Source organism: Trichosurus vulpecula, chromosome 1 (genome assembly GCF_011100635.1).
Source record: "Trichosurus vulpecula isolate mTriVul1 chromosome 1, mTriVul1.pri, whole genome shotgun sequence".
In the NCBI taxonomy this organism is placed as follows: Eukaryota; Metazoa; Chordata; class Mammalia; order Diprotodontia; family Phalangeridae; genus Trichosurus; species Trichosurus vulpecula.
Window position 1 is genome coordinate 82,772,875 of NC_050573.1, and position 143,789 is coordinate 82,916,663.

At 42.3% G+C, this 143,789-nt stretch overlaps 4 protein-coding genes across 6 annotated transcripts; 3 read left to right on the forward strand and 1 right to left on the reverse strand.

The window, feature by feature from the left end:
* Positions 1-11,345: 11,345 nt before the first annotated feature.
* On the forward strand, positions 11,346-24,474 carry LOC118843376 (alanine aminotransferase 1-like). Of its 3 annotated transcripts, none has more exons than XM_036750999.1 (13): positions 11,346-11,437; positions 11,710-11,872; positions 14,901-15,060; positions 18,744-18,833; positions 18,950-19,058; positions 19,406-19,539; positions 19,858-20,101; positions 20,349-20,428; positions 20,537-20,673; positions 20,909-21,083; positions 23,438-23,593; positions 23,775-23,887; positions 24,004-24,474. In XM_036750999.1, exons 2-13 carry the CDS (start codon positions 11,829-11,831, stop codon positions 24,092-24,094), a joined length of 1,533 nt encoding a protein of 510 aa, XP_036606894.1. In that variant the 5' UTR covers positions 11,346-11,437; positions 11,710-11,828; the 3' UTR covers positions 24,095-24,474. The 3 variants fall into 3 exon arrangements, with proteins under 3 accessions (XP_036606894.1, XP_036606901.1, XP_036606886.1); XM_036751006.1 differs by lacking the exon at positions 11,346-11,437 and adding an exon at positions 11,479-11,496; XM_036750991.1 differs by lacking the exon at positions 11,346-11,437 and having other exon boundaries at positions 11,505-11,872.
* A 21,937-nt stretch (positions 24,475-46,411) lies between these two features.
* On the forward strand, positions 46,412-47,889 carry LOC118843434 (major facilitator superfamily domain-containing protein 3-like). The gene is made up of 4 exons (XM_036751084.1): positions 46,412-46,852; positions 46,942-47,054; positions 47,205-47,314; positions 47,608-47,889. The coding sequence occupies exons 1-4, from the start codon at positions 46,659-46,661 to the stop codon at positions 47,767-47,769; spliced, it is 579 nt and encodes a 192-aa protein (XP_036606979.1). The 5' UTR covers positions 46,412-46,658; the 3' UTR covers positions 47,770-47,889.
* Positions 47,864-88,608, reverse strand: RECQL4 (RecQ like helicase 4). Its single transcript, XM_036751074.1, has 25 exons — positions 88,550-88,608; positions 87,419-87,516; positions 84,401-84,434; positions 82,983-83,080; positions 70,784-70,931; positions 69,599-70,367; positions 69,336-69,435; positions 68,991-69,117; positions 67,440-67,577; positions 66,831-66,962; positions 64,470-64,562; positions 63,876-64,012; positions 62,863-62,946; positions 62,361-62,549; positions 61,976-62,158; positions 54,377-54,539; positions 53,065-53,327; positions 52,693-52,824; positions 52,268-52,466; positions 50,518-50,647; positions 50,100-50,266; positions 49,653-49,833; positions 49,260-49,425; positions 48,412-48,520; positions 47,864-48,202 (listed from the first exon to the last, which is right to left on the reverse strand). The coding sequence occupies exons 2-25, from the start codon at positions 87,500-87,502 to the stop codon at positions 48,075-48,077; spliced, it is 3,954 nt and encodes a 1,317-aa protein (XP_036606969.1). The 5' UTR covers positions 87,503-87,516; positions 88,550-88,608; the 3' UTR covers positions 47,864-48,074.
* Positions 88,609-88,796: 188 nt separating this feature from the next.
* LOC118834293 (leucine-rich repeat-containing protein 14-like) lies at positions 88,797-111,618 on the forward strand. Its single transcript, XM_036741753.1, has 4 exons — positions 88,797-88,987; positions 92,854-93,212; positions 101,007-101,630; positions 102,142-111,618. Exons 2-4 carry the CDS (start codon positions 92,905-92,907, stop codon positions 102,695-102,697), a joined length of 1,488 nt encoding a protein of 495 aa, XP_036597648.1. The 5' UTR covers positions 88,797-88,987; positions 92,854-92,904; the 3' UTR covers positions 102,698-111,618.
* The last annotated feature ends 32,171 nt before the right edge of the window (positions 111,619-143,789 follow it).

Genomic DNA, 143,789 nt, shown 5'->3' on the forward strand with positions numbered 1-143,789 from the left:
TGTAACAGTGACAAAAACACCCTGTATCCACAAACTCTTCTGTTTTTTTCGCTCCCATACTTTAATCATATAAAGAGTTACAAGAACAGTCCTTGCTTGTAAGGAGTTTACATTCTTGTCTAAATTATCCAATAAAGATAATATGATTTGGGGCAAAAATGAAAGTGACAAGGAAAGTGCAGTGTTTCAGGATTGTTTGAGAAGGGAGACTATTGGCTGCACAGATACAGAATGAAGGGGATGTGTGTACTGAGCTCTTTACCTGCATGGGAAGTCTTCAGAGAGAGGCTGGATTATGGCTTCTTGAGGGTGCTTTAATGGGGATTCCTTGCAGGGTATGTCTTGGCCTAGATTGCCTTCTAGCTTGGAAATTCTGTGATTCCATGGGAAAGATCTTGGGAGCTTCTGAGTGAGCAAGTTCAGTGTGAGCGAACAATGCAAAGTGGCTACCAATCCATTAGATAGCATTAACAGAATGTCCAGCACAGAGGAGTCTGCTCCACTCTGCCCAGGTTAGACAGCAGGAGCATTGGGTCCAGTCTGGGGCATCATGTTTTAGGAAGGACAGTGACAAGCTGAAGTATTCAGAGGAGAGAAATCAGCATGGCGAGAGGACTTGAAACTCAATGGACCTGGTTGTGTTCAGCTTGGAGAAGGGAAGATTTAGGGGGAACATACCTTGTCTCTGAAGGACTATTGTATGGAAGGATTAGACTTGTTCTCCTTGGCCTCTGAAAGCAGAACTAGGAGTATTAAGTGAAAGTTACAAGGAGACATAATTCAATATAAGGAAGACGTTCCTTATACTTAGAGCTGTTCCAAAAGTGTGAGGTTGGGAGTTCTCCATCGCTGGTGTGATAGAGAAAATAGATGGTTCAAGTAAGGGTGTGGTTATTTACCCTCTCAAGTCCCATATAGCTGTTGTGTTCTATGAAGGTGTTATCTTACATAAGAATGTCTTCTGTGGGTAATTGTCCTGGGTTCTTGTCACTCATCGGTCTGCCCTGGAGATGAGTAGTCTGGTTCTATTTGTTGCTTTTGAGTGGTCTTCCTTATTGTGTTATTGTCGAGGGACTAGTGTCTTTGGTGTACTACCCTCCTTTGGGATTTGTTGCCTTTAGGGTCAGGACATCAGTCTCCAGTGTTTACAAAAAAACTCAGCCCTGGCTCCAGCCCCTGTTCCCTCCAGGCTGGCCTTGTCTTTTTCTTGAACTGCTTACTCCTGCCCCACCCCCAGGAATCAGCAAGCAGCTGCTCCCAGTGGGGCAGGTGAGGGATGGGCAGGCAGGTAGGCAGGCAGGCCTGATGTAAATGTTTAATGGGCAGATAGTCCACAAGTAACCTGAGCCCCAAGTTTCTTGCTTGCAGATCTGCCAACCAAATGCAACTAAGAGGAATGTTTGTGGCTAAGCCTCTGTTTTTTGATGGCTATTCAGTAACCTGGACTTAAGGTCAATGGGAACCAGCCTCCTGGAAAGGTGCACAGCCAGCAGAATCAGAACAAAGGTTGTAGGGAGATAAGTTAAGGGGGTCATCATCTGGATAGGACAGACATTGAGTAGGCTCCATTTGCAGGAGCCACAGGCTTCCTAGCAATAGAAACTCATGCTACTGGGCCAAGACCTGGCCCACAAGACAGAGAAACTGAGCCAGGCCCTGGCCTAGCAGCTCCAGGCCCCCCCAGCACAGAGTAGCCCACCTTCCTGTGGGAGCAGCAACAGGCAGAATCCTCTAGGGCTTCCTTAGAAAACAGCTGTGGCTAAAGGCTCTCAGGATGCAGTCTTTTTGCAAGTGCTGCTTCAGCATTAGAGAAAACCAGCAACATGCCTTCTGGGAATATCAATAATAGTTTCTATATAGTACTTTAAGGTTTGAAAAGCACTTCACAATTCTTATCTCCTTTGATTTTCACAACCGCCCTGTGAGGTAGATACTTTTATTATCCCCACTTTGCAGGTGGAACGACCAAGGCAAACAGGAGTTAAGTGACGTGCCCAAAGATCACATAGCTGGTAATTGTCTGAAGCAGGATTTGAACTCCTGTCCTCCTGATTCCAAGTCCATTATTCTATCCACTTTGCCACCTAGCTGTGTTTTCTCCCTAGGGCCTCACCTTGCTCTGGGGCCCAAAGCCAACCTGCACTGACCCTTCACTGGCGCCACCCTGAAGCCAATAATGAGGATGAAATGGTGGAGCTTGTCATGCTAGACCAGGTCCCTGATAACCTGCCACTACAACTGTTGCAAGGTCAACTAGCTGCCTTGCAAGGGATCCACTGATGGGGCTGAGTACCAATCAGAATGCTGTTCTCTCAAATCAGTACCTCTGTGGAGAAGACTACAGCCAGATCTGAGTAGACCCCTATAATGTGGATCTTGGGGAGAAGTGTTTCCACGAGAGACCCCCAACCTTTAAGCATTAGAACACTGCGGTTGCCTCACTGTCTTGATTTGGAGTGGATGTAGGATAGTTGCAAGGCAGCTGGATGGTGGAGTAGTTAGGAGAAAGTCAGGCTTGGAATCTATAATGTTGGGCTAGGATCACCCCTACCTGAAAACAAGCTGGGTACAGTGATCTCCAGAGCAGTTTGTGTAAAAGGGATAGGGTTCTTCCTTCCTAGCTCCTCAGGAGGTAGAATTTGGATTAGAGGGACAGATAGGAGAGCTCTCCCCTTCCCCTGCAGTGGTGCCAACCTTCTGGCCATCAACACGGATGGGAACATGCCTTATGACCTGTGTGAGGATGAGTTGACTTTGGACTCCATTGAGACAGCTATGGCTGAGCAAGGTGAGTGGAAATGCTTATCTAGGGTAGTCAAGGCTGGTATTAAACAAAAGTCCCCTCACTTTAGAAATCATTGATGACCTGGCATGAACATAGGTGTAATTAGGGGTGGTGGAGCTAGTGGGGATGGTAGGTTCTGGAGCAACCCTGAGCTCAATACTCCCCAGGCATCACTCAGGAGAGTATCGAGGAGGCACGGGGAGTGCCAGAGCTACACATGGTGGAAGATATCCGGAGCCTGCTCCAGGCTGGGACTGACATCAATGCTCCCCAGGATCATGGGGCCACACTGGTAAGGACCATGGCCAGGGCCTTGGGCCCACACTGTTCAGACCCTGTGTGGGGCTGGTAAAGAATAAGGAGGTGAAGAAGGAAGGAGCCCTGTTATGTGTATCTCTGGCCTGTTGGAGGACCACTTGGAAGTGGACTTAAAGTATTTGATCGGTCTCGGCCCCTGAGTACTCTGAGGAGAGGAGACCTCTGTGTCTCCCAGCTTCATGCTTCCCAGGCTTCCTTCACTCTTTAGGGCAGTGATGTTGGGGGAAAGGGGCAAAAGTAGATACACTGGAAAGGGGAAGTTTGTCCCTCTCTGGGCTGATGGGACTTCCTCAGCCCAGGCTCCCACCCCTAGTTGCACATTGCCTCAGCCAATGGCTACCTGGAGGCAGCTGAACTGTTGCTGGAGCACAAGGCCAACTTGAATGCCAAGGACCAAGATGGCTGGGAGCCACTGCATGCAGCAGCCTGCTGGGGCCAGGTGAGTAGGGAGGGGAGGTCAGGGCAGGAGGCTGCTGAACCTTCATTTTAGGTGGAAGAGCAGAGCTGGGCTCCAGGGCAGGACCCCAACATGATTTCCAGCTCCCACTTCCCACTCACTTAGGCCTATCCATATCTGCAGAGTACTCCATTGCCCCAAGCCCCCCACTCTCCCGCCTCTAACCACTCCTTAGTGTAGGTCTCAAACCCCAGCTGCATGAGGCCATTGTCAGGGGCAGCTTGGCTTGCGCTCACAGGTGCATCTTGTGGAGCTGCTGGTGGCCCATGGAGCTGATCTGAATGGGAAGTCACTGCTGGATGAGACGCCCCTGGGTGAGTGAGTGAATCAATTAGGGCACCAAGGGCACTGCCAAGGGAAGAGTGCGAGACTCATGGATCAGGGACCTTCCTTTTGCTATTCCCGTAGATGTGTGTGGGGATGAAGAGATGCGGGCCAAGCTGCTGGAGCTGAAGCACAAGCATGAAGCTATCATGCGCTCCCATGACCGCCACCGGGGCTCAGGCTCCTTGCTGCAACGTCGAACCTCCAGTGCAGGCAGCCGAGGGTGAGGTCTTCACCTTGCATCCATAGCCACAGCCCAGCCTGCCTATCCCAGGGCCTGCCACTAGGGGGATCCCACACCCTGGGGCTACTCAGTCACTTCCTCTCCCTCCAAACTTCCACTACCATCCCCTAATGCCCAGTCCTATCTTTGCCATTCTCCACCCCTCCTCCTGTCGGGTCTCCTTGTCTCCCCATTCCCAGTCTCCCAGCACCCAGCCTCCTTTCTGCCCTTCCAACTAGTTCTCTTGTTTATCCATTTCCTTTCCCCTTCTTCCCACATTGTCATGGAAGCACCATGCCCCTTATACCAAGAACTCTGCCCATTGCCTTCAGGACTCAAGTGGTCCAGAATTCCTTGGAGTGCGTGATTGGCCTGGGCTCCTGAACTGACATGAGAGCTATTCCAGGGGACCACCATCCAGCCCTATCCTTTCTTTTACGTCCTCTTCCTTCCCCTAAGGGCAACTAGGTGGCCCAATGAATAGGGTACTGGGCCTGGAGACAGGAAGACTTGAGTTCAACTCTAGCCTCAGACACTTACTAGCTCTATGTTCCTGGCCAAGTCACTTAACTTCTGCTGCCTCAGTTTCCTCAAGTGTAAAATGTATATCATAATTGTGCTTACCTCCCAGGATTGTTGAGAGAATTAAATGAGATATTTGTAAAGAACTTAGCACAGTGCCTGGCACATAGTAGGTGCTTGTTTCCTTCTCTTTCTCCCTTCCCCAACCCAGGCCCTGCTTCTCCCCTTTGTCATCCACTTCTTTCCCCTCTTCAGTTTTTAGTCTTTGCTCTGAAGAGGCTCGTCTCCCTTCCCATGTAGGTTTGAAACCCTGCGCCTAATGCCCATAGCCTTTGCCCCTCAGAGGATGCAATCCCATCCCCAGCCTGTCCCAGAATGCCTTATGCTATGTCAACTGTTTATCAAACATTTGTTCCAAAGAAACAAACGGAAAAAGTTTTCCCCTTTCCAAAGGCTTGCTCAATAAACAAACAGAATGGGATTCACCTTAAACAGCCATTTGATTAGAGAACATACAGAATCAGACAGTACACATGCTTAGATGAGCTTATTTATTCTCATTGATCCAGAAAATTATGCATGCAGAGGAGTCAGAAAATAATTCTGAACTCTCCGAAGGCTTTGTTTGAGAAGTTCTTATAACCATAGAGTAGCCCCCACAACCCCCAACTCAGGACCCCAGTGTCCTTCATTAGCCAAGATTACAGTTCCACAACACAAATAGTGTGGCCCCAAGATGTGTGACTTTCTGCTATCAGTAAACATAGGTTGTTGCAAAATGGGGGCTGTCAAGATAGGGCCTCTCACAAGGGAGTGCCATAAAAAGATAAGGGACACACCCAGTGGACCATGTCCTTGGCAGAAGAAAGTTCCCAGTCAGCCAAATCCAGCAGGAGGGCTTGGGTTCACTCAGAGAGCTAAGCAAACCATGGCTGTTATGCTAGAGCATGCGAAACATGGATAGGTTAAGCTCAGGGCAGGCCAAAAATGTCTTTCTCTTAATTGGGCAATCCATGTTTTCGCCTTTTCTCAAGCAAGTGAAGCCCAAGCTGGTTCACATTCCCCTCCTTTTGGTCAAGGGTGCACCAAGGTGCCACCTGCAGACCAAGGAAAGCATGGGGAAAACTTCCCTCTTCCTCAGGGAGTGGGAAGAGATGTCTACTCAGAGGAGTCTTTAGGTGATCCAGGAGTGCACACCCACAAGTTGGCAGCTATGGGAGTAGCCAGAAAGACCCAATAGGGGCTTTTAGAAGACATATTATTTGACAATTGAGAGAAAACAGCATAGCATAGTAACTTGGTTAAAGACACATAGTAATGGTCCAGTTTCCCAGCCATGCAGGGCTAGATTCAAACAATACAATATAGTTTTTCTCTTAATTCCCCAAATTGCATAATTATAATAAGTCAGGTACAGATTAAGCCACTTAGAAGGCTCACAATGGACTAGTTTTGAGAAGGGAGATTTACACGTCACCCAGGTAACCAAGGAAACTTAAACCATACAAAGCAATACAGTCATTATCAAAAATGTTAACTAATATCTTGCATCCCAGTAACCCATTCCCAATGTCCATTTAAGCAGCACCTTTTGGGTCCCAGGTGTCTCATGTAGTTATCTGGTCCCTAGATATGCTTTCTTGGACAAAAGGTTTTATTCTCAGGACAGTCTAAAAGAAATTCTGCTTCTCTGCTTTCAAATCTTGGAAGTCTCTAGGTGATTCTGACAGTATAATTCAGTACAATCACTTGAATTTGGTTCTCCAATTTTGAAATTTCAGAGAATTTCACATTATATATCATTTGCTGTTTCTGTCTTTACCTAAATCCTGTACTTGGTATACAAATCTTTTAAAAACTTGAGGGTCTAACTGTAAAATGAGGTCTTCTGCCTTTTAAAATTATCAGACAGGGGGCAGCTAGGTGGTGCAGTGAGTAGAGCACCAGCCCTGGAGTCAGGAGGACCTGAGTTCAAATCCGGCCTCAGACACTTGACACATGTAATAGCTGTGTGACCTTGGGCAAGTCATTTGACCCCAATTGCCCTGCCAAAAAAAAAAAAAAACAAAACCAAAATAAAATTATCAGACAGGTACTTTAATAATGAGAAAATAACTTCACTTTCTTTACCATTATCCATATAATTTAGGTGTAAAAATTCAATTTTGAAACTTATTACCAAAATATGCTTAAAGGATGAATTTCCATGATAAATAAATTTTGGAAGCCGATCACACACACACACACACACACACACACACACACACACATAATTCTCAGAGGAAACAGTCTTATCCTGTTGCTTTTCTCAAAATTTGCTATCCCATTTAATTAGAAATCTATCATATTACATCTTTGTCTTAATACTTGGTCTAATCATTTCCTCCTTAGGAGGATGTTATCCCTATATTATTATTTGGCCACAAATGCAAGTTAAAATTATAAGATATTCATACTTACATCCTATTATAGTAGCTCAGAAATGTTCCGGTATCAATCTATCATTTAATAGATTCAGTATTGTGCTTACAGAACTTGAGTATAGAAATTCACTATAAAAGAAAAAAAGGGACCTAGTTATAACAATGTCATACAGAGTAAAAGAAGGGAAAAACTTCTTTAGCTCTGTTTGATTCCAGGCATAAGTCATATCTGACAGCCAATCATGGAACCACAAGATGTTAAAAGCAGGGCTCAGAATTAATCAGGTGGGGATTTCAGAAGGCAAACAATATCATTGGGAAAGACAGTCAGGAGGATCCTACCTAGGTCATGTCTGAGGTTGTCCTCAAAACTTTTCCCAGGCACAGACATCCCCTTTAGCAGTTTTTAGCCTGCAGCACATGGCATTCTACTTTTGGCTTCATGATAATTCAGACAACTATCCCTGTAATCAAAGCTCAAAACAATAGTAAATTACAGTCCCATAAAGTTTGAATTGAAAATTCCAGTAATCAGGGCTCCAGGTGAGTTCAGCTCTCAAGGATCACATAAGTATTTACCATAATCTCACATACCTAACAGTAGGAGATTTATCAAGAAAAATACTACTGCTTTCAGAATTCTCATCTTAAGGTGAGCCTCAAGCAATTTGCATACATTTCTGCATATGTTCTAATTCCAGTTTAAATAACAGACATAAATAAAATCAGATTTCTTGTTAAAATAACACAAAAGAGCTCATAAGTTACAAAAGAGGTTCCTGATTTTAATCTCACAACTTGAGAGATTTACATCCTTGTTTCACAAGCTTGTTTATCCTACTCTGATTTTATTCCTTACCTGAAAAGATTGAGATAATTCAGGAATTGAGTCTTACATATAAGTTCAAATACCACTTTAACTCTTGCTTGGGCCACAGAATGACTACAAACATCAAAACAGCAAGATCTCTTCTACTTTAGAGCTCAGAGTAATTTAGCAATAAATTATCTTGCAAATGAAAATTTAGTAGGCTTAAACATCACACGAGAGATTTTTTATTTCTTTCTAAAAGTATTTCTCCTTCTTTTTAAACAGTTTAAAATTTATATCTCTTTCTACCTTAAAACAAAAATAAACCTTTAAAATTGGAATTCATTAACACTAAATTGGTGTAAAATATCCTTAGTAACATAAATTCCCAAGACTATAACAAACTAAATTCCTAACCATAAAAAAATTCCTAGTTATCACAGAATTTCTAGTTGTAACAAAATCCCTAGTCAAAAGGGTATTGCAGTGGGGAGTACATTCAGTTTTTATAAGCCAAGAAGAACATACCCCATTAAATTAGCCTTATCACAATAAGAAAGTTTACCAGGTCTTTAAAAATTTGTTCAGTATCTTTTCTTTCCTTTGTCCTTAAATTAAGAAACTAGAAATTAAGAAAATATCAACATTCTGGAAGTAGATGTGGTAGTTCACAAACTTTCAAATTAACATATATATAAATGAATATCCTTAGATGAAACAGGGTTGAAAAATCACACCCCTGTATTGTGCAAGGATTCCCATTCACTCCTTAGGAATTCTACAACACAGAAAGCTCTTGCACAGGGTAGATAAGAACTTTAGGTGAAATTTCCTCTTAAATATAGACAAAATGTAGCAGTTTATCCTAACCTATTCATTCTCCCCTATATTTTTGGGGGGAGGGTGTACAATTCTTAATCTAACATTTAGATCATTAGAAGAATTTCTTTTTCAACATAGCTGATATAATTGTTTGCCAAATTACACAATTTAGAAATATAACAATACCCCAAACTATATTATGTATGTGAAACTTGGAAAAAACCCATGTTATAGTAATTAGAGTGAGACTTTTTTTTATTGTTTTGTCTTTTAGAATGCTGAGGTAATCAAGTTCCTTTGATAAGTCTTGTGTTTCAAATGTAATGGCAAGCAAAGCGAACTTTTTGTTGTCTGTTTTGGAAGTGCTACTCAGCATTAAGGAATTTTTGATTGAATCAGGAGTCTTTGATGACCAGCTTAGGTCCAGGGAAGGCCTAGTTCACATGAGTTTGAGTCACATGGTTGTGACACCCCTTGACCCTGAGGTATATATAAGATCTGAGGTTGGCTTTTTGCCTTTGGGGGCACACACATTGAAAGAGTGTTGGTGATGAGACTCTAGGTAAGCCATTGAAGCAGCCCTCCCCACCCCCAGGCTTTGAAAACCCAGATGTTGGTGCTTCTCTGGTAACTATGTATTGTGATTTGGTTAGACAGAAATGTTGGGCTGTTTATATTGTCTCTGTTTGTAATTTCTGTTTGTATTTACTCTGAAGTTCAGGGTGCTGGCTTTTCCCCCTGAACTAAGTGAATGGTATATGTATGTTTAATTAAAGTAAGATTGTCAACCCCTTAAAATTGCTTTCCTTAGAAAAGCAGATCAAAGAATCTGCGCTAGCAGCCCTCCTGTGTGCTGGTGTGATTGGCCTTACACAACCACAGTAGTGGCAAGTAGCATTGTTGCTACAAACCATTATCACTTTAGCTGAATGCATTTCCAAGTTACCTTGCACAGAAATCATTCATCTCATCATTAATATGTTGAAACTTCATCTTTAAACCACCTTATATATTTCCATAATAGCCAAGATTTTCAAATGAAAATTTGCTATTGTAGAAAATATCATTATTATTGTTGTTACCTGTTTATAACTAAATATACCTCATCAAATATTTCACAGTTTGAATTATCAAAATTTTTTTATCACATCCGTTTAAAGACTCAATCTATATGCAAAGAGATCCAGATTAAAAAATGCTTTATCTAGCACCACATCTACTTCACAATGGTCTCTCAAATTTTACAATATGAGAGAATTTTAGAAATATAATATAATTTAGAAATGCAACAATAACAGAAACAATAAACTTCAGATGACATCTGTTTCATTTCCAGATTATTGCTTACAGAACTCATTGCTCCTACTACTTTTGGTATTTTAAGACCACTCAAAGTTATCAGATATGGAACAATTACGTTAAATTAGAGAGATCATAGTAATGTTGTGTCTAGCATGTGCCAGTAGTGTTAAGTGCTTTACAATCATATCATTTTGATTGCACAACAACCACCCTTATTTTTCCCTCTACAAACCAGGAGATGGGGCAAATAGAGATAAAATAGCTTGCCATAAACTACAAAGCTGTTACATTTCTGAAACTGGAACAGAGAAGTGTGGGCTTACCAAGAGCCCAGGCTGGCTGGCTTCTGCTAGGAGCTGGAGTGGCTGATGCCAGGGCCTTCCCAATAAAGATAATTCTTGGTGGCAGGGCTCAGAGAAAGCTCTCTGTGGGTCTGACCCACCCCTGCCTTTAACCAGGAGGGGAAGGATCTGGGATGAGAGGAGTTAATAAGAACCCATGGTGCTCTTACAATCCCAGGATTGAGATACATTTCTGCTCCAGAGGAGAGAGTGGGAAATGTTGAGTGATCAGGACTGTGAGAAGGCATTTTAGGAGGGGACGAAGACCAGTTTCATTGGCACTGAGTCACTAGCATTATTGGGGTAGGAGTTGTCTCACTCCTTCATCAGTCCCATCCAAGTCATGGCACCAAACACTGTCAACCATTTACCAAAGGATTGGTCCAACAAAACAAACAGAATCAGTTTTCCCCTTTACCAAAGACGTGTTCAATAAACAAACTGAATGGGGTTCACCTTAAAATATGGTTTGATCAAGGAACAAACAGAATCACGCAGTACATATGCTTGTATGAGCTAATTTATTCTCATTGACCCTGAGAATTATGCATGCATAGGAGTTAGAAAATAATTCTGAACTCCCTGAAGGCTTAGTTTGAGAAGTTTTTATAACCATAGAGTAAGCCCCTCCAAACCCCAACTCAGGACCCCAGTGTTTTTAATTAGCCAAAATTATAGTTCCACAAAACAAATATGGTGGCCCCAGAATGTCTGGCCTTCTGCCAATAGTAAACATGGGTTGTTGCAAAGTAGGGGGTGTCAAGATAGTGCCTCTAACAAGGGAGAAATATAAAAAAATAAGGGAAATGTCCAGTGGGCCATGCCCTTGGCAGAAGAAAGTTCCCAGTCAGCCAAATCCAGCAGGAGGGGTTGGGTTCACTCACAGAGCAAAGCAAAACATCTCTCTTATGTCAGAGCACACAAAGCATTATGGTAGGTTAAGCTCAGGGTGGGCCAAAAATGTCTTTCTCCTGACTGGCCAATCCAGGTTATAGGCCTTTTTCAGGTGAGGGGGGCTCAAGCTGGGTCACAACAGATACAAGGATCCTGAGCTGACATCAGAGGTGTTCCAGGTGTCATGTCACCTTACCCCAACTCTTGACCTTGAGGTACTTTCCCCAACTCAACTGCAGGCTCTAGGGCAGAGTCCAGAGGGAGGAGATCCTAGGTAGGTGTTCTTTGGAATGAGGTGTGGGGTTGGTGGAGTTTCTCCTGTCCTGGGCTCTGAGCCACTGCCTCCCTCTGGCCTGGCTCAGGAAGCTAGGAAAGCTGACTGGGACAGAGTGAGGTATCAGGGATATAAAATCTGACTTCCAGTGACTAAAGGGATCCCAGAGCAAGCAGGGAGCTCAAAGGGGTGTCCTTGTGTCCACCACTTCAGGAAGGTTGTGTGAAGAGTGAATGTGACGGAGCGCACCCACCTGTACCCTAAAGAACATTCACACGAGGCCATAGTGTGGCAAAAGCAGCCATCCACTGCTGCTGAACCCCCAGAAGAGGATGAAGATAAGCAGACAGATGCTGAGCTCCAGCCACAGGCTGTGGTGAGGGGGCGAGGCCCAGGCCCTAAGGCCCAATCTCCTTCTTTACCTCATCCTTTATATCTCTCCTATTCTCTGAAAATATCCCTGACCAGCCCTCTTGAGTGTCAGGGCCTTTACCAATTCCTGTCTGTCTCCTCTTCATTCTTAATCTATTTCAGACCACGACCCTGTGGGCCCAGGAGGTCTTCAGGTAGATCACATTCATCCCTTGTCTCTAAGGAGCACAGTTGGCCTGCTGTCATCTCCTTATCCATTTTGCACTTGACCTGGCCTGAATCAGGTTCCCTGCTGCCCTAGTCTTTTGTCTGCATATACCTGTGACCTCTGCCCGTCTACCTTAACTCTTTTCCTGATTTCCCCTTCTTAGGGGGTGTGGGGGGCGAAGAGAGAAGTACAAATAAAGGGCATAGCGCAGGGAAGCCGTGATTGGGCTTGGGTGGTGGGGAGGGAGGGCCAGATAGGCGGGCTGGGGTTAAATTTAGTGTGGGATGGTGCAGCTGCTGCTGAAAAGGTCATGGTGGGGCAGCTATCTGCCCCACCCAGGGTCCAAGCCCATATTAACCTTGTACACTGGGAGAGAGAAGGGCTGAGTAGAGAGAACCTGCTGCCTACTTTATTCCCAGAGGTGAGACCTCTGGGAGGAGCAACACTTCTAAGGTGTCCTCTTGGGGCCAGATCTGAGCCCTTGTTGGGACACCTGCCCTCTCTGTCTTTCCTGCCCCCTCTGTCTTTCCTGCCCCATTCTAGTCCAGTCCCTATGCTCCCTAATTCAGCACTCAGTCTAAGGCTGGAGATCCCACTCTGCAGAGGCTCAGTAAATCCCTATTATTTCTCTTCCTGACCACCCTTATGGTTCTTTTCCCCTGTGCCCATCCTTTCCCTTGGATTTATTCTCATCCCTGTTTCTGCCCTCTTCTCTTTCCCTGTCTGTATTCTCCTGAGTCCATGATCCTGATCTCTTCTCTGGTTCTGTCCGTCCTCCTTTCCCTGACCCTGTGTCCCCCATCCTAGTATATCTTTTGAGCTATATGTGCCTGCCCTTGTCTGCATCTCTTCCCCTTTATCCACCAACCTAGTTCCTCTAACTGTCTCTGGACCCAAAGCTGTGATTACCTGAAACCCAATTCATTTGGGGCAGGAAGTGCAGAGGACAGTTCCAGTGAGGATGTAATTGTGTCAATAGAGGCCCACCAGACCCCCAGAACATCAGTGGTGGTGGTTGTGGAGAGGAAAGAACTCCCTTTCCTCACCCCTCCACCCTCCCATGTTGGCATCCATGGGACAAAGTTCCCATTCCACTCATGTTCTGCCTAGCTCCCATCTTGCCCTGTGTTTTTCTTCCTAGTCCTTCCTACTACACTGTCTCTGGGGACGTTCCCACTTCCACCTCCCAGGGAGTAAGAACTTTGGGCAGGTGGGGTAGAAAGACACCTTCAGATCCATGCCCTGGCCAGGTGACTCCTTGCAGGCCCACTGGTTACTCAGACTGCCATTCCTGCTGAGCAGATCACCTTTTCTGTCCTTGGTATCTGAGAAGTCTCTGTGCCCTTTGATCAAAGTCCATAAACTAAACATTTAGGGAAACAGGGAACTCCCCTTACGGGAGCCTTCCAGGGACTTTTTCCAAGGACAGGACCAGCACAGCTCCTCTGGCCTTGGGGTAAGGGCTCTGAATTGCCACAACCTTCAAATGTCTCCTCCCAAATCTAGACCTTCTGACAAGGCAGGCCTGCATGAGTATGGGAGGAGGTGTTTCAACAATCTGGCTAGCAACTGTTGTGGGGGTGAAAGACCAACACAAGCCCACAACAAGAATGCTGCCAAAGTCCACTGCAAAAGCCCAAGTTCTTTTGATCTGCTATAGTAAGGAAAGCAACGTTAAGGGGTTAACAAGCTTACTTTAATTCAGCATACAAATACCATTTACTTAGTTCAGGGGAAAAAGCCAGCACCTTGAACTTCAGAACAAATACAAACAAATTACAAACATGGACAGACAGACCTTGTCTGATTCAAATCCCAATACATAGTTACCAGAGTTTAACAAAGTCGCAACATCCGGGTTACGAGCTGGAGGGCTCTTAGTGGCTGCCCAGAGTCTCCAAGCCACCAAGAGTGAGAGTCCTACACAAATAGCTCTGTCTTCTCTTCTTATACCGTTTCAGACGTCATCAAATTTCATCTGAATGACCAGAACTTAGGCTCCTATGATTGGCTCTTGAGTTAGCACCTCCCCTTAGTACCCTGAGAGCTTCACACCCATATAGGCTTAGCACCTAATAGGGGTTTGGGCCTGGGGCTTAGCACTTAGTAAGACTCAATGAAATACACTGAATTAATCAAAGGAAACAAAAGCCAAACTCTTCAAGGGCACTTAATTGAACTGAGTGCTAAGAGCCCATTTTGCTTACCAACACAGGAGGAAGGGAGCAGAGTCTGGAAGGTTCAAAGAGGGTTCCCTCCACCAACATATATCAATCCTAGGTACTCATGTCAGCAGAGTATAGAATGATGGCATCAGAGCTCCCCACCCTCAACCAGGAGTCCTGGAGCCCTGCCCAGCTGCCAGGAAAATAGAGGCCTGATCAGACACAAAGATGAAGGGGCTGAAATTCACCTGATCGCTGATGGGGTAACAACCCAAGTTCTCAGGGAAATGGCAGATCTAGCACCACATCCTCACATAAACATTCTCTCATGATACCCTCATGGACTTCCTATTCTGCAAACCCGGGCTGTTTGGTCCCTCAGTTCCCTCATCTTTCCCTTCCCCATCTTTCTCTGTGTGTCTGTGTTGTGGCTGTCTGGGTCTCTCTCTCTCCTTCTCACCTTAGCTATGTGACTGTCTCCCTGCTCCTGGCAGTGATAGGAGTCCTCCCCTAAGCTCTGCCTCTACCTTCCCTCCCTCCCCTACCCCTTTCAGGGACAGAGTTTCCTTCCCTCACCACCTTTCTTTTTACTTCCCAATGTGGGATGCTAGAATGGGTTGGAGTACTCTGAGTAGGCTTCACACTTTCCCCCCATGTAGGACCATGGCAAACAAGAACATCAAGCAAGAAGTGGTGAATGGGATTTGGAACAAGGTGCTGACCTTGGACACCATGAACCAATGTGTGAAAACCATGGAGTATGCTGTACTAGGGCCCACCATGCTGCGGGCTATGGAGCTGGAGAGAGAGCTTCAGCAGGTACTGTCCTGGGTTTCTCTTACCCCTTTGTCGTCTTCCCAGACACCTGCTCAGTCCAAAGCTGTAATCTCTCCCTGGGGTAAGTACTAACTCTCCCAGTGACCTTACCACCTTCCTTCCTTCCTTCCTTCCTTCCTTCCTTCTTTCCTTCCTTCCTTCCTTCCTTCCTTCCTTCCTTCCTTCCTTCCTTCCACCTAACTCCCTCCAGCCCCCTGAATGGATTCGTGAAGCAACTACTATGTGCTTAGTCCTGCCCAACCTCTTCTTCCCAATCCAACTTCTCTCAGCTCTGGGCATACCTACTTCTTAAGTTTCTCTGTTCCCAGGGACACAGTGCTTGCCCCCCCCCCCTTCTAAGGATGTCGCTTTGCCTGTTCCACAGCTATATAGCCTCCAGGCCAACCTTTGCACATGCCCGAGTTAGGTGCTCTATGTTCCCATGCTCGAGATTTTTCTTTCTGTCATTGAGATTACCCAAGGAGTACAAGGCCCTTGAATAATAGGGCATAATATAGAGATAAAGAGGATTCAGTCAGCATTGCCCCAGGTGTGTCATCCCTTACTAGGCCAGGGCTCTCTCTGAAGGCAGCTCCAGACTGTGGGCAGGAAGAGAAGGTGGACCCAAACTGTCTCAGTACCCTTCTCAATCGTGGGGTTTCAACTGGGATGGGCACTTCTCAGATGGACACATTGCCTTCTCTAGTCCCCTTACCCCCACCCCACCTCCACCTCCCTCAGCACCACTGTGGAGCTGTAGGGGAGAGGCTGAATGAGTAAGGAATTCATCTTGTGCTCTCCCACCCCTTGCCAGGGGCCCTCTAGCTTGTCTAGGCAGAATGGGGCGGGCACTGGGAGAGGCCTGCCCCCTGTAATACAAACGTGATACCCATAGTAGCTGTTATGAATATGCAGACGTATTTCCAGGGTAGAATAGCAAAATATAATAAACTCTCTTCCTCCAAGACAAAACCAAAATATTTATTCAGACACCAGAAAGCAAAATTTACCATTGTAACAAAAAAGTTTGTACACATCACCAATCCACGGAGAACCAACATCTAAAGCATTCTTTGTAAGACAAAGTTTATACTCATCACCAATCCAGGGAGCACCTACATCCCAATCGTTCTCTCTGTTAGGCCTCCCCACAAACAAACTGCCAGGAAAATTCCTCCCTCTGCCCACTCATTCTAGCTTCTCTCCCTCAACTCTGCCTTGCTCTAACTTCCCACTCTTTTCCATTGGGCAAGATCCTCCCCCCGCCCCACTGGCTCCATGTGACTCAGGTGCTATCAGCTGGGTCAGAGCTCAAAGCAGGTCACATAGGCATCTTAATGGATGGGAAAGACCTTCCTATTCCATTAACATTATATTCAGCCCCAAGATCTTTCACGTTCATTACATAGGTCGATGGGACTTTAGGGGTAACTTGTATCAACATAATTTCAAAATAAAGACATAAAACAATATTGTAGGGTGGGGGCTTGAGCACAAGCACCCCATCATTCCCCTGTCAAACAAATGGGACCCCAAATCCCTTGGGGTAAGGGGTGAAGGTCTCATGTTCTGTAACTACTTCCTGTTGAGATTGGACGTAGAACTGTCCCTGCCTTGAGAGGTCCCATTTGAGGGGTCAGTTCCTTAGCTGGTTTGTGGAGCTTGGTCAATGCTAGGTCCAGGGGTGATGCATCACAGTTTTGAGCAGAGGGTGATATATAGCTTAAGCAGTCAGTCATCTATAAGTGGAGGTCACTAAGCCTGTAGGAGACAAATCTAGCAAACTGGTTAAACAAACAAAGGCCAAAAAGAATAAGGAGACAATAACCAGAAGCAGGATAAATATAGTGTCAGCCACGCTTCTGGAGTCCATGAATCCACTATCATAGCCTTATTCGTGGTAAAATATGAGTTAAGGGCACAATTTGGTAATCATCTTGACCTGAATAAACAACAGTTACAGTATTGCCTTTTCCAAGTGCTATAATCTCCGCAGCTTTCAGAACGTGGTCTGGCTTCCCTTTTACCCATACTTTAGCTCCCAGTTTTATTCTATCAGTAGAGCCAAACCCTTCAGTTCTTCTGACAGTTATTTTGAAAGGAGGATCAGTTTTCACAAAGGGTATTACTTCACAAGGAATAATGATCACTTGAACTATTCTATCATTTTTGCAAAACTGTATAGGTTCTTCACCTAAACTTTGGAATACCACAATAATTCCTCCTTGATAATTAGAATCTATTACTCCAGCCAACACATGTACTCCTCTAGCTGCTAATCCTGATTTGGGTGATATCAGTCCATAATGAATTTTAGGGATTCTCATACATATTCCAGTAGAGGTTTTCCTTATTTCTTTCCTATCCAACAAAAACTCTTCCAAACAATATAAATCATAACCTGCTGAGTAAAATCCTCAGTTACTACATTAAACACTGTGTGGCCCCCCTGGTTCTCTTGCTTCCTTCATAGTATTTGACAAATGTCCACATTTCTACAAGCCTCCTCATCTGAATTTGCTTCATCTTCCTCCCCTATGTCTTCCTCCCATGTGTCTGGGTCCCAATTAGGCCCTGCATGTGAAAGGGTTGCATGCACCTTCTTCTTGTTAACTTTTCTCTTCTTTTTCTGAGCTAAACTAACAGCTGTCTTTTCTGCTACCACCTGATACTTTCTAGCTTGCTCTTCTAAAGGAAAGTCCTGACGTTGTTGCATAGAAAGTTTCTCATGCAAATCAGCTAATTCCTTTTCCACCTGAACCTTTTCCTCCAGCAATTTATCTCTGCTTTTACATATAATATGATACCTTGTTAACAACACCCATCCTCTTCTATGTAACCCTGCCGTTTCTTTCCCTAGTTCTATTGGTGTTACTTGCAAGCATCTTCCTAAATCTATGGGTTCTCCATTCTGTAGCCTTGGTTCTCAGTTTTCACAAAGTTCTGTGCTTTTAGCCCATTCTCTTGCCAGGGAGGAATAAGGTAAATCCTCCCATTCCAGGATACCCATTTCCTTCCCTAGAGCCTTCCTGTCTCCAAGTAGAGGTTTTATATTTTGTGATTCCATCCTCATGGCCATATGTAAGGCCAATGTGATATCCATAGCAGCTGCTATGAATATAGAATCAGAAAATATAATAAACTCTCTTCCTCCAAGACAAAACCAAAATATGGTAACAAAAAAGTTTTTACACATCACCAATCCTGGGAGCACCAACATCTTAAGCATTCTTTTTAAGACAAAGTTTATACCAATCACCAATCCAGGGAGCAACAACATCCCAAGCATTCCTTCTGTTAGACCTCTCCACAAATAAGCTTCCCCAGGAAAATTCCTCCCTCTGCCCACTCATGCTAGCTTCTCTCCCTCAGCTCTGCCTTGCTCTCTCCCAGCTCTTCCTCGTTGGGCAAACCCCTTCCACCATGGGCTCCTTGTGGCTCAGGCTCCGTGTGGCTCAGGATCCATGTGACTCAGGCTGTATCACAGCTGTCAGCTGGGCCAGAGCACAAAGCAGGTCACATAGGCCTATTAATGGACAGGAAAGATCTTCCTATTCCATTAACATTACACCCTCCCCCCCACCCCCCATCAGGGTTATTTGGTTCTGGGAGCCCAGACAACTGGGAAGGGAGAAGAATGAAGGGTAGAGGGGGAGCTCTCATCTTCTCACTCTCTCTCTCTCCAGGGTGTGAAGAAGCCCTTCACAGAGATTATCAAGGGCTTTAAAGGAGATGCCCATGCTATGGGTCAGAAGCCCATCACTTTTATGTGCCAGGTGAGAAGCTTTCTGCCTGCCTCTTGCTATCTAGGTTAGTACCTGTCCCTTCTCTCTCTGAGGGACCCCCATGGGCCCTCACTTTATGCCCTTCCCTTTTCTCACACAACTCTCAGGTCTTGGCCCTCTGCCAGTACCCAGATCTCCTGAGCAGTCCATCCTTCCCAGAAGATGCCAAGAAGAGGGCAAGGAGGATCTTGGAGGCTTGTGAAGGCCACAGCACAGGTGAGTCCTTTTTCTGCCACACTTCCTCTCTTGTCCTGTCAAGCAGCTTGTCAATGGATTTGTAGCAGAGGAACCTAGTTTTGAATCTTAGTTCTGCTGGTTCCTATCTATGTGACCTTGGACAAATCACTTCCCCTCTCTGGGCCTGAGTTTCCTCAGCTATAAAATGAGGGAGTTGTGTGAGGCCCCTGCAGATTTGAATCTAAGATACCCTGGTGCTGAAGGGGAGACAGGGTTCCACCTTCAGGGACCCTCTAATCTTAAGGGGAGTTTGGCTTTTCCACAGTCTCCATGCCTTTCTTTCCGATCTATGCCCATCTTAACCACCCATCCCCACCCTGGCTTAGGGTCTTACAGCGCCAGTGCTGGCATCCAGATGATCCGAGAAGATGTGGCAAGGTACATGGAACATCGGGATGGGGGCATTGCTTCTGACCCTGAAAACATCTTCCTGTCCACAGGGGCTACCAGTTCCATCATGGTACACCTCCCTCTTTCTTTATCTCTTCCCTTCCCCCCATCTGATTTCCTTAGACCCCTCCCCACTCCACCCCCTACTCAGCCCTTCCCCTAGCAGCCATGGGCACAGAGGCCCCCACTGTACCTGAGCCTGGCACAGCCTATGCCCAATTGGCAAGGAAAGGGGGAGAGGAAGGGGTGGGTAAAGATTCCTGATTAGGGCCAGTGTGTCCATGGCCTCAGAAATCCAATGACAGTCAGGGGGAGTAGGTAAAGGGTATTGGTAAGAGGGAATTTCTGTTTCCTGACCCCTGACTCAGCTTTTATCTCTCTTCTCCAGGCAGTGCTGAATCTGTTGGTGTCAGGCAAAGGGAAGAACAGGACAGGGGTCATGATTCCCATTCCCCAGTACCCATTATATTCAGCCACCCTGGCTCAATTTGATGCTGTCCAAATCAACTACTACTTGAATGAGGAGCGTCACTGGGAACTAGATGTGGCTGAGTTGCAAGGGGCGCTCAATCAGGCCAAAGCTCACTGCCAGCCTCGGGTCCTTTGTGTCATCAATCCTGGCAACCCCACAGGTAGATTACCTTCATCCTTGCCTCACCCACCCCCTGCCAGTCTGGCCCTATTGTCTATCCCATCCTTAGGCCCAGGTTCCCTTGGGCATCACCCTCCCCAAGTCTTGGGGTGGGAATCTGCCCATGCATCTCATCTCTTGCCCCACCCTAGCCTTAGCTACAGCACAACCTGCAATCCCCCTCAATTACCCACTGGTCCCCTGTGACCTTCTCTGTCCCCTTTTGTGCCCCCTAACCTAAAACCCAGGGCAGGTCCTGAGCCGTGAGAACATTGAAGCTGTCATCCGATTTGCCTATGAGGAGCATCTCTTCCTGATGGCTGATGAGGTGTCTAGGGAGGGGCCCTGCCGGGGGTGGTGGTTAGGACTGGGTGAGGGGAAGCCTCAGGGGTGTCTTTGAATGTGAATGTGACCTCCCTCCTACCTGGACCCTCAGGTTTACCAGGACAATATATATGCTGAGGGATCCCAGTTCCACTCATTCAAGAAGGTGCTGATGGAGATGGGCCCACCCTATGCCCAGCAGCTAGAGCTTGCTTCCTTCCACTCCTGCTCTAAAGGCTACGTGGCCAAGTAAGACACAGGGACTGCTCCTCTTTCTGGGCCAGGCAGACACAGGGATACTCCCTACCTCTCTAAGCCAGGGAGATAGAGGAATCACCCTCCCCAATAAATAACAAACCATTATTCCCAGATAATAAGCCCCAACCATCCCTCTGCACTGCTCAGACATGCCCAAGACCCTAAGGCCCCCTGGGAGCTCTTCCCCCATTCCTTAGTCCTTCTGATCCTCTGACACTCTTCCCAGGTGTGGGTTCCGGGGGGGCTACACAGAAGTAGTGAATATGGACCCTGCAGTAAAGCAGCAGATGTTAAAGTTGGTCTCAGTTTGGCTGTGCCCACCAGTACCAGGGCAAATTGTCATGGACATAGTGACGAATCCCCCTCAACCTGGGGACCCCTCTTATGAGCAGTTCCAGCAGGTGAGTAGGACCAGGGTCAAGGGAGATGGTGGGATGGGATGGAGCACTCTCCAGACTGGGGAACATTCCCCCCAATAACAGTTCCAAGGGTAAGTGGTGCCAGGGATCGCAGATAGAGTCCTAGATTTACAGCCGGAAGTGACCTCTGACATCATCTGGTCCAACCCATTCATTTTGGAAGGGAGGAAACTAAAGCCTAGAAAAGGGTATGGACATGCCTAAAGTCACACACCTGAAAAGTGGGAGTGCTAGGACTCCAAATCCTCTCAAGCAAAAAGAGATAACTAGGGGTACTAGGTGCCAAGGAAGATCAGACCTGGTTTGGATCCACCATGAGCCTTGTCCTCATGGAGCTCACAGTCTGATGGGGGAATAAGGGATAATATTACACAAGCACATGAGACAAGAGCAAACAAGGTGCTTTGTGAAGCCAGAGAGAGAAGGTTGTAACCAAGCCAGGGTACCTGGTTGGAGGTGGTGCCCTAGGACTTGGACTTAAAGGATGACTAGGAGTAAGACCCATGGCATGGCTGCCAAGAACACAGGGAGACTCTTATTCTAATGAAGGATCCGAAGAGGAATTCTCTGGAAGCACTTTGGAAATAGGGAGGAAAGAATTCAGCTGGAAAGAGTGCAAGAGAGGGTGTCGCAGGCACAAGGAAGAGTATGGGCAAAAGCATGGATTCCAAAGAGCACCAATCCATTCTCAGGGTGCAGAGAGTAATCCAGTAGGTGGCTATAGCATACAGTGCAGGGACAGGAGTGAGGAATGTTGGGAAAGTTAGGGTGTCAGGTCATGGAGGGCCTTGAATGCCAGACAAATGAGAGAGGAGAGGGGAGAAGAGCCACTAGGGAAGGCAGGTGGCAGTGAGGGCACACACTTGCATGATGGTAGTGGGAGTAGTGAGGAAGATATGGATGAGAGAGATGTTGAGGAGATGAAAACAACTGGACCTGGTAACAGGAAAGGAGAGGCTAGGGAGGAGGAGGAGGGCCAGAGAATAGGTTCCCAAACACAGAAGCCTAGTGCCCTGGAGAGATGGTGAAGTCAGAAAGACAAGACAGCTTGGTTAGGGGGAAACCCTGGCTGGTAGACATGCTAGATTTGAGTTGCCAGTGATACCCCCAAGAGGTGTCTGCTCTGTCCTTGGGGATGCAATTCTTTGACATCCTCAGGAGACAGACACAAACTTGGGAGTCATCTACAAAGATGGGATGTCAGTAAATCAGCAGATATCACACACCTACTCTACAGGTACAAAGGATGAAACAGTCTCTAATGGCAAGGAGTTTACATTAGAGTGGGGGAGACATAAGGCTGAAGGGGATTGTCAAGTGGGAAAGTGTAAATAGAAAGAGAAAGGGGCCAGAGGCAGACCCACACTGGGGCCAGAAGGTGGTTAAGGAGCTAGTGGAGACAGAGAAAGACAGAACCAGTCTGTGATTGGTCAGTGGCCTAAGGTGAACAAAGCAGGCTAGAGACAGGAGAGTCAGGAATCAAATAGAAGTTTAATTAATTACAGAGTGAAAAAAAAGAGGTTGCAAAGTGAGGTCCTCCTGAGGAGGGCTTGTGGCTTGTGGCAGGGGTAGGGCTTTTATTCCTGAAAACCAAAAAAGGCAGGTCCTAACAGTCATTAGGTTTTGAATAAACAGTTCCCATGGCAGGCCCACATGTGCAGGCCTTTTTGGGACAATACAGGTGTTTCTGGGTCCTGTGGGAACAGTCTTTAAGTTGATTGTCTCAAGTCATGAGTCTTGTGTTTGTTCAGCGGAGTACAAAACCAGAGTTAGCATGGCAGGAACAGGACTGCAACACCTGGCTCAATTCACTTAGCTGTTACAAGAAACAGGGATTGTGAGCATGCCAGGAGATGTTGATTGATCACTTCTTGCTGCAGCATGTCAGCTGCTTCTGACTCTCAGGTCCCTGGGAAATAGGGAATCCCTCAGAGAGTACCTGGGGCTGGTCGAAGCAAGACATTTTGCCAGAAGGTGAGCACAAAGGGTTGTTGTTATGCCAAGCTCAGGGCCTTAGTTCTGGAAAACAGTGTTATCTCCTAATATCTTCACAACAGAGAGATAGAAGAACCCAGGGACAATGTATGTTGGCTCTGCCCCAGGAAGAGGAGGAAGAAAGTAGTCCATCAGCCACAGTGCCTAAAACTGCAGAGAGGATGGAGATGGAGAAATCTTCATTGCATCTGTCAATTATTTCATTGGTGACCTCAGAGAATTTCAGCAAAGTGTTGTAGGGACCTAGCCAGCTGTCCATTTCATGGGACTGCCCCCCTGAAGTTATGGGGTGTGAGGTGGCCAGCATACTGGCCAAGCCGTGACTCTTCTTCCAACACCAGGAGAAGAAGGCTGTGCTATCGGACCTGGCGGAGAAGGCTCTGCTCACGGAGAAGATTTTAAACAAGCAACCTGGCATCCACTGCAACCCAGTGCAAGGGGCTATGTACTCTTTCCCTCGCATCCAGCTACCCCCCAAAGCATTGCAGCGTGCAGAGGTGTGAAGCAATACTTCCTTGGCATGGGGAGTGGGGATAGGCTACGAGGGGCTGGGGTGGGCTGGACTTAAGGGGCTTGATCCCTGATGCTTCTCTCTCTCTCTCTCTCTCTCTCTGTGTGTGTGTGTGTGTGTGTGTGTCTATGTCCATGTTTGTGTTTCCCCTCTCTGTTGCTGCCCAGGAGCTGGGCCAGCCTGCTGACTTGTTTTTCTGCATACAACTCCTGGAGGAGACTGGTATTTGCGTTGTGCCTGGCAGTGCCTTTGGCCAGAAAGATGGCACCTACCACTTCAGGTAGAGGGTGGGAGGTTCCATTGAGAGCTTCAGGCCACTGACTGAAGGGCCCCTTCCAGAGCACTGAGGGGAGATGCTAACCACTGACCTTTTCTCTGCTTCCCTTCCACCCCCAGGATGACCATTCTTCCCCCTTTGGAGAAACTGAAGATCGTTCTAGAGAAACTGAACCAATTTTATGCCAAGTTTACTCAGGAATATTCCTAGTGGACAGAGACTGAAGGGAAAAGAGGGGTGGAGAACTACTGCTTGTCCATTACTTAGACCTTCTCTGGAAATAAATCTTGGGATCCCTACCTGTCTATATTTTCTTCCTTTTCCTGTGTTTCCCTTTCCTTCACTGGGGGCTATTAGAGAGAGGGTGAGAAAACCAAGGTGGTGGACAAGGCCCAGAGGTATCAGCACAGATTTGGATTGTGTCCCCTCTGAGGATTCCAAGTGAGAGCCATAGAGATCCCTGGGAGGTACAAGGGTTGATGGATTGAGCCCCTGGGTCCCTCTTACAGGGCATCCTAATAAAGATATTGAAGATGATTTGGTGCCCCTACTCCTTAGGAAGAACAATAAAGGGGTATGTGACTTTGTGACTCCTGAGGACCACGTATGCGTCTGGGCTTGGGGCACGGGGCTAATGTGGCACAGCCATAGAGAGTAAATCCAGGAACCTGACTTCCTTTCCCCTACATCTTCCTTCACTCAGCCTGAGAGTTGTCAACCCCTCTCTCCCATCCTCCCCTCCCACCAACTCCTTACAGGCCTGTTCTCCCTTAGGCTTCCCCGATTCCCACCAACTATTTCTAGCTCAGTACCCTCCTTCCTGGCTTCTATGAGGCTGATTGGTACAGCTTTAGAGACTTTCTCCCCCCAGACTCTTTGCTTTCCTATAACTGCTTATCTAGAGTCTCCACGGGATAGACACAGGAATAGCCTCCCACTATCCTTCAGGGTGAAGAATAAGGCGGTTTAAAAATCTAATTCAACAAACATTTATAAACAGACTCCTATTGGGAGAACATGGTGATTAATCCTCTGGAGGCAAAGATTACATAAGACACACACACATGCACACATACGCAAAATCTGCTAAGAAACAAAGGCATGCTTGTTCACCTGTAAAATGAGGGAATGGTACCAGATCTTCTAAGATTCCTTCAGGTACCACATCCTGTAATCCTGAGTCATCCTTCCCTGGATCTGCTCCTCCTGGGGCACCTTTGCCCTTTGGTTTCAGCGCTTTCACCTTTTGCTGCTTTTGGAGCCTTCTTTGAACACTAAACTGTACCCTGAGACTTCTGAGTGTCTTCTACATCTCCCCTCACCTACTCACTTCTGGCCTGCATGGTGCCCTTGGTTCAGATCAGCTCCTGCAGCACTGAATGCCCTCTACTGCAGGCTCTGTAGTCTAGCTCTTCTTCAATCTTCTTCTAGCTCTTCTTCTTGAGTCACCTTAGCTCGCTACCCACCCCAGAGCACAAGGTGTGTCTTCTGGAGTTTGTTCACAAGGATCTAGAATCAAACATAATTCACTAGATAATGGTCATTCCATTCCTGGACAAAAAGAAAATGTCCTCATCTGAGACTTGGGGCCTTTGAAAGTTCAATAGTTCCTAGGTGCTAATGGACTCATCTTGATTCCTTCCCTGCTAGAAGGGTCCATTTCTTCTTGGCCCTGTGGTGTCTTCTAGTGTTTCCAGTCATAAAATTCCCCCTGCCAATATGAGATTTGTCCATCTGCATTGGCTCAGGTGAGCTCATTGATTTAGGACAGGGTTAGGGAACATGCAGTCTGAAGGCCACATTTGGCCTTCTTGGTCCTTAAGTGAGTCCCTTAGACTGAATCTAGATTTTACAGAAGGAATACTTTTATTTTTATTAATACTTTTTTGTTCATCTTTTTTACTTTTTTTATTTGATTACAGTTAAATATTAATGTGGCCTTCCAACATGAAAAGTTTCCCCACCCCTGATCTAGGCTATCATCCCTGGCTCTACAGCCAATATGGAAAGCTCCCCTTTGGGTTTTGCTTCTCTACCATTCCTCCTCCCATGTCTTTCTACCTGTAGCCCAGGCAAGAGTGAGAAAATGTGGAAGGCAGAATCAATATGGCAGAGTAAAGGCAGGGACTCAACAGAGCTCTTCCCCCAAGCCCCTCCAAATATTTTTAAATGACTCTAAACAAATTGTAGAGTGGCAAGACCCAAAAAAGATGAAGTAAAACAATTTTGCAGTCAAAGACAATGTAGAAGGTCAGCAGGAAAGGTCCGTTACACCAGTGTGAGAAAGAATCATGGTCCAGTGTAGATCAAACCAAAGCAGACCAGGCCCCAGCAAACCAGGAGCAGGCCTCGAAGTAACTGAATCAGTAGCAGTAGTGGTGGTTTCCAGATCTCTCAGCCCACAGACACCAAAGACAACTTAGAAGGTCAGCAGGAAGGGTCTGTCACACCTGGGTGAGAATGGAGCACAGTCCAATGCAGACCACACCAGCCCCACAAAGAAGAAGCAGGCCTTGGGAGTCACTGAATCAGCAGAGGCAGCAGCTGCTTCTGGAGCTCTTAGCACACAGATGGTAAGGGGGTTAAACAACTGGTCAGAAAGAGATTACAGGGGTCTTTTTGCTATCACTAAGTCAGGACTCTGTTGCTTTGCCCATATTCTGATCTAGGTCACAGTCCTGGGTGGTAGTCCCGGGGCAAGGAGGAACACTAGCATAGCAGAGCTTGTGGCCACAGTGAATCAGGGACCCTCCTCACAGCTCCAGGGCACAAAAGACTGGTTGTGATCACTCACAGATCAGAGCATAGGCTAGGAGAGTAGTAAACACGTCTCCTTAGACCATACCATGTTGGAAAAACTGAAAAGTTACAGGTCTCTAGAAGTATCTCTGAAAATAGATGCACAAAACCCCTGAAGCTTAGGACAGTATATCGTCCACCCTGAAAGCAGAGCCCCTCTTTAACAAAGAGTTAAAAATCAAGTAATAGCCTGGGGAAATGAACAAACAACAGAAAAAATTCTGATGATAGAAAGTTACCATGATGACAAAGAAGATCAAAACACGCACTCAGAAGAGGATAAAGAAGTCAAAGCTCTTACATCCAATGCCTCCAAGAAAAAATAGGAATTGGCCTCAGGCCATGGAAAAGCTCAGAAAAGATTCTGAAAATCAAGTAAGAGAGGTAGAGGAAAAATTGGGAAGAGAAATAAGAGTGATGCAAGAAAATCATGAAAAATGAGTCAATAGCTTAGTAAAGGAAACTTAAAAAAATTCTGAGAAAAAGAACACCTTAAAAGGCAGATTAGACCAAATGGCAATAGAAGTACAGAAAGCCAATGAGGAGAAGAATGCCTTGAAAAGCAGAACTGGCTAAATGAAAAAGAGACACAAAAATTCCCCGAAGTAAAAACCCATTGAAAAATAGAATTGGCCAAATGGAAAAGGAGGTACAAAAGCTCACTGAAGGAAATGATTGCTTAAAAATTAGGATTGAGCAGATGGAAGCTAATGACTTTATGAAAAATCAAGAAACAATAAAACAAAATGTAAAGACTGAAAAAATAAAAGATGATGTGGAATATCTCATTGGAAAAACAACTGACTTGGAAAATAAACTCAGGAGAGATAATTTAAAAATTATTGGACTACCTGAAGCCATGGTCAAAAAAAGAGCCGAGACATCATTCTGCAAAAAATTATCAAGGAAATCTGCCCTGACATTGTAGAACCAGAAGATAAAATGGAAATTGTAAGAATGCACCGTTCACCTCCTGAAAGAGGTCCCAAAATGAAAACTCCCAGGAATACTATAGTTAAATTTCAGAGCTCCCAGGTCAAGGAGAAAATTTTGCAAGCAGGCAGAAACAATTCAAGTATCATGAAGCCACATTCAGAATAACACAAGATTTAGTGGCTTTTACATTAAAGGACCAGGGGATTTGCAATATAATATTATAGAGGGCAAAGGAGTTAGGATTACAACCAAGAATCACCTACCCAATAAAACTAAGTATAATAGCTCTGGGTGGGGGGGATATGAACATTCAATAAGAGAGAGGACTTTCAAGAATTCTTGATGAGAAGACCAGAGATGAATAGAAAATCTGACTTTCAGATGCAAGACTCAAGAGAAGCATAAAAAGATAAACAGGAAAAGGTTAAACTGATTACAACCTACATGGGAAGTTCATACTCGTAACTCATAAGAATTTTCTCATTATTAGGGCACTTAGAAGGAGTATATATAGACAGAGGGCACAGTTGTGAGTTGAATTGAAGGGATGATACCTAAAAAAATAAAATTAAAGGGTGAGAGAGGAATGTACTGGGAGGAAGGGAATGGAAGAGGTAGAATGGGGTAAATTATCTCACATAGAAGAGGCAAGAAAAAGCTTTTACAGTGGAGGGAAAGAGGGGGGATACGGGGGGGGGAGTGAGCAAACCTTACTCTCATCAGAATTGGCTCAAAGAGGAAATAACAGACACACTCAATTGGGCATAACAATCTATCTTGCCCTACAGAAAAGTAGGAAGGGAAGGGGACAAGAGAAGAGGTGGGTGATAGAAGGGAGGGCAGATTGGGGGATGTGGGCAGTCAGAAGCAAAACTGTTTTGAGGAGGAACAGGGTGAAAGGAGAGAGAGAACAGAATAAATGGGGGGAGGGGAATAATGTGAAGGGCAAATTTCTCTGATAAAGGCTTCATTTCTCAAATATATAGAGAATTGAATCAAATTTATAAAAATTAAGAGCCGTTCCCCAATTGATAAATGATTAAAAGATATGAACAGTTTTCAGATGAAGTAATCAAAGCTATCTATAGCCATATGAAAACATACTCTAACTCACTATTGATTGGAGAAATGCAAATTAAAACAGTTCTGAGGTCTTACCTCATACCTATTAGATTGGCTAGGACAGAAAAGGAAAATGACAAATGTTGGAGGGGATGTGGGAAAAGTGAGATATTAATGTACTATTGGTAGAGTTGTGAACTGGTTCATTCATTCTGTAGAGAAATTTGGAATTATGCCCAAAGGGCTATAAAACCATGTATACCCTTTGACCTAGCAATACCTCTACTAGGTCTGTATTCCAAAAGAGATAAAACACAAAAAGGAAAAGGACCTATATGTACAAAAATATGTATAGCAGCTCTTTTCTGGTGGCAAAGAATTGGAAATTGAGGGGATGCCCATCAGTTGGGGAATGGTTGAACAAAGTGCGGTGTGTGATTATGATGGAATACTATTGTGCTATAAGAAATGATGAGCAGGATGCTCTCAAAAAAAACCTGGAAAGACATCCATGGTCTGATGCAAAGTAAAATGTACTGTGTACAAAGTAACAACAATATTGTAAGATGATCAGCTGGGAATGACTTAGCTATTCTCAGCAATACAAAGATTCAAGACAACTCTGAAGGATTTATGATGAAAAATGCCATCCATCCCCAGAGAAAGAATTTATGGTGTCTGAAGCATACTTTTTTAAACTCTTTATTTTTCTTGAATTTGTTTGGTCTATGTTTTCTTTCACAACATGACTACTATGGAAATGTTTTGCATGACTGCACAGGCATAACCTACATTGAATTGCTTATCTTCTCAATGAGATGGGTGGGGCAGGAGGAAGGGAGAGAATTTAAAACTCAAAGTTTTAAAAATGAATGTTAAAATTGTTTTTACATGTAACTGGGGAAACATGAAATACTAAATAAATTTCAACAACAACAAAAAGGATGAGGAAATGTGGCAGAACCAAGACGGTAGAAAGAAGCCAGGAAGTAGCCTGAGTTCTCTTCAGTTTCCCTCGGAAACAACATTAAATCAAGCCTCTAAACAGATTCTGGGGTGACAGAATCCATAAAAGGACAGAGTGAAACAATTTTCCAGCTTAAGATAACTTAGAAGGACTTAAGGAAAGGTCTATCTCACTTTGGTAAAGGGGTAGCACAGCCCAGTGCAGACAGAGTCTGGGCAAGTCAGTGGGAGGCTCTTAGCCACAGCACAGATCAGCAACCGAGGCCCTTTGGTTCTCAGCAGACCAGCTGTGAAGCCTCCAGCCTCACTGCAGAAGGCAAATGACAAGCCTCAGAACCCCAAAATAACAGGCACAGGTAGGCCAGGTGACCCCAGCACAGTGGGCAAGCTGCGAGCACCTGAGGTACCAGCATGGAAAGCAGGTGACCAGGCCCATAGTCCCCAGCATAAGAAAGTTGGGAGAGTGCCCCCCGTGCCCCAGGATCAGAGTTCAACTTTAAAAGTCACAAAATAGGCTGGAAAAAATGAGTAAGAAACAGAAAAGAGCTTTGATCAGAGAAAGCTACTATGGCAACAGGGCAGATTAAAACACAAACTCAGAAGAGGACAACAAGGTCAAAATGCCTACATATGAAGTCTCAAAGAGGAATATGAATTGGTCTCAGACCCAAAAAGTCCTCTTCAAAGAGCTCAAAAAGGATTTTAAAAATCAAGTATGAGAGGTAGAAGAAAAACTGGGAAAAGGAATGAGAGTTATGCAGGAGAATTATGAAAAAAAAGTCAACAGAGCTTTTAAAGAGAAGCACAAAAATTGTCTGAAGGAAACAACTCCTTAAAAAATACAATTGGACAAATGGGAAAGCAAATCCATTGAATAAAACAACTCCTTTAAAAGTAGAATTGCCGAATGGAAAAGGAAGTATAAAAGCTAACTGAAGGAAATTATTCCTTAAAAATTAGAATTGGGCAAGTGGAAGCTAATGGCTAAGTCAAACAAAACCAAAAGAATGAAAAAATTAAAGAAAATTTATAATACCTCGTTGGAAAAACAACTGACTTGGGAAATAGATCCAGGAGAGATAATTTAAGAATTATTAGACTACCTGAAGGCCATTAAAAAAGAACTGGGCAGTATCTTTCAAGAAATTATCAAGGAAAACTGCCTTGATAACCTAGATCCAGAGGATAAAATCATCATTGAAAGAATCCACTGATCAACTCCTGAAAGAGAATCCACAATGAAAACTCCAAGGAATATTGTGGCCAAATTCCAGAATCATCGGGTCAAGGAGAAAATGTTGCAAGCAGCCAGAAAGAAACATTCAAATATCATAGAGCCATAGTCAGGATTACACAGGACTTAGCAGCTTCTACATCAAAGGATCAAAGGGCTTAGAATCAACTACCCAGCAAAATTGAGCATGATCTTTCAGGGGAAAAGGTGGACACTCAATGAAATAGGCAACTTTCAAACTTTCTTGATGAAAAGACCAGCGCTGAACAGAAAATTCGATCTTCAAATACAAGACTCAAGAGAAGTATATAAAGGCAAAGAGGAAAGAAAAAAAAACCATGTTATTCAATAAGAATGTGGTTACATTCCTACATGGGAAGATGATACTTGTAACTCTTGAGAAATGTATCTGTATTAGAGTAGTTAAAAGGAATATACATAGACAGAGGGTATGGGTATGAATTGACTTTGATATGATGATATAAAAAAATTAAGGGGTGAAAAATAATATTGTACTATGAAAAGAAGAAAGGGGGAGAATAGGGTAAATTATATCACATGAAGAAGCATAGAAGACCTATTACAGTAGAGGGAAAGAAGGGAGGGGTGAGCATTGTTTGAACCTTACTCTCATCAGTTTGGGCTCAAAGAGGGAAAACATACACATTGAATTGTGTACAGAAATTTGTCTTACCCTATAGAAAAGTAAGAGGGAAAAGGGGAAAGGAAAGAGAAATATGAGGCTAATAGAAGGGAGGGCAGATCATGGGAGGTAGTGGTCAGAAGCAAAACACTCGTGAGGAGGGGCAGGGTGAAAGGAGAGAGAAAAGTATAAACGGGGGGAAAACAGGATGAAGGGAAATACACAATCCTAACTGTGAATGGGAATGGGATGAACTCTCCTATAAAATGGAAGTGGATAGCAGAATGGATTAAAAATCCAATTCCTACAATATGTTGCTTACAACAAACACATTTTTTTAAAAAATTTATTTATTTAACATATTTAGTTTTCAGCATTGATTTTCACAAGAGTTTGGATTACAAATTTTCTCTCCATTTCTACCCTCCCCCTCACTCCAAGATGGCGTATATTCTGGTTGCCCTGTTCCCCAGTCAGCCCTCCCCTCTGTCTCCCCACTCCCCTCCCATCCCCTTTTCCCTTCCTTTCTTGTAGGGCAAGATAAATTTCTACACCCCATTGCCTGTGTATCTTATTTTCTAGTTGCATGCAAAAACATTTTTTTTTGTTTTTGAACATCTGTTTTTAAAACTTTGAGTTCCAAATTCTCTCCCCTCTTCCCTTCCCACCCACCCTCCCTAAGAAGTCAAGCAATTCAACATAGGCCACATGTGTATCATTATGTATAACCCTTCCAACAACAAACACATTTGAAACAGAGATACACACAAAGTAAAGGTAAAAGGCTGGAGTAGAATATATTATGCTTCAGCTGAAGTAAAAAAAAAGTGGTTCTGATCTCAGACAAAGCAAAAGCAAAAATAAATCTAATTAGAAGAGATAAAGAAGGAAACTACAGATTCCTAAAAGGTACCATAAACAGTGAAATAATATCAATACTAGACATACATGCACCAAGTGGCATAGCATTCAGATTCTTGGAGGAGAAGTTAAGTGAGTTAAAGGAAGAACTAGATAACAAAACTATACTAGTAGGGGACCTCAACTCCCTACCCCACCCAGAACTAGATAAATCTAACTACAAAATAAACAAGAAAGAAGTTAAGGAGGTGAGAAGAATTTTAGAAAAGTTAAATATAATGGACCTCTGAAGAAAAATGAATGGGAATAGAAAGGAATATACCTTTTTTCTCAGTGATACATGTCACCTACGCAAAAACTGACCAAGTATTAGGGCATAAAAACCTCACAATCAAATGCAGAAAAGCAGAAATATTAAATGCATCCTTGATCATGATGCAATAAAAATTATGTATCATAAAGGGTCATGGAAAGACAGGCTAAAAACTAATTGGAAACTAAATAATCTAATCCTAAAGAATGAGTGGGTCAAACAATAAATCATAGAAACAATAATTTCATCAAAAGAGAATGACAACAATGAGACAACATACCAAAACTTATGGCATGCAGCCAAAGCAGTTCTTAGGGGAAATTTTATATCTCTACCTTTCATGAATAAAATAGCCAAAGAGGAGATCAATGAACTGGGCGTGCATCTGAAAAAGCTAGAAAAAGAATAAATTAAAAATCCCCAATTAAACACTAAATTAGAAATTCTGAAAACCAAAGGAGAGATTAATAAAACTGAAAGCAAGAAAACTATTGAACTAATAAATAAAACTAAGAGCTGGTTTTATGAAAAAACCAATTAAATAGACAAATCTTCAGTTAATTAGATTTTAAAAAAGAAAGAAAACTAAATTACCAGTATCAAAAATGAAAAAGTTGAATTCACCACTGATGAAGAGCAAATTAAAGCAATAATTAGCAACTATTTTGCCCAACTGCATGCCAATAAATCTGACAATTGAAGTGAAATGGATAAATATTTACAACAATATAAATTGTCCAGATTAACAGAAGAGGAAATAAAATACATAAATAGCCCCATTTTAGAAAAAGAAATTGAATAAGCCATCAATGAACTCCCTAAGAAAAAAATCTCCAGGATCAGATGGATTTACATGCGAATTCTACCAAACATTTAAAGGACAATTAATTTCAATTCTGCATAAACTATTTGTAAAAATAGGTAAAGAAGGAGTCTTACTAAATTCCTTTTGTCACACAAATATGGTGCTGTCACCTAAACCAGAAAGAGGCAAAACAGAGAAAGGAAATTATAAAGCAATTTCCCCAATGAATATTGATGCAAAAACATTTAAATAAAATATTAGGAAAGTCATTACAGCAATTTATTATGAGGATAATATAATATAACCAGGTGGGATTTATACCAGGAATGCAGGGCTGGTTCAATATTAGGAAAACTATCAGCATAATTGACCATATCAATAACAAAATTTACAGAAATCATCTGATTATCTCAATGGATGCAGAAAAAGCTTTTGACAAAATACAGCATCCATTCATATTAAAAGCACTAGAGAGCATAGGAGTAAATACTTAAAATTTCCTTAAAATAATAAGCAGTATCTGTCTAAAACCATTAGCAAGCATTATATATAATGAGGATAAGCTAGAAGCATTCTTAATAAGATGAGGGGTGAAACAAGAATGCCCATTATCACCACTATTATTCAATATTGTACTAGAAATGTTAGCTTTAGCAATAAGAAGAAAAAAAAATTGAAGGAATTAGAAATAGGCAACAATGAAACAAAACTATTACTCTTTGCAGATGATATGATGGTGTGCTTAGAAAATCCTAGAGAATAAACTAAAAACTACTTGTAACAACTACTTTAGCAAAGTTGCAGGACATAAGATACACCCACGTAAATCATCGGCATTTCTATATATTACCAATCAAGTTCAGCAGCAAGAGATAGAAAGAGAAATTCCATCTAAAAATAACTGTAGACAAAATAAAATATTTGGGAGTCTACCTGCCAAGACAAACTCAGGAACTATAGGAACACAATTACAAAGCACTTTTCACACAAATAAAGTCAGATCTAAACAATTGGAAAAATATCACTTGCTCATGGGCAGGCCCAGCTAATATTATCAAAATGACAATTCTACCTAAATTAATTTACTTTAAAAAAATTTTTATTTTTAGTTTTCAACATTCACTTCCATAATATTTTGAGTTCCAAATTTTCTCCCCATCTCTCCCCTCTCCCCATCCCAAGATGGCATGTAAATTGATATAGGTTCAACATATACATTCATATTAAACCTATTTTCATGTTAGTCATGTTGTAAAGAGGAATTAGAACCAATGGGAGAAACCACAAGAAAGAAGAAGCAAACAAAAAAAGAGCAAACAATATGTTTTGATCTGCATTCAGACTCCATAGTTCTTTTTCTGAATGTGGACAGCATTTTCCATCATGAATCTTTGGAGTTGTCTTAGATCCTTACATTGTTAAAAAGAGATAAGTCTATCAAAGTTAGTCATCACACCATCAGTTCATATAAGTCTTCCCAGGTTTTTCTGAAGTCAGCCTGCTCATCATTTCTTTTTTCTTTCATAAGCTTTATGGCTTACATAGAGCTTTTAAAAAAATTTTTAAACTTATTTATTTTCAGTTTTCAACATTCATTTCCATAAGTTTTTGAATTTTCTCCTCCTCCCTCCTCCCTCCCTCCCCAAGACAGCATGCAATCCAATAGGGGCTCTACACATACATTCCTATTAAACACATTTTCACATTAGTCATGTTGCATAGAAGAACTATAACAAATGGGAGAAGCCATGATAAAGAAAACAAAACAAAACAAAAGAGAAAAGAATCTGCTTCACTCTGCATTCTGACTCCATAGTTCTTTCTCTGGATGTGAATGACATTTTCCATCATGAGTCCTTTGGAAAAGTTTTAGGTTCTTGCATTGCTGAGAAGGGCTAAGTCTATCAAAATTAGTCCTCAAACTCTGTGGCTGTTACTGGGTACAATGTTCTCCTGGTTCTGCTCACTTCACTCAGCATCAGTTCATATAAGCCTTTTCAGGTTTTCCTGAAGTCCACCTGCTGGTCATTTCTTATAACACAAAGTATTCCATTACATTCATATACCACAACTTGTTCAGTCTTTTCCCAGCTGATGGCCATCCCCTCAATTTCCAATTCTTTGCCACCACAAAAAGAGCTGCCATAAACTCTGCCTCAGAGTTGTTTTGATTTGCATTTCTCTAATCAATAGTGACTTAGAGCATTTTTTTCATATGACAATAGATAGCTTTAATTTCTTCATCTGAAAATTGCCTGTTTATATCGATTGACCATTTATTAATTGGGGAATCACTTGTATTCTCATAAATTTGACTCAGTTCTCTATATATTTTAGAAATGAGGTCTTTATCAGAGACATTGGTTGTAACAATTCTTTCCCAGTTTTCTGCTTCCCTCCAAATCTTGGTTGCATTGGCTTTGTGCAAAAACTTTTCAATTTAATGTAATCAAAATTATCCATTTTGCATTTTATGATGTTCTCTACCTCATGTCTGGCTGTAAATTCTTCCATTCTCTATAAATCTGACAGGTAAACTATTCCTTGCTCTCCCAATTTGCTTGTAGTATCAGCCTTTATATCTACATCGTGTACCCATTTTGACTTTATTTTGGTATACATTGTAAGATGGTCTATGACTAGAGTGTGCCATACTATTTTCCAGTTTTCTCAGTGGTTGTTGTCAAATAGTGAGCTTGTGTCCCAGAAGCTGGGAATCTTTATCAAACAGTAGATTACTTACAGTCTTTGACTACTGTGTCTTGTGTACCTAACGTATTCCACTGATCCACCACTCTATTTCTTAGCCAGTATCAAGTAGCTTTGATGCTTGCTGCTTTATATTAGTAAGTATTAGAGACAGGATTCAAACCCCATGTCATTCAAACCCCTGACCCCAGCCTAGCACTCTATTCACTATGTTACACAGATTTTCAACCTATCAGCACTTCCCAATAGCAGCAAACTTTGGCAGCAGAGAAATTTAAACAAGCTATGGCCATCACTCCTAGCCTGTAGACTTTTGCTATAGCTGGATTCAGATGCACTGCAAGTCATTTTCAGGATGCTGGAAACTCCCAGTTTTCAGCAAACAGGTTTTGCCATCCCATCTTGAGCTCCAAGGGGTAGAAGCACCTTTTCCCCTCTCCCCCACATACACACACTAAACATAGTTTCTATGCAATAGTCCTCAGAATTCTTTTAGCTACTGGACTCCCTTTACAGAGTTCACAGAGCCTACTTGGAAATGTCTTTCGAGAATTCAACTGTGTTCAATAGAAGGGCCGGGGATTAAGAGGACAGAATGGTACACCAAAGAATGAGTAAGAAATGTAAATTTTCAGTTCTCTTCCTCTGCTAGCCATCAGAATTCAAGTCTATACTAAGGTATGTTAAACAAGAACAACAATGATATTAACAACAACTTAAAAATGTGTAATTTTTACCCAGGATTTTTTTTCTTTTAAATATAGTGTTTGAAAAACAGAGGCTCCAAAATATCTCCATGTCTTTCTCTGCCAACATCCCAGGTCAACTGTGCACACTCCTTAAATAAAGGACATTCTTGAATGGGGCTGGAATGATTTTTAAGTTCTTTCTCTCCTTCCCCCATCCAAGAACAAGGCACTTGGGTGCCCCTCTCACAGGATGCAATAAGTCACTCTGTTCCCTCCTCATTAACTCTGCTGTGACTGGATGCCCACTCAATTGCAGGGATTTCTTCAGGCTAATTCAGGAAAAGTGGGCCCTTCCTTTAGGGGGAGGCATGTGTATGACAAAAAATGCTGGGGTGGGGGTGGTGCACAGCTGGTACTGGGGTGGTGGGGTAGAGACTGCTAATGTGGCTGGGTCTGAGTCACAGAGAGCTCATTTTACATAAGGTACATTTGTTTTCCCTTTGTTGTTGTTTGTCCTTCATTTTTGAAGAGGCCCAATGACACGACAGAGTGAGTGATGTCTTAGAATTAGTCTTGAATTAGATTTCGGTGAGGCAGAGCGGCACAAAGCCGTCATTCCCATTCTCTTTCAGAGACTCATCTAAGTCCAATGGCAAGACAAGAGTCAGGATGACTGGCAATGGCACCAGATGCAACGGGCCTTGGTGTCTTCCTGTTACTGACACCACAAAGACTGTATGTAGTTACCATGGCCCTGAGGGAGAAGGAAGGTTCTGAATCGACTCCTTCTCCTCTTGAGCCTGTCACCCATCATTTCTCATGAAGCCATGGTCCTGATGCCCTCACATCAGCACTTCTAGGTTATCTTGACCTCTTTCAGACTAAAGGAGAACTGTAGTCCAGAGTTTATAGCTTAACACAAAATAGACTGGCCACCTTACATTGGACTAGCCAGTACTGGGGGAATTTGCTACATCCTTGTAGATGAGATTTACCGCTTTCTAACATCATCATTTGGTCTGGATCTATGATTTCACTGGGCTAGGAAATTCCTAGTGAGGAAATTTCCTCTTACCAACATGGATCAGTCAGCATCTTCTCTGCAATACAAAGCCTCAGCTTTACAAACTGAAAGATTAAATGATTTGTCCAGGTTCTCAAGCCAGTATGCACCAGAGGTGGGATCTAAACCCAGAGCTTCTGGACTCTGAGTCTGGTTCTCAATCTATTCTGCCCACATTGCCTGTCTTCACACTGTACAAGTAAAAAGTAATAAAAGCCTGTGCAGGAAATCATTTTGTATAGAAACTGGTCAGTATATCCAGCTTTCAACCATTCAAGAGTCTGTGATTTCATTTATGTACACATGCTCGGCTTACAGACACAGATCATAGCCCTGTCACCATTTAGAAAATGGTTTAACTAAAAAATTCATCATCACCCTGGTGATGAGTCCCTTCCTACTTTGCTAGGCTGGTCCTCAGGCAGCACCAGGCCCACCCCCTTCATGCCAAAAGACACGAGAGGGGAATTTTAGTGATGTTAGTTTATCTACGTGTCTTCTAAAACCAAGTAGAAACCAACCTTATTTACTGCTCACCCTCATGCCCAATACTGAAGGAATCATATATAAAAATCTGAATTTAATTGGGTTTTCAAAAAAGGCTCCCAAAGAACATTTCACCCTTAAAATTCATTTTATTTCTTCCAACCTCCTTTCCTCCCTCCTCCTTCCCTTCCTTTCTCCCCTCTTTATTTCCTTCCTTCTCCCCCTTTTCTTTCTTTTTTCTTTCTTCCTTCCTCTTTTCTTTTTCTTTCTTTTCTTTGTTTCTTGTTCTTTCTCCTTCCTTCCTTCCTTCCTTCCTTCCTTCCTTCCTTCCTTCCTTCCTTCCTTCCTTCCTTCCTTCCTTCCTTCTTTCCTTCTTTCCTTCCTTCCTTCCTTTCTCTTCCTTTTTTCTCTCTCCCTTTTCTCTCTCTCTTTCCTTCCTTACTCTCTATGTCTCTCCACTTTGAGAAAGACAAACCAAACCCCTGTTACAAATATAACAAAAGACAATTTGAAGAATAATTTATAGGTACAAAGAAAAGGTCACAATGCCATAAGAAACAGTTTGGGGTTAACCTAGTCACTTAATATTTTCCTAAAACTACTCAATTCTATCTTTGTCTACTCCCCTCAAGATTGCTCTGTAAATCGCAGAACCAGGAGAACACTATATACAGCAACAGCAATCTAGTCAACTATGAATGAATTAGCTATTCCCAGCAATGCAAAGATTCAAGACAAGTCTGAAGGACTCAGGATGAAAAATGCCATCAGTCTCTTGAGAAAGAACCGATGGAATCTGAATGCAGATTGAAGCATATTTTTTAAAAACTTTCTTTTATTTTTATTTATTTTTTTGTTCTGTTTTCTTTCCCAACATGAATAATATGGAAATGTGTTTTGCATAACTGTACATGTATAATCTACATCAAATTGCTTGCCTTTTTAATGAGGGGGCAGGGGATGGAGAGAATTTGGAACTAAAAGTTAAAAAAACGCCAAATGTTAAAACCATTTTTACATATAAATGGGAAAACTAAAATATTAAATTTAAAAAGTGCTCTGTAAATCAAAGGGATATCGCCTTGGACTAATACCCTAAGTCGTTCAGGATGGGGTAAAAGGTTACTACCCTTATGAGGGTCACGATTCTTAAGTGTCTTCTATTTGTACTTGTTTCAAGTTTAGAAGTTTAGTTAGCACCTTTAATCCTTACTCCCTCCCTTGTTTTGTTCTTTACTTTTTATACAATTTCCTAAAAGAAAAGGGTTAGGGTGTAAGAGAAGAAAAAGTCTGGAAGGGACTTCAGAATGGAGAAAAGTTTTCTCTTAATATTTTCAGTAGACTTGAAAAAAGAGGTTTTTGATGTGATTCCATAGTATACGGAAGCTAGGTGTCCAGACCTGGGTTGAAACCCAGCCTCAGATACTCACTAACTGTGTGATCCTGGGCAAGACACTTAACTGCTATTTGTTTGAGTTTCTCCATTTCTAAAATGGAGAATCTAATAGTATCTACCTCCCAGGACTGCTGTGAGGATTAAATGAGAGAATATTTTTAGAGTACTTTGCAAATCTTAAAGTAGTAGCTATTTTTAGTAGTATCTTACTTATTGATTGCATTTTGCAGTTGATTTAAAGCAATAGTTGACCACCATAACTTTTTCTTGATTCATTGAAGTTTCAAGATTAGATTTTGATAAATGCCTCAGATTTCTATTAATGACACATTTTCCTATTTTCTCTCTTTTGTCACAAATTCTTTTCTCACAAATTCTTTTCTCAGTGCCAGACCAGGCATGAAACAACAAAAACAAACTTGACTCTACAGAGGACCCAGGTTCAAATCTTGCCTCAATGCTTATGACCCATGTGATTTTGGGCAAGTCTGAGTCTCAGTTTTCTCATGTATAAAAAGAGGGAATTGGACTAGACCTCCTCTGAGGTCTTCTAATTCTAGATCTCTGATTTAATGATCCTACAAGGCAGCTAGGTGTCACAGTGAATAGACTACCAGACCTGGAGTCAGGAAGACTAAACAGAAGAGCCAAGTTCAAATCCAGCCAAGTTAAATCCAGCCACTTACTAGCTGTGTGACCCTAGGCAAGTCACTTACCCTCAGTTTACTCTTCTATGAAACAGTAATAATAGTAACACCAGCATTCTGAGGTGGTTGTGAGGACAAAAATGAGATAATTATTTGGAAAGCGCTTTGTAAACCTTAAAACGTTACATAAATTTTAGTTATGATGACCTCCCACCAGCTTCTTGGCCAGATGAACAAACATTTGAGAATCTGAAAACAACATTCTCTGTATCTTCAGGTTTAGCAAGTAGGTGTTTCCAGGAATGCGTTTTATTAATGATGATAATAGAGCAGCTAGGTGGCCCAGTGCGTAGAGTGCTGGGCCTGGAGTCAGAAGACTCATCTTCCTGAATTCAAATCCAGCCTCAGACACTAACTAAGCTATGTGACCCTGGGCAAGTCACTTAGCCCTGTTTGCCTCAGTTTCCTCATAAAATGAGCTGGAGAAGGAAATGGTCAATTCATTCTAGTATCTTTGTCAAGAAAACCCCAAAATGGGTTCAAGAAGAGTGACTGAAAGTGACTGAACAAAATAATGATGATGGCTAGTATTTATTAAGCACCTACTATGTGCTTAGCACAGTGCTAAGCATGCTTTACAAATTATTTCATTTGATCTTCACAATAACTACTCTGGGAAGTAGGTGCCATTCTTATCCTTATTTTACAGATTGAGGAAACTGAGGGAAAAAATGTTAAGTGACTTGCCCAAGGTCACACAGCCAATAAATACCTGAGACCAGATTTGAACTCAGATCTTGACTTTGGGCCTAGCACTCCATCCGCTGCACCAAGTAGCTGCCTAGGTTCTTGACAATGTAGCTACCACCCTGACTTCCATTTAGAGTTTAGGTCAACAGGGGATGACTAACCTAGATTCAAGGTACTCTGGGGGTTCACATGAGTAAAACCATAAGCACATCCTGATGTGTTTACTTCCAATAGCCAGAGGACACAGCTAAATCAAAGCAAAATCATTTAGTGGAGTAGCATAGTAACAAAGCTCATAGTAACACTCTCCCACAAAAATATACACAGCACCAGTGAGAAGAATGGACTCAAATAGAACTCCTAAGCAGAGAGGCACAGATATGGGGAGGACAAGGGGCCTGTTTTTTGTCTTTTTTTGTATTCTCAGCATATCCTTTGTGTCCTGACATATAGGATGTCCTGTGTGTGTCAGGAGCTTTAGCACAGTGCCTAGGATACAGTAGGTGCTTAATAAATGCTTATTGCCTGACAATCCTCATTTCTTTACTCTTTCCTCAGTGGTGAACATCTTTGCTTATATGTTTTTCCAAAGATAAGATTGGTCCTCCTCCAACTGAGAAAACAATCCAAGACTGGCTACAGGAAGAAGAAACCCTACTAAAAACGCCACAGCAGAAACAGGCCATGAGAGGCAAGTCGGCAAAATAGCCTGATTTAGAGAGGGAATTGAAGATATGGATTGAAGAGGAAAGGGCAACTGGAATTCCTGTGTCCACAAAGATGGTTCAGCAGGAGGCAAGAAGAATTGCTGATGAAAAAGAAGTTACTGATTTCAAAGGAGGACACAATTGGTGCTTCAGGTTCATGAAACCAAATGGACTAAGCATGCGTACACACACCAGACTTGCCCAAAAGATGCCTGAAAGCTATGAGCAGATGAATAAAACTTGAGTTCAATAACTTTATGCAATACATTTTTTTCAAATTTTGAGCCCCCAAATTAAGGTATGTCTTATACATGGGGAAATACGGTAGTTCCAAATTGCTTTCCTGAATGGCTGAACCAATTCACAATTCTGCCATTCTCCTGATGTCACTTTCTTCCCACAACTTTTCTAACAATTGTCATTTTCCATTTTTGTCAACTTTACCAGTCTCATAGGCGTGAGGTGGAACCTTAGAGTTGTCTGATGATTCGTGACTTGGAGTATTTTTCATATGTTTGTTGATAGCTTAGATTTTTTCCTTATATCTTTTGACCATTTTTCTCTTGAGGAATGGCTGTCATTACTATATGTTTGAATCAGTGCCTTCTACATCTTGGATATCAGATTTGAATCAGAGAAACTTGCTATGAAAATATTTTTTCCAGGCAAATTGTCCATTTATCTGCTATGATCCTCTCCCTGGCTCTTCTCCATGCCTAACATGCTCTCCTTCTGCCCCTTAGTTTCCTTTAAGTCCCAGCTAAAATCCCACCTTCCATAGGAAGACTTTCCTGATCCTCTTTAATGTTAGTGCCTTCCCTCCATTGATTTCCAACCCATCCTCTATAGATCTTGTTTGCTTTCATGTTGTCTCCCCCATTAGACTGTGAGCACCTTGAGGGTATGGAGTGTCTTTGGTCTTTGTTTGTATCCACAGAGCCTGGCACATAGTAGGTCCTTAATACAAGCTTATAGACAGACTATGCCTATCATTTCATCATTAGATAAGCGTCTTCTTTCTCTTCTAGCTCTGATTCCCTGGGTTGTAGGACACAGCTTGCTGAAACTAGTTATCACCTCAACAAGTATATTTTACGTAGGCACCTATTATGTGCCAGGCATTCTGCTAGGTCCTGGAAATACAAAGACAGAAATCAAACTATCCCAGCTAAAGAAACGTATATCCTATTGGGGAGACAACACATAAACAAATAATTCCATACAAGCTATACACAGAATGTACATAGGCTCACCAGTCTGGAGCTGGAAAGAACTTCAAAGGCTCTCTAGTCCAATGCCTACATTTTACAGATGAGGAAACTGAGGCCATAAAAATTAAGTGACTAGGCCAAGGTCACCCAGGTAATGATAGAGTGAGATTTGAACTCAGATCCTCTGAATACAAAGCTAGCATTTTCCCCATTATACCATGTTACCTAGCAACATAAATGTATACAAGACATATACAAAACAAATGCAAGATAATTTTGGGGGGATGAGTAGGGACACTAGCAGCTGGGGGGTGGGTGATGCTTCACATAGAAAGTGTCAATTGAGCAATTTTGAAAGAAACAAAGGATCCCAGGAAATGGAGGTAAAATGAGGTGAAGTAAGAGGGACCCAGCACATGAAGTAGCAGGGAAGAGCCAGGGGAGAGCAAAAGTATGATGGACAATGGAGTGTCACATGTGAGGAATAGCAAGAAACCTAGTTTGGCCAGGTATAGAATGGAAAAAGGGTATATGCACACACACACACACACATATACATATGTTATATGTATACGCATGTTTATGTATGTGTTAGAAACACGTTTGACACTGAAATTTAAGTATCAAGGACAATTTATTATAGAAGAATCCAAAGGAATCGGAAAAACATTTCTGGCCAGAAGCAGACTCCAGTCTTCTTTAGGAAGAGGAAGTGCTGCATGCCAAAGAGAGATCAGCTTTATAGTGTTAATCTGGTGCATTCCTGTCCTCAGGGAATGGATTGGTCTGCTCCCTTCTGGGTCACACTCTTCCTAATACACCCCTGGTATGTTTTCCTCTTGATACATGTAAGCATGTCCTCCCTTCCTCTTCATACATAACCATGCTCAAAAATGGTGGAAAACTCCTTGTGGGTGTGTAAGATAATACACAATTAGCCAATCAAGCATGTGTAATAGCAATTTGACCCAGTTCTGTCTTAGACTCTAGCTGTCATGTCTGCTGATATTCTGCGTTTGTGGTTTTCACAAAACCACTAGTTGTTTTCTGATTGGCTGGACCCACCTGCTCTGGTTAATTTTTACTCCCTTCTTTGTTCAAACTGACAATTAATTATTCTTTTATTTTTTAGAAGTAAACCATTTATTCAGACACCAGAGAACCATATCCCATAACCAAATGCTCAGCTCCCCCAGCCAGTCAGTCCACTTCATAATAACAGCAAGGAACCCAAAACATTCAATACAGAAAATCACAACATGGAGCCTCAACATCCCAAAACCTCTCAGACCCCCAAAACAAACTCACTGTATAGCTAAGTCAGCCTGTTCAGTTCTTTTTTTTTATTGTCAGGATTTTTTTTTAATTTTTAGTTTTAGTTTACATTTGGTTCTACATAATTTTGAGTTCCAGATTTTCTTCCCTCCCTCCCCCACTCCCTCCCCAAGATGGCATGGAATCCCACATAGCTTCCATGTATAACTTCGCATTGAATTAATTTACACACTAGTCAAGTTATGGAGAAGAACTGTGATCAATGAAATGAATCATGCGAGAGAAGAAACAGGACCAAAAAAAAAAAACCCAACCCAAAAACAAAAACAAAAGAGAGAAAAGGAAAAAAAAAAAAGGTAGGGGGGAGACTAGCATGAAGTGTGCCTCAATCTGCATTCATACTTCATAGTTCTTTCTCTGGATGTAGATAGCATTCTCCATCGTGAGTCCTTTGGAGTTGTCTTTGTACCTTGTGTTGCTGAGAAGACTGAAGTCTGTCAGGGTTGGTCCTCACAGAATCCATATATCTGTGGTTATGTATAATGTTCTCCTGGCTCTGCTCTGCTCACTGAGCATTATGTCGTGTAGGTTTTTCCAGGTTGTTATGAAGTCCGTATCATCCCCATTTCTTATAGCACAATAATATTCCATTACCTTCATATACCACAGCTTGTTCAGCCATTCCCCAATTGATGGGCATCCCTTTGATTTCCAATTCTTAGCTACCACAAAAAGAGCCACTATAAATATTTTTGTACATATGGGTCCTTTTCCTGCTTGTGTGAGTTCTTTGGGATACAACCCTAGAAATGGCATTGCTGGGTCAAAGGGTATGAACATTTTTATAGCCCTTTGGGCGTAGTTCCAAATTACTCTCCAAAATGGCTGGATCAGCTCATAACTCTACCAGCAATGTAACAATGTTCCAATTTTCCCACATCCTCTCCAGCATTTATCATTTTCCTGTCTTGTTATTTTAGCCAGATGATTAATTATTCTGTGGAAACCTAACTTTAACTTTTAGCAGTCTCTCATATACGTGTGTACTCCTCCACCCCTAACCTCTATAACGGATGCTTCTCTCACCTGTGCCTAGCAAGAAGAAGCCCACCCAGGGAAGAGCCAGTGATAGAGAAGCCCACAGCCCCACTTCTGTAGCAGACACACCCAGGTTCAGCAGAAAGAGCGAACAGGTGCCGGTCAGCGAGAGGCCCTGGGAGCGGAGCAGCAGGGGCGGCAGGCCCTCAGTACATACATATACTGAGCCTGGAGTCAGAAGACTCAACTTCCTGAATTCAAATCTGGCCTCAGACACTTACTGGGCAAGTCATTTAACCCTGTTTGCCTCAGTTTCCTCACCCATCAAATGAGCTGGGGAAGGACACGGCCAACCACTGCAGCATCTCGGCCAAGAAAACGGGGTCAGGAGGAGTCAGAACCACAATGTAAATGAAGGGCTTCCCTTGGATTCGGGAGGCGGTAGGGAAACCACAGAGTCCAAGTGGGGGAGGGGCCCCCTTAGCCTGGTATTTCTGGAAAACTGCTTTGCCAGCTCTGTGGGGACAGGTTGGCTGGGGGAGAACAGCAGATTGGTTCATGAACACACCTTTATTCAGTGCTTACCACGTGCCAGGGCCAGGGCTGGGGACACAAACGTCAAACTGAAGCAGGCCTTGCCTTCAACAAGCTTAAATTCCAATGGGGTGACAAGACATACATATATGTATCACCTAAGATACCCACGTAATACATGCAAATTCAATAATGCGAGGTAGTGTGGGAAGGCTGCCCTTGGGCTGAGTCTGGAAGACAATCGGGAATTCCAAGAGGCCACAACGAGAGAGGGGCAGTTAGGCCTCCAGAGCAGCGAAGATTGCGCCCAGAGAGGCGCCAGCTGCGCCCGGAAATCCGTTCAGCGGCTCTTGCTAGCCGGCCGGAAGTCCAGTTGACGTTCTAGCCCGCCTCCATACTCTATGACACTGGAGGACCGCGAAGGCTAAAAGTAGCTGGTTCTGAGCCGGTGAAGAATGGGGGCAGGGGGTCGAGGTGGGGTCCCTTCCACTGGTCCCGGCTCCTGTTCGTGTCTCCGCAGAACCCCTGCCCACGGCAGTCCCCAAGGGGATAGCGGCAGGGCAGGAATCCTGTTCCTCCTAGAAGCCCCGTCCACCCCCCACAGGGCTCCCTCGCGGGGAGGCCCTGACCCTGACCGTAATCCCTGACCTATGATGACCTCCGATGGGCTGCAAGCTGGCGCTGCTGGGCGCGCCGTACCTGTTGCAGGGCCTGCCACACGGGCTGCAGGCGGGGCTGTTGCCCCTGCTGCTCCGCTCCCACGGCCTCTCGCTGACCTGCGTGGGGCTGTGGGCTTCTCCATCGCTGGCTCTTCCCTGGGTGGGCTTCTTCTTGCTAGGCACAGGTGAGAGAAGCATCCATTATAGAGGTTGGGGTGGAGGAGAGATTGAGTCAAGGCTGACCCTCACTGATCCCCCCTCCACCTCTGCCCAGGCAGCCCCTGCCTCTCCTGAAGCCCCTTCTGCAGCTGCGCATCGGGGCCCTGGCCTTCCAGATGGCTCTGCTCTCCTGCTTCCCTAGCTCCAGTCTGGGGGGCCTCTTAAAAGGTGAGGAAGAAACCAGGGATTGAAGGCAGGCAGAGATGCTGCGGGAAGGGACTGGACCGTGGAGGGTGGGGTCACTCAGGGCAGACTTTGGGGAGGCACAGAAGGACAGAAGGGAACTGCCAGCCGGCACTGACCCTTCATCCCCCTCAGGGGCTGCCCTGGTGAGTCTTGGCCCCCAGCATTTTCTGAGTGGAACTGTGACCACCCTCACCTTTGCTCTTATGATGCACTGCAGCCAGCGAGCACATAGCTCCATCCAGGTACTGGGTGTGTGGGGGAGGTGATATTCTTGGGTCCCTGGACTGACAGGCTTCTTGAAATGGAGAAGAAGCTGCTCCTTCCCCAAGATGACAAAGGCCTCGTGTGAATGGCAGCTAACGCTCCCCCCAACTCATCCTGGCAAGCCTTTATATTCTGGGACCCTTGCAGTACCCAAGGGAGCCCTTTGGATGTGGGAAGGGGAGGTAAATGTTAGGAATGGTAGTTACTAGGGGAAATTGTGGTGCATTGTGTCCTTGGGGTCCCATTAGGCTCTGCTCTCTCCTCTCCCTAGTCCACTCACTACAGCTTTCTGGCCACCCTGGAGCTGCTGGGGAAGTTGCTGCTGACCACAGGAGCTGGAGCCCTGGCAGATGGGCTGTGCTTCACACTCTTCCTTGTCCTCTCCCTGGTAGCCCTGCTCTATCTGGACTTGGCTCCCAGTAACCTGGGCTGAACAAGGAGAAGAAATGAAGGAAACACACCCTCGTCCCCTGCTGCTTCCCACACCCCAAACTGGGGCTGGGCCCTGGGACCTGTTTTCAGTCTCATTAAAAACAAATCCATGAGCTTTTTATTTCCTGCTTTGAGGATTGTCCTTTCTCCTCTTGGACAGTGAATGGTAGTTGGGGCCTGTTTCCAGTCCAGTCCCACATGCCTCTTTCCTGGCAGAAAGCAGGAAATGGGCATCTGATCGGCCAACACTTTTCCTCACTGAGGATGGCAGCAACTGTCTGATGGGAATGCTGAGATGAGGCCCTTTCAGGCTCGCCTCCAGGCAAGAATCTCTCTTGTAGCTAGGCTGAGGAGGCTGGGGAAGCTCACGTGCAGGTATTTCCGCCAGAATCGATGGTCCCGCCCATACACCTCTGCTGGGTAACAGGGACTTCCTGTGGGCATGAGATGGGGGTACAGTAGCATGAGACCCCTACACACTGGGAATGGAAAAGGTCCCACCCATGCTGTGTACCCAGAGAAAGTGGGAACTCCTCTCAGAGGAATTGGTGCTGAGAACTGCCCACGGATATTGGGTTGGGTCCTAGTGATGGGCAATGAGAAGGCAAACAGGCATCATGAGGGCAGGAGGCCCAGTTCTCACCAATGCCATGGAAGATTCTGGCAACAGCTCTGCCTGAGAACTTCTCCTCCTGCCGGATGGATAGCAAGTGGCGAATGTCTGAGCAGATTGAACTCTCCCAGTCCTGGAGCTGTATGTGCAGGAGGGTAAATAGGAGGAGTCAGGCCGGGCTGAACAGGCTTCCCATCCCCTTCCACCAGACACCCAGAAGACTCAGGGCTCTAGGCAATTAGGCCAGACCAAATAATGGACAGAATCTTAAAGAGCAATTTCCAGCTTAATCAAAACGTAAGACCCCCTTGTCGTTCAGTCATTTCAGTTGTGTCTGTGACCCCGTTTGGGGTTTTCTTGGGAGAGAGACTGGAGTGGTTTGCCATGTCCTTCTCCAGCTCATTTTACAGATAAGGAACTGAGGCAGACATGGTTAAGTGACTTGCCCAGGGTCAAGGAACTAGTAAGTGGCTGAGGCTGAATTTGAACTCAGGAAGATGGGTCTTTCTGACTTCAGGCCTGGTACTCTATCCACTGCTCCACCTAGCTGCTCCCATAATGCCCCTTTTCCCCCTCCCCAATTTCTTCCTCAGTAGGCCTTCTCTGGCAGGCTGGTCTCATGTGTACCTCCCACTCACAGGTCAAGCTTGTTCCTCCTACCTTTGCACCTCCTACCATTCAGAGAGTTTCATGCCTCTCTTCCATAAAGACCTTCTGGCCACCCTTCTTAAAGTAGGAGACATATTTCAAACTTCTTAAGTGGGTTATCATCTTTTTCCCACTAGGCTGGGGCCTCCCTGAGGAGAAGGCCTATCCTTGTGTTTTCCCACAGTGCAGCCAAGGGAGAGGCTATGACTTTAGAGGTTAGTGACACTCACTCTGGCCTGACCAAAGTCATGGTCCTGCTCACTGTCTTCCTTCAATGGACCCTCAAAAAGTGCTGCTGTCCCTTCCTCAAAGTAACGGGTGAGCAGGATCTTCAGTTGGTCACTCCTTTCTTCATCTGCATGGTCCATACAGGGCCCACAGTTGGGGAACGCCACCCTAAGAAGCAGGGCACGACACATGCTAAATAAAACAATCACGGGGCTTCTAAGTGATGTGTAGAGATTCCCCACCTGCCAGTATATGGTCCTACCCCCACCCACTTGAGGCGTGGCCCCATCAAGTGCATTGAAGAGGTAGGACTCTGACACCCCTTTCAGCCTCCAGGGTGAGAGAAAGCTTTTAGAAGAGGTCAGGGGACCAACGCTACCCTGATTTCCCTTCACCTTTGGAAAGCCTGGAAGGTGGCCCGTAACTGGGCCAGAGCTTCCCTTTCTCGGGCTTGGATACGCTGGTGCAGAAAGTCACAGATTTCATCCTGCTCAGAGGCTGTCAGGTCCCCTGGGGACTGCATGTGGAATGACAGGTCCCTAAACTCCACCAGGACCCCTGTACGACGAGGAGCTGCTGCATCAAGGGAAGGCACAGGGGTCACTCAAGTGACCTGGGAATGGTCATACTTTTAATCCTAACTACCCAAAGGGCCTGTCCCAGACACAGTCTTTCTTCTGTTCCCATTTCCCCCATGTGGAATATACATATCTAGGGAATAAGAAGCCTCATTTTAAGACTTTCATCCACATTTTAGATTTGAAAGGTTCAATGGAGAAGAGGCCAAGCTATAGGAGGGGAGGCAGGGTACTTAGAGGAAAAGCCCATATATACTCCCTTACCCTTTCCAGGAGCCACCTCCCACTGCAGCTGGTTCAGTGTCCGCCGCACAAGGGCTGCTTCCCAACCCATGGAGTCAGCCAGCTCCACCACGTTGAACTCTAGAGAGCTTCTGCCTTTGGCCTTGGCTTCCTGCGGTCGAGCAAGGCCCACAGCCACAGGGGGGCACCTGCCATGGGGCAGGAGGGAGAAAGAAGCCTGCTTTGGTTCTCTGGCCCCTAAAATAACCATTCCTGAACTTACCACCACCACCACCACCACCTATAAAAAGGCACCTGCCCTGGTCCTCTAGGTGATGCAAAACACACCAAACATCCTCCCACCCAAAGCCGCTAGTGTGAGGCTGGATCTCAGGCCAGAGGCAGATGTGTTTCAGAGCCACCCAGTTCTTGTGGGATATTGGTCGCGTGATCTCCTTACCTCTTGGCCAAGGCCTCGAGCTGCGGGGGCCCACCATAGCATTTCAGATGGCAAGCCGCGAAGGTTGGGGCCAGCAGCTTCAGCCAATTTCTAGGGTGTAGCTCCAGATAGCAGAGCAGTGTCTCGATGGCTGGCAAAGTACAAAAGGGGAGCAGCTGTGAGAGGCGTGAGACCTTGAACCCAGATCCTGCCCTTTCCCATAGGGCCAAGGCTGTTGACAGGCTGGCTTCAGGTACTTCTGTCTCTGACTGGCAGCCAGTTTCACGGGGAAGAAGGAGGAGGCCAAAGCAGTGTAAGAGCAAGGTTGGCCAATGTGGATGCTACGTGTGTCACTGGGGGCAAATCCCCTGAATCTCCAGACCAATTTCCTCAATTCATTTATTCTCATGTGCAAAATGAGGGGTTAGATTTCTAGTCTCCTCCATTAGACCTCCCTCCAGGTCATGCCTACTAACTGTGGGTGCCCTCAAGACTCTTCTCTTAGTCTTATTTTCCTTGGTGATATCATCAGCTCCCACAGATTCAATTATCTCTATACTGACGACTCTCAGATCTACATATCTAGCCCTAACTTCCATCTTCAATGCCACTGGACATTGCAAACTGGATGCCTCATACATATCTCAAACTCCACATGTCCAAAACAACCCATATATCTTTCCTCCCAGACTCTTCCATTCTTCTACTGTTCATATTGTGGGTGGAGACTGTCAAGTGTACCACCATCCTCCCAGGCACCCTGCCTTGCACTGTAGACTCATTCTCAACTCCTCCCTCTCACTTTCCCTATCCAATCTGTTGCCCTCCTGTCCATTCTACCTTCAGAATCTCTTATTCCTCCTCTGACACTGGCCCCACGCAGATGGAAGCCCTCATCACCTCACATCTGGACTCTTCCTAGTGGGTCTCCCTGCCTCAAGTCTCCCATCCTCCTCCATTCTGCTGTTGGGTTGCCACTGGTCTAACCATGTCACCTTTCCTATTTGACAGAATCCAGTAGCTCCCTTTTACCTCTAGGATCAAATCTTCTTTCTTCATAACTTGGCTCCCTCTTACCTTTCTACTTTTCCTACATCTCACCACCCCCACATTCTGTAATCCAGTGACACTGGTCTCCTTGTGGTTCTTCACAAAGACACTCCAGGTTCTCCATGTCCATTTTCACTGGCTATCTCTCATGCCTGGAACTCTATCTTTCCCACCTTGGCTTCCCTTCAAGTCCCAGATTAAGTCCCACGTTCCATGAGAAATCCTTCCTGATTCCCCTACTAGTGCCTTCTTTCTGTTGATTATCTCTAATTTACCCAGAATATATCTCGTTTGCATATGGTCTCCCCCATTAATCTGCTGAGCTTTCTGGCAGCAGAGATTTTTTTTTTTGCCTTTGGTTGTATCCCCAGTGCTTAGCACAGGGCCTGGAACATAGTAGGTGCTTAATCGATGCTTGTTGAGTTGACTGGATGGCCTTTAAAATCTTTTCCAGCTCTAAGATCTACGATCTTCTGAAATGAACAGGGGAAAGAGCACTGTCCTCGGGACCTGGTGCTGGGGCATTTGAGTCCTATTTCTGATGGTAACCATGGGCAAATTACTTCAGTTTCTCCAGCCTCTATATTCTCATCTATGACATTTGTATTGTTTTAATAGGCTTAAAAAAACTACAGAAATAGAAGAGATTATTGTTCATAATAACTAAGGGAAACCAGGACTAGGGCTTGTCTGCCTAGGAGACAAAATTTCAGGGTCTTACCCTCTTCACGCATGTCCAGAGCCTCCACCATCTGCTGAACAGAGAGGGCACGCTTGTGGCCTGGGCAGGCTCTCTGTACTCTGGCAGGAACCTCACTTTCTTCCTGGGGGCCAACATTCTGCATTCCCTCTCCTGAGTCTTGCCGATCGTGAGTAGAGCTTTCCTTCTCCAAGGCCTCCCCATTGCTCACCTCAGCATCCTGCAGGAAGATACCTCCCCACCTCAACAGAGTCACTAGGGATCCCCAATTGAAGATCCTTACCCATAGGACTACAGGACACATAGAACCAGGGACTGAAGAAGCACCCTCGTTGACCTCTTAGTCCCCCCATCCCGCAGGGATTCCTCTTGCTCCCAAAGGCACAGTTTGGAAAGAGATGGGACATGGAAGCCTGTATTGATGGTCTTCCCACACTCAAACCCACCAGCACTTGCAGCTTCTGAAGGAGCTTTGGACAGATGCATGGGGGAAACACCCGATGCACTAGTTTCTTTACAGTCAGGTAGTCTACAGTGTCAGCATAGATGTGCCTGCGCAGTTCTCGAAGGTCTTCTCCCTGTAGTGAGGAGAAAAGTCAGGCAGTCGTTTTCCCAAGTGTTTTTACTGAAGAGGAGCCAAGGAATGCCCAAGATCATGAATCATAAGACAGTACAAGTGGGTCACGGGATAGGACCCAGGTACAGGGACTTGAAAGGGAGCCTCTCACCACCATGCCTCCCAATGCCTATGGGGAACTGAGGGAGAAATACTGAAGGGCAGAAAGAAAGCCTGGAGGAGCCAGGCATTGGAGACTGACCTGGGGCTGCAGGAAGAGATGGCAGTGGGCAGGCAGCCCATCCCTCCCAGCCCGACCAATCTCCTGCACGTAGCTCTCAATGCTTCCAGGGAGCCCATGGTGCAGCACAGCTCGTACATCCGGTCGGTCCAGCCCCATCCCAAATGCCACTGTGGCTACCACCACCCGCAGCCGGCCCTGCATGAAGGCCCGCTGTACCCGCCGACGCTCTGAGGGTGACAGGCCTGCATGATATGCCTCTGCTACAGCCTCTGGCTGCTGCCCTGAAAAAAGGAACAGGGACGCTGGGAGGCAGGTTTATTGATAACAAATCACATGCATAAAGAACTGTGATGATGAGTAGGCAAGAGTATTTTCATATTACTTTAGTTTAAATAGTTTTATTTCCATTTGACACAGGAGGACACATACTTGGAGAAAATCATAGAATCTCAGAATTTGGAGACCATCTAGTAGAGATTCCTCATTTAACAAAGCTTGAAGCTGATGCTAGAGAGGTGGGGGGGCTCATGTACAGTCACACAGCTGGTAGTTTGCAGAGCTGGAATTCAAACTCTGGTCTTCTGGTTCCAGGGTCAAGGCTCCTTACAAGGTCACACACTTTGTGTGTTGAAAGTCAGACTCGGGTTCTTTGGCTCCTTTTTGTACTACATCATGGTGACTACAGGCCAGACCAGGGAAGGATTCCTAGGTTAGCCAAGGCAAGATCAGAATCCCTGCTCTGTGGGAAAAGCCACTCTAGGAAGGCAACTCCCCTTCCCCAAAAGGAGTGTGTTTGGGCTTTGGCCTAAAGCTCTGGCCCTGACCTAGGGAAGAATGCTTTGGGGGTCCAGGGGTCAGACCAGGACATGGGGAGCTAGGGCCTTAGGAGTCTCTTCTCACCTTGGCTGAGCCTGTATACTAGGCTTCTTCTCTTTGGGGAGGGGCTAGTACTAGAAGGACCAACCAAGGCTGGTGGGAGTAGAGTATTTTCCCCATTCTTGACCTTGTTATCTCACTTCTCTGGGCTTTGGTTAACTCATGTGTGGAGTGAGGAGGTTAGACCAGGTGATGCAGTGGAGGGAGCACAGGGCCTGGAGTTGGGAAGACCTGAGTTTGAATCCTGCCTCAGACACTTAACTGGCCATGTGACATTGGGAAAGTCACTTCACCTCTTTCTGCCTCAGTTTTCCTGGACTATAAAATGGGGATAACAGCACCCACCTCTCAAGGTTGTTGTAAGGACCAAATGAGATTTGTTAAGTGGTTTGTAAACTTTGTGGCATTGTCGTCACCATTGGTTCACCAGGCCCTGCTTCCCTCATGGCCTCACCTCTGGGTCCTGGGGATTCCTCAGAACGTTCTAGGTACTGAGACGCCTGAAGACAAGTCCGGATCAGTGCAGCCACACGCACAGTCTCATCCCTCCGGTTGCAGTACACAATGATGGAGCTTAGAGCTCTAAATCGTTCTCCCTGTAGCAGGGTCACAAGCGCCTGTGTGAAGAAAGGACCCTCCTCTTAGACCTCTTTTTTCATTTCTCTAGCAATATTATGAAATAATACTTCTCCGGCCTAAAACCCTTCCCAGATTTTTCTTCTTAGGCAAGTGGGTAGAACAAAAGTGAAGGCCTTTTTTTTCCTTGAGAACTGGATTAAGGATGATAGCCAAACTTGACTCTTACAAAGATCATTGCTTTCCCCACCCCTGAAGGGACAAGGGTTTGGACCCAACCAGGGAACTGCCTTCTGCCATTGAAAGGCAGCCAGCCAGTCTCAAACCCCTTGATTCTTTGAGGGGAGTGGTTCAAGAGGAATGAAACAGGGACTTGATTCCTCAGCTCTTGAATTCTTATCCACATTCTATTTTAACATTTTTTCCTTGTTGAAGAGTAAATATCACCTAAAATCATCTTGGGAGAGAGAGTCATGTTGGGAAGCATGGGGGACTATATCACTTTGGGTAGTTCTCTCTCCAGACTAGAAATGGCTTGGATGTGGAATTAATAATAAATACATTTATTCCCGACAGACTTGAGCCATAAAATGCAAAGTACAGTCTCAGTAGTAATATTGTTCTTTGACAGATTTGCTCACTCATCTGAGCTCCAAGTCCAAGTATTTGCTTGACAGCTGTACCTGGATTTCTTATGGTACCTCCAACTCAACAGGTCCAAAACAGAATTTACCAACTTCCCTCAAAACCCGAGCCACTTTCTATCATTTGGTGCCACCATCCTCCAAGTCCCCCAGGCTTGAAACTTTGAAATCAGATTCTAAGAGGCAGAGGAGTGAGGATGGAGTGTATTCTAGACATGGGGGTAGCCTGTGCAAAAGTGAGGCTTGAAAAGACAGCTAGGGAGTGAGCTGCTGAGAGAGGTAAGGGGAAGGCTGGCATTCCAGGAATAAGGAACATTGCAAGCAAAGGCAGGAAATGTTCAGGGGACAGAGAGAAGAGTGGCTTGTCAGAAGTTTAGACTATATAGAGAGGAATGATGGGAGATAAGGGAGTGTCAGGCTGTGAAGAACCTTGGGTACCAAGCAAAAATGTCTGAACTTATCAGTAGGCATTAGGGAGACAGTGAAGGGTTTTAAGTAAGAAACTATGATAAGTGGAGAGTGTTAGCTCTTGTCTTAAGGCCTTACTAGCTGTGATTGTAGCAAGCCATAACTTCTCAGAGTCTCGGTCTCCTCTGGGAAATGAGAATGCCTGCACACCTCACAGGACTGTTGTGAGGAAAGTACCATAGACATCTGAGTTATGCTTATGCAGAAGGAATATTTGTCTGGCTGAGTGTGAAGGATGAAGAGGAGGCTATGGCCAGAATCCAGGTGAGTGAGTGGTCCTAAGGTAAGTAGTCCAGTTTGGCCTGAGCATAGAGTACTGGTGGTAAGTAGAAGGAAATAAGTTTACAAAGTCTATTGGAGGATATAGGCATTGGCTAGAGATGAGGAAATTGGCCTTAGGAAGCCAAATAGGGCAGGGAGAGCAGCATAGACATATGTTTTACTAGCAGAAGACAGAGCCACCTGGCAGACGCTTCATCTGTCTCAAGAAGATCTCTGTCTTTTCTGTAAGCTCAGAAGACTGAGACCACAGCTGCACCAGTGGAAGAAGGAGCACCCTAAAACAATTAGGATCCCAAGATTATCAGGGTACTGGCCAACAGATGTGAAGGAAATACACCACCTGTAGAAGAGGTTGTGATAACTCTTGAGGGGTAAGAGGCAATGGCGGCTGGGTCCAGCATCAGGTAACCTGTGTTCTCCCTTAATCAGAATAGCTCATAGTCTCAGAATATTTTGGAATCTGCAGAGCACTTGCCTTTCCACCTCCCAGTCTGGTAGCTAGTGTAAGCACTGTTACCTCAGCTTTATAGACAAGAAAGCCAGAGTTTGGAAGAATGAAGTCGTAGTCCCAGAAAGGAGAACCAAACCTAGGCTTCCTCACTTCAATAAAAAATATTATAAAGACTCTATAGAGAATGATACTGGGATTTCTTAAACTTAGAAGGCTTCTCCCTTAACTCTTTCTTAGAAAGACTGGGACAAGTTAAGTAAAGCTGGGGTGGGAGGCTCTGATTAGAAACTGAAGGAGATTCAAAAGACTGATAAGCAAAAGAGAGGATGCCAAATGAGGTCATAAGGCTTGCTACTATTTGTGGAGGCTGAAAAACTGGAGGAGCAAACAGCTAGGGAGGGGTGACCCACATGGATAGTGAGCCACACTGGGTGGTGAGGGGATATGGGGGCATCTGAAAGGCTGGAAAGTGCTCCTGGCTAATGGAGGCCAGAGTGAGGAAGAACACCCGCACCTAAGCTCCTAGAAGAGAAAAGGAGAGAGCACAGCTCATTCCCTGGACATTTCCCAATCTAAGAAGGAAAGGAATTTTCAGCTGGTTAACCAATAATCATTGTTCAGATAAGGTGGGCCCCTTTCCCAAAGCTGTGGTTAACATGAAGCCCCAATGAGGATACTTTGGTCAAAATTTTGGACCTTAAGACCTCCTTCTTAGAAGAGCCTTTCTATCCTACAGTGAAGAAAGTGTTAATGGTTAGTTCCAGTCATTCTTTCAGTGAAGTTTTATAAAGTTTGTACTGTGTGCAAGACACTTTGCTATGTAAGCCTTGGGAATACAAAGGCAGATACGACACAGACCTTGTTCAAGAAGATCACAACTAATAGGAGGAAGGACCTGCACACAAATCATAATGATGTAAGAAATAAAGTACCACGAAGAATTTAATGAGGGTTCTGGGAATCGCACTACCAAGGAAATCAAATACAGAAAAGTCTCATGTATACCCCCTCCCCCAAAACGGCACTTTCCGTGGTAGCAAAGGACTGAAAAGGAATGATTAATGACAAGGAATAGCTGAACATCTGGATATATGAATGTAATGAGGAAGAGACTTGCAAAATTAAAACTTTTTCCCAGGGTACAGAGAAACCACTGGGGAGTTTGGGGGGAAGGCCCAGCAGAAGCAAATATATTTATTATGCTATTATCCCTGCTGGAATTTTACTTTCTTCCTGTACCAATCTCAGCCATATACTTAACCCAATACTCTCTCCTACTCCATCACTGCTCATCCCTTGTCAAGCCCAAGCCCTAACCCTGGATTACTCTCACCATCTGCATCTTCAGCTCTCGTTCATTCACATACTGCTAGGTGGAGCTGGAGGAATCATATAATTGAGTTTCTGTTTTACAGCTTTAAGTGGGCCTCCCTGCTAGGCAGTCCTCTTATGGTTCTCTAAGAGATTCCCTATCTCACTTTCCATAGAAGTTACTTCAAACCTTCTCTCTTCAAACTTCCCACACCGTTCTCTCCCTCCCACACTCTCTCTGGAGCTGGCCTCTTACTTTCCTATGATAATTGAGGCCATTTGACAAGAGCTCCCTCTTCTCCTATCAAGAGCTCTTGAATCTATCATCCCCCACTCCACTCTTCCCTCCTTTACTGCCTTCATTCAAACATGCCTGATTCCCCACCCTCAAAAAAAACCAAACAACTTTCATTGGGTCCTATGGTCCCCTTAAGTTAGTTTACTTCATCTGATCTCCCTTTCTTAGCCAAAGTCCTAGAGAAAGCTATCTATACTCAGTGCCCCCAGTTGCTCTCACTCTCTACTTTCTTTAAAAATTATTTTTCCCCAGTTATATGTAAAAACAATTTTTAATATTCGTTTTTAAAGCTTTGAGTTCCAAATTCTGTCCCTTCCTCCCTCCCCACCCCCACACTTCTCACTGAGAAGGCAAGCAATTCAATATAGGTTATACATGCAATAATCATGCAAAACATAGCCATAATAAGGCATGTTGTAAAAGAAAACAGACAAAAAAAACCTCAAGAAAAATAAAGAAAGTAAAAAAAAATATGCTGCAATCTACATTCAGAAACCATCAGTTCCTTCTGTGGGGATGGATAGCATTTTTCATCATAAGCCCTTCAGAGTTATTTTGCTGAGAATAACTCAGTCATTCACAGCTGCTTACCTTCCATTGTTGCTGTTATTTTATACACTTTTATAAAGTACACAGTACATTTCACTTTGCATCAGTTCATGTAAGTCTTTCCAGGTTTTTCTGAGTATCCTGCTCATCATTTCTTATAGCACAAGAGTATTCCATCATAATCACATACCAGTTTGTTCAGCCATTCCCTAATTGATGGACATCCCATCAATTTCTAATTCTTTGCCACCAGAAAGGAGCTGCTGTAGATATTTTTGTACATATAGGTCTTTTTCCTTTTTGTTTTTTTTTCATCTATTTTGGAATACAGACCTAGTAATGGTATTGCTAGGTCAAAGGGTATGCATGGTTTTATAGCCCTTTGGGCATAATCCAAAATTTCTTTCTAGAAGGGTTGAATCAGTTCACAACTCTACCCATCCCTCTTGAAAACTTCTGTTTAGGATTCCAGCAGGCTTCTATTACCTTGTTATCATTCTCAGATCCTCCCTTTCTCTTATCCTACATACTAAGCAGTTCTCAAATCTTACTATTTCTGTCTCCACACCATCTCTTGCATCCAGCCATTTCTCTTATTCACATAGCTACCACCTTAATTCAGGCCCTCAGTACTTTTCCAATACTGCAATGGCCTCCTACTTGATCTCTTTGCCTCAAGCCTCTTCCTACTCCAATCATCTTCCACAAAGCTGCCAGAGTGATTTTTCCTTAAACATAGATCTAACCACTTTAGTCCTTTAATTCAATAAACTCTTATTGTCTTTAGCAGAAATAGAAATTCTTCTGCTTGTCATTTTAAGTCCTTCACAACCAGGCCCCAATCCATTTTTCAAGCTCCATACATTCACATTTCTGCCTTCTGAGAGCCAGTGAAACTGGTTTTCTCTCTTCTTCTCACATGACATCCCATCTCCCTTCTCCATTCTTTTGCACTAGCCGTCCCACACTCCCAGAATGCCATCCCTCCTCATCTCCACCTCAGAGAGTGTCTCACTTCCTTCAGACTTGACTCAAGCCCCATCTTCAACTGAAGCCTTACATATGTATATGTTGCTCTCTGAAAGAAGGGAGTGCTTAATTTTTTTTATTCTTTTATACCAGCATCTGTCACTGTTACCTGCAGTGCTTATCATGGTGCTTGGCACATTGTAGGTGCTTAAGAAGTGTTAGTTGACTGATTAGGAAATTGTACCCAACCAGGGAAAGCATCCACCAAGGAACATGATATAGGATCTTCCTGAAGAGGGAGGGGTGTCCTCACTCAGGTAGAACACTCCATATCTCTCTAATGCATTTAGCTACAATTCACCACAGTACATAGCGTTACACTTTGTGGAGGCTAGCAGGCTAGCCAAGATTTTGAAGTATTTGCCAGAAATGGAGAAACTGGATGGGGCTTGTGAAAAGCTGAAGACGGAAGAGTGGTTCAAAGAGGATGGCCTGCCAAGTTGTTTGTCCTGTCCAGCAACAAGCAGGGAAGCCAGGAATGTGCCTTGAACAGTGCTTCCTTGTGAATTTCAAAGATGCCTGTGGATGAGTGGATTATAGCTTGTGGCCAATCTGTTCTTTGGACAGATGTAAGAATACAGCAGCTGTGAGTGCTTGGATTTCCAGTTCCTGTGATCACTGTTCTGGGAGCTAGATTTGAAAAAATTCCTGACTGTGGGCAAGGCGGGGAAATGCCATTTGTAGGAAGAATGGCCTGTCTTAAAGTTTCATTTGCTAGTACAAGAAGCAACGAGGATAAGACTTCAGAGACGGCTCGATCACAAAACTGATCATGCCTAATCACTAGCCAAAGGGCTCTTTCTGACTAAAGGTAGAGAGCTGAGCTCCACAGATTCACAAAGGATTGTCATGGAGAGCTAGTGTACTGTATGGTAAAGAAAAAAAAAATTGGGTCCTGCAGTCAGAAGATACTAGTCATGTGACACTGGGGAAGTCACTTCCTGTGTGAATCTCTAAGCACACACCCCAAAGAGCAGCATTTTTTGTGATAGCAAGGAATTGAAAACAAAGTAGGTGGCCACTGGAGAAAGAATAGCTAAATGAACAAAATACATGATATTGCTGTGCCCTAAGAAATGAATATGAAGACTTTAGGGAAGCAAAGAAGATTTAGATGAACTGATGCAAAGTGAAATAAGAAGAAACAAGAAGACAATATATGTGATGACTACAATGGTGCAAATAGAAAGAAAAATAAAAGAAACGGAACACTGGAATTAGAATGATCAGGCTTGGCCCTAGAAGACAATTGAGAAAAATGCATCTCCCTCCTGTCATTGCACAGGTAGAAGACTATGGGTCTGGAATATTGCACACGGGGCTGATGACTTTCTAGGTAGGGAAGGAGGAGAAATATATTTTCAAACAAAAGACATCAATAAAAATAAGACAAAATCAAAAGAACAAAATTTTTAAAAGACAGAATAAGACGGTGATAACACTACTTGCCTGGCAGGTTTGCTTTAGGGAAAGACCTCTTTAAACTGTAAAAAGCATGACAGGAATGATGTGGGGATGAGCAACTCGCTTGGTTTTCAGAAGAGAAATAAATGAAGAGATAACCCTTCCTTCACAATTCTTACGAATTTTATGGTGGCACGGGCTTGGAGAATGTTAGAACTGGAAGGGACCTCCCAGAACCAGCTTTTGGGATGTTGTCTAGATGAGTTAGAACTAAAGGCAGTTTTTTTGTGGTGGCAAACATTTGGAAATCGAGTGGATGCCCATCAATTGGGGAATGGCTGAGCAAGTTGTGGCATATGAATGCAATGGAATACTATTGTGATATAAGAAATGAGGAGCTGGTGGATTTCAGAAAAACCTATAAAGGCTTACATGAACTGATGGTGAGTGAACTGAGAAGAACCAGGAGAACATTGTGTACAGTAACAGCAACACTGTGTGATGGTCAGCTATGATAGACTTGGCTCTTCTCAGCAGCACAACAATCCAACACAATTCCAAAAGGCTCGTGATGGAAAATGCGAACTATATCCAGAGAAGAACTGATAGAATCTGAATGCAGATCAAAGCATACCATTTTCACTTTTTTTTTGTTTTTTTGTTTCTCGTGGTTTCCCCCTTTTATTCTGATTCATCTTTCCCACCATGACTAATGTGGAAATATGTTTAGCATGATTGTACATGTATAACCTATATCAGACTGCTTGCTGTCTTGGGATGGGGAAGGAGGGAGGGAGAAAAATTTGGAACTTAAAATCTTACAAAGATGGATGTTGAAAACTATCTTTACATATAATTGCAAAAAACCAAAATATTAAATACAGAAAGAACCAGAAGCAAACTCAAGTCAGGTCCTAAGACTTCTTTTTGGGCTCCTTTCCCACTGGAGCAGTAGGTTTCCTTACAATATAGATCTGGGAAGCAATTCTAGCCAGGCTAACCCTATCTTTTGTCTTTAGGAGAAGCAGGGTAGGATCCTACCTGGTCTTTGTCTTTATCCAGGGAGACTGAGAGGTGTAGATTGGGGGGGATGGTGGCCAAGTGTGCCTCAAAGATGGCTTCCTCTGGGATTCCCAGGTGCTGGCCCACATCCCTGGCAGTGGTCCGGGTGGCAGTGGCTGTGAGGCCCAGGAAACAGCGCACACCCAAACGCTCTCGCAACACCTGGCAAAGAAGAGTTGGCCAAGACTCAGAGGTCAGCTGAATAATTCTAACCCTATCTCCAGAGAGCCTAGCCATTAGTTCTAGGGCCACTTCTTTGTATTAACTTCTCAGGGGGAACCTCAATTTTTCCTTCTAGTTCCATACCCCCTCCCTTCTACTTGCCTCTTTGACCACCCCCCCTCACCACTTCCCAGGGCCTCACCTTACAAAGCCGAAGATAGCAGGGCCGGAAGTTGTGGGACCACTGGGAGAGGCAGTGAGCCTCATCAATGCAGGCAAATGCCACCGGGGGCAGCCGGGCTGCAGGTGGAAGGTAGCTGAAGCCTCCAGCCCCAGCCCCAACCACTGCCTCTGGGGACAACAACAGCACCTGCGCCTTGCCAGTCATCACCTGCAAGGGGTCACATCCTAGTCACTCAATCAGACAGACAGACATTTACCACATGCTTTTTCTCTCTCAGAGTCCTCCCCCAGTAAAGCCAGCCTTTCCAGGTAGGATTTTAGGAGCCTGAGTGAGTTAGAGGGCACAGGGTGTACAGAGGGATCTGGATGACAGCTGTGGAGCCAACAACTCCCAGGGCTTCATTCTTTGGCTGGGTTGGCAGCCTGGGAAGATAGGCCCCAGGCTGCAAAGAAGCTCAGGCAAGGTCTCCTTGGGGTGGAAGACTGAAGCCCTGTCTTTTTCTAAGTCCCAGATTACTGACCTTCTCCATGGCTGTTTCCCTTTGCTTCCTGGTCATGTTGGAGTGAACACAGACAGCTTTCAGCCCCTGGGGCAGTCCCGACACCTGTTAGTTGCACAAGCTCTCAGAGTCCAGTGACAGCCTGCTTCACTTCTACCCTTGGGAAACCCAGAGAAGCAGGGCAGAGCCAAAAGGTTCTGGCCTTGTACAGCTCAGTGCTCAGCTCTGTTCACAACTACTGGCCAAGTCTTAAGTCAAGGATGCTCCTAGGCCTGCTCTGGGCCATGCAAGGGAAGGGAACATTCCCTGTCCCAAGGAGCTTGCTATCCAGGTGAGGTAGACAAGATGTGGGTACGCATACACTCAGAGAAACGTGTAGACGTAATGAAAAAATGACAACTGGAGGCCCTCAGCACTAGGGGTACACAGACAGAGAAGCAGGAGTCAGGAGAGGTTTCTTTTAAAGGATAGGCCTTAGCTTTTAAAGCAGGTGAGGGGCATAGATTGGCCAGATTTGGGGACCCAAAGGAATAGCACCAATTCCTTGAGAAGTGCTCTCCAGAAAAGAGGACCTAGGATTGAATCCTTTATGACAGCCACACTTAATGGATAGCACGTAAAAGAAGAGCTGTAGGAGAAGTTGTCAGAGGCAGGAGAACCCCAGCATGGTGTCCTGGGGTCAAAGGAGGAAGATGCCAAGAAGTAGGTGATTTGGCGGCCAAGTGGAGAGACTGAAACTGGATGTGTCCTTCTCTTTGGAGACCACCTTTGTTGAGCGGTAGCTCTGCAGGCCTTAGGCCAGAGCTTCTAGGAGTAAGAGCTTTGGGGCTATGAGAATCAGGACAGGGCAGGGAGCAGAGAGAAATACACCGAGTTAAAGGACACAGAAACTTCACAGGTCCTGAAGCCTTCTGGGAAGGCCCTTAAGGACTCAAAATATAAGCAAGGTTGGACATCAAACAGTTTGGGGGGTGGGGATCTGGCTCTGAGGTTCTTCCACCCCAGGGATGGACATCTGAGTGCCTATGGCTCACCTGATCATCCATGAGTGATACAAGGGGCGACACGACCAATGTAATGCAGCAGCTGCGTTGGGCATATAGAAGGGCTGGGAGCTGGTAGCACAGGGACTTCCCCATGCCAGTGGGCAGCACTACCAAGGTGGACAAGCCTACAACAGACCACAAGAACCCTGTCTCCTGAGAGAGGGGGAAGCAACAGCCCCCAGATACCTCTCCCACGGAGGCAGCAGCACTCAATTATCTCTATGAAATGCCCCATCACAAATGTCCTGTTTTCAGGGTCCCTCAGTGCCAGCTTGGGGCATGGCCCCCTCAGACCCACAAACTAGATGAGCTGGCTAGCTCTAGGGAGCATCCTTGAGGATCTTGAGGGCCCACGGCTGCCTCCTCCCATTTTATCTCTCAGGCCTCTATGTTTGCGGAGAAAGCAGCAGAATGAGGGTCAGGGAAGGGACCTACTACCAACAACTTCCTTGGTCAGTAAAACTGAAGGATATGTTTCTTGACGGATAGGAGCCCATGGGCCTGTGTCAGCTCTGGAGCACTCTGGTTCCAAGGAAGGGCCTGCCTGGTACCAGAGAGATTGTCCTGCTGAGAAGCGCTCACCGGAGAGAATCCGCATAACAGCAGCCTCTTGCCCAGGACGGAATGTGTGGTGACCAAACTTGGTCAGAGTCTCAAACACCTCTGATGGAGTCTCTGCAAGAAACACGACATCAGCAGGGCTCAGAGAATTAAACCTGGGAAAGCACCCTCACTCCCTAGGCAGCCTGCCATGAGACAGGGAAGAAGAGGAGAAAGAAATAAGCATTTATATAACACCTACTATGTGCCAGGCACTGTGCTCAGTGCTTTACAAATATCACATTTGGTCCTCTCAACAGTTCTGTGATACAGCTGCTGATATTATCCCCTTTTTACAGTTGGGGGAACTAAGGAAACGAGATTAAGTGACTTGGCCAGGGTAACATAATTAGAAAGTGTCTGAAGCTGGATTTGAACTCGGGTCTTCTGGACTCCAGGCCTAGCCCTGTATCCACCATGCCTCTGCATACAAGAAGGCAAAACCGGGTTAAGTCCATGCATGGGATTCAGAGTAGTTCAGTCAAGAAACATTTATTCAGCCCTTACTATATGGCAGGCACTGTGCCAGGTGCTGAGAATATAAAGATAGAAGCAAAAAGGTTTCTGCTTGCCAGAAGCTTACATTCCAGAAGGGCTGACAGCACATCCACAGACAAACACAAGAAGCTCCGAGCAGACCCCAGGTGCCCTTTGAGGAGAACGTACTAGCAGCTAGAGACCAGGAAAGGCTTCCAGCACAAGGGGCCACTTGAGTTGATCCTCTTACAGGAAACAGATGCAAAGTCACAGAAGAGAGCGGGGAAGAGTTCTAGGCCTGGGGGCAGTACAAAGACATGGAGATATGAGACGGAATATTGTGTGTGAGGGAGAGCAAGACCAGCACGGCTGGACAAGAGGACGAATGGAGGAAGGTAATGTATAAGAAGGCTGGAAAGGTAGTGTGGGACCAGCTTGTGATGAGTTTTAAAATCTAAACAGAGAATTTTATATTTGATCCTAGTAGGAATAGGGAGTCGCTGGAGTTTACTGAGAAGGTGTGTAGGTGGTGAGGGCATGGTCAGAGCTATATTTTAGGAAAATCATTTTGGCAACTATATGGAGCAGAGACAAGAAGACCAATAATCCAGAGGCAATTAGAGCCCAAGCAGGGTAGTAGATATGAGTCCAGAGAAAAGGAAGAGATATAATGCAACAAGGTTTGACAACTTATGCAATACCTGGGGTGAGGAAGAGAGAGGAAATGAGGATGACACCATTAGGAAGAGGAGTGGGCCTAAGGGGTAGATGAGGAGTTCTGTTTTGAACACGTTAGGTTTCAGATGCTGCTGAGACATCTATTTTGAAATGTCCAGCAAGCAGGTGGTGATGAGGGACTGAAGATTAAGAGACCAGGGCTGCGCACATCAGTCTAGGAATCATCTAAATAGAGATTATAATTGAATAGAGGTTATATAAGCCCATGACAGCTGGAGAGGTCACCAAAGGAGATGGTATAGAGAGAAAAGAAAGGGGATCTCAGCATCTGGTGGGGGCAGGTAGAGTTAAATGGCATGACATGACTGATGATCCAGCAAACAGCCATGACATCCTGCAATTTAGAGGTCACAGACGACTTTGGAGACAACAGATCTTGCTGAGTGATGAGGTCAGAAGCCAGACTGCAGAGGGTTCAGAAGAGAATGAAAGGAGAGGAGGGGGAAACAAGGAGTGTGGAAAGCTTTTCAAGGAGCTTGGCTACAAAAGAGAAGAGAAATACTGGATGACAGGATCTAGTGAAAGATTTTTCAGGATGGGGAAGATAGGTCTGCTTTCCCCAAAGGAAAGAACCCCAGATTTGGAGTCAGGTTTGAATCTAAGTTCCTTCAATTACCAATCATGTGGCTCTAGGTGAGTCACTTCACCTTTACAAGTCTCAGGTTTTCTCATTCATAAAATGGGGTTAAGGACCCTTACCCCTGCCTGCATCAGGAAGTTGTTGATAATAATAATAGCTAACATTTAGGTGATTTAAGGTTTGCAAAACCCTTCCTAAATATCTCATTTTATCCTCACAATAGCCCTGGGAGGTACATGTTGTTACAATTTCCATTTTACAGATGAAGAAACTGAAGCAGACAGAAATGAAGTAACTTGCCTAGAGTCACAGAGCCACGGATTTGAATTTAGAGCACAATCCATGGTGCCACCTAGTGGCCTCTGTGATTGTGACAATCGAGTGAAATCACGTACTCATAAAAGTTCTTGTAAAGGTACACTGCCAGGCAGAGGCCCCAGATGGAAGGCAGCCTGCCATCCCAGGCTTGTGGCTCCATGGCCCCTGCAGAGGCAGAGAAAACATCACATCTACTCTACTCTGTGCCCCACAAGCTCTACACATCTCACCTGCCACATGCCCAGAGGGCCCCAAGCCATACAGTGGCTCCACGGCACGGGGAGGAATGGGAGGTTCATGTACTGGCATCCCTAGAGGCACTAGCTGTTCCGGCTGAGACTGCTTGCTCGACTCATCACTCCCTGGGATAAAGGAAAGGACAAGAGAGACGACTTTGAACACAGAACAAGCCAGCTTTGGACTACAAGCTGACACCAAAAGCCAGGGTTATCCTTGTAGGGAAGGGGCACAGACATGGAGCAGAAACTGCCCACAATCCCCAGAGCCCAGGACGTCCCATGGGGAGAGAAGGCACTAAAGAAAGGACACCCTCCCCCACTTTCCCTCTTAGGCTGAGAGCCCTCAGAGCCTGGAATGCCCCACAGAGAAAGGCCAGGGCAAAGGGTACAGAACAAGCACAGAAGTTTCCACCTCTGGCCGATGGATCCCCACAACCCAGGATCCCTCACAGGATGGGGATGAAGGAGGCACAGACCTCTCTGCTCACTAAGTGAATGCTGCTTCTGAAGAACTAAAGAGGCCAATTAAGCCTCTTCTGTTCTATTTCCACCCCCAGCCCTGCCCTGCCCACCCAACTCCAGGTACCACAAACAGCTCACCAGGGACCTTGCAGGAGGTAGTACTGACTCTCCGGGCCACATCCTCCAGTGTGGGAAGGGGAGGCTCCTCCTCGTTATCCTCCTGCTCTTCCAGGGCCTTACTGCCTCCCTCCTTAGGAGGCTGGTGAGGGGTGAGAGCTGCGGGGGAAGGAGCTATCTGCAGCATTTCCCTCCCCCATCCCCAGCCTCTAACACTATGTCTCCAAACTTTCGATTGTGCACTCCTACCAATAAAAAATATTTTGAGCAGAAACCTTCCATGTACTTATATTTACAAATGAGATACATATATATTGTGCAATTCACTCTGTTCTGCCCAAAACGGGGGCAGAGAGGTATGGGGCAGTGTTTACACATGGTCACTGTCCCCAAGGGCAAGGCCTGCCCTCTTGAGGTCACTTGCTACAGCCATGACGTGATGTGGGACAGAAGACGGGCAGGCAGGACCTGGGAGGGTGGGAGGAGGTGGGGAGGGGGTAGAAATGTTCCTAGTAGTGCCTGTGCAGCTGCTATTGTGAGTGCCTGGACAAACAGTTAGGTTCTAACTACCCAGGGGAGCTAACCACAGGGCAGGTATGGGAAGGATTTAGAGGATGCACACGTGTGTGTGTGTGTGTGTGTGTGTGTGTGTGTGTGTGAAGGATAGGTGTGACTGTATGAGAGACGCTGACTGTGGCAAGGGAGGGCAAGATTCAGTTCATCTTCCTGCCTTCCGGTTATCTTACACCATGGGGTCAGGCCACTGACACCATTTTGAAGACAACTGCTCTTATTGACACAAATCCAAGGCCTGTGTCTCCTCCTGAAAATTTTCCCAGGTAGGAAGAGGTCAGGATAGGCCACGGGGGTGGGGGTTCCTATTACTGATGTAATTCCAGAAGAAGAAGAGGAGGTGGTCTACTTTCTGCCTTCTCTTCAGTACAATCAAGGGGCTGGATAAAAGGCCCTCATCTGTTCCTTCCAGGTTTGCATGCCAACACTAGTGTATAGTCATATACTAATTACTGGCCTTTCATGTTCCCTGAATGAACCAGACTAAAGTTCCCGAGGGAAGGAACCATGTCTGACACGAGTTGCCCTTGCCCCTTTTGCCCCAGTCACTAACATAGTAATAAGGCAATGTGGTGTCCAAAGAAAAATGTACCTCAAAGTACGAGGCCTGGGTTTAAGTCCTGGGTCCATCATTTACTAGCTGTGTGACTGCTGGCAAGCCATTCCTTTGAACTTCAGGTTTCTTTACTTGTAAAACAGAAAATAGTCCTTGCACTATCTGCCTCACAGGCTAACTTTAAGAAAAGCAGTCTCTAAACACAGAAATGGGAATTACTACCATTATAAAACAGGCCTTCAACAAGCACTTGTTGAGGTGAACCGAACTACACAGTTCTGCCCCTGCCCAACCTCACAGGCCAGAACACAGGCTTCCTTCACAAAGAGCCTCTGCCCTTGGACCGATGAAAGGACGGGATCCGGTGGGTAATGTAGCTATTCCAGAGCAGAAATGAACCAGGCCTGGCAAAGGTACGCCTGTGGTAGCATGTGAGGCCTTACCTCTTCCGGGGCACTGTGAAGCCCAGTGCCCAGCACCCCCACACCTGAAGCAGGAGTCTTTCCCCCGATCTCTGGACCAGCCGCCCCCAAATTGCTCGCCTTTCATCTGCCACTTCTTCTTCCATATCTGGTGGTGAGGAGACACAAGGGAGGTGAATCTGAGGCCTGGGCCGGTCATCAAGCCAATGTCTCTGGAACATAATTATTCTTGGGGCACACATCTCCCATGAGGTGGCCTGGTATCCCTTTTATCTCCAGCCTCTGTGGAAAACCTGCTTCACTATGTGGGCCTGAGCTAAGGTCAGTGGCTTACAGAGGGTCAGACACAGAGATCGAGCCACTTACCTGCTTACGGAGGAGGTTACCCCGCAGAACAAAGCCCTTAACATAACATTTCTTCTTTAAGTTGAGACGTACAAAGTTACCGCTGGCTTTGGAAAACGTCCTGAAAGAAACCCAAAGTGAGGGGACCCAGAGGTCTTGCTGCCTGTGTGACATACCCTCCAAACCAATCTTAGTGCACCATGCTTCCTGCTGAACCCAGGGCCCTGAGACAGAATAACCACCAGTGTGAAGTCTGTTTTCCCAACCTGAGCCATGGGCAGTACCTGGGGGCTCTGGCCCCAACAACAGTCTTGGACATCTTCTCCACAACTATTTCTCCCAGAAGGTCTTCCTCAGGGATCTCCAGAGCTGCTACTCTCCCAGACTCCTTGCTGTGCTCCCCAACAGGCTCAGGTACAGGCTCTCTTCTGAGCCTTACCTTCTCGGTGCCAGTTTTCTGATGCTTTGGCGTTCTATCTTGGCTCCCATCCCTTTGTCTCTTCTGAGTGGGATTTTTTTGCAACGTCCAGACCTTACTCACTGAAGAGGCCTCTTCTTTCCCAGGAAGGCTGCCACAGAGTAGCCTTGTTTCCAGGGTTTCAGGCAGTGGTGGATCACTGAAACCATCATACTCAGGGACTGATCTCAGGTCTGTCTCTGCAGGGTTCTGGGGTTCTATGCTCTTCTGTTCTGGACAAGGGTCTTGGGTCTTAGTTGGTGAGCTCAGAGGATTGGAAGGCAAGTTGGAGTGTTCTATCTTTCCTAGCTTCTCTCTTGCCTCAACCTGGCACCTCTGCAACCAGCCAGGATCCAGGGAGCTCAGCCGTTGGCCCAGGGTGTGTTGTAAGTGCTTCATCTTTCCAGGATGGGGAATGGGCCTTGGTCCATAGCCCCAGGGAGGTATGGGAGGCTTAAGCATGGCAGTGTCTTCTTCACAGGGGTTGGGTATGACTTCTTTTGGGGCAGAGTAAACCAACAAATGAGACCTGGGTGAGGGGCACTTCTCTGGCTGCTGTCTGCGTGGAAGCCGAGGTATCCGGCCTGAGGATGGTACTGCCTGTGAAGGGGAATGACTACCTCAGTTTCCTTTTGGTATCCAAAAAAGAACAGCCCTTTGACTTCATAATCACACCCTTTCTGCTGTCTTCATGACCTAGGCCATGATCACCCCCACCATCCTGAAAAGATTCAGAGAGACCTACCCAGGAACAGAGAGATCCATCAAGAGAGAAACCAGGCCAGATAACATCAGTGTATTAATTGTGTACTACAGGTGAGAACAACTCTGTCTCAACTTGGGTGAAAAGTTTGGAGTATGCTGCAAAGACACAGTTCCTGAAAAATAGCCTAGCTTCTTTCTCCCAGGTCTGGTATTCTGGCCAATGATTCCCCCTGACTCCTACTTTCTGTGAACTCTTAAATCATAGTAGGCTGTCCTAAGATTCTTTTCTCCCTAGGGCCCCACAAACATACCTGCTGGGCAGCTTTCAGGTTAGACTTGAGCTTCCTCCCATAGCAATGCAAAGGCACCTGGAGGGCGGCTGTCTGGGTGGGCAGTGGTGGCTTGGTCATATTCCTGTTCAGATGTGCACCCCAGCAGTCCAGCTCTGGTGCCTGCTGAGAGGAGACAGAAGAATGCAGGGCTGAAGCCAAAGCAGGGTGGACAGAGAAGGACTTGGTGAGGTGGAACTGCAGAGGAGGTGCTCATCCTGAGGGAGGATAAGCACAGTGTGGAATGGCACCCTGGGAGAGCGGGGGGTGGGGGGGGGCGGACATTACACTCAGAAAAGGCCTGGGTTCAGGTCCCAGCTCTGCCAGTAGTTAGCTCTGCATCCCTGGGGAAATACTGAGCCTTCTCTCTGGGCCTCAGTTTCCCCAAGCAAGGTGGTTGGATGCAATCCACACTGTCTTCTCCAGCTCAAACATCCTGTGAGTCAGTTGCTGAAAAGAGGGATCTTTACATTTGGGAAGCAAGGTCTACGCCCCACATGAAGAAAATGAGAGCCTTAGAAGCTCACCGAAGACTACCATCTCTCTTCCCCTCTCCCTGAGCAGTCACAAAACCCTTCCCCAGGACCAGAGTGACAGAGGAGAAGAGGCATCTAAACCACAGATTTAGGCACTGGTCTCACCCTCCCTATTGCCATACTTAAGGACGAGATGGCCTCTGAGACTGTTTCCAACTCTGAGATTCTGCAATTCTGTTATTCCTCATGTGGGCTTTAGTCACAGCAAAGAACACAAGGAAAGGGAAAGGAAGATGTGACCACGTTTGAAGGTCACCTTTTACCTTTCTGGGCTTCAGGTTCCTTGTCACTACAATTCAATTCAATCAACACTCACTTAAAACAGGCAAACTACTTTAGAGTCCCTCAGTGGCGAGGTGCATGCAGCACTGCTTGGAGGGAGGCTGGCGGCAGGTTGTCACCAATGGTGACCTGCCGAGTAGAGGATGCAGAAAACGACAAGTGAGAGGGGCTGGAACCAGATGGAGGGCCTGACCTGTCCTATCTTGTATCTTCAGAATACTGAAAGACTTAGAGAGAGACTTCCCACCAATCAGGTAAGTTCTTACCTTTATAGAAGGGGGACAAAAACACACTGGATGAAAAAGCACAGACGGATTGCAACCTGTGCTAGTGGAAAGTGTGCCCATAACGTGACTGTGGCTCATTAAAGTATCAGTGATAGCATAGTCCTCCCTAGTTACATCTCAAAGTGGTGTGGGAAGGAACAAATGAGATCCTGAGTGGAAAGGTACTGTGTGAAATATAAAGGTCTACAGAAACGTCAGGAAGACTAAGGTTAGTTAAGGGGGTCTGCAGTAGAGGAAAATGGAACCCCAAGTTAGCTAGCAGCTTGCACTGGAGGGTGGGTAGAGGAGGAGGTTCCTGGGAGACTGTTCAACCAAAGGCACCAGCTAGGCCCCTGCAAAAGCATCAAGACTGAACCAAAGGCCGTGGCCTTTGGACTTTTTGGACCCGAGCATAGACAGGGCAGAAAATGATGAAGTTTAATATTCACCTTGCCACTCTCAGCTCAGCACTCATAGCTTTTCCAAAGCTGAAGGCTTATTTACCTGTGTGTAACCTAGGTGCCAAAACACATGGTGAGCACATTCCTTAAGGTCACCAGCTGGGCCTCCTAACTTTCAAACACAGCCCCCACTCCCAACCCAGCACAGAGCTCAGGGAGAGAAGGAAGGAAGGAGGGAGAGAAGGAAGGAAGGAAGAGAGGAAGGAAGGAAGAGGGGAAGGAAGGAAGGAAGGTAGGAATGAAGGAAGGAAAGGAGGGAGGAAGGGAGGAAGGAAGGGAGGAAGGAAAGGAGGGAGGAAGGGAGAAAGGGAAGGAGGAAGGAAGGAAAGAAGAGAAGGAAGGAAGGAAGGAAAGGAGGGAGGAAGGGAGAAAGGGAAGGAGGAAGGAAGGAAAGAAGAGAAGGAAGGAAGGAAAGAAGGGAAGAAGGAAGGAAAGAAGGGAAGAAGGAAGGGAGGAAGGAAACAAACACTTATTAAGCACCTATGATGTAGTATCAGGCAGTATTAACTAAATGCTTTACTAATATTATCTCATTTGATCCTCATAACAACCCTGGGAGGGAGGTGATATTATGATCCTACTTTATAATTGAGAAAGCTGCGGCAGATAGAGGTTAAGTGACTTGCCAAGGATCACACAGCTAGTAAGTGTCTGAGGCAGGATTTGAACTCAGGTCTTCCTGACTCCAGGCCCAGTGCTCTATCCACTTATGCCACTGAGCTGACCAGATGAGGAGATCAACAGAAGGAACAGATATTTGTCAAGAAATAAATGGAAAAGGAGGAATGCATTTTTTTTCTCCCCGCTGAGTACACACAAATCTTTCACAAACAAATGATCACATACTCAGTGAACTGTACAAAGCCCAGTTTTTGGGACTACAGGGCAAAAAGAAAAAAAAATAACTTCTTAATTTAAATGGCCAGGGCAAGGAGAAAATTCAGAAAACAGACTATTTATTAGGCAAGGAAAGTTAAAAAAAAAACACTTCAAATCAAACCTAATGAGGAGCAGCAGCCTTTGGGTATTCTCGGAGGTAAATTTTTATCGACCAAGGAATAAAAATAAAAAGACCTAAGAACTTAGGAGGAAGCAAACAATTGACCTGAAAAATAAGTGAAATGAAGAATGCTGATGAACCATTAACAACATAATAAAGAGAAAACACAAACTACCAAAATGAGAAAGGAAAAGATGACAAGAGGAATTTTTATTTTTATCATTTTTACTTAAACTAATTCATTAGAGGGCTAAAGTCAAATGGATAGTGATTTGCAAAAGTATAGAATGCCCAAACTGACAACTTCAATAAATCAATTTAAGAGAAAGATATAAGGAAAATCATCAACAAAAAACCTAGCTCTCATATAGTTCTTCAAGGACTTTACAAACATCATATCTAATTGGAATGACATATTTTTGCGGAACTTTGAGTCAAACCAGGAAAGAACTGGGTTTCTATGAAACAATCTGATTTTAAAACCACAAATAATACTGAAAACTAGAGACTCCCTTGATAAATGCTGATGAAAAAAAATGCTAAAAGAAATTTTAGGAACAGATCAAAGGAAAGCATCACTGGCATTCACGCATGCATGCCTTATTTGTTCTAAGTAGTGTTTATACTAAAACTGCTGTGATGGTTCATTATTAAAAAAAAATTAACCTAATTGTTTGGATCGACAGATGCAGAGAAGGCCTTTAATAAAAATCAGCATTCATCACTCAAAATTTAAAAAAAAATGAATAAAGGAATTTTCCCTGATTCTAGTAAAAAGTTACAGCTTAAAACCAAGAGCCAACATTATTCTCAATGGAGAAATATTAGAAGCAAACCTATAAAAAAGCCAGGGGCCAAACAAAGCTGTCACCACTTCTACTCCACATAGAAGTGTCAGCAATTGCAGTGCCACAAAAAAGATATCAGAGAGAGAATTATTGGAAAGAGATGAAAATACTGCTCTTTGTAAACAACACAGCTGCAGAAATTTTAAAAATCCATTATTTTGCATAAGTGGATAAATCGCTAGAGATTTTGCGGGAGAAGTGCACCAAAGGGAATCCTTGGGGAAAAACACAAATAGCTAGCTAGCATTTACGTAGTGTTTGAAGTTTGCAACATGCCGTCCACGTTATCTTATTTGATCTTCACAGTAACCCTACGAAGTGGGTGCTATTATGTTCCCCATTTTACGGATTAGAACTCTGACACTCAGGGTCATACTGCTATTAGGCATCTGAGGGAGAATTTGAACTCTGGTTTTCCCGACTCCCAATTGCAGCTCTGCCAAATCACCTAATTACCTAAAAGGAAGGAAACTAGCCCTTCCGGATTCAGAAGCTGCTATGTAACTTAAATGTAATTTTATATTTGTATTTATCTAACGTAACATTTATTTTACAATTTAAATAAAATTATACGTCACCATCATTTATGTGATTATATAAAACATCCCCTGGCAACAGGCTGAGTCGGCTGGCTTCCCTGAGGACCGACCTAAATTCAGCTGGCTTAGGCTGGTCCTCAGGAAGCAGATCAGTCTGACTAACTAAAAGGCACATCACCCAAAGAACTCTTCAGCCAGGAAGAACCAATGAAACTAAGAAAAATAAAAAAGGAACCAGAATCCCAGGCAGCCCCTCTTAGAATCTCTAAGTTACAGTCCAGACTTTTTTTTCTACCATGTCTCAGAAACCTCTTCATTCTTTATCCCTGAAACTCACACTTTGGAATGTGTGCTCCTTGGGCCTCTCTCTCTGATTGGATGGTTCCTCCCATAATCTCCACTTAATGATAATGATAATAATAACTGGCATTTATACAGCATGTACTACATGCCAGACACTGTGCTAAGAGCTTTACAAATATTATTTCATTTGATTCTCATAAAAACCCTAAGAAGTAGATGCTATTATGACCCCCATTTTACAGTTGAGTAAACTGGGGCAGACAGATGTTAAGTAACTTGCCTAAGGTCATACAGCTAGTAAGTGCCCAAGGCCAGATTTGAACTCATCTTGTAGACTCCAGAATCAGCATTCTATTCACTGCACCCCTGAGCTGCCTGTAAGGTCATCTCTGAGGGTAGCCATGTCTTTGTTCCTTGCCAGGCTGCCTTCCAGACTTTCCATGTTCCAACACCAGGTACTTTCAGAGAGAATTCCCCCCATTTTTTCAGCTTGTATGTTTAATGCATTACATTCAAAAATAAGCTCCTTGAGGGCGGGGGCTATCTTTTTCCTTGTATTTGTATTCCTAGCTCCTGGCACATAGTAAGTGCTTAATAGATGCTTGTTTTCTGATAGTGACAGTGTCAGCATGCTAAGAATCACAATTTTCACATAAGCTTCAACCCTGTCCTCTAAATGTAAAATTCTTGTCCCAGGACCAATGAGTGGATTCAGCTGGAGGAGCTGAGTCATCAACCTCAATATTCTTAACAGAAACAAGTTAGAAGAAGGAAGCTGCAGCTAAATGGAAGGAGGGCTCCACAGTAGTCAGTTGAAAAAGCAAAAAAAGGAACTGTTGGAGAAAGATTTAACCTATGTCCAATGGCAACAAGAATCATTATTTCATAGGACAGTTGGTCATCATATTAGATATTAATTATGAAGAGTATTTGCAAAAAGATGGCCATCAAAATAAATACGACTTATGTGCCAACATAGTTGTTGAGGATTAAGTTGGTTGATCTCTAGTCTCTGCCCGCTCCAATTCATCCTCCACCCCACTTACAAAATGATGCAGGTCTGATCATGTCACTTGTTTGTTTTCGAAGCCCTTCATAACCTGGCCCCTTCCTGCCTTTCCATGCTTATACCTTAACTTCTCTCCACATAGTCTACAATCCAGGGATCCAGGCTTTTGAGACAAGAACTCACTATTTGACAAAAACTGCTGGGAAAACTGGAAAGCAGTTTGGCAAAAACTAGGTATAGACCTCATACCAAGATAAGGTCAAAATGGGTACATGACTTAGACATAAAGGGCAATGCCATAAGCAAATGAGAAGAGCAAGGAATAGTTTACCTGTCAGATCTATGGATAAGGGAAGAACTTATTACCAAACAAGAGCTAGAGAGCATTACAGGATGTAAAATGGGTAATTTTGATTACATTAAATTAAAAAGGTTTTGTACAAACAAAACAAATGCAGCCAAGATTGGAAAGAAAACAGAAAACTGGGGGAAAATTTTTTTTACAGCAAGTATCTCTGATAAAACCCTCATCTCAAATGCATAGAGAACTGGGACAAATTTATAAGAATGCAAGTCATTCCCCAATTGATAAATGGTCAACAGGCAATTCAGAAGAAGCTATCTATACTCATATGAAAAAATGCCCAAAATTACTAGTGATTAGAAAAATGCAGATTAAAATAATTCTGAGTTACCACCTCACACCTATCAGATTGGCTAATATGACAGAAAAGGAAAATGACAAATGTTGGAGAAGATGTGGGAAAATTGGGACGCTAATATACTGCTGGTGGAGTTGTGAACTGATTCAACCATTCTGGAGAGCAGTTTGGAACTATGTCCAAAGGGATATTAAACTGTGCATACCCTTTAATCCAGCAATACTAATACTAGGTCTGTATCCTAAAGAGGTTAACAAAAAAGGGATGGGGGAATCTATTTGTACAAAAACATTTATAGCAGCTCTTTTTGTGGTAGCAAAGAATTGGAAACTAGGGGGATGCCCATCAATTGGGGAATGGCTGAACAAGTTGTGGTACATGATTGTGATGGAATACTATTGTGCTGTAAGAAATGAGGAGCTGAATGCTTTCAGAAAAACCTGAAAAGATTTACATGAACTGATGAAGCCAAGTGAGTAGAACCAGGAGAACATTGTACACAGTAACAGCAATACTGTATAATGATCATCTGTGAATGACTTAGCTATTCCTAGCAATACAAAGATCCAAGATAATTCTGAAGGACCTAGGATGAAAAACACTATCCACCTCCAGAGAAAAGAACTGATGGAATCTGAATGCAGATCAAAGCATACTGTTTTTTAACTTTCTTTTTCTTGTCTGTTTTTCACGACATGACTAATGTAGAAATATGTTTCGCATGACTACACTATGTATAACTTTTATCAAATTGCTTGCCTTCACAATGTTGGGGAGGGGAAGGAGAGTGAGATTAATTAGGGACTCAAAACTGTAAAAACAAAGGTTAAAAACTGTTTTTACATGTAACTGGCAAAAAAAAAAAACAAAATAATCAAACATCCTTTTCTCCTTGATACTCTCTTCTCTCTAGGTTTCTGTGACACTTAAGTCTTGGTTCTCCTCCTACCTCTGTGACTGCTTCTCAGTCTTACCAGTTTTCTTGGATTCAATTATGCAAATGCTTCTCCAATCTATTTATCCAGCTCTAATTTCTCTCCTGATCTCTAGACTCACATCTCCACCTGTCCCTTAGACATCTCAAACGGATGTCCTACAAACATCTTAAACTCAACATGCCTAAAATTGAACTCATTATCTTTCTTCCTAAGCTTTCCTCTCTTTCTAACTTCCTTATTAACATCCAGGACACCACCAGACTCCCAGCTACCCATCGCAGGTATCATCTCGATCTCCTCACTACCACCCCCCTCACACTCCTCTCTCATCTACCGCTAAGTCCTGTCAATTCTACCTTCCTAACATCTCTTTTATCCTGCCCCTTTCTCTCCTCCAGGGGCCATCTCCAGTTGTCCTGATCCATATCTGGCCACTGGACCTAGACGGCTTTGGAGGAGAAAGTGAGGCTGGTGACTTTGCACAGCCCTGACTCCCTTAAATCTAATTCACTTGCAAGTCATGGCATCATCTTCCTGACAGCATGGTCTTTGTCAAGAACAAAGGACAATGAACAACAAGCTCTCCTCCGACACTACCACTTTCATCACCTCACGTCTGGATTACTGTAACAACCTGCTGATTATTGTAATAACCTGTAATAACCTCTCCTTCTAGTCCCTCCCCAATCCAGTCTATCCTTCACTCAGGTGTCAAGGTGGTCTTCTGAAAGCACAGGTCTGACCAAGTCACCCCTCTATAGTATAAATTCCAGTGGTTCTCTATTATCTCCAGGATCAAATATAAGATCTTGCTTGGCTTTAAAAGCCCATCGTAACTTAGTCCCATCCTACCTTTATTTTTTTTTTTTGAGGGTTGTAAGTTTATTATTTAAGTTGAAGAACAGGTTATAAAGGCGGGGGTGCCTAGGGGAGAGAGAAGAAGGGAGGAGACAGGAAGACAAGAGCCTCTCATCTGTGTCTGCTCTAGACGGGGTTGATCCTGATTTCTGAGCCTTGATCCAGGAGACACAACGAAGCACATGATCAGATAAGGTACTGGGGGGGAAAGGTTTAGGAAAACATTGGGTGGGTAGCCAGAGTTACACATCCAACCAGAGGTGGGGGCTGGGATTCTCCCTTGATCAGCAGCACTGCTTCCTTTTAGGAACTGAAGCACAGGGATATGTTCCATCCCACTTATGCCAGCTCTTATAAAACATTCTTGTAGTTAAAGTCCTTGTGCTAAAGAATCTTTTCATCGCCTCTCTAACTTCTTGTGCTTAGCTTCTAGTTTCTTTAAATATGCACCCACCTTGTAAGCTGCCTGCTCCAGGGCTGCTGCTTGCTCCTCAATTAAAGTGATCTGATCCAGATAAGGCTGAAGTGCTGCATATTTCTGGTTTAAGACCTTTAGGTTTCTACTTTTCTACATACTTCAAGCTAGTCAGTTTGTTCATATTTTCCAGAAGTTTATAGTCTTCACTGGTGGCTGTCAGCTCGCCTGTCAGGTACATGTGGCCATTTTGGAGCACATGTCCTGGCACAGCCTGTGATATCCGCCTTGGCAGGCTCCATAGCCACCTTGGCTATCTCCACCATGGCATCATCTAGGATGAGAGGAGGGAAGGATGAGGATCGGGGAGAAGGGAAAAGAGAGTAGGGAGAGGGCAGAGGAGGGGAGGGGTGGGATGGGGAGAAAAGGCTTCGGTATTCTTTAAACTTCACTGCTTGCCATGCAGGAGGGTGACTCTGGTCTCTGATCCAGTGACACTGGTCTCCTTGTGTTTCTCACACAAGACATTCCACCCCCTACCTCTGTGTATTTATTTACACTAGCTGTCCTCCCATACTGAAAATGCTCTCCCTCCTAACTTCCCTTAAATCTCAGCTAAAATCTGACCTCCTTAAAGAAGCCTTTCCTGAGCCCCCTTAAAGCTTGTGCCTTCCCTCCAAGATCATCCCTAGTTTAACCTACATAGATCTTATTTTTACATGGTTGTTTGTCTGCTATCTCTCCCATTAGAATGTGAGCTCCCTGGGGACAGGGGCTCCTTTTGCCTTTCTTTTTATCACACAGTAAAGCACTTACTTGGGCTTACTTTGGTAGAGGCTTAAATCAAGCAACTGATAAGTAGACATTTTATTAAGTGCCTACTATGTGCCAGACACTGTGCAAAGCTGTGGGGATACAAAAAGAGGCAGAAGATAGTCCCTGCCCTCAAGGAGCTTACAATCTAATGGGGGAGACAACACGCAAACAAATAATATATAAAGCAAACTATGTGTAGGATAAATGGGAAAAAATTACCAGAAGGAAGGTACCAATATGAAGAAGGTTGTAGAAAGCTTCGTGTAGAAGGTAGGATTTTCAGCTGGGACGTAGAGGAAGCCAGGGAGATCAGTAATAGACTTTAATAAAGGCTCAACTGCCTGGACTGATCAGTATGAGTAGGCTACAGCATATAACCAATGAGGAACTTCAGATTAACTCAAAGAATTGTAGGATAGAAAGAAACAAGGTGGTGATGTGTCAAGAGCAAGGGACTTCGTGTGCACCAGCAAAATGTTCCACTGAGGTTCCTTGTGAGTTAAACCAGCAAACTGGGTGGAGACCCATAATAAATTTATGGGAGGATGTGGACAACACCTGCACAGGATAGGCAAGCATGGACAGGACAGAATCTTCCCTTTGGGAGCAATCTTCCAAACTGATAAAATCACAGGTGCATTTGGTATATAAAATATATTTATGTGTACACACACACACACACACACACACACACACACACACACACATTTTCAATATAGCTACAATTCATAAACCAATTATATAACTTATATACGTATACATACCTATATATGTGTATCTATATAAACAATGGTTACTAACATAAATCACAGCAACCATTAAAGTCTCTCTCTGCTATCTCTGATGAAGAGATCCTTCATAACCAAAAGCTGTAGCAGCTGAGCATGAGAATGACAGGTTCTACTGAGCTTGGAAGGCATTCCAATCTGACACGGGGATAGACCGCATACCTGCAGTTAGAGGGGCTGCAGAAGACCAGGTTGTTTGCAGTGACTAGTATTTTGGCAAGGAACTTCACAAAGACCAGCAATTATGTTACAGAGGGTTTTAATCTGTGTGTAAAATACTCACATTCACCAAATTGGGGAACCCTGAAGTATCCAAGTATAAATCATATATGGTTCGTGTATTTAGGAGCAGTTAGGTAGCACAGTGAATAGAGTGCCAGGCCTGGAGTTAGGAACACTTGAGCTTAAACCTGCCCTCAGAAACTTTTTAGATGTGTGACCCTTGGCAGGTCATTCAACCTGTGTTTGCCTTTAGTCTCCTCTTCTGTAAAACAGGGATAAACAATGGCCTCTTCCACGAAGGGCTGTTATGAGGATCAAATGAAATAACTGTAAAGCATTTAGCACAGTGGCACACTGTAAGAGCTATGTAAGTGTTAGCTATTGTCACTATCATCATTATTTTATTATTGTTGTTGTTAAATTTACTTTACATTTAACCAAAATGTAACTTAATTCCATTAATTTTTTTTTGAAAGTTTTGAAAAAATTTTCATGTTGAGCATGTCAGGTAAAAGCCTAACACACTGTTTATTGGAAATAATTTCAATTTATGAGGGAAATACACTGTTTTAAAGGTCAAATGATAGGAACACAGTTCACAAAGGAGGAGAGAAACATGGAAGTTACCACTTGAGACAACCTGTAGTTTCCCAGTAATCAAAGAAAGGCAAATGAAAACTCTGGGGCACCACCTCACATCCAGCCATTTGGCAAAAATGAATAAAAATAATAAAGCCAAGCATCAGTGGCCTCTATAAAAATAGGCATGCTCACACATGATGGCCTTGCAACCTGGTGTAGTCTCTTTGGAGAGCAAGCTGGCAATACACCCTAAGAGGTTGTGAACCTATTTCCTTTGTTACAGTAATCTCATTGTTGGAAACGTACCCTAAGGAAGTCAAAAGAGACAGAACTATTTGTACAAAGATATGGATTTTTTTAGCTGCACCCTTTCTGAAAACAAAAACCTGTTAACCTAAAAGCAGAACTAGGACTACAGTGTACACAGGAATAGTAACTATTATGTGTATGGTAGAAATAAACATTTATACATACTATACCCGTGATATGTATATTTGCATATAAATGTTAAGGTTTGTAAAGTGATTTATATATGCTGTCTTATTTGACTGATAAAGAATTCTACCCTGCCCCCATCATGCCAACCTCCCAAAAAGTACCTTAGTCAAATTGGTTCATAGGTAGGATTACCCGAAATCAAAACTTAAGACACATCCCCAAACTTGGTCATAACTTATTAAGATTGCCCCCATATTATACTATCAAATACTGGTCTGGCTGCTCAAACTGACCACCTTCCTCATAGGTAAAAATTTTCTAACATTCAGAGAACAAACAGCAATCAAATTATTACAAAAATTGGCTCTAAGTATATACATAAGTACAGTGTACAGTTATCGAGACTATAAACTGGGATTTTGAAAGAGTTACTAAGATAAAATTGTTATTTGTCCATTAAAGCATATTTCTAATTATAAATAGCTTAAGATTTAATGTTCATATGTTCATTTTTCCTGTAAAGTTACATAAGCTCATAACATTCTTGCTTCCAGAATCTATAGTTCCATCAGTGTGGTTTCTCCCTTCCTGTAAATGGTCTATGACAGTCGTTGCGGTCCTATGGCCAACCTGGGGATGAGCCCCTCTTGAACGTAACCAGGGTTGGTCTTTGAATGATAAGATATGTTGTCATTACTGGGTCTATACCTGAAGTCTCTTCAGCTTGGTCAGACCTGTTGTCAAAACCTATACTTTTCTGAAAGCCTTTAAAATCCCATTATCACCTCTATGTCATGAGGCATCAAAGTAGCATTTTGTTAGAGGAAATTCATCATTTAAAAAGAAACAGAACAGATTGTTAGAACTAGAAGGCTTATCAATCTAGACCTGGAAGAGACCTCAGACCCATCTAATCTAACTCTCTAACATATAAGGAAACTGAAGCCTAGGAACTTCACTTGAGGGTCTTAAAGATCATCTAAGCCAAACCACTCACTTGACAGAAGATCCTTATGCACAGTCACTAATGATGGAGCCTGGACAAGGACCCTTGTCTACTGACTTCCCGTTCAATACTCTTTCCACTGTCTTATGATGAGGAGTATCCCATCCCCTTTAATTAGAAACCCTTTCTTTGGTAATAGCAAGTTTGATCAAGTTTCTATAAGAAAATTAAGACTTAGTCACTACAGCTCTAGGCCCCTTCTGTTTACCTGCTCAGCAGCTGCGTCCTTCTGGCCTGAGTTGCTGGGTTGTGGAAGGCCTGCTGACTCCTGACCCCTCCTTAGGGCTCGGTATTCTCGATAGAGTTCTGGTTGGGAGAGAAGGGGGAGTCAGGGTCTTGGCACAAAAGGAAGGAAAGACTGAAACCCAATAAAAGCCAGATCTACTCAGCAGCCCAAAGGACCTTCCAGCTATCAAATATTACAACTTGATACCTGGCTGTCCCAGATTTTGTCCACTCCATCAGTGTTGTAGCTCCTAATGTCCAACCGTACAGCTTGTGGCTTCATTCCTGCCATATACTTTGATCCTATCTAGCCTAGGATAGCCTCTTCCCCATCCCCTAAAACAAGGTGTTCTTGGCTGCTGCTGCTTCCCAAGAAACCAAGGTTCTCTGATCCAAAGCCAGGTGTCACCTAAAACATAAACATTTGCTTCCTCCTCTCCCTTCCTCTCTATGAAAGCATTTTGAGTTGGCTATCTAAAGGGCACAGACAATTTTACTAGAGTAAGAGAACCTTGGGGTCCATGCCACATAAACACCACATGAACAGATGGGGTAGTCTCGCTTTACTCAATTCAGTGCAGAAGAGTTCCACGCAGATCAGACTTCAGAATTACCAGTTCTGTGACCTAACTTATCCTTACTGCTCTATACCTAGTACAAGAATAATGCTCTTTCTGTCATCTCCTTGTCATTGAGCTCCAGGTCTATTTGTCAATCTTACATTAAAACTGTTCTCCTAAGTCACCTGAATGCCAACCCAGCAGCACCTCTTGATTCAGCCCAATAAATTTCACCGAAGTAGATTTCTCCTTCACTGGGTACCCAGTCTCCTGCTCAGCAAATCCCTGAACTAATGTTCTAAAGCTTTCTCATGTTGTTTGAACTCAGTCTTTCTTCATGACTCTTACCACCCAACATCACCAGTTCACCCAAATGGCAAGAAAAGAGGCTCACATCTACCTCTTCCAGGATCCATCTTCCCAAACTGGTATAAGACATTGGCCTACCTACAATCAACTTACTTTTCAATGGCTCTGGCTCCCAGTCAGGTTGTGGTTATGCTTACTCCACACACAATTCTCAGAGGAATTTTTTTTTTTTAAAGATTGCGATTTAGGCAGTAGATAGGGCACTGGCCCTGAAGTCTGGAGGACCTGACTTCAAATCAGGCCTCAGACACTTACTAGCTATGTGAACTTAGGCGAGTCACTTAACCCCAATTGCCTCTCCTACCCTCCCCCCACCCCAAAAGACTGGGTTCTCCCTGTGTTGCCCACCCTGAAAGCACAGTGGCTATTCATGGGGCCAGTTCACACTCCTGATCAGCAGAGAAGTTTTAACCTACTCTATTTCTGACCTGTGCTGGTTCACATTGGAGGATGTTTTTTGCCATACACTCACCTTTCATTTCCTCTGGTGCTGACTCCACATCATTCTGTAAGAGACAGTTCTTGATTAGTTCACTGTAATACAATAAAATCAATAATTTATTAAGTTCCTGGGAAGAAACAAAGACATGGTCTGTGTGTAAAGGAAGCTTATAGTATTGGTAGGGGGATAAGACATCAACAGAAATAATCATAAGCGACAGTTGTACTTAGTTATTAATAACTGTGTGTAATGTACTTGTTCTGGACCCCTTGTGGAAGAGTTCTGGGGAAAAGCTCTGCTTATAGGCCAATGCCCCTAGTAGAAACTTACTGAGGCTCTCTTTCATATGTACACTCTAGTCTTTTTACTTAACAGGGCATTTGTTTACTCACTTGTTTCGTTGAACTTCTAATAACTAGTTAGGACGTATTCTGTGAGGCCAGAGTAGAAAGGCTGTTATGTGGGGTCTAGGAGAGTTTGACAGAGAAGGTGGCATGACACAGTTTTTAAAGGCTAGATCAGAATTCAACAGGTAAAGAGGACAGTGTGTGCTTGGATTTCTAAGCCACTGTTCACAGTGGTGGAGGTGGACATGATGTGGTACAACCAGACAGAAAGATGGAACATGTTCTCACCTCATAGGATTGAGAGCTGAAAGATACCTTAGAGACTCCCTAGTCCATTTTACAGCTATGAAGACAGAGGCCCAGTGTGAGGAAAGCACTGGTTACAAAGTTGGAGATCTCCTTTCTGATTTAAAATCTCAGCTCTTGCCATTTGCAATGCAATCTCAGATATGAAACCTGAGTGAGATGAAGAGTCAAAAATAATCTCAAGGTTAAAAACATGATGGGTGGCACTGTGGTGAAGTCAGAAGGATAGCGTTTACAGAGGGAACATAATGAGCTTGGTTTTGGGATCAGTGTTTCAGGACAGAGGTCAGGATTCAAGACCCTTAGATTTAGGAATTAAGAGGCCACAAGTGACTTAAAGAGAAGTTTCAGAAGAGTGGCAAGAAGAGAAACCAAGAGTAAGTACAAAATGGAGGCATCAGTCTGGATGGCTCTTATAAAAAACTTTAACAGGCAAAGGACTGATTAGACAGTACTTGGAGGAACTAGAAGAGTCAAGGGAAGTTGAAGCATCTCTGGAGGCAGATGGGATGAAGCATCACTTCTTTTTGAATATTTTCCTCAGCACTCTATCTGTGCCTGGGCAGAGCCCTGGTCCCTGTAGTAGTCCAAGGTTCCTATTCTCTAGACTACCCTAAGAAAATCACCAAGAGAGGGTATGGGGGAAGGGTAAACTCATGCAGCTCATTTCATTTCATCATCAGCTGATGCTGACAGCTCCCACTGCATGTGGTGTACTTGTTCTAGGCCTTTTGAGGAAAAGTCATGCTCACAGGCCAGTGCCCCTAATAAAAATGTATTGATGATCTCTTTCATACCCATAGTTCAGCCCTTCTATCTAACAGGACATTTGTTTATTCATTTGTTGAGCTAATTACTGCATTAATTGTATTGCCATCTTTTCCTCAAAGGTTGATATGCAACAGGGGAAGCCTTTTGTAAAATTAAAAATTTTATTACTTAATCATCAACAAACATAAACATTCCATATAGAAATAACAAAAAAGGGCCATATAAGAAACCACAGACTTGTTAGTTTTTAAAAAGTATACATTAAATTTGATCCAATGGTGACACAATTGCCCGGTGTGTCCATTTCTGAACTTTTTTGTCTTCTACCTTTTAAATGTTCTATTGACGCTTATTTTATTTTTGCATTTCTATCATTATAAGGAAGCCTTTCTTAGCCTATAGCCCTCAGGAAGCTTGAAACTTGGCTCAATTGAGCTAAACAGAGTGACTGACACAACACCACATGTACTGAATGAAGTGAATGTTCATTAAAACCCTATTAAGCTAAATTTGGCCTAACAATTAACACCAGCCAGCACCATACCATCCATGCATAGAACCATCGGTTACAGCAAATGGAGAAGTTTGGAATGCTGTGGATAAGTCCACTTACCTTGGTAGTGTACTTTCCAGGGATGTACACATTGACAATGAGGTTGCCGCACGCATTGCCAGAGCTACCTCACAAACTGAAGGTCTACAGAGCCAGTGTGCTGACCTCATTGTTCGTCTGGACCGTATACTAGTGTCATGCCAGGAAACTGATCGCTTACATTTGAATTGTCTCAGGAAGATTCTGAAGATCACCTGGCAGGATAAGGTACCAGACACTGGAGGTTCTCCTTGAACTAAAACTGCCAAGTAAGCACAGAGCACAGCTCCAAAGGGTTGGCCATGGTATTCAAATGCCAAACATATGCTTGCCTAAAATTCTGTTTTATAGAGGACTCACACAAGGCAAGCATTCACATGGTGATCAGAAGAATCGATATAAGGATATTCTCAAGGTCTCTCTAAAGAATTCTGGAATTGATTATGGGACGTGGGAGACACTGGCACAAGACCACCCAACATGGTGTGCCCTCACCAGAGAAGGTGCTGTGTTTTATGAGCAAAGCAGAACTGAAGTAGCTCAAAAGAAACATGAGATCCAAAAATTTAGAGAATCCGCCCCAAATGTTCACTTGGACTATTTGGGCCCAACTCGTGGTAGAACATTCTGAGCTCGTATTGGTCTCATCAGCCACAGGTGGAAACACTGTAACTTGACTCTAATATAGTGATGTCATTTTGGTCCTCTTCAAGAAGGAAGGACAACCAATTGAGTACCTACATGGAACTCTGCTTGGTGCCGTGGATACAAAAATTTTAAAAACACACGTTCCTGACCTCAGAGTCTATTAATCTAATGGGGACACATGGCATGTTATATAATTAAGTATATATAAACAGAGTATGATAGGATCAAGGGAAATCTGAAGAGGGAATGAACATTTTCACTTGGTCCTAGATATAGATGTGTGTGCCAGAGAACACAAACAGGGGCATTCAAACTGCTGAAAGTGGCATCAGGTCTAAAGGCACTCTTCCAACCCTACTGCTATAGATGAGAAAACTTCTATACCTTGTTGGGTTTCCTTTTATGTTCCTGAAGGAATGCCATCTCCCAGGCCTTCAGAAGGGCCCTCACCTCCTGGCACCGCTCCATGGCTAGCCTAGAAGCTGTGGAAGCAGAGGAAAAACCACCCGAAGATCAGGCTAGGCCCATCAGACATTACTAACAATAAAAACAAATATTTAGATAGTACTCTAAGATTTAGACCACCATCTTCACAAAAATTCAGTGAGGAAAGGCATGTAAGTAAATTCCGGTTGTACAGATGGGGGAACTGAGGCTCAGACAAGTTTAGTCACTTTCCTAGGGTCACTGGAGCTAACTCAAAACCAGGTTGTCTTCCTGCTTGGCAAGGCCAGCCCTCATCTCAAGACAGGAGGTTCCTAGGTGGCTCAGTGAATCATGGCTGATGGGCCTGGATTTTGTAAGACTTGAGTTCAAATTCAGCCTCAGATATTCCCTAGCTGTGTGACTCTGGGCAAGCCTACCTCAGCTTCCCCTAAAATGAGAATAATAGCACCTACCTCCCAGGGTTGTTGTGAGAATCAAATAAAATAATATTTGTAAAAGCACTTAGCACAGTGCCTGGTACATAGTAGGAGCTTAATAGACGATTGTTCCCTTCTTCCTTCCTTCCTTCCCTTTCTCTTGGTGTCTTGGGCAGGGATTGCTCAGACTGCCGCAACCCAAGTTACTCTCCAAGGAGAGGTCCCTTCTCATCCCCGGGTGCAAGGGGGACGGGGATACTTGCAGCCAGAGGTCATATGCCGCTCCACCTCTGGATAGCCCCAAGGTGGGTCTGGGTCGTGGGGGTCGGAGCCAAGCCTCCAGAGGCTACCAAGGGCAGAACCTCTCGGGACAAATCGAGGGGTAGGGGGCGACTCCTCGTGCAACTGATGCCAGAAACGGTTTGATCCCGCGCTTCCAAAGATCTCTAAGCAATTTGTAATCCAGGGACCCTCAGGATCCTTCCCTCCATTCCACCCATCCCAGGAGTCTGAGATTGGCCGTTCTGCCCCGCTTTGGATAAGGCAGAAGCGGGAAGGTGAGGCAGGAGCGCAAAGGCTGTTCCCCCCCGCCAACCCCTCAACCCGGGCCGTCTAGAGCTGCCCCGCGCCCCCTGGAGCCCCAGACACTCACGGACAGACCGCACACCGCCTGCTCCTCTACTCCGCACCAGCCACGGGAACGCGGGAACTCTAAACCCTCCCCCGACAGAACTAGTCAATCTCCCGCTCTAGGCATAGAGGCTGTGCGACCTCATCCAATCCTCGAACGCACCACAACAGCAGGGGCGGGGCGACATGTGCGTAATCGGTAGAGGAGCAGAATCAACCAATCCCGGAGGACCGAAGGGTTTTGGCCAATGGGAGCTTCCTACGTCATCAGCCCCGCCCCTCCGCGCGTACCGAGCCGGATCTATTTTTCGTGGCGGAGGGAGGTAGTTGGTCTCTGAGAGACAGCAAGTGCAATAACTGTGGAAGATCCCGACGGGGACGACGGCAGCGGCGACGACAGCGGCCGCGCCCGTGCCCGGGGTTGAGGCACGGCTTGGCCCCGGGGCTCCGGGGTGATCAGGTCGGACTCGCTGGGTTGCGAACCGAGAGTGGGGGGAGGAGAACCGTGAAGGCCTGGGGTGGGCGGGCAGCGGCGACCCAGGCCTAGGCCCAGAAGGGACGGATTGGCTGGCTCGGACGGGGCGAGCAATGGAGAGTGGGAGTGGCGGACGTAAGCGCTGGGGGGAGGGAGTGAGGTACAAAGAGAAACCCAGACAGACTGACAGGACACACCGACGCACACATACGTAGGGTGGGGTGGGACGGTTTAGACTGGAAGCAGCGCAGATGGGCGGGGGCTGGGGGGGGGGGGACGGAGTGGACCAGGAGAGCTGATTGAACCTGGATGCCCTACGAAGCTGGACTGTGGAAGGGGAGAGCGGGAGTGGAAAGGAGATATTTGGAAGGCGGGATCAGGCTGGGGGGAATACGCTTGGGCAAGTAAGGACTAAGTCAGGATGGCGGGGAGGGGACAAGGATGGAGGCTGCGTGGGGAGAGAGGGCGGTGCTGGAATGGAAACTGCATTTGGTGGGGAAAGCCTCAGGCCTGAGGAAGTGGACTTGGAACAGATGCTGGAGTAGAGACAAGCCAAAACCATCTGGATGGGGCAAGCAGGAATGGAGACTGTATTGCGTTAATGGAGATTGCTTTCAAATTGTGACGAAGGTCTCAGGCTAGTAGGAATCGACTTGGAGAGCAGATTGATTGCATGGAGAGAGGAGGGAGCTGAGTTTAGAGGCTACGTTAGAAAGTGGAGGGGGAACTTCAGACCAGGGGAAATAGACAAAGAGCAGGATAGAGGTGAGTAGAGACTTTCTGGATGGGAGGGAGTGGCAGATATATAGATACAACAGCCCATGGTTATACTTGCTGCAGGAGGGAGGGTGTACAAAGAGAGTAGGGACTGCGTAGCAAGCAAGCCGTTTGGGGTTTGGTGGTTGCTGGGTAAAGCATGAAGAGACAGACCCATCTCCTCAGGTGATGGTGGAGCAGAAGCTACTTGGGAGAATTGGGATCTGAGGCATGAAGGGTGTGGGAGGGATGGATAGGGGCCTAAGTGGGTTGCTTTAGGGTTGTGGGGGAAGGTTAATGTACAGAAGAAACTTTCTAGAGCAGTGGTCTTAGGACCCTTTTATATTTTTAAAAAAACTATTGAAGATTTCGCCAAAATGTTTTTGTTTTACGTGGATTATATTTATCCATATCTGCCATTCTAGATATTAAAACATTATAGTTTTATTATGAAAACGTCCCAGGGACCATACTTTGATAATCTTGTTCTAGGGAAAGAATGGAAATGAAAGGTTGTCTGGAAGAGAGGGGTGTGGATTGAATTTTCTGGGGGCCCTGGAAGGGGAGTAGGTTTTGGGGAGTAGTCATAGTTATATGAGCTTACTTGGCATATGTAACAACAGAAGTAAGAATGTGGCTTCCCTTTTTCCTTCTTTCTTCCTCCCTTTCCCATAGCGCTTATTCCTGAGCCCAAATGGCAGCTTGAGCAGTTTTTCTGCCCCTTAGCTGATGGTGGTAGTAGCACCATTGCTCTTCTGCTTTCTGAACCCTTGGAGTGCTTCCCAGCCTTCCTGGTCGCCTAGGAAAATGCTTATTTTATGTTGAGCTGGGAGCTAATCCCTGTTCTACATCTAATTCGATATGACCTTGGGGCAAAACACCTTCTGGGACTAATTTCTCTTATATAAAATGAAAAAGTTAGAAGAGAGTAGGGGTTCTTAACCTGGAATCTCATCTGTGGGTTGATTTTAGGGGGTTCATGAACTTGGGGAAATTTTTTTTACCTTTATTTTCACTAACCTCTGACTGAAATTTAGTATTTCCTTTACTTGAAAACATTATTCTGATACGTAGTCCATAGGTTTCACCAGATGCCAAAGGGGTCCATGACACAAAAAGGTTAAGAACCTCTGGACTAGAGGATTTCTAAAATATTTCCCAGCCCTGACTCTAGAAAAGTTGGGACAGTTGTCAGAGATGATTTGAGGCTGGGTGACTAGGAAGAAAGATAGTACATACATAATGAAAGAAATACGGAAGAGGGTGTAAGTAAAAGTGAGTATAATCACATGGGCTATAAGGACAGTGGAACAGTCAGTTATGCTATAACATGACATTTATTGATCACTCATTTCAGTTGTATCTGACTCTTCGTGACCCCATTTGGGATTTTCTTGGGAAAGATACTGGAGTGGTTTGCCATTTCCTTCTCTACCTCATTTTACAAATGTGGAACTGAGGAAGACAGGGTTAAGTGACTTGCCTAGGATCACACTGTTACATTAAGTGTCTAAAGCCAGATTTGAACTTAGGAGGATGAGTCTTCTGACTTCAGGCCTGGTTCTCTCTATATACTGTGCCACCTAGTTGCCATAACATGGAATAAGTGTTCCTAAAAATCACTGTGCTATACAAAATTAAGCAGTTAAAACCACAGGTTTTATGGGAAACATGGGGTTGGGGCACAACATTCAAAAACTTAATCAGTGATAACATAAAAAAGATGAACCAAGTAAAAACAGTAGGATAGTTTTGTACATGTTAAATGACTAAAAAATAAATATGTGTTACAGTAAATAGTGATGGCATCCATGGCCTCTGGCATCTATGGCTGGCAAAGTTGATGGCTACAAAGCCAGAAGGCAGCCTCAGTGAACTGCACTTCCAGAGCTTGGGGATACTTTATCTTGAAAAAGACCCGAAGTTTTCTTGTAGAAGATGGTATTAGAAGGGTTACAGGTTGTGATTTATTGTGAAGTGATGTTGTTTTCTGCATTCTCAATGTTGATGACAAAATCAAACATGAACAAATACAAAATTAAGTTATTCTCATATTATTCCCTAATACTTCAATTGTCCTAGAACGTTTCAAAACAAATGTCACAGAACTGACTTTATTCTTGTTGATATGTTGCCTCCAATGGCAAGGAAGCTGCTAGAATTGCTATTGTCTTTGAGTGTACAGTGCAGCTCTTCCACAGATCAGACAATAGGCATTCCTGGTGGACTTGGTCAGGTTCCTCATTGACACTAATTTTCTAGCTCTGATTCCCTATATTCTCTAAGTGCCTTTCTGATCTTTATTTTCTTGTTCTGAGGGGACTTTCCTATTAGAAGAAGATCACGGTTGAATTTAATCAACTAGCATTTATTAAGTGCTTAATGTTAAGCATGTTAATAAGTATGGTTTTCTACATAAACTCAGGTCTGCATAAACCCATTGTCACAGTTCCTTCTCAGAATATTTGGGCCACTGAGCCTCTATATATGTTGAGCTAAGACCCAAACCTAGAACTGTTTTTGGCTTTCTTTAATGTCTTTCTCCATATTCATCCCTCTTGGTGAGTTTATCTCTTCTCTTGGCTTCATCTACCACATCTGGACGGATGAGTTTCATGTCCCAAGCCCTGACCTCTCTGGTGAACCCTTGTCCATATCTTTGGCCACTTGTAGAAGCTATTTTCCCTTAATTTGTTTCGGGCTAAATATCCCTATTTCTTTCAACAACTCCTTACATGTCATGGTTTCAGATTTCCCATACCATCCTAGTTCCCCTCTCCTGAATACATGTCTTGGGGTTGTTTGCCAGTGGGCTTTTCTAAAATGACATTCAGACCTAAACATCATTCCAGAGGTGAACCACCTGGGGCTACCATTCTCCAAGTTCTAGATACTAGTATTTACGTCTCCAAAGGCTGCATTTGGTTTCTGTATTGAGGTTTGAGTCTGCATTATTGGTTCCATATTGGTTTTGGTTGTTCAAGGACTGTAGAATGGCAGCTGTACGTGGCCCAGTTGGGTGGATGTTATGGTGACCTGGGACTTGTAGGCCTGTAAGACTGATTTTAAATGTTGAATTTCTTTTCTCTTGGCAGGTGCTTCCCCATCTATGTCTCCTGAGCATCTGGTGAACATTACTTGCAGCCATGCATTCCCTGGTGTTCCTGTGTGCCCGTCAGGTGATCCAGGACCAGGTCTTTGCATGCCAGGCCCTGGCATTCCTGCCCCAGGAGCTATATGCAGTCCTATTCAAGGCAGCCTTCTTAGACAGAAAAACATTGGTGCTGCAGAAGCTGGTACAGATGTGGCCTTTCCCTCTCCTTAGCTTCCAGCAGCTACTGCGCGAAAATTCAGATTGCCGCCGGATTCCACTACAGGAAAGGCCAACAAAGGAGAGTGTACAGGCTGTGATCCTGGGGCTCTCTGCACGACTAAGGGAGCCACCCCCCCGCAGGTAACTTGGGCCTGGAGAAGTTGATGTATAGGGTGCCCAGCAAAAAAAATCATATAAAATATCTTCTAGAGCTGAAGGATGAATAGCAGAAGCCACTTAGAAATTTTTTTCTTTTTAAAATGAGTAACTTATTTAAGAACTTAAATCTAATAAAATAACCAAACTTTAAATTACAACTAAACAATTTAGCAGTTACTTTTCCTGTCTCCGTCTGTGTCTTTGTCCATTTTACCCTATATTTGTGCATATATTTTTCTTTGCTATAGTTTTCATCGTTATATGTATTGATCCTCCAACTCTACTTTCTTCACTTTACGTTTTTTCAGATCTTTTAATTTTTCTTTATAGTCTTTATTATATTATCCAGTACTTTGATTTACCAGAGTTTGCTCAGCTGTTACCCAATTATTGGATGGTAGTGTGATTTTTCAGCTTTTCACAGTTACAAAAAATGCTTTTAGAAGTATCTTTGAGGGGGCAGCTAGGTGGCGCAGTGAGTAGAGCACTGGCCCTGGAGTCAGGAGGACCTGAGTTCAAATCCAGTCTCAGACACTTGACACATGTATTAGCTGTGTGACCTTGGGCAAGTCACTTAACCCCAATTGCCTTGCCAAAAAAAAAAAAAAAACAACAGAGAAATATCTTTGATAAAGAAATCTTTATATCAGATATTTCTTTTTAAAAATTTATTTGATTTATCAGGCATTTATTAAGTACCTGCTATGTGCTAGGCAGTGTGGTACAGAATGTACAAAAACAGCTCCTCCCTCAAAGAGTTTCCAGGGAGGAGGGGAATAGCTTAAAAATGGAAGGTAGCCTTTAAGACTGTAAGATTTCCTTCTACGTCATAATGATGGCAGTGTCAGAAAAGGGCAGGATGTGCTAAGGATCACATAGTTTTTAGACAACCTGAACAAACATTTATTGGCACCCCCTACCCATGATCTATGTCTCAAGACTAAAGAGTGAGTAAATGCAGGAACTAAACTATGTCCATATTGCCAGTTTTTCTGTAAATGAAATCAAGATATGAAAACTTGGAGCTAAACAGAAGAAGGGCTCATAGACTTTCCTCAAAGAAGCAAATTAAATGGCAGAGTTACTTTTCTGTGTAGTCATAGGCAATAAAACATAATTTTAAAATACTTGGTTGTCTTGCTTAGCAGTATTTACGAAGGGTATGTGCAAACACACTGCTATCATAACCTGTGAACTGCAGCTGATCAACATAGTAGCCCAAACCACCATAGAGTACCAAACTTGAATTGTGAGTTTAAGACTTTGTTGGTCATCCTCATACCAATCATAGCCATGACTGATGTCAAAATTCCTCCCCTGCTCATTCTGGCTAGCCCATAAAAACAAAGGTAGAAACTAAATCCAAAGTAGAAGCCAAGATAGTTTGTAGTTCCCTTCTAAGCTTTCCTTTTCTGCTACAACACATAGCTATCATACCATATCTTTTTCCCATTGCCAAAAACCCCTTGTTCACAGACCACACCTCCCTCCACTTTCTACAGACTTGCATTATAGTCTTATAGTTTATAGGAGTGGAATCAAACTCCTTAGCATGGTCTTTAAGGCCTTCTGTAATATAGCTCTAATCTATCATTAAGTTCCAGCTTTATTTTACATTGTTCGTTTTAATGCACTCCAGGTTCCATGCAAACTATCCTAATAGCTATTTTGCAAGTTTCACATGCTATTTCCTCCATGCATTTGCATAGGCTGTCCCCTGTGCCTAGAATGAATACCCTCCATATTAATTCAGAATCCTTAACTACTTTCAAGGTTTTAGCCCAGTGCCACCTCCTTTCCTGATTTATCCGGCTGATAGTGTTCTCTCCCTCAAATTTTCCTGAAGTACTTTGGATTTTTCTTTGCCTTTATCATGGCCAAATTGCGTAAGACTTATATCTGTATATCATCTACACACAGCCCCCCTCTCAATTACCCTCACTCCCATATGATGTAAGTTCCTTGATGGTAGATTTTGTATTATTTTTAGGTTTGTATCCCCAGTACCTATTAATAGTTTATTTGATAAGTATTTGTTAAATAAATGGAATTTACTGTAATGCATTTGATATCTGCTTCCCTTATTCTGGTGGCCAACTCCTCCCTATTCCTCAGCAGCTGTGTGGTACTGTGGTTAGAATTCTGGACTTAGAGTTACGAAGACCTGGGTTCAAATCTTGCCTCAGATATTTCTTAGCTGTGTGAACTTGAGCAAGTTACTTAACCTCTATCTGCCTCAGTTTCCTTATCTGAAAAATGGAGTAATACGACCTGCTTTCCAGGGTTGTGATAAAATGGATATTTGTAAAACACTTTGCAAACCTTAAAGCACTATATAAATGCTATCTTCATCCTCATCATGTTGTTGCTGTTGTCATGCAATGAGAACTTTTCTTTCAATCATGTTTTTTTTAATACTGCACATGATATTTTATTTAGTTGTTTTTTTTTTTACATTCTTTCGGTGGGGCAGGGGTGGAGTTCCAAAAACTTGTTAAATTAAGTGGAGTGAAAGAAAGCTTCAGTTTGCACTCAGATTTCACCGGTGCTCTCTCCCTCTCTCCCGCTCTCTCCCGCTCTCTCCCGCTCTCTCTCTCTCTCTCTCTCTCTCTCGATGGATAGAATTTTTCAACATGAGTCCTGTTCTCATGGATCATTGTATTGATCAGAGTAGCTAAGTTTTTCACATTTGATTATTGTTCTCCTAGTTCTGTTCACTTCGCTTTGCATCAGTTCATATAAATCTTTCCAGGTTTTTCTGAAACCATCTCCTTTGTCATTTCCTACAGCCTTTCTCCGATTGATGGGCATCTCTTCAATTTCTAATTCTTTGCCACCACTAAAAGAGCTGCTGTATTTTTGTCCTTTTCCTTTTTCTTTGATCCCTTTGGGATACAAACCTAGTAGTGGTATTGTTGGGTTGGAGGATTGTATTAGCAAGGCAATGATGACAGTATAGACCATAATTGCCAAAATGCCTATGCAGTTCTGAAAATATAAGAGACTCTCCATATAGAAGGTAGAAGTAAACCGCCAGAGAACCAGACGCCATATCCAGGAAGTCCAATCCATCACAGCAGCAAAGAATTCAGTACACAATATCACAGCAGAGAACCACTCCGTCCCATAACCTCCCCGCCCCCTGCCAGGGCCTTGCCACCGACAATCACTCACACAGCACAGCCGGCACATCTGCCCTCTCCCTCAGTTTTAACTGCTCTCTGAGCATTTCCTGTGACACACTTTCCTATTCCTCTCAGCAAGCTCCTCCCACCACATGTGACTTAGGCTTCCTGTGACATAAGCAGGTCCGCATGGCCCATTAATGAGTGGGAAAGATCTTCAAATCTAAATTGTCATTACAAGGACATGTACAGTTTGCTTTCAGCATAGTTCCAAATTATTCTCCAGAATGGTTGAACCAGTTCATTCCAGCAACAGTGCGTTAGTCTCCCTATTTTTTCACATCACCTCCAGAGTTTGTCATTTTAGCTAATGTGATAGGTGTGAGGTAGTACCTTAAAGTTGTCTTAATTTTCATTTTTCTGATTATTAGTGATTTAGAGCATCATTTTGTTTGACTATTAATAATTTTGATTTCTTCTGAAAACTGCCTGTTCATGTGCTTTGACCATTTTCAATTGAGGAATGGCTCTAATTTTTATAAATTTGGCTCCATTCTCTATATATTTGGGGAATGAAGCTTTTATCAGAGAAATTTTGATCGTGTTTTTCTAGGGAGGGAATGGGAGAACCATCGTGATAGCTTCTCTCAGGCCATCAAGGTGTTAGTCTCGCAGTTTTTAAATCCAAGCTTGTTATTGCCTAGGCCTTCTCATCTTTCCCCCACACTCTAGCCATTAGTCATTGTAACAAGTGCCTTGAAAATAAAGCTCACGGGCCACCATCAGTTTCTGAGACTGAAAAGTAGAAAAATTCCGTAAAGGGAAAAAACAATTCCCAACGTTTAGAGCTGTCCAAAAGAATAGTGGGCCAGAGTTCAGTTTCACTGGTGGCATTCAAGCAGAAGACACTTGTTGGGATTTGGTAGCAGAGATGCCTGCTTAGATAATAAGACTGTGCTCTGAGGCCTCTTCTCGAATTTGTGAGAATGAGAGAGGCAGAGTCTGATTTGGTGGAATTAGAGTTAGTACTATTAAAAGAATCAGAGAAAGGCCTGTGGTGGAAAACTTATGGAAAGACATGGATAAGAATGGTGCAAAGGGAGAGCTTGTGGAAAGGTTATGATCAGGCCAGTGATGAATCGTACTACCCACCTCCTGACATAGAAGTGATGGACTCTGTGCAGAATGAGATGTATATTTTTTGACATTTCCAGTAGGGGAATTTGTTTTGCTTGAGTATGTATATTTGTTATAGGAGTTTTCTTTTTTTTTTCCAATGGGGACTAGGGAGGAGAGAAAATAAATGATTGTTAGTTTAAATGATTTTTTAAAAAAATTGTGATCTGTACTAATAATATCTGTACTTGTAAGGAGGTGCTTAGTGGTGAGGAGAAAGAATATTCCAGGCATTTACAGAGTCTGGTAATATGGTGCCATGTGTGAGGAGCAACAAGTAGGTCAGTGTGTAGCTTGATGGTATAGTGTGTGGAGAGTTGTAAAGTATAAGATTGGAAAGGTATGAAGGGGCTAGGCTGTGAAGAGCTTTAAATGCCAAAGAGAATTTTATATTTGATCTTGGAAGTATTAGGGAGCCACTGGAATTTATCAAGTAGGGAGCTGACATGGTCAGATATACTTGAAGAATATGACTGGCCATGGAGTGGAGGATGAATGGGCAGAAATGATGCAAGGACACCAATTAGAAGGCTATTACAGTAGTATAGGTGAGAGGTGATTAAGACTTGTATTCAAGTTGTGGCTATGTGAGCAGAAAGAAGAGACGAAGGCATGTCAGACTAACTTTACTGTCAGGGTTACTTAATTAATGGATTAGGTGAATGTTGTAGATAAGTTTACATAGATTTTAGCAGAGTATTGGATAATATTGCTTATATTGCTCTTATAAAGAAGCTCAAATGCAGACTAAGTAGGCTAGCAGACTATAAAGATTAGTCATAGTGTTTTAATGTCAAGGTGGCCGATAGAATGCCCCAGGGATCTGTGCTTGGTTCAGTGCTATGGAACATTTTTCTTAATGACTTGAATAAAGGCATTTATAGCATTCTAACAAAATTTGCAAATGATACCAAGCTCAGAGCTAACATTGGATGGCAAAGTCAGGATCCAAAAAGACCTTTCTAGGGTAGAGTATTGGGCTGAATCTAATAAGATATAATTCATTAGGGATAAATGTATAAAGCCTTACACTTGGGTTAAAAAAAATCACCTTCATAAATACAAGATATCAGAGTGATGGTTAGATCCCATTTTGTCTGAAAACGATCTAGGAGTTTTAGTGGATTGTAAGCCCAACGTGAGTCAAGAGTGTGATATGTCAGCCAAAAAAAGTTAATGTAATCTCAGCCTTTATTGAGAGCATCATTTCTAGGAATTAGATTATAGTCCTTCTGTACTCTTCCCTAATCAGACCATATCTGGACTATTGGACTCAGTTCTTAGCACCAAAGTTTAGGGAAGACATTGATAAGCTGGGAGGCAACCAGGATGGTAAGAGGACCTTGGGGCCTTGTCATATGAGGAGCAGTTGAAGGAACTGAACTGGTCATGTTGAGTTTGGCTAACAGAAAACTTATTGGGGACATGATAACTGTCTTCTAATATTTGAAGAGCTGTCATGTGGAAGATAGATTAGACTGATTTGTCATCATTTGACAGAATGGGTAAAAGTTGGAAGAAAGCAAATTTAGACTTAATGTTGGGAAAAGTAACAATCAGAGTTGTCTAAAAGTGAAATGGACTACCTTGAGATGTGTTGGATTCCCCTTCACCTCCCATTGGAGGTCTTTTAGCACATAGTGGGGATTCTTTTTGTGTATAACTTGGACTGGATTGATGCCACAGTCTCTTTGAACTCTCAGTTCTGTGAAGTCACAGATCCAGCAGAATATAAAGTACTAAAAATGCTAATAGGCCTAAAAGGAAAAAAATAAATTGAAGAACTTAACATTGGAAATTAAGGTCATGTTATTTTTGTAGATGACATGATTATTGGCAGCTAGGTTGTGCAGTGTATAGAATGCCAGATCTGGAGTTAGGAAGACCTGAGTTCAAATACAGCCTTAGACACTTACCAGTTGTGTGACCCTGGCTAAGTCATTTAATCTCTTGCTTGCCTCAGTTTCTTCATGTATAAAATGGGGGTGATAATAATAGCACCTACCTCCCAGAATTATTGTGAGAATCAAATGAGATAATAATTGTGAAATTCTTAGCACAGCGCCTGGCACATAGTAAGTACTATAAAAATGTTAACTGTTATTGTTGTAGAAAATCCAAAGACTTCAATGAGAAAACAAATTGACTTGACTACAGAAATTATTCCTGTTCTTAGGTTACTACCAAAAAAGATCAAAGATACATAAAAAAGACATTCTGTTAGCAACAAGACATTATGAGATATTTAGGAATTAATTGGTCTAGACAATTTGATCTCCTATAAAGATAGTTATGAAACACTTTTGACAAAAATCAAAACCAAAGAAAATTAGAGGGACAGTCACTTTTTACCTTTGAATAAGATCAACATAGAGAAAATGACTATATTTATGAAGTTAATTTATAAATTTAATTCAGTGCTAGTCAGTGTCAGTAACAAATTATATGAAAAAATAAGAGGGCAAGAATATTTAGCTTGAATGTGGGAGAAGATGCTAGAAATGGAGCTATTTATAAGGCAATTATCATCAAAACTACTTAATATTTAACTTTTAAAGTGCTTTAAGGATTCTTGATTTCATCATCATATGTCCTCTATATCTATCTCAGTTTATGATGAGGATTACAGCTCCTTACTGTCTTATTAAGCAGTTTTGTGAATTTTAGCCAGAAAAAAATCTAGTAGCCACCTTTTTATTTTTATTTTTTAAATCCAATTTTATTTAGTTCTGAATTCCTTCTCACCCCCTTCTCCTCTATCCATTGAGAAAGCAAGAAAAACAACTCATTAAAAATATTCCCACATTTTAGCCATATTTAAAAAATAAATATAATTCACTTTTCACTCTGAGTCTGTCACTTCTCTATCTGGAGACAGTTAATATGTTTCGTCATGAGTCCTCTGGAACAAATAAAGGAAAACCAGATAATATTTTGTCTTTTCCAAGCCACTAAAACACTAAAACAGAGCCAGGATATTGTACAGCCTTAAAATAGCAATGAGACTGTATGTACTCACTGAGCCTATTCGAATTGTGCCATTCAGCATGTGAATGTTGATCTAGGAAGTTGTCTTTACCATAAGTGCTTGTAGACTGACCTGGGACCCAGGAATTTGACCCAAAAGCCTTTATATTTCACTAGTTACATGGAGAGCAAGATCCTTCCTAGGGCATTCCTTTCTTTCTCTAGATGTTAAGGAAATAAGTAAGCCTGAGACCTAATAGTGTTGGTTTCAAGCACAATCAAGGCTAATTATTTTTTGTTTCCATAGGTACCTAATGAGATTCTCTTGGAATGTCTGTGTTCCATTCCCTTCATAACTTTTTCTTTCCTGACTGTATTACAGTCCTATTAATTTTTTCGCCACTGTAAATCAAGTACACACTGGATGAACTGTACGTTTTGGGGTAGAGTAAACTATGTAGTAGTGGTTTCTAGGATAGGGTCTCAAACTCGTCTCTCCTTTCTTTAGGAAGCTGCAGTTGCAGTTGTTGGACATGACAGGAATTCTGGATTCTGGCTATGAGGAAGACCTCACAACCATGACCATGTGGTCCCGCACTGTGTCTGTGATCCAGACCTGCATCATGGGTCAGCTAAACAAATCGTTAAGACAGAGACGTCGACGGGCCAAGCGCAAGAAGGCAGTACCACCCATCTATACTCCTACCCCTATTGAGGTTCGAGTAGATCTTCGGGTAACCCACAGCTCCTATGGGTTTCTAAAGGATACTTTACAGACAAGTGCTTTTAGCCCTCTGCGCCTTTGTTGTCGAGATTTCCGGGCTGAAGAACTCCCTCTGAATAGCACTGTGGATATGTTGGAGTTACTGGATCCCATGCACTTGCGCCGAGTGGACCTGTGCTTCAATAGCCTGGAGTTATCTGGTCTTTGTGAACTCATGGCCTCTGTCGTGAAGTTCACCAACTTGCTGAGCCTTAAACTACAGTACAGCTACGTGGACCTATGGCAGCTCTCAACTGAGGCAGAAGACAGCTTCCGTTTATTTATCTCTGAGCTTAATAAGTTGAACTGCCTCAAAGAGCTCAATATGGGTTCCTCTTGCCTTTCTGGTCGGCTGTCTCAGTTGCTCAGGTAAGTGGGCCTGGGAGTCCCCCTCACACTGCTTCTGTTTTCTGTTTATACTCACTTGTACTCATAGCAGTTGTTGTCAGTGAGTGGCACCTACTTCCATAGCACCAGCTGATTTCACCAGTTTAGTTCTTGGTTGCTTCCATGAGAAAATGTTCCAAGATTCATTCATTATAACCATTCAGCTTGCTAGAAATCTGTTTTGATAACAACCTTATCTAAGGTCTTCCTACTCTTCTTAAAATCATGCCACTTCTTTATTCTGGTAAAAGTTTCATAATGTTAATGATCATTAAAGAGAGAACTTTATAACATACGGATTTTTGTCCTTATTAACCTGTTTTCTTCCTGTGTTCTTCCCCATTCCATCAATATCCCTGTGGCCAAAACCTCTATCTCCTGACAGTGTGGCAAAGCTGTTTAGCAGAACCGACATCTATCTTGTCCCTCTGGTGGTATGAGTAAATCTCTGGGTTTTGATGTCAAATAATACCATGTCTTTGTCTCTTTGCAGCAGCCTACAGGGTCCCCTGGAAAGCCTGGAACTGGCCTTCTGCTATCTCCTCCCCACAGACTTGAGGTACTTGGCCCAAAGCCCACATGCCACCCACCTTAAGAAGTTGGACCTCAGTGGCAACAACCTTTCAGGTGCCCTCCTGGGCCCTTTTCAGGCTGTGCTGAAGGCAGTCTCCACCTCTTTGAAGCTCCTGAATGTGACCGAGTGTGAGCTCATGGACACCCATCTTATCTCCACCTTACCAAGTCTGTGCCGCTGTGTCCATCTCCACTACCTTGGTCTCTATGGCAATCCCCTCTCTACCTCTGGACTCAAAACCCTATTGCTTCGGTCAGAGGTACTGCCTGAGCTCCAGCTGGTGGTATATCCATTTCCTGTGGACTGCTATGAGATTTTGCCATGGCCACCCCCTGCTGCTATCCTCCTGGATGAGGAGAAGTTTGCTCATGTCCAGGCTGAATTACGCCAGATGTTACTGTCAGCTGACCGAGCTAATGTGCTGTGGACCACTGATGTCTATGGTCCTAACATGCCTGACTACTTTAGCTTATAACTGGTGGGCTGCCTGCCAGGGATGGAGAGGACCTCATAGCCATCCATTTTTCCTGGACTTGAGAGGAGATTGCCGGTAGCTCCTGTACTGACTCTTAATGGGGCACACAAGGAGTCTTGAGGCCTTCTCTCCTGTTGCTTGTCATCTTTAAATACTAGGAATTCTAGCTTGTCTAGCAGAGGCATGGAGCTAACTTTATAGTTTGGGAGTGGGAGGGATTGGGGAGGGTATGTCTGTTGGAGTAATATTTACGAGAACACACCACGCTTATGAGACCCCAGGAGAGCTAGGTTACCTTCTAGTATATCATATATCAAAAGTGGGTCAGAGGGACTTACAGAGTCCTGTCAATGACGCCAGATAAACCAGGCCAGGTGTTCAGAAAAGGTTGTCTTTACATATGTCTGGTTTACTCTCTATATCAGTCCCAAGGGAGTGAAGAGAGCCTTCATATTTCTCTACTTTATAAGGCTTATTCTTATGTCCTCAGGACATACTGGGCTGATTTAGCCCAGATGAGCACTTAAAGTCCTATTATAGTGCTCAGTTGATGGTTGAGTATACCAAGGAGACTCATGAGTTTTCTCTGGCCAGTATGAAATACTGGTGTTAGGGTTTGGTTTCAGAGTCCCTTAGAATCTAACTCTAGCCATCCAGTGGGCTCAACGTGCTTACTTAGTTCTGACCCATAGTGACGTTTTTTGTGGATAAATAACTAATATAAACAAGTAGCATGGACTTTCTTAGTATTGCCCATTAAATTCTGTGGTTGGACATTTAGGTGTTTGGGGATATTTGAATTGACCAATCAAACCATGAGTGTAGTCCCAGAGTAGAAGTCTCTTTGTCTTCTTTGATAATACTATCTTTAGATTGAGTGAGGTCCCCCTATGTTTTTTGATGTTTTCTTTTTGATATATATTTCCTGTTGTATCTTCCAGGTGATTGTGTAGGAGCTGGAAAGTTCTCCAAATGGATTCCCTATTGTCTTTTCCCAGGTTGTTGTTTGAGTTCTTGTTCATTTTAGGGGAGAGTGTCTAAGTAGTCCATATTTAAGGTTGGTTCCTCATGGGGGTAACTTCGCATAGCACAGGGACTAGATGTGAGTCACCCTTCTTGCCTGAAGTTATCCTTAAATGTATGCCACCTTTTCATTTAAGAGGGGTTCTATTCTACCAAGGTGGAATAGGGGACCACTGTAGTGAAAATCAGGTTCTCTGGTTTCTTTGTATTCTTCATATAACATCCTTTGACGCATTACATACTACAGCATTATACAAATTACAAAGCTTAATTCCAATAAAATCCAAACAAATTTCTTATTGTTTGGATTTGATTCTGCAGAGCCAGTAGCTTGGCCACCGTTTGGTACAGATCCAGAAGGCTTTGTTTGAATGGAAGTGCTCCTTTGGTTGCTATAGGGAGTGTCCCGTTTCTTGAAGGAACATTAATGCTTGACAAGTAACGTTAGATAAGATCTGCATCTCCTGCTGTGCTTTCAAGGGGTATACTTCTATTGCTTATGCCTTCTACATTTGTATATATGTATATCCCTTGACAATTACAGCAGATTCCCTGAGTGAAAGTAAGTGATAAAGATAATAACAAAAATAAACCGGCTTGGATTTTATATCCAGAAAGCAGTTCAGTGATTAACAATAAAATATATTTATACATACATATACACCTCTTCTTACTCTAGCATGGTTCACATTTCTTGTAGTCCTTTTTTTAATCTCAAAAGCATACTTTTAACTCTAAACAAGTGAGAAGTCTTGAATGGTTTTAGAGCCAAATTAGTCTCCAAGTTATTCCACTTCTAGTATAACAGTGCACAATCCACATAAGTAGCAGATACATCAGTCAGCAGAATATTTTCTTGTACTTTAAACTCTCACCTTGCATATAAAACCATATTTTCATACCTTTGGACACATGTATACATTTAAAATTTACTTGAATAATAGGTTATTTTTCAAGACATTCAAACTACTAATTTTCCTGAAGGGAGGAGTCACAAATATGACTATATTTGGTTCCTGTGCAGAGTTATTGTTAATTCTTCCAAATGCTTAAAGTTCTCTCAGTACCTATGAAATGAATTCAAACATTAATACTTCTTCAGGTAAAAAGTTAAAAAACTAATTTTCCTGACTGTTACTCTTTCATACAGCCAGGAATAATGGGTGGATTTCTAACATTTCCTTGTTTGTCTGTTTGCTTCTTTGTGCTGGGGTTAATTTCTGAACTAAAGGTTATAGACACTAACATTCTCAAGATTATATCTTTACCCTCATTATCTGTGGCTGGTATGGTACATATAGTCCTGCTGCTGGTTCATTTTTAATATTTTAGTTGGCATTGTTTTTCTGATTCTAAATTCTTAATCTCTTTAAAGCCTAATTTCAGGGGAACTGACATGAATGATTCTGCTAGAACTAAGAGCCTTTGTTATCCAAGGAGTAGACGCAGGGTAGGGGTTCTTAACATTTTGTGTCATGGACCCTCTTGGTGCTGATGAAGCCAGTGGATCCCTTCACAGAATAATATTTTTAAATGCCGAGTAAAATACTCTGATTACAAAGAAATCTAATTATATTGAAATTCACTTTTAAAATTTTTTTTTAAGCAAGTTCCTGGATTCCTAGGTTAAAGGAGACATTGGGCCACCAACTTGTGCTGTGGTTTAGCTATGGAGGGGTATGGGTGACAAAGTGTCTGCTACTGATAACCCAGGAAATTATGTGCCTAAATTCATTGTAGTTTTTCTACCCCAAGGGGTTCATACCTTTTTGATAGATTTAGTTGAGTTAGACACATGTGTGTCATGACGCAGGGTTATTATGAGAGCTTTGAATTTTCTTAGGGATCCACAGAGAAGGAATTTTTTTATGCTAACAATAGAATGGACTTTAACACAGGAGTTATCTATAATTTTTAAGGGGTCTTGCTTCAGAAGATTGGCCCAAGCTCATGAAAAGGCAAATCAGTAGGAAAGGTCAGTACTTCATTCCTCTCTTGAAATATGCTAACCTACGAATAGGCTAGGAACAGAGTAAACTGCCTTTTGAACTAAGGGGTCAAATCTTAGAACCTTAGAAATGGGAACCTTTGAAAGTGGGAACCTTAGAAATTGTCTAGTCCAGGGGTGAGGAACCTGTGGTCTCAAGGCCCCATGTGGCCCCCTAGGTCCTCAGGTGTGGCCCTTTGACTGAATCCAAACTTCACAAAACAGATCCCTTAATTTTGTTCTGTAAAACTTGAGACTCAGTCAAAAAGCTTCACCCGAGGACCCAGAATGCCACATGTGGCCCCAAGGCCTCAGGTTCCCCACCCCTGGTCTAGTCCAACCTGCTGATGTTACACATTAGGAAACTAAAAGCCAGAGAAGTTACAGAGCTGGAGTTCAAACCTTTATTTTCTGATCCCCAATTCATACATTTCCTGTGAATACTATGCAGTCTGTTTTTCCTATTGAGATATAATGGTGATTTTATCTCTTAGATATCTCTTGGTGTAGGAGCATTATTAATACAGTTGCTGGGGGTTTAGAGTAGAGTTTGGTGGGAAAGGTAATCATGTTCACTGCGATAAGAGGATGCAGTGTTCTGAGTCTTAGTGGCAGTGAAGGGTATCTTGGGTTTTTTTGCTTTCTTTTAAATTAAGGGACTCCCAGGAAGTAAATGGGGATAAAGAACTGCTATTTTCACCTCATAGGGGAAGTAAAAGAGACTAGATGTTAATTTCCTGTCTTCTGAAGATTTCAGGGAAGGTAGCAAGACAAAAAGTAGCATGAGGTGTCTAGCCTAGATAAAAACCACAATAAGAAATGAAAATGTTGGAAACAAACATAACCAGAATATTTAAAATCGACTTGAATGTAAAAAAGAAATGGTAGTGGTTGGTCAGGGCACAATTTAAAAAATTCTCCTCTTCAAAAAAGAACATCAAAGTGCCAAGCGCATGATGGAGGAAATGCTACGAAGGCTGGAACAAAACTCACTTGGTAAATGATGAAGGACAATGAAAGAAGACAAGAATTTTTTAAAAGGCCGAAAGGGAGAAAGAGGACAAATTCAAGAAATTTTACTGGATAGTTCTGGATCTTTAGCAATAAAGACTAGGATAATAGGGGATCGAATTTGGCATTGAGAATAATAGGATTAAAGGTTGATAAAAGCTGGGTCCAGTACTTGGAACAAGTATTTCCAAGATTAAAGTAGGGCTCAGATGGACCTTGAGCTTTTTGTTCTAGGGTTTCTAGGTTCTAACTGGGCCAGTGTAGAAGCAGGGTGAGTATAGAACGTTAACCTTGAGATGGTTTTCAGAGAATTAAGAAAATTTTTCCATATCTGAAACAAAACCAGCTTTAGAAAGTGAAAGAATTCATTAGCTCTCATTTAGGAAGAAACCGTACCAAAAGACTCCATGGCACATAGAGGTGAAATTCCCAAACTCAGATAAAGGAAAATTTCTCCAAGCAACAACAACAAAAAAAAGTATATACAGCGTGTTTCAGAAGTCTTAAGTGAAGTTTAAAGCTGTGATAATATGAAGCTTTAGTGCTTTAGCAGTATATTTAAAACTTTTGGCATGCCTTCTATAAAAGTTTCCATTAGGTTACAACCTCTAATTTTGTATATATGTTATATGAGATGAAAGAAAAAGCTCCCAAACCTCATAAAACCAAAACATGAGGTAAGATCTGAGGGTAAATTGAGTGCCAAAGAACTAAATGCCCTTTTCTAAAGTCAGAAAAACATTCACTAATAAGTCATATAGAAATCATTATGAGAAGCCCATAATTCATTCACATGGATCTCTGAAATGTGTTGGGGCAACATCGACACTTTAAAAGCATAACATGTTAAATTACTGTGGCCAGAGAGGCTCTTTATGTTCAATTATTAGAAAATAGATTAAGGTACACAATTTTACATAAGATAAAATCAAGCATGAGTGATATAATTTTATTTTTAAAAGGGAGACATCAGTGAATCGTTATGTGAATTTAAGACAATAACACAAAAAGGGTATGGAGAAGGAACAAGTAAACAAACTCCAAAGCACAGCCCTAGGTTCCAATAGATGGGTCTAAGATCATATAAATGTACACACCTAGTTAAGAGTACAATAAATAATACAAATCATATGTGGTTTAGACAGGTATAGGGAATAGTTGTAGAAGAGAGAGATTCCTTCTGATTATAAAAGCCCTCACTCCAAAAAATTCATTTGTAGTTTTCAACAGAAATAGATTTTTAAAAGGATAGAAGATATGTCAAATTTAATAGTTATAACAGTGAATATAAACAGACTAAAATTCTGTGAAAGTTTTATAGCCTGGTTAAAAATTAAATGTCAATAACATGTCTTCATGAAACACTTAAAAAATGGAACAGATGATAGTAATAACTTATTTCCATAGTGGTTTAAGACTTAAAGGGCTCTACTTTCACAGCAACCCCATTTTACAGATGAATACATTGAAGCCCAGAGAATTTAAGTAACTCAGAGTGCCCAGAGTCACATCAGTAAGTGTTCTGACTGTATATTTACATATACAGTTATTTATGTAATGACTACATAGCTAGCTCTGGCTAGTACTTGAACTCATGCCTCCTGACTCTTAAGACCAGTGTGTTCTTCATGATATCATACCACTTTCTAAAAATCTATAATCTAGATGCTAATATAAGAAAAGTAGGATTATCCATTAAAGTAACATTTATTTTTTCTGATTTGAACTCTGTTTTGAGACAGGTGAGAATGTTATATGTGAAAGGCATAATGAATAACAAAAGTAGAATGATAGTGAATGGATATGAATATGCTATGTGGAAGAAAAAGTTAACAGCACCACAAGAACAGAGAGCTAATACTTAGGAGTCTTTCATCATCAGAAAATGACCCACAAAATAAGTAGAGAAATCACATACCTAACAATGTAAAGAAAACACTATTGTGTCCTCTTCAGTACTGAATCTGTTAATTCCATCTTAAATTCACAACCCCATTTTATAGGCGAGACTGAGAAAAAAAATTACAGAACTTTGAAACATCAGATATTACTGTACTATGTCAGAGAAGTTAAACGAAAAAAAGGACAGATACTTACTTAACTATAACATACCTAGATTGACCCAGCAGACAAAAAAAAAGTTGAAGGGATCAGTTATTGAGAAAATACCTGGGAATTATGAAATAACTTTGCCCACTGTCTTGCGCAGAAGGACCTTGTAGTTTTTTAAAACAACAAAGAACAAATAATACTAATCACAATTTTTTTTTCTAAACGTGTTAGTATCCAGTGCTCAGTTTCTTTTTTGAGGCAGATACAATTTTGATGTTTTGACAGGCTGCATGAAATAGTGGATGACCTGCCTCAGAGCTAAGAACTCCAGGGTTCAAGTCCTGCTTTTGACATATGTGGTGTTTGACCTTGGGCAGGTCACTTGACTTCTCAGTGTTTTAGCCAACTCTCTAAGACTGTGAGTTGTAGTGAAAGTGCTAACCTCCTACTGTGAGAAGTTTCTTCATTAGATAATTCTCTATACTGGTGAAATCAGAGGTCCAGTTCTTATCCCTGTGATTTTAGTCTCAAAATAAAAGCCAAACTCAACATCAAGTTATTCGCCATGATGAAATAAGGTTTATCCAGAGTTTAGAGATCTTAATTTGAAGGGTAAGGAATGAGACAATATCATTTTATGTTTGTAATTTTCCTGATACTGAACCAGCCTTACATTCCTGATATAAATCCCACCTGGGCATAGTATAATCTCTTTGATATATTGCTGTGGTCTCCCTACTAGTATTTTACTTAAAATTTTTCTATCAGTATCCAAATATTACTCATTAGAAAAGCCCTTCCCATTAAAAACTGGAAGCAAATACCTACTAGATATTACTGTGTGACAAAGTACAAGAAAAACTAGCAATTGAAATAAAATATGAAAGAGAAATTGGAGGCACAAACATTGAAAAGGAAAAGATAATCACTGATATTATAAACCTAGAAAAGCTAAGGGATTTTATTGATGACCAATTAGAGCAAATTAACAAGTTATAGGATACAATGTACAAAAATTGTTCATTTTATATGGCAACAATAGCAGAAGAATCAATAATCTCATTTACAATACTAACAAATATTAAATATTTGGAAATTCACAATGATGAACAAATGAAAAATTTATGTAAGAAACTATAAAACAATGATGAAGGCTTGAAAAATAGCAGGAATCTAGTCTAGGGAGCAGGGTTGCAGGGGGAGGGGGAAGGGCGGAGTGATGCAACTAATCCAGTTGATTTGAAGACTTAATACGATACTGATAATTTATATGGAACTGGTTAGTGTGCTTTACTTGGAAAACAACAGGGCAAGGAAATACATCCACCAGAGGTTGTACTTGAGGCAAGATGGAGAGGGATTCAGAGCCTTTGTAGGCATTAACAAAAAGTCTAAAATTACTATTAAAGCTTGTACTGTGCAAGCTAGAAAATGGCATAGAATATAGACAAAAGGTATAGGGTGAACTTACTGATTTTAATAGGGAAAGGAATAATTCAGTTGCTTTTGAGGAAAGTAATAAATATGGAAGAAAGTAACCTTGGATCCTTATATGATATACAGTGATAAGCTCCACCTAAATTGATGAGTTACATCTTTAATAATATCACTTTTTAAGAAGTTGAAAAGTACATAAGGATACTTATCCTGAAAATGGAAGACAAATTCTTGGTAATCAAAAGATTATTTGAAACAAAGTTATCAGGCTTGACTATATATAAATAAAACATGTATAGCATAGGACTAAGAAGGGCAACATCAAGAAAAATTTTCACCTTGGATATGTCATGAATTTATAAGCATAATATCAAGTTCCTAATCAGCAAATGGCCAAAAGATATGTACAGACAATTCATAAGACAGGAATCCAACATAGTGAATGTTTAAAAAAAATGTAAAGTCTCCAGCAATTAACAACTTAAAGATGCCTATGATCATTGTTAAAACATTTGAAGGATGGTGAGTTAGGAAGATTGTTCTTTGTGGTCCCAGAGGGACCAGGAAAAATGGGTTGAAGTGGTATTGAGGCAGATTTAAACCTGTTATAAGAAAAAAACTCAACAAATAGAGTTGTCCTGTAGTAGAAGAGATTATCTGGGGAGGTAGTGAGTTTCCCAGTGCTGGAGATCTTCGGCTTGGTGGTCGCAATTAGGCAATTAGACTAGATACTCCAGAAAGTTCTTTCTGATTCTATAATACTACATCATTTCCACCAGCTTGGGGGGAACTATTAAAAATTCTGAAAACCCAATGGTGGGATGGTGAGAAAAAAGTGTTTCTGGCACAGCACAAATGAATTTGTGTTTCTGAAGTGCAAATTGGCAGTGCCCAGCAAGAATTATAAACTTGGCCATGTGACCCAGTGATCCTAATATTGGGAATATCCCCCCAAGGAAATAACTTCTTAAAAAAACCCCTTTGTTTAAAGCTTTATTTGAAATAGTGGGAAAACTGGAAATAGTCTAAATGTTAAACTGCTGGGGAATAGATGGATTGGGGTTAGGGTCAGGGAGAAAGAACATGGCACATCAACATGAAGGTGACTCTCCCTGCAATGTAACAAATACTAAGACTGGAAGTAAGAAAAGTGCAAAATGGAGTAATGCCATATGAAAAAAAATCAGAACTGAAGTGCCATATTTTATTTTTTAATGTGTTGGTCAAATACCACATCCATGGAAGGAGTACATAGTGTATGTATAAGTATGTGTAGATATGTTAATGTAGAGAATTTTAAAGCTCAGAAGGAGAGATAAAGTTGATAAGTTGCCATGTCTATGTGCATGTTTAAATATACTTTTTGTTGTAAAAGTGGATAGACTCCAAATAAAATTTTTGGAAAAAAAAATCCTACTCTAATTTTTGGGCCCTTGAGGAAGGCACTTTTAACTATTGGGTTTGTCAGTCATAGCGTTATGTAGAAGCAATGTCAGGATTGAATCTTGAACACTCAGCATTCCAAAACTCCCTCCTTTGGTAAAGGAAACTAAGGTGCCTAAGGTGCTGGAAATACAAAGGGTCTATAGGTAAGGAGCTGTACTTTTACCCTATGTTGTCTTCTATGTTGAAGATCTTTGGATATTGGCTATAGTAGAAGATAGGGAGTTCCCTAATCAATTTGATGCAGAACTTCTGTCCATACTTCTCATAGAGGTTGTAAATATGCCAATAAACACCTTGTTAGGAGCAAACAGACAGTTGCCAGTGGCTAGGGCTCTTCTAGGATGATTTGGTTGACCCTAAGGAGGATGAGCTCTTTAGAAGGAAATTGCTCAACTTATTCCTCTCTCCTGTCCTATCCCCAAAAGAGAGAATGGAGGAAAAAAAGGTAACATAAATAACATCACCCTATGGGAACCCGGTAGTTGTGTGCTGTCATATAAAATTGAAAAAGTCATGGCATATTGGAAGGAGTACACAGACAGCTGTAATAATTTTACTGAAAAATAATTTTCCAGGCAATATATTAATATTTCTATAGCACTTTAAGGTTTTCAAACTCTTGATCTCATTTGATCCTCAGGTCCTATATATGGCAGTTGTAGCCACTGAGGGGCACTTATATGTATTGCCCTGAAATTTTGTCCACATAAATATGAATCACTTCTCCATGTTTGTTACATTCTTTCATCATGTTTTTAATCTCTGTATCCTAACCAAGTTCATCTTTTTGAGGGTTAATCATACTGGAAAACTGAAGACTTCCAAGATCCTGTTATAAAGTACTGCTTCTTGGGAAAGAGAGGAAGAGGGAAATATTGGGAAAAGGAGATAATAATAATAATAAGACAGCCACTTTTTAATTTAAAAATTTTTAAAAGAAGATGGCATCTAAGAATGGGATTTGGGTTTTTCAACCACACCTTAAAATACAGGAATGACAGAGTGTTCCTAGTTAGGTGTGGTAAGAATGTGCTTTTTTGATGTATTGCAAATCTAACCAAAAAGACTTTGAACTGAAAAATGAAGGGGGGAGGACAGAAGTTATTCTTGTAGGTACTTCTGGCTTTTGTGGGAGAAGAGAGGTCTTGAACAAAATAAGAAGGAAGTCATGTAGATGGCTTGGAGGAAGTTTAGGCTAGAAAAAGGTTGAATTTGGGGCAGAGGAATTTGACAAGCCTTGGGGAAAACAGAAAAACTGAAAAACAATCTCTAAGGCCAGAAGCTAGTCCAAATTTTACTTTGGGGTTATAAGAGAAGCAAGATCAAGAACAATTATGGGAGGGGGGGCAAGCCAAGATGCGGCTAGGAAACAGACTCACTTAAGCTCTCCCCCAAATCCCTCCAAACACCTGTAAAAAAAATGACTCTGAACAAATTCTAGAGCCACAGAACCCATGAAATAACAGGGAAAAGTCTCCAGCCCAAGATGGCCTGGATGGTCGCTGGGAATGGAGCACAGCCCAGGGTGGGCCGTGCCAGGACAGACCAGATTGGGGGTTGGGCAGAGCAGGCCTTCGGGCCTTGAATCACTGAGCTGTGGCAGTTACCAGACTTCTCAACCCACAAACACCAAAGACTTTGACTTTCAAATACAGGAATCAAGAGAAGCATGAAAAGGTAAACAGAAAAGAGAAATCATAAGGGACTTACTAAAGTTGAACCATTTTGTTTACATTCCTAGATGGAAAGATGATATTTGTAACTCATGAGATCTTTCTCAGTATTAGGGTAACTGAAGGGAACATACATACATACGTACATACATATATACATATATATATGTATGTATATATATGTATATGTATAGACAGAGGGCACAGGGTGAGTTGAATATGAAGGGATGATATCTAAAAAAATAAAATAAACGGATGAGAGAAGAATATGTTGGGAGAAGGAGAAAGGGAGAGATAGAATGGGGTGAATTATCACACATAAAAGTGGCAAGAAAATGCAGTTCTATTGGAAGGGAAGAGGGGGCAGGTGAAAGGGAATGAGTTAATCTTGCTCTCATCAGACTTGACTTCAGGAGGGAATAACATACGCATTCAATTGGGTATCCTACCCTGCAGGAAAGTAGGGGGGAAGAGGATAAGAGAGTGGGGATGATAGAAGGGAGGGCAGATCAGGGGAGGAGGTAATGAAAAGCAAACACTTTTGAAAAGGGACAGGGTCAAGGGAGAAAATTGAATAAAGGGAGACAGGATAGGATGGAGAGAAATACAGTTAGTCTTTCACAACTTGACTATTATGGAAGTGCTTTGCAAAGTGATACATATGTGGCTTATGCTGAATTGCTTGCCTTCTCAAGGAGGGTGGGTGGGGAGGGAAGAAGGGAGAGAATTTGGAACTCAAGGTTCTAAAAACAAATGCTCAAAAAAAAAAGTTTTTACATGCAACTGGGAAATAAGCTATACAGGCAATGGGGCATAGAAATCTATCTTACCCTACAAGAAGGTAAGGGGGAATGGGATAAGGGGGGGAGTGGGGTGACAGAAGGGAGGGCAGACTGGGGAAAGGGGCAATCAAAATATATGCCATCTTGGAGTGGGGGGAGGGTAGAAATGGGGAGAAAATCTGTAATTCAAAATCTTGTGGAAATCAATGTTGAAAACTGAAATATTAAATAATAAAAATATATATAAAAGAACAATTAAGGAAGCTATGAAAGATTTGAATAAGGATTAAGCAGAAAAACTGGAGATGTACTCAAGATTATGAAAAATGTTGGCAAGGTAAACGGAACAAGTAGAGGATTAGTAAATTGATAGAGTCAATTGGTAGGGCAAATCATTAGTAAATGGTTTTAGCTTTTAAATATTAATAGGCTGTAAAAAGTTTTAACTGGGTATTTAGTATTGAGGTGTAAATACCCACAAATAATTTCAAGAAAGGATAAAAATTTCAACCATTGTGGATAATAAGGCAAATTGTGTAGGGATTTTCATGGAGTGTGTAATGTTTGTATTTCTGCCACATTTAAATGTGTTCCTTTCATATGCCCTTCCTAGAGATGGGTGAGGGAACTAGAGGGATACCTCTTTACACTCCTTATTGTTTGGGAGGACGAAGGACTCCCAAAAGAAACAGGAGCAAAGCTCAAAGGGAGGATCAAAAGGGTTCTAAGTGGAGACTTGACTCTTGTCAGAAAGATAGAGAATAGAAGAGTGTTGCAAAGAGGTGAAAAGCAGAGAAAAGAGAATCTTTATGGACAATTAGAGCTAGATTCTTTGAGGAAGAAGAAGCTAATTGTTCTTCTAAGAATAATATAGATGGGAAATCATCCAATAAGGGGCATAAAAGAGGGATATTAACTGGTGGTTCTCTGCTCAATGATACTGAGAGAGCTGACTTGATAGCAATAATAGAGATTGTCCTTCTGGAGCATGTATCCAAGACATAACAGAACTTCAAGACTTATCAAAATGGGTAACAACTATGTACTTCTGATGATGACTCATGTAGCTACAATGTCAATTCTAGAAGGAACCCAAAAAGTATTGCCAGTGATTATGAAATCTTAGTCAAGAACATGGATACCATGAGGGTGTTACTGAATGTCATAATGGATTGTATTTTCCTCACTTTTGCCCCTTGAAAGCAACACACACACGTACATGCACACATATACACACAAATTAATTTGGGAAGTGAACAGCTAGATAAGAAGGTGGTTTCTGAGAATGAAATTTGGATTTCTGGATTACCATTTAACGTTGACACGTTGCTGACTAGAGATTGAAAGCTTCTAAGAATATATTTACTAAATAAGGTCACATAAATTATCAGCATTTCTGTATATTACCAATAAAACATTAAGAAGAGAAATTCCATTTAACTATAGAATGTGTAAAATACTTGGAATCTCCCTACATAGATATAACTACAAAACACTAAATACAGACCTACGTATTTGGAGAAACATTAATTTCTCATGGGTAAGGCAAATAAATATAATAATGACTATTACCTAAATTATTTACTTATTCAGTGCCATACCAATCCAACTACCACAGGATTACTTGATAGAACTAGAAAAAATAATGAAAGTCATCTGGAGGAGCAAAAAGTCAAGAATCTCAAAGGACATTATGAAAAAAAAAAAGGTGGAAAGGAAGAAAGTTTAGCAGTAATTGAAACTATTTGGTACTGGTTAAAAAATAGGTTGATTGGTAGAACAGTTTAAGTACATAACCTATGGAGAGAAATGAACCTAGTAGTCTAGTGTTTGATAAACTCAAGAATCCCAGCTACTGGAGTGAGGGTTCACTATCTGAGAAAAACTGCTAAGAAAACTGAACAGCAGTCTACAGAAATTTGGTTTATTTGGACTAATACTTCATACTGTACACCAAGATAAACACCAGATGAAAGCATGACTTAAACATAAAAGGTCACATCATAAACTAATTAGAACAAGGAAGAAATTACCTTTCAGATCTATGGTTAGAGGAAGAATTCATGATTCATAAAGAGGAATGCAAGAGATACAATGAATAATTTTAATTACATAAAATATTAAGTTTTTGCACACAAGTCCAATGTAGCTGAGATTAGAAGGGAAACAGTTAACTGGGAAAGAGGGGAGGGGAGGCCCCTGCAGGAATCTTTACAAATTTCTCTGCTAAAGATATATAAAGAACTGTTTCAAATTTGTAAGAGCTATTCCCCAACTAATAAATGTCGATAGTACACAAGCAGGCAGTTCTCAAGGAAAGAAATCCAGACTATCTGGAATAAAATAAGTGCTCCAAAAAATAATAATATAGAGAAATGCGAATTAAAGCAACTCTGAGATTTCACCGCATACTTGTCAGACTGGTAGAGTTTGCAAAAAATGAAAATGCCAACTGTTGTAAGGGCTATTAGAAAGCAGGCACATTGATGCTGTCCTGTGGATCGGTTTAACCATTCTGAAAAGTAGTTCGGAACCATGCCTCAAAGTTATTAAAACATTCAAGCCCTCTAACCAAGTAATGCCTCCACTAATCCTATACTCCAAAGAGACAAAAAGAAAGAGGGAAAAGTCTTATATATACAAAAATATTTTTGTATTTGTAGTGGCAAAGGACTGGAAGCTAAGGAGATGCCCATCAGTTGGGAAGTGGCTGAACAAATTATGGTATATGAATGTTATAGAATACTGTTGTGCTATAGGAAAGGAAGAAAGATAGTTTTAGAGAAACCTGAGAAGACTTGTATGAACTAATGCAGAGAGGAGTTGGCAGAAGCTGAAGAATAATTTATATACTATAACCTGAATATTGTAAAAACATAATTCTGAAAAACCTAAGAACTCTGATTGATGCAATGATCAACCAAGAGTCCAAAGGACCAGCGACGAAGAATGCTATCCACTTCATGGCAGAGAACTAATGGACTTGAGACACACATTTTTGAACATGGCCAATATGGGAATTTGTTTTGCTTGATTGCTTATTTGTTACGAATGTTTTGTATTTTTTTTTCCAGTTCGGGGAGAGGGGAAGGGAATTGGAGAGGGCAAGGAGGGAAGAAAAAATACTTGATAATTGAAAAAATACATAGAAGAGAGTAGAAGGAAGTCCAGAAGAGGAGCCCAAAAGCAAGGCAGTGTGGGCACTGCCATGTTAATTTTCATATACACATACATACACATACACATACATATATACACATACACATGTAATATACATATGTGTGTGTGCTTTTTTTTCCCCAGAGAACTGGTTGTTAAACATAGACCTGTACACCCCTGACTAGAGCCCTCCCTTGTAACAAAGTATATTTAAGCAAAGCGAACCAGATCCCTGACCGTATCTGATTGCATCTACTTCATTGCTCACCTATAGCCTATCACTTTTCTGTGGGGCAGACGAAGATATGTTACATCATAAGTCCTTTGAAGTCAAGATGGGTTATTATATTTGTATAAGTTATGATGTCCTAGTGATATCTTCCTTTATGTGATTGTGGTCATCGTATCTATTATTGTCTTATTTCTAATTAATTCACTCTTCATTCATTCATGTCTTTCCAACTTTCTCTGAATTCTTCGTTTTCATCTTCCTACTGAGCAATTTTATTCCATTACAGTATAGTCCTACACTATGTCTGGTTCAGCCATTCTTCCAATTAATGCCCACACGTTTTAGTTCCTGATTTTTGCCTCCACAAAGAGTGCTGTTATGAACATTTTGTTATATAAAGGACCTTTCTTCTAATCACAAAAAGAAGAAAGCAAAATCAAATCACCAAATCATTCCAGAAATTAGACAGGGGAGATCACAACAGGGGCAAAAGAAATCAAGAAAATCATAATGAGATCATAGATTTAGAGGTGGAAGGGACCCTAAGGTCATCTAGTTCCCCTCATTCTACAGATGAGAAAACTGAGGCTCAGAGTTTATTTAAGTGACTTGCCCAAGGTTAGACTAATAGTAAGTAGCAGAGGCAACATTTGAACGCAGTTCTTTGGACTTCAAATCTAGCTCTCTTTTTACTGTATGATGCTTCCAGAATCAGAAATTACTACACAAAGCTCTATACTAATAAATTTGAGAATAAAAGAAATAGATGTTTTTATAAAAATTTATTTATAAAAAAATATTGGCAAAAAAATCTACCATTATTATTCACAAAACTACAAAATACTTTACAAAACAGGACGTGAATAACCTAAATAGACCAAGCTCAGAAGAAGAAATAAGACAAGCCTTAAATATTTGGCTTACAAACAGGCACTAGGCCTGGATAGAGTCACAAATGAACTCTACAAAACATTCAGAGAACAAGTAACTCTTGTAATTCTGCTTCAGAATCTGGCCCTATGTCAGGGTAACCATGGTGATAGAGTTGCTTTCCCAGGATATTCCATTGGTCACCAATATTATGAACTGTATGAAGGTTGTTAAGATTGTTCGTGGAGTGTTCTGAGAGAAAAACATTGGAATGAAAGGGAGGAAGTGAGTGTTCTCATCTTGGGAACATATCGGGAGACATTTGTACTCAGACTTGTTCTTCCCCCTTTTCCATTCAAGAGTAGATGGAGGGCCAGCCTCGGAGTTAAGAAGATCCAGATTCAAGTCCTTTCTGTGATGCATAGAAGTCATGTGACCATGAGCAAATAACCTAATCTCTCAGTGTCCCCAGGAAATTCTCTAGGGCTATAAATTACAGACAAGTTGCTGTTCCTGTACCAGGAGGGTGTTTTTGTACCTGGAGCTTCTCATACAAATGAATTCACAGATCTGTACCACCCACTTCCAAAAATGTTAAAAAAAATTACAAGAATTTTTCCTCATTGTGATAAAAAATGTATTTTCAAAACCATAACTTATATATATAATGGAGAAATACTTGAAGGATTCCCAATGAATATAGCTATAAAACAGGGCTATCTACTCTTGCTGCTCCTATTTTACACAGTCTTAGAGATGTTAGCAATAGCAACAAAGCCTAAATTAAAGTTAAAGGAATAAGCATCAGAAGTGAAGTTTAAATATCTCCATTTGTATATGATGAATATCTTAAAAAATTAAGAAAGGTTAATTAAGATAACAGATAAGATAATCTAATTTAAAAGATAATATAACTTGAAGGCAGTCCACTGAGTTCATCCAGAAATGGTTAGTTGGTTGTTGTCTTTGTTCTCAAAGAGGACCAAAATGACATCATTATGCTAGGTCCAGTTACTGTCTGTCTGACTGTGGCTGATCAGACCAATACTAACTTGGAATATTCTACCACAGGTTGGGCACAAGTAGTCCATGTGAATTTTAGTGTGGATTCTCTAAATTTGTGCATCTCGTGTTTCTTTTGGGCTACTTCAGTTCTACTTTGCTCATAGAGCACAGCACCTTCTCCGAGGTGGGCATGCCATGCTGAGTGATCCTGTGTCAGTGTCTTCCATGCCACACAATGCAGAAGTTCTTAAGAGAGACATTGTGATTGACTTTGCATCATTTCTTCTGACCACCATGTGAATGCATGGGGTATAGGTTCAGGGAAGACTAGTACCCCATCCTGAAATATATTTATGTTGGACCATTGCTGCAGAATAGCCATGAGTCAGGCTCAGAATTTGGAACAACAATGTTGCTAGCAGCTGCTGTGGGGGTGAAAGACCAACAACACCAGCACACAGGAAGGCTGCTAGCACAGGTTCTTTGATCTGCTTTTCTAAGGAGAGCAACTTTAAGGGGTTAACAGTCTCACTTTAGTCAAACATACATATGCCATTCACTTAGTTCAGGGGAAAAAACCAGCACCTTGAACCTCAGAACAAACACAAACAGAAATTACAAAGAGAAAATATCAACAGATTAAATAACGCAAACCAGTAGACAGGCTTTCAGCTTTCTGTCCAACATCTCAGTACATAGTTACCAGGGAAGCACCAAAATCTGGGTTTTCAAGCCAGGGGGCCCTTTTTTTATAATTAAGATTTTTTATTTTTAGTTTACAACACTCAGTTCCACATAACTTTGAGTTCCAGATTTTCTTTCCCCCACTCCCCCCCTCCCTCCCCAAGACAGCATGGAATCTGATATATCTTCTACATATAACTTCACATTGAACTTATTTACACAATAGTCAAGTTGTAAAGAAGAATTATGACCAATGGAATGAATCATGAGAAAGAAGAAACAAAACAAAACAAAACAAAAAACCCAAAGACAAATACAAAAGAAAAAAAAAGGTGGGGTGGGGGGAAGGCAAGCATAATGTGTGCCTAAATCTGCATTGACTCCATAGTTCTTTCTCTGGATGTAGATAGCCCTCTCCATCATGAATCCTTTGGAGTTGTCTTTACACCTTGTATTGCAGAGAAGAGCAAAATCTATCACTGTTAGTCATCACAGAATCCATATATCTGTGGTTGTGTATAATGTTCTGCTGGGTCTGCTCCCCACGCTCAGCATTATATCGTGTAGGTTTTTCCAGGTTATTATGAAGTCTGTATCATCCCCATTTCTTGTGGCACAGTAGTATTCCATTACCTTCGTATACCATAACTTGTTCAGCCATTCCCCAATTGATGGGCATCCCCTTGATTTCCAATTCTTTGCTGCTACAGAAAGAGCCACTATAAATATTTTTGTACATATGGGTCCTTTTCCCACTTGTGTGATCTCTTTGGGATACAACCCTAGAAGTGGTATTGCTGGGTCAAAGGGTATGAACGTTTTTGTAGCCTTTTGAGCACAGTTCCAAATTGCCCTCCAGAATGACTGGATCAGTTCACAACTCCACCAGCAATGTAACAATGTTCCAATGTCCTTCCTTATCTCTTTTAATTAGATCTATCTTTACTTTTGCTTCGTCTGAGATTAGGATTGCTACCCCTGCTTTTTTTCCTTTAGCTGAAGCACAATATATTTTACTCCAGCCTTTTACCTTTACCCTGTGTGTATCCCCCTGTTTCAAATGTGTTTCTTGTAAACAGCGTATTCTAGGATTATGGTTTTTAATCCATTCTGCTATCTGCTTCTGTTTTATGGGAGAGTTCATCCCATTCACATTCACAGTTATGATTACTATCTGTGTCTTTTTCTCCACCCTATTTCCCCCATTTATGCTTTTATTTCTCCCTTTCCCCTTCCACTCCTCAACAAAGTTTTGCTTTTGACCACTGCCTTCCTCAGTTTACCCTCCCTCTTGATTCTCCTCCCTTATCTTACCATTTTCCACTTGCTACTTCTTCCCTCCCTTCTAACCACCCTACTCCTTTTTTCCCCCTTTCCCCTCCTACTACCTGTAGGACAAGTTAGATTTCTATACTTATCAGGGTATGTTATTCCCTTCTTGAACCAAATCTGTTGAGAGTAAAGCTCAGAAACTGCTCTTCTCCCTCCCTTCTTTCCCTGTATTTAATGTGTTTTTGTGCATCTTCATTTGATGTAATTTACCCTTTTCTACTACCTCCTTACCTCTTCTCCCAGAACCCTCCCTTTATGTCTCTTAATTATGGTTTTTATCCTTATATCAGTTATTTTATACAGACAATATAGTCTATGTGTATCCCTTCCAATTATCATAATAACTGTACTATTCTCAAGATTGACATATATATATAATGTACATATACGTATAACATACATAAGATGATATGATCCTATATAAAGATGTAAATTATTTTCCCTTATTGATTAATAAGGTTTGTGGGGGTTTTCCCCTGTTTATCTTTTTATGTCTCTCTTGAGTTTTGTGTTTGAAGATCGAATTTTCCATTGAGTTCTGGCCTTTTCATCAGGAAGGTCTGGAATTCCCTTATTTCGTTGAATGTCCATCTCCTTGCCTAAAAAATTATGCTCAGTCTTGCTGGGTAGCCCCAAGGGGCTCTTAACAACAGCTGCCCAGAGTCTCGTCTAAGTCAAATCACAGGACACTCTTCCATTGAGTGAGTACCCCAAGCAAAACGCTGACCTCTGAGTTTATATACCCTGTTCAGGGTCAAAGGGTGTCACAACCATGTGATTCAAAACCATGTGACGCTTCTTCAGGCATCACAAGCATGCGACTCAAACCTATGTGAACCAGGCTTTCCCTTGATGTAAGCAGGTCATCAAAGACTCCCTAATTTAATAAAAGAAACAAAGGCACTTGATTACTTCAGTGCTCCAAAAGGGAAAACAGAAAAAAAAAAAGTCCCACCTTAATTACCAATACAGAATTGAAGCCTTGGTGTCAAGGAATTAAATGAAACTGCAGAAAATCAGCAAAGTGAAATAAGATGATAGCTTTCTTTAGATAATTGGAGTTCCTCTTGTGTCTTTGTGTTTTTTCTGTTAAGCTTCAGAGCTTCTGCTAAGATGGCAGAGTAAAAGGTTGTGTTGCAACATAACTCTTGTCTCCACCACCCTAAAACAGTAAGAAATGCACCAAAATTATTAAAATAATATACAAAAAAAGAGAAGATAGGAAATATCTGCCCAAAATATAAAGCCTCTGAAAAATAAAACAAAACAAACTCCCCCCCTCCCCCCCCACCAAATACTGCATGATGGTACTTCTTTCCCTATCCCTCACCACTCCACCCACCTAATAATCCAACACAATCAACCCAACAAGCTGACATCCTAACCTTTGATTACAGTAACGTCTATCCTGGCTCAGTAGTCACCCAATAAATACTCAGTATTTACCAACTCAACCCTTTAATTGGAGTAAAAGTATTGAACTTGTCCAGCTCTGTAACTGAGAAAAGAGGGACCTATGGAGAGGAGGGGAAGAGACTCAAGTATACAAACTCAGCAACAGGGTATGGGATTTCCCCACGGGAAAGTGAAGGTATAAAACTAGCCGCACTCATCTTTCCATGGAGTTTTCATGTGGCAAGGATGTAATCAGACTTGACTTCACCTCAACATGGGTAGCTACTTGAAGACATCCAGTGTTAGTGTAGCTCTGTAACATCAGAGGTGCAAATTAGCCCTCTTCATTGGTGCCTTGGCCACATGTGTTCCACGTATGGGTGCCTCTCCACCATAAACGTCTATTCTTTCCACTGATGTATGTATTTGTGGGAGACATTTTGTTGCTATTGATCTTATTATGACAGTTCTGTAAATGTCTTTGCTTTGTATTGTATTCTCTTACTGACTAGAGTTGAAGTAAACACACCAGTGGGGGCTTGTTAGCTATAGTTTTAGGAGTGAAAACCTTAAACCTACAGTAATCATCCCCTGGAGTACCCAAACAGTGAGTATAAGTTGGGGAAGGGTAGCCCAGAGGACTTCTAATATATACTGATAGATAAGTTTTATAGGTTATCCATATAACTGCGTGTCATGATTTGAACAATAGACATTCTTCATCCATTTTGTTTTTTTCCTGTGTGGATCATAGGATCATAAATTTAGAGTTAAGGGATTTTGGAGGTCATTTAATCTAATCTATTCATTTTATAGTTGAGAAGTAAATGAGTTGCCTGAGGTCACAGTACGTGGCAGAGCCCGGATTCAAACCTAGGTCTTTTATCTCCAAATCTAGTACTCTTTCCACCGAACCCCCCTTACAAGCTATTTGATGGTTACATACCTTGTTGAGGACTTTATCCAGCTAGCACACCATCATCTACAAACAGCAGCACCTGAAAGACCTCACTGGATCTCCTGAATGACGCTGACAAGCACTTTCGGTGGACATACATTTCTCTTGTACCTTATATTTGTATTCATGATCAATTTGCAAATAATGTCATATCTTTCAAGGAATCTTGCATAATTGCAATGTACACATGGAAGATATCTGGCTAGCAGAGAGCCGTTAAAGCAACATTACCCTCTACTGAATTAAATGTTTATTTACTGTCAACAAAAAATAAGCGTAGCGGAATCTTGCATTTTGTGTATCTTTCAGTTAATTATTTGATGGTAAAGATGTGTTCTCCTGTGGAATATTACTGGCAAAGCTGGCCTATTTCCTACTAATGTACTCATTAGGTATGCCTGCCCTCAAATATGTGTGATTGTAATAAAATAAATATAAATAAATAAAATAATAAAAATATATTTAAAATAAATTAATTAAAATGAAATAATTGTAATAAAAATTTTATATGATAGATTCATACAGGTTGGTAGGTGTAGATGTTCTCTTAATTGCCTTTTTTGTTACTAAGAAGATCCAAGTTTTTTCCCCACTGTTTTAATAGCTTCCCTCCTTCAGATACCTTGTGAAGGTATTCTTTAAATGCCTTCACAGCTGTGCTACTCCCAGCATGGATGTCCCGTATGTACAGTTGCTCTCCCTTTGTTCTCTTCGTTGACATTTCTGCATCACCGGTAAGCACATCTAGTACTGAGAACTCAGAGTCCAAGTCTGGCAGTTCCACTCCACTTGTGGTGAAAAGAGTTCGCTATGAAAGTCTTTGCAGGTTTTTTTTCTGTCTTCCTTTTGTTCGATGTCCTTCCAGTTTTATCCTTAACTGCCCTCCGAATGACTTTATTTAAATAGGACTTTCGATAAGCTTTCTTTAAACTAGTTTTTCGTCTACTTCTTTTTGTTTTCTGAAGCAATATTGCCCGTGATCTTCTCTCACCCGTCTCTGTAAGATTTTATAAATGAGTTTGTATATTAAACCCATGTTGCTATTGGCTGTTATAGCTCTTTCTTTAGCAGGGAAGCCAAGTGTTTGCTGTCTTTAAGGTAAAGATGAGAAAAACCATATATTGGAGGGGTGAAGGAAGCAGGCATAGTAACATACAGCTGATAGAACTGTGAATTGCTTCAGTCATTCTGGAAAACAATTTGGAATCATACAAGAGAAGTTACTAAACTGCACATACTCTTAGATCCAGCTTACCCACTACTGAACATAGACCCCAAAGAAGATAATGATAAAAAAGGAAAGGTTTCATATGTAACTGAGAGCCCACATGATGTAGTGGATGGGGACCTGGACTTGAAATCATGAAGACTTGAGTCCAGATCCTGACTCAGACACTAGCCATGCTACCCTGGGCAAGTTATTTAACTATTCATCCTTCATTTCCTCATCTGTAAAATTATGTGGTTGAACTTAATGGTCTCTACAATCCCTGTGAGCTCTAAGTAGATGATATTATGATCCTACAAATAATCATATCAGCACTTTTTGTAGTAGGAAAAAAACTGGAGGCATTGCGTGCCTGTCATTTGGAGAAAGCATAAACAAATTACAACATGTAAATGTAGTGTGACATTAGCTTGCTGTAAAAAATGATGAATATGAGAGTGACTTTGTTAGTACTCTCTATGTGAGGTAAGCGCATGAAAAAAGGTAAATACATGCACTATAGGATTCACTTGGAATATTGGCTCCTATGTGTGGTTTCATAGGTAAAAATCCAGCCAAGAGTTTTAAATCAACTCAGCATGTCGTGTCTGAATTAGACACTGGGTGACACTCTACTCAGTCCGTTCCTCTAGGTCTAGCATGCCGAGCATGCTCTTTGTCTCCTCACTTTTTAGCAGGGCTGACTGCTTGCAGCATCTTGCCTCCAGTGGCATTTCCCCCCATCTCCCAGGTTCCAGTCTAGCCTAGGAGATGGATCATTGCTCAATTATTTTAAAATGGAAGCTACTATTTATATCTCAGCTTGTTGCCACCATCACTTAAGAACATTTCATTCTCTCAGGCTCTTCCCTTGGCAGACATAGATTCAGATATTTAGCATATTGTGAACATTGCAATTTTTAATAACAAAACTAAATACAAATGGCAACATAAAGTCATCTTGTCATGCCTGTACTCTTCCAGCTCTGTAGTGCAGATGGAAATAGCTCCTAAATTTATATACTTGCAAATCTTAAAGGAAAGGAGAAGGGTTGTCGCTCCACTAGTCTCTGGAACTGCCATCTCCTACAAGAAGTCCTAATTGGAAGAACTAGAAGAATTGCATGTCTTATTGTAGCAATAGCTCCAGACTGACTCTTTCAGAGATTGACTGGCTGGCTACATCTCCCCCTCAGAGTTCTAGGAGTGCCCCAAGAGATGGAATATCCATGTCATTTGGGGGTTTCTTTCAAGAGGTGACTGGTAAATTCTTTCAATTCCTACTTTGTCCTCTGGTTGTATCTGGGCAGTTTTCTTTTATGATTTCTTGAAATATGATGTCTAGGCTCTTTTTGTTGTTGTTTGTTGTACTTTCAGATAGTACAATGATTCTTAAATTGTTTCTCCTTGATCTGTTTTCCAGGTCAGTTGTTCTTCCTATTTCACATTTTCTTCTATTTTTTCAGGCTTTTAACTTTGTTTTTTATTATTTCTTGTTGTATCATGGAGTCATTAGCTTCTGTTCTTTTTGTATTTCCAGTGCTTAGCACAGTGCTTAGAGCATAGTAAGCATTTAATAAATGTTGATTGATTTGATAAATTCTAATTTTTAATTCTTTTCTTCAGTAAGGTTTCGTACCTCTTTTTTAATTTATTTTTTATTTTTAGTTTACAACATTCAGTTCCACAGGTTTTTGAGTTCCAAATTTTCTCTCCTTCCCTCTCCTCTCCCCTTCCCCTCCAAAATGGCATGCAATCCAATGTAGGTTCTACATTTATCTGCACATTGAACTTATTTACATAATAATCCAGTTGTAAAGAAGAGTTATAACTAATGGAATGAATCATGAGAGAGGAGAAAAGAAACCAAAAAAGAAGGAAAAAAAAGAGAACAAATAGTTTGCCTCAATCTGCATTCAGACTCCATAATTCTTTCTCTGGATGTACATAGCTTTTTTCCATCATGAGTCTTTTGGAGCTTTTTTGAACCTCGTATTGATGAGAGGAGTCAAGTATATCAAAGTTAGTCCTTACAGATACTGTGTGTCTGTCATCATGTACAGTGATCTCCTGGTTCTCCTCCCCTCACTCAGCATCAGTTCATATAAGTCTTTCCGGGTTGTAATGAAGTCCGTCTGTTCCTCATTTCTTATTGCATAATAGTATTGCATTACATTCATATACCACAATTTGTTTAGCCATTCCCCAATTGATGGGCATCCCTTTGATTTCCAATTCTTTGCCACCACAAAAAGAGCTGCTTTGAATATTTTTTGTACATACGGGTCCCTTTCCCATTTGTGTGATGTCTTTGGGATACAGCCCTAGAAGTGGTATTACTGGGTCAAAGGGTATGCACATTTTTATAGCCCTTTGGGCATAGTTCCAAATTGCTCTCCAGAATGGCTGGATCAGTTCACAACTCCACCAACAATGTAACAATGTTCCAATTTTCCCAAATCCTCTCCAGCATTTGTCATTTTCCTGTTTTGTCATGTTAGCAAATCTGACAGGAGAGATGTGGTACCTGAGTTGCTTTCATTTACATTTCTCTAATCAATAGTTATTTAGAGCATTTTTTCATATGACTATAGATATCTTTAATTTCTTCCTCTGAAAATTGCCTATTCATATCCTTTAACCATTTCTCAATTGGGGAATGATTTGTATTCTGCACCTCTTTTTTTCCAAGCTGTTAATTCTCTTTTCAGATTTTCCCTGGTTTTCTTCTCTTTATCTATTTCTTCTTCTATTACTCTCATTTGGTTTTTACACTCTTTTAAAAACTCTTGCTTTAACTTGCCAGGAATTCTTGTTGGATTTGTGTTCAAGTTGCATTTTATTTTAAGGCTCTACTTGTAGATGTTTTCATGCCATTCTTTTTTTTGCTGTTTGTGTCACAAGCTTCCCTGTTGCCATAATAGCTCTTTATGGTAAGATTTATTTGTTGTTTTTGTTTGCACCTTCTAGCTTACTTCTTGACCTTGGACTACATGTTAGTAATGGACTCTGAGCACTTCTCCGGGGGATGTCTGGTCAAAGCTTATGTCCTCTTATGTTCTGCTGCTTTCACAACTCAAGCTCAGGGCCTTCAAGTTTCAGTGCTCCCAGAGTTGTGTGATCAGAACAAGATCCATTCACTGCCTTCCTCATCTGAGTTTTGCAAATTTCTGACCCAGGTTTGGATCTGTCGGCTTGTCCTTGGTTGGGAGTTTCAGTAGACTATTACTGGATTCAGTAACTATTAGCCTTCTGAGAGGCTCTACAGGTTCTCCCAGTTCTAGTTTGGCCTGGGGCCCCTACTCTGGTTATTCTACTGCAGGCTTAGATGCTGGGCTAATATCAGAATCACATAGCTATGTTTTCAGAACTTGTTCCTTGCTAAGTATACAACTGGGGCCTGTACTCATAATCACTTCTCTCCACCCTGGATCTGTGACCTGGAGTTGTGTAGAGGGTGACAGACCTGCCAGATGGCACTCATTCCTGTACCCACCAGGAGCTCAGGGATCCCCGGGGATCTCTTTCTGCCTTGGTATCCTGCCCTCTTTCATTCCCTGGGTGTTGGAATACTCTGTGTTGCGTGCATCTCTGTGCCCCCAGTATCCAAAGCCCCCCTCTGTCTCTCTTAGCCGCCCTAGGCTAGAAAAATGACTCACTGTAATTTTTTCTTAGCTTTCCCATTCAGAATTTGGTCTGGTGCATTTTCTAGATCATTATGGAGAAGGGTTAGTTGGGAGCTAGGTTTTACTGCTTCTTTTCATACTGACATCTTTACTCCATTCTCTGGAGATATATTTCTCTAATGCTAGTGACTTGATCCCCCATCCCAGTGTGTACCCTCCTCCTTACTCCCCACCCCTGTTAACCTCCAGTGATTAATGCCTCTGTTCCATTTAAAGAAATAATTCTAGTTCACTTTACTTTGAAGATACAGAAAGAATAAAGTAGAAGTATTTTGTTCCAGTACCTGGGGGGCACAATCTCCCCTATCCTATCTTGGTCTCTAGGGAGAGAGGGGTCAGACAATTCAATTTCTACATAACATTTGCCCCACCAATTTCTCTTCCAAACACAGCCACTGGTTAAAAAAGTGTCTCAGCTTCTGTTGGGATAGGTCCTAAAGATTTCTCAGAGCCTTGGTGCTCAATTGCCTGGCTGCAAAACCTGGCAAAGACTCTATGCCTAGACCTTCCAATGGCTTCTCAAGGTATTAGTTCTCTTGTTTCCTTATTGAAGATGCAGAAAGGAATATACAAAACTGGGATTGAAGCAACATCAGAGTTATGTGTGCTCAGCTTCATGTTGGCCTTGGGTAAGGGAGGGTCCAAGGGTTCTCCTACCCCCTACCAAGAGGCCTTCTGCAGCTCATCCTCCTTCTCCAACATTAGAAAGTCTGGAAAGAGCCCTTTTGAATGCTGTTCCTCAAAGTGAGAATCTATCTCTTGAATCAGCACTTACCCTGGATGTCTCCCACACTTGGTACATCATCCTTCCTCGTCTCTACCTCCTAGTTTCCCTGACTTCCTTCAGATCTCAGCTGAAGTCTCGACTTCTGCAAGAAGCCTTTCCCATCCCTCCTTAATCTTAGTGCCTTTCCTCTGAAACCACCCCCAATTTATCCTGTATCTATCTTGTTTGTATAAAGCTGTTTGCATGTCGTCTCCCCCATTAGACTCTTAGCTTTCTGAGAGCAGGGACTGGTTTTTGCCTTTATTTGTATCTCCAGCACTTAGCTCAGTCTCTGGCACCTAGTAGGCACTTAATAAATGCTAGTTGACTGACAGACTGACTGATTGACCACAGTTGTAGCTCCATTAGCCCATCAAATGATCAATGATATTCATCATCATGTGGCTAATAGACAAGAACCAGTTACAGAATGTTTGAACACATGACAAATAAGGAGCAAGGCACTTCCATTACAGGAAGAGAAATCCTCTTTCTGTACCAGGATAATCTGTTTCTTCTGATTTTCTCTCTGGGAATCATTGCCTCGGGCCCAAAAAATCTCCGCTGAAATGAGAAAAAGCAAGACTCTCATGAGCTCCCTGAAGCATTGAGAGAAACATGAGAAGACTTGTATGAACTGGTGCAAAGCAAAGAGTGACTGTAAGAACCAAGAGAACTATACCATGACTACAATAATGTAAATGAAAACATTAAAATGCAGTGTGATAAAATGACCACAATGCCTATACCCTCTGACCCAGAGATTCCACTGCTAGATGTAACCTCCCTGGGATTTGATAAGCCAGATTTGGCCTTGTATTTATTTGGTTCTAGATTTCCACGTTCCCTCCCAGATATATCCAGTCTTGCTCTCTCCACTCAGGTACATCACCATCTTTCCCTTCCCAGTGGCAAATTGGACTCTGCCCTAGAAGCTCCTTGGGATTTGATAGACTAGCTTTGGCTCAGGTCCAGACCTTCATAGCACTCCCTGGATCTCTCCAGTCATGCCACTGTGATGTTTCCCACCACCCTACCTGAAGTTTTCCAGCTCTACTTGAGGAATCCCTCCCATAGGCAGGGCTGGCTACAATGCTTTATTTACATAGCTAACACTTAACACAGCGATTAACATAGCACATACAGTAAGCACTCAATAAACATGCTTTCTTTCTCTCTCTCTCTCTCTCTCTCTCTCTCTCTCTCTCTCTCTCTCTCTCTCTCTCTCTCTCTCTCTCTCTCTCTCTCATCCTCTACCAACCTGACAAAGTTATTTTTCTGGAGTTTAATTCTGAACCATGTCACCTATTACTTGTAGTATCAAATATAAACTCCTTTGTTGGACATTTAAAGCTCTTCACAAGCTGGCCCCTTTCTACCCTTCCAGTCTTATTACACCCTGCTCTCTTCCACAAACTTTATGGTCCAGCCCTATTGGCATACTTGCTGTTCCTCCCACACAACATTGCATCACCCTGGTCTTCACCTTTGTACTACGTTTCCTATGCCTGGGATACTCTGTCTTTTGTTTCCCCACTCTGTCCTCTGATGTTACCTTCAGTCAACATCTACATCCATATATATCTTGTTTGAATCTGATTATTTACATATTTCCTTTCTCACTTGAATATAAGCTTCCTGACCTATTTTTGCCTTTCTTTTTATCCCTAGTGTTTAGCAAGCTACGTAACACACTTTATTGTTGCTGTTGTTCAGTTGCTTTGGTTCTGTCCAACTCTTCCACGAACCCATTTGGACTTTTCTTGGCAAAGATACTGGAGTGGCTTGCCATTTCCTTCTCCAGCTCATTTTACAAATGAGGAAATGGAAGCAAAGAGGTTAAGTGACTTTCCCAGGGTCACACGGCTAGTAAGTATCTAAGGTCTAATTTGAATTCAGGTCCTTCTGACTCCAGACCCAGCATTCTATCTACTGTACCACCTAGCTGCCTTGATATGTATTAATTATATATTTGCTGAATTAGTTCTAAGTGAAAGATATATGTAGCATTAGAAATCTGGAAAAGCATGGTTACTTCTGGGGAACGTCTGAAATCTCAACTCCCTGAGACTCTATTCGGCAAAGAGATCATGCTAATCAAATTTGGAGATGGCAGGAAGCTGGGAGGCATAGCTAATACATTGGATAATGATGATGACGATGGCTAGAATTTATCTATTATAACATTATCTCATGTTATTCTCTCAACAACCCTAGGAAGTAGGTGCTAAAGTTATCCTCATTTTACAGATGTGGAAACTGAAGCAGACTCAGGCACAGTAGACAGAGTACTGGGTCTATTCAGCTCTGTTCTTTTCATCAGGAATGCTTGAAAATCCTCTATTTCATTCAATGTTCATTTCTTCCCCAGAATAATTATACTCAGTTTTCCTGAGTAGATGATTCTGGGTTGTAATCCCAGCTCCTTTGCCTTCCTGAATAACTTATTTCAAGCCCTCCACTCCTTTAATGTAGAAACTGCTAAATCTTGTGTGATCTTGACTGTGGCTCCATGATATTAGAATTGTTTCTTTCTAGATTCTTCCAATATTTTCTCCTTAACTTGGAAGCTCTGGAATTTGGCTGTAATACTCCCAGGAATTTTTATTTTGGGATCTCTTTTAGGAGGTGGTTGGTGGATTCTTTCTATTTTGATTTTATCCTCTAGTTCTAGGATATTGGGGCAGTTTTCCTTGATAATTTCTTGAAATATGATGTCTAGACTCTTTCTTTGCTCATGGCTTTCAGGTAGTCCAATAATTTTCAAATTAGCTCTCCTAGATATATTTTCAAGGTCAGTTGTTTTAGAGATATTTCACATTTTCTTCTATTTTTTCATCCTTTTGACTTTATTTTTTTGTTTCTTGATGTATCATTAGCTTCTACATGACCAATTCAAATTTTTAGGGAATTATTTTCTTCAGTGGGGTTTTGTACCCTATTTTTTCATTTGTCCAATTCTGTTTTTTAACATTAATTTCTTTTTAAATTTTAATTAATTAATTTATTTTTCATTTACAACATTCAGTTCCATAAGCTTTTGAGTTCCAAATTTTCTCCCCCTCCCTCTTCTCCCCACTCCCCTCCTCCCCAAGACAGCATGCAATCTGATATAGGCTCTACATATACATTCACATTAAACATATTTTCACATTAGTCATGTTGCAAAGAAGAATTAAAACCAATTTAATGAACCACGAGAAAGAAGAAATAAAACAAAAGAGGGAGCAAATAGTTTGCTTCAATCTGCATTCATACTCCGTAATTCTTTCTCTGGATGTGGATAGCGTTTTCCATCATGAGTCTTTTGGGGTTGTCTTAGATCCTTACATTGCTGAGAAGAGCCAAGTCTATGAAAGTTATTCATCGTACAATGTGGCTATTACTAGGTACAATGTTCTCCTGGTTCTGCTCACTTCACTCAGCATCAATTCATGCAAACCTTTCCAGGTTTTTCTGAAGTTCACCTACTCATCATTTCCTATGGAACAATAGTATTCCATTATATTCATATACCACAACTTGTTCAACCATTCCCCTATTGATGGGCATCCCCTCAATTTCCAATTCTTTGCCACCACAAAAAAGAGCTGCTATAAATATTTTTGTATGTGTGGGTCCTTTTCCCATTTGTATGATCCCTTTGGGATGCAGCTCTAGAAGTGGTATTGCTGAGTCAAAGGGTATTAACAGTTTAATTGCCCTTTGGGCATAGTTCCAAATTGCTCTCCAGAATGGTTAGATCGGTTCACAGTTCCACCAACAATGCATTACTGTTCCAATTTTCCCCCATCTTCTCCATTATAAATGCTGGAGAAGATGTGGAAAATTGGAATATCAATTCTGCTTTTTAAGGAATTCTTTTCTTCAGTGAATTTTTGCATCTCCTTTTCCATTTGGCCTATTATGTTTTTTAAGAAGTTCTTTTCTTCATTGAATTTTTGTGCCTCTTTTACCATTAGACCAATTCTAATTTTAAAAATCTTATTTTCTTCAGTATTTTTTTTGCCTCTTTTACCAACCTGTTAATTCTCTTTTCATAATTTTCTTGTGTCACTCTCATTTCCCCCCAATTTTTCTTCTATCATTTATCTTTTTCTTTAACTGTTCCAAGAATTCTTGTTGAAAGTTGTGGTATATGAATGTAATGGAATACTATCGTGCTATAAGAAATGAGGAGCAGACAGACTTCATAATAACCTGGAAAGACTTATATGATCTGATGCTGAGTGAGGGAAGCAGAACCAGAATAACATTATACACAATTACAGGCACATGGTAGCTGTGATGACTAACTTTGATAGATTTGACTCTTCTCAGCCATACAAGGTTCAAAGGCAGATCCAAAAACTCATGATGGACAAAGCTATCCAAATCCAGAGAAAGAATTATGGAGTCTGAATGCAAATTGAGGCAAGCTATTTGCTCTCTTTTTTTCTTTCTTTTTTGGTTTTGTTTCTTCTTTCTCATGATTCATTTCATTAGTTACAATTCTTCTTTACAACTTGACTATTGTGTAAATAAGTTTAATGTGAAGGTATATGTAGAACCTCTATTGGATTACATGCTGTCTTGGGGAGGGGGCAGAGAAAATTTAGAACTCAAAAACTTGTGAAACTGGGTATTGTAAACTAAAAATAAAAAATAAATTAAAAAAAGGAAAAAAAGACTTTAAAGATAAAGGCCAGTCCTGACTTTTATGAATATTTTATATGGATGTCAGAGATTGATATAAGATCTAAGAGGGAAATAAAGAAACTATTGCTAGAATAAAATTTCATGAGCTGGGGTAAAAAGAGAATTCTTGTTGGGCTTGGGCCCAATTTCCTTTTTTTCTTTGAGGCTTTTTTGGTAGCTGTTTTCACATTGTTGTCTTCTGAGTTTGTCTTGGTCTTCCCTGACACCAAAGTAGCTTTCTGTGGTCAAGTTATTTTTTAGTTGTTGTTTACTCATTTTTCCAGCCTATTTTTTTTACTTGGAGGAGGCATTGTCCCAAGCTTTAGGCTTAGACAGTTCTAGGGATCTGCAAGTTTTCGGTGCTTCCAAGGTGGTGTGATCTTGGGGAGAGATATGGTTGCTGCTCTTCTGGTCTGTGCTCTGGTCTTTACCCAGGAAGGGCCTCTGGTCCCTTGCAACTGCATGAGATGGACTCCTCTCTTCTAGTACTGTGTCCAGGACCCCTGCCCCCTTATGATGGCCTACCAGTGCTCCTCTCCACCCTGGAACTGTGACTTAGAACTATATATGGGCAATAGAGTTGCCAATCAGTGCCAGTTGTTCCCAGGACCAGCAAAGGGTCCCCTTTAATTCTTTCCAAACAATTGCCTGACCCCCTCATCATCTCTGGGCTAAGAGCTCCTGCAGCTGCTGCTGCTGAAGCCACAGCAGTCGCCACCGCCTCATGTATAGGCTCCAGACACCTCCACCAGACCTCTACCTGGTGTTATAGACTTCTCCTGCCTACCTCTTTAAGTTTTCTTAGACTGAAAAAAAATCCCTCACTCCAACTTTTTGTTGTCTCTGCTACTCCAGAATTTGTTTTGTGGTGTTATTTTAAAGGTGTTTGGAAAGGAATGTTGGGAAAGTTCAAAGCTGAGTGACTGCCATCTTGGTAATGTACTTGACCTAGGGTCAAGAAGATCTGAATTCAAATTCAGCCTCAAAACACTTACTAGCTTTGTGATCTTGGTCAAGTCACTTAAATTTACAAGTCTGTAAAATGGGGGTGATAATACCACCTACCTTCCATATTGTAAGGATGAAATGTGATAATGTTTGTAAAATGCTTTGAAAACATTTAACCTTAAGGTTGAAAACTTTAGAGTGATATAAATACTAGCTAGATCTTTCTGACTCCAGGTCCAAAGCTCTGTTATCCTCTATGTCACCTAGGTGCTTCTGAGGCAGGATCTGAAAAAGACCTTGCCTGGCTAGAGCTTTGGGCTAAATCTAATAATATGTAATTCAATAGCGATAAATGTGAAGTTTTACACTTAGGAGGAAAAAAAACAACTTCACAATTACAAGACAGGAGATAATTAATTAGATAGTAGTTGTGAAAAAGATCTGGGGGTTTCAACAGACTGCAAGTTCAACATGATACTGCAGTGTGATGTAGCAGTCTGTCAGTTGGTCAGTCAGCCAGTGGGCATTGATTAAATATCTACCATGTGCCAGGGACTGTGCTAAAACAGATAGTCTAATGTAATCTTCGGCTAAATTTAAAGGGATACTTTCTAGGAGTAAGGAGGTAATGATGGTTCCATTGCGTTTTGCTCCACTCAGATAAACCTCCTCTGGATATTGTGTTCATGTCGGCACCACAGTTTAAGAAGTACAGCATATTAATAGTCCTCCACTCAAGAAGGCAGCCTAAAATGGAAGGCAGACTAGCCAGTCTCCATAGACCTAATCCAGCAAAATCTTGAAGTGTGCATCAGGCTTAATAATAATCAAGAAATCCAATATGAAACTATAGTAAGTGACTTTTTCTACCCTAGAACTGCACAAGAAGTCAGCCAGAAGTCCTGTGGCTATGGAATGTCAATGCACAGGAAGCTTTCAGTTTCAGCAGAGATGGCCAGGAATACATACAGTCTATGAGGTCATGTGCCTGGAGGCAGCAAACGAAGATGGCTCCCATGAGAAAGCCCCAGGGTGGGAACCTTGAAAATGCCTTAGAGTGGCAGCAAGGGGCAGTGGCTAGCATGGCAGCTCAGTGCTCAGTACTTTGGTACATTGGTACAATGCCCAAATTCAGGAACTAAAGCTGGAGAGATAAGCAAAGCAAAGAAAATGCTAAATAGTATTAAAAACCATTGTAAATCTAGAAATTTTCAAAAAGAAGGAGCAAGTAACTTCTTAACCATGGTAAGCAGAGTCTCAAGAAGGGGAGGGGGGAGGGAAATGGGATGGATTTTCCACAGGGACTACATGAATACCTAGAAGAAATGAAACAAGAGATAAAAAATGAAATAAAAGCTCTGAAGAAAAGAATTAGAAGGAAAATAAGTAGCTTAAAAGATAAAGTAATAAGCATTATCCAAAAAAATGGAATTCTTGAAAACTAAAATACACCATTGCCATTTTTCAATTCAATTCAGCAAATATTTATTAAGCATCTACTATATGCCAGGTACTGTACTGCCCTCAAGGGCCTTGCAATTTGATGGAAGAGACAGCCAGCTATATACAGGATAAATAGGAAATAATTCACAAAGTAGACACTAGAATTAAGAGGGGCTGAAGAAGGCTTCCTGTAGTAGCAAAACATATTAGAATGATATCAAAAGATTGAAAATATAACTCATCAAAAACAACTGACCTGGAAAACAGGTCAAGGACAGGTAATTTAGGAATCAATGAATTCCACCTAAATTTCTTTTAAAAGCCCAGTTATTATATTTCAAGAGATCCTAAATAAAAACTGCCAAGACCAATTAGAACTAGAGGACAAAGTAAAGAAAGAAAGAATCCAACAATCACCTCCTGAAAGAAACCCTAAAAGGAAAAGATCCAGGAATATCATAGCCAAAATCCACATCAAATAAAATTGCTGTAAGCATCCAAAAAGGAATGGTTTAAGGGATCAAGGAACTAGTCAGGATCGTACAAGACCTGACAACTTCTACTTAAAATGAGAGGAATCTTGGAATATAGTATTCCAAAAGGCAGAATATAGAGGCTTAAAATAAAGGCCACCTGCCCTACAAACCTGATTATGATCCTACAGGGGGAAATAGATCTTTAATGAATAGAGGACCTTCAAGCATTTCTGATGAAAAGAGCAGGGTAAGTAGGAACTTTCAAATACAAATACATGTCTAGAGAAACCTGGATGTATTTGAAAAGTTGAAGGAGCCATATGGTAGTTTTAAGAGAAAAAATTTCTAATAAAGAGAAAAGAAACATGTGCAATTTTAGAACCTTAAAGGATATAGAGGAAAATCGTTAAGAAAACCAGGAGTTTGGGGGTAGGTGAGTTTTGTTCTAAGAGTTTGATCAGGAGAAAGAGAAGGGAGGAGGATGAAAGGAAGAATATACCTGTGTATGAAGGAGGAAGAATAGGACAGAACTTGCTACTTCTCATAACTGGGGAGCATGAGAAGAAGCACATACAAATATGGAGGAAGGGGTGGGGGATATGGCCATCAGAATAACTTCACTCACACCCTCTCTACCCACTACCCCCACGCACTTTGGTTTAGAAATACATAGAACAGTGAAACAAGATGGGATAAGGAGTGGACAGTTAAGAAAGAAGATAACATCAGGAAGGAAACAGTCCCAAGCAAAACAGCCTTTCTGATCCTGAAGATCCCCTGAAAGGGTGGGGGGGGGGGCGGGAATAAAAGCAAAGAACTAGATTCTAAGAGACTGTCTTAGAAAGTCTCTTAGACAAGTGGAAATGGCTGAGCAAATTGTGGTGTATGAGTGTAATAGAATATTGTCATGCTATAAAAGATGATGAAATGAATAATTTCTGAGGAAATTTGGGAAGAACTCTTATGAACTGATGCAATTCAATTCAAAACACATTTATTTTTAAGGAATTATTTTCTTCAGTGAGCATTTGCATCTCCCTTTCCATTTGGTCAGTTCTGCTTTTTAAGGCATTCTTCTCCCTGTTGACTTTTTGGACCTCTTTTGCCATTTAGCTTCGTCTATTTTTTTAAGGTGTTATTTTCTTCAGTATTTTTTGTGTCTCCTTTACCAAACTGTTGGCTCTTTTCTCAAGATTTTCTTGCATCACTCTCATTTCTCTTCCCAATTTTTCCTCTATCTCTCCTAATTGATTTTCAAAATCCTTTTTGAGCTCTTTCATGGCTTGAGACCAATTCCTATTTTTCTTGGACGCTTTGGATGTAGGAGCTTTGACTTTGTTGCCTTCTTCTGAATGTGTGTTTTGATCTTCCTTGTCATCATAACTTTTTATAGTCAAGAGTTTTTCCCAGTGTTTGCTCATTTTCCCATCCTATAACTTGACTTTTAACTCTTTATTAAAGTATGGCTCTGCTTCCAGGGTGAAGGGTACACTGTCCCACGCTTCAGGGGTTTTGTGCAGCTCTTTTCAGAAATACTTCTAGATACCTGTAAGTTTTCAATTCTTCCAAGGTGGTATGATCTAAGGAGAGATGTCTACTACTCTCCTGAACTGTGCTCTGATCTGTGAGCAACCACAAGCACTCTTTTCTGCCCTGGAACTATGAAGAGGGTCCCCTCTCCACTTCCGCCACAAGCTCTGGTATGCTAATGCTCCTCCTCACCCTGGGACTGCCACCCAGGAATACGAGCATGGGCAAAGCAACAGAGTCCTGGCTCAGTGCTAGCAAAACAAAGCAAAACAAAACACCCCTGTAATCTCCTTCTGACCAGTTGTTCAACCCCCTCACCATCTGTGGGCTGAGAGCTCAGGAAGCAGCTGTTGCCACTGCTGATTCAGTCACTCCCAAGGTCTGCTCCTGGTTTTCTGGGGCTGGGGTTGCACTGGCATGGCCTGTGCTGGGCTGTGCTTCTCTCTCACCCTGGTGCAACAGACCTTTCCTGATGACCTTCCAAGTTGTCTTGGGCTGCAAATTTGTTTCATTCCATCTTTTTGTGGGTTCTGTTACTCTAGAATTTGTTTGTAGTCATTTTTTAAAGGAATTTGAGAGGCTTGGGGATGAGTTTGGGTGAGTCCCTGCCTTTACTCTGCCATCTTGGTTCTGTCTCTCAATATGCACTTATTAAGTGCTTACTCTGTGTCAGGCGTTGTGCTACACACTGCAGAACAAAGAGAACAGAACCAAAACAAAAACTTATACAATAAAAACTTTTGAAAGAAAAAAAAATTTTGGAAGACTTTAGAACTTTGATGAACACAATAATAAACCACAAATACAAAACAAGGAAGATGAGAAGTGACAAACTTAAAATGCAGATAAAGATATGTGTTTTTTAGGTTCATGTGGGAATTTGTTTTGCTGAACTATGAAACCATGTATTAAAGGTTTTATTTGAGGGTTTTTAAAAGTTTGCTCAATAGGGAGTTATGGGAGGGACAGATTAACTAAAAAATAAAGGATATTTATGCTGATACACCACATTTATTTCAATATAATTAATTTTTTTAGTGGTGTTGCTTTCAACCACACTTCCAAAGGTGAATGGGGAAAATATACCACATGATACTGCACCAAAAAAATTATTTCAATACTTTGTATTAACAAGGTGGGATTGCTATTGATATTACTGTTATTGGGAATAAATGGGAAGTATTATCGGAAAAATATGTTGCATACACGATTTAAAGTTGGTCACGCCTTGTATTTTAAAATCATTGTATTTCTAAGAAAAACATGCTATGTAATATTTTAAAAACCCTCCTAGCAGCAGCTCACCAGGCCTATTAAATTCTGGAATCTCAACTTCTCTTGATGACCTCATAGTTTCCCATGGATTCAATTGCCACCTCTAAGCAGATGACTTCCAGAGCTATATATCCAGTCCTAGTCTCTCTCCTGAGTTCAAGTCCTTCATCACCAACTGTCTTTGGATGTTCAGAACTGGATGTCCTGTTGGCATCTCAAACTGAACCCATTCAAAACAGAACTCATTATCTTCTCCCCAGCCAAAACATCTCTTTTCCTAAACTTCCCTGTTATTGTGGAAAGCACCACTATCCTCCCAGTTACTCAGGTTTGCAACTTGGTGTCATTTTCAACCTTACTCTCACTTAACTCACATATCCAGTTGCTAAATATTGAAGTCTCTACCTTTATTGCATCTTGTTTACATGTTTACATGTCCGCTTCTCGCCACTCACCCAATCACTGGCCCCTAGTTCAGGCCCTCATCACCTCTCCTCTGAGCTGTTGCAATGGTCTTCCTATTTGGTCTCCCTACTCCAAGCCTCTCACTCCAACCAATCCATCATCCATTGACACCAATCACTCTCCTAAAGCACAGGTCTGATCATGTCAACCTCCCACTCAATGAACGGCAATGGCTTCCTATTGCCTCTAGAATCAAAAATAAACTCCTTTGTTCATTTGGGCATTTTAAGATCTTTGCGATCTGGTTTCATCTTACCTTTCTAATCTTAAACATCACTGCCTCCATACACTGTACATCCAGCCATACTGGCCTACTTGTGTGTCTACACCCATGACCCACCACGACATGTCTCTGTACCTTGATATTGACTGTCTCCCATACTTAGAGTGCATTCAATTAATCAAGAAGCCTTTATTAGGCACAGGAGCTACAAAGAATGAAATGATCCCTACTCTCAATGAGCTTGCATTCTATAGCAGGAAGACAAATGTGTGTGTATGTGTATAATTATATATGTACCTGTACATACATACATGTAAATAATATGCATGTGTATCTATATGGATGCATGTATGTGTGTCTATATGTGTATGTGTATATATACGTATATGTATGTGTGTGTGTGTGTATATATATATATATACATATACATATATATATATATATATATATATATATATATATAAGCAGGGGTGTGCTGGATGTGAGAGATGATAGTTATTCATTGTAAGCATTTACATTTCAAAAATTGGCCAATGCTACAAGTCAGGGCTTGGTTTACTGTTTCGCAGATTGTTTAGCCTGAAGAAAGTAATGGATAAAATGTTAATAATTCAGGTTAAACTCAAAAGTGTGTCCTGCCTACATTTTTTTTTCTTAGAGAGCCGATTGTTAAACTTTACCAGCACGCCACTTAAAAGTATACATAGAACAAATATGAGGTAGTTAGGGAGGAAGGGGGGGCACACAACTGAGGAATCAGGGAAGGCTTCCTATTTTAAGTGGCTAGGTGATAAAGTGGTTAGAGTGCCAAGCCTGGAATCAGGAAAATTCATCTTCCTCAAATAAAATACGGCCTCAAAAACTTGTTTAGCTACGTGACCTGGGGAAGTCACTTAGCCCTGTTTGCCTCAGTTTCCTCATCTATAAAATGAGCTGGAGAAGGAAATGGCAAACTACTCCAGTATCTTGCCTAGAAAACCCCAAATGGGGCCATGAAGAGTCAGACGTGACTGAAAAAGGACTGAACAACAATAACAAAATTAAGTGGTACTTGTGTGATGTCTTGAAGGAAAAGAAGGACTCTGAGGCAGAGGTAAGCAGAGTGTGCATTCCAGGCATGGGGAGCCCCCCAGAGTAGATAACTCCCTCATCATTTTAGCCTCTTTAGAATCCCCGATTTCTTTCAAAACTCTGCTAACTGGCCACCTTATACGCGAAGGCTTCCTGATTGCTGCAGCTGCTACTGTACTCTCTACTGAAGCTTTCTTCACTGAAGTGTTCCTTTTGTATATCTAGCAGCGGCTACGGTGTGTCTATGATGTGCTGGAAGCAAGGTTATTGGTTCCTTCTACTAACCTCCTTATGTAAACAGAGTTTCCTTCTCACACTCCCGCAGCCCCTCTGCTCCACAAGATAATAATGGGAGGGAAAGTGGAGTTACAGCCTCTCCCTAGATAAGACCCTAGAGATAGATCCTGGAATAATTCTTCTCTTTTCTGCTCTGGGAAACTGCTGTGGTGAAGTATATTGCCATTGTAAAATTTGTTTCTCTCCTTGCCCAAGCACTCCCCTGTTGTCCCTCTGCTACATTTGCTCAAGGACACACATAGGCTAGTAATGCAATAATTAGTCACTTTTTTTCATAATAACTGGCTTAAAAAACAAAAAGGAAAGGTTTAGCATCTCTTCTGGGATTATTCATGCAACTTGTACTTTTGCTCATAGTTTGGGGTCTCCAGAGATGGTTGATCGGAAAGAAAGTAAGACAGTGAGCCAGATGCTGAACTAGAGTGGCTTGGAGGCTGAGAGGTAACAGCCACTATCATCTGGGTTAGGTGAATAGGACTTAAATATATAAAAATGACTGCCGATCACAAACAATACTATCGGCTAGTGAAATAATTTGATGTAAGCCCAAAGACAATAATAAATATTTACAAGCATAATCATCTCAAGTCAATAAGCATTTATATTTGCCAGGCTTTATACCAAGCCATGAGGAAACAAAAAGACAAAAACAGTACCTACCCTCAAAGACCTCACAGTCCAGTCAGGGAGACAACATGCACACAGCTCTGTACAAACAAGATAGCTACAAGATAAATCAGAGATCATCTCAGATAATCTAGGAGGATTTTACCAAATTTATGTTTCAAGAGTTGAAAATATCATCCAGTTATCTGCTCCCACTTGGAATTTACGTAAGAATAAAGGGAATCAACCCCTAAGAAAATTAGAGTCAGTTTGACAGGATACATTGCAGAAGCCTCTGAAGCAGCTGCATTTCTCCTGCCCATAAGAACCTCACTTTGTGGGCGTTGCCCTTTTAACATTTTTTCCTTTTCTTCTAATTGAAGCGGATGTGATTTTTTAACCCTTAGAAAATAGTCTCAGGGAAACAAGGTGCCTTGCTAGGGAAACAAGTTTCATCCTTTGAAGAAATATTTGGGGGAAAAGGAAATATTTTTAAAGTAAGATGATTTTGATTTGCTTAACCATTAGGACCAATCTGGTTTGCTTAGCAAATTACAGCAGGGTACATCCAGACGCTTGGGGGAGTGCTTAAGCAAAGCCAGGAGTCCTCTAGAGCCCAGACAAGAGTAGTTAATCAGCTGCAGTCTCCCCAAAGCTCACACTAGGCAGTCCTCGCACCTCCCCATCCCCCCAGGCCAGGGTATCGGTTTTGGCAGCCAGAAGATGACCTCAGTTAAAAAAGCAGCTGTTTTCCTACAGCAGGGAGGCTTTTTGGCTTGTCCCTATTTTTCATGAAGCTTTTTAAAGGAAGTAAGTCTGAGGGTATGATGGGAACTCAATGCTCTCTTCAAGGTTATGAAAATAGATTCTTGCATTGGCCTCCACTTCAAATGAAGTACAGAGGCAAAATAAATAAAGTCCCTTCCTCCCAGTTGGCTTCCTCCTCAAGCCGCTGGCCTTGACTTTCTCCTCTTTTGGAATCTTGTTCTATACATAGGATCTAGGAAGGGACTTTACAGTTAGCTAGTCTAACAACCTTCTGTTACAAATGGGGAAACTGAGGCTTATAGAGGTTAAATAACTTCACACAGGTAATAAGCAATAAAGGTAGGATGTAAATAAAAGTCCCCCTTGCTCCTGAAATAGTTCTTTTTCTCTGGTCTCTGCATTTACTCCTGACTCCATTTGTAAACCAACAGATTCATGACTATCTAGTTTCTTTTCTAAAAGGTTAAATAGTATAGATATGAAAGTAAGCCAGCACTATAAAGCAGCAGGCCTCAAAACTACCTCGTACTGGCTAAGAAACAGAGTGGTAGATCAGTGGAATAGGTTAGGTACACAAGACGCAGAAGTCACCGACTACAGCAATCTAC

What these genes read in the sequence shown, in the direction of transcription:
- LOC118834293 (XM_036741753.1), top strand. Translation starts at nt 92,905, where the DNA reads ATGCATTCCCTGGTGTTCCTGTGTGCCCGTCAGGTGATCCAGGACCAG. An exon ending in AGGGAGCCACCCCCCCGCAG is followed by an intron (nt 93,213 to 101,006) that starts GTAACTTGGGCC and finishes TCCTTTCTTTAG; the next exon opens with GAAGCTGCAGTTGCAGTTGT. An exon ending in CGGCTGTCTCAGTTGCTCAG is followed by an intron (nt 101,631 to 102,141) that starts GTAAGTGGGCCT and finishes GTCTCTTTGCAG; the next exon opens with CAGCCTACAGGGTCCCCTGG.
- LOC118843376 (XM_036750999.1), top strand. Translation starts at nt 11,829, where the DNA reads ATGAAGATAAGCAGACAGATGCTGAGCTCCAGCCACAGGCTGTG. An exon ending in GGGCTACCAGTTCCATCATG is followed by an intron (nt 19,540 to 19,857) that starts GTACACCTCCCT and finishes TCTCTTCTCCAG; the next exon opens with GCAGTGCTGAATCTGTTGGT. An exon ending in TCTAAAGGCTACGTGGCCAA is followed by an intron (nt 20,674 to 20,908) that starts GTAAGACACAGG and finishes CACTCTTCCCAG; the next exon opens with GTGTGGGTTCCGGGGGGGCT.
- RECQL4 (XM_036751074.1), bottom strand. Translation starts at nt 87,502, where the DNA reads ATGGAGCGGTGCCAGGAGGTGAGGGCCCTTCTGAAGGCCTGGGAGATG. An exon ending in GCTATCTTCGGCTTTGTAAG is followed by an intron (nt 62,159 to 62,360) that starts GTGAGGCCCTGG and finishes CTTCTTTGCCAG; the next exon opens with GTGTTGCGAGAGCGTTTGGG. An exon ending in CAGAATCTTCCATGGCATTG is followed by an intron (nt 48,203 to 48,411) that starts GTGAGAACTGGG and finishes TCATGCCCACAG; the next exon opens with GAAGTCCCTGTTACCCAGCA.
- LOC118843434 (XM_036751084.1), top strand. Translation starts at nt 46,659, where the DNA reads ATGATGACCTCCGATGGGCTGCAAGCTGGCGCTGCTGGGCGCGCCGTA. An exon ending in TCTGGGGGGCCTCTTAAAAG is followed by an intron (nt 47,055 to 47,204) that starts GTGAGGAAGAAA and finishes CATCCCCCTCAG; the next exon opens with GGGCTGCCCTGGTGAGTCTT. An exon ending in GAGCACATAGCTCCATCCAG is followed by an intron (nt 47,315 to 47,607) that starts GTACTGGGTGTG and finishes TCCTCTCCCTAG; the next exon opens with TCCACTCACTACAGCTTTCT.